The sequence below is a fragment of the Lutra lutra genome, chromosome 9 (assembly GCF_902655055.1).
Source record: "Lutra lutra chromosome 9, mLutLut1.2, whole genome shotgun sequence".
Classification (NCBI taxonomy): domain Eukaryota; kingdom Metazoa; phylum Chordata; class Mammalia; order Carnivora; family Mustelidae; genus Lutra; species Lutra lutra.
Window position 1 is genome coordinate 69,190,646 of NC_062286.1, and position 144,179 is coordinate 69,334,824.

A 144,179-nucleotide genomic window follows, 5' to 3' on the forward strand; every position below is an offset into this window, starting at 1 on the left:
ATTCCAATTAAAAATTATATGTGCATCATCATTCCAATTAAGACAAAGAAACAAATACTAAACAAGGAAACTAAGGCACCTCAAATGCCAAAATTTACAGTATCCCAGAGAATTTGATCTTTCTGAACATATACCTATTATGGAAATAGGGGAAAGAAGCTGGAATAAGTTTGTTCCTTTTCAGAGATGAAGTCAATTTCCATCTGCCCCATCTATATGCTTGATTAATGGCAAACAGTGTATACTAGTGATTAAGGAATGGATATTAACATCTGGGGAATCTGGATTTAAATCCAAACTTTGACACTTCATGGCTATGTGACTTTGGATAAGTTACTTAACCTCCCTAAGTCTCATTTTTCTCCTCTGGAAGTTGATATCATAGGATCTTTCTTATAAAGTTGTGCATTGTTAGAATTCCATAAGTGAGAGATGGTGCCAATACAATAATTATCATGAACATCACCATTATTGTCATCATCGTGATTATCCTGCCACCCTCTCCAAGACCCCTAGACAATGTTTCATCAGTTATTCCCTTTTCTTTTTAAACCAACTATATCCCTTCATATTTGTCTCTTCTGTCACTTCCAATCCAAACACAAAGCAAAATAAACAGAATAAAACTGTATAACCCAATCCAGTGGACTTTAGTCATCTTCTAACACCAGCAAAGTAATTTCAGAAAATAATCTTCTCTTACCATCTCTTCTTTTTTCTTTAAATTTTCTACCCAATGCAATTTGGTTTCCATCACTTCCATTCTGTTGAAAAAGTTCTCCAAAGAGTACCCAAGGACTTAAAAATTTTCAAGGTGAATGACTCACTCTCAGGTTTTTAAAAAATTTTTTTTTAATTTATTTATTTGAGACACAGAGAGGGAGAGAAAGAGGGCAAGCACAAGCAGAGGTAGCTGCAGAGGGAGAAGGAGAAGCAGGCTTCCCATGGGGGAGGGAGCCCAATGTGGGGCTTCATCCCAGGACCCTGAGATCTTGACCTGAGCAGAAGACAGACACTTAACCGATTGAGCCACCCAGGCTAACACACCCTTGCTCACTCTCAGTTTAATCTTACTAGACAATCTTCAATATTTGACACTACTAAACAGAAGCTTCTGTTTGTATCTGCCCTGGATTCCATGACATCACTACGTTATCTCCCTATATTTCTGATCATTAGCTATTGGTCTAATTGTGAAATATACATGTTTACTTGTGAATTTAATAAATACCTGAACCCCATGTATTTAAAGCCAAACTCCTCTTCACAGGCTTGTTCTTTCTCCATCCTTTCTTATCTAATTATTGTGGTTTGAAAAGCCCCCCAAGTCATCCTAAATTCTACTCTTCCCATAACCATCTATAGCCAATAAATCCCACCAAGTTTTTCTTTCTTAAGTGTTTCTCAAATCCATCTCTTTCTCTTCATTTTTACTGTAGTTGCCGTATGTCAGAATCTCTTTATTTGGACTATTACATACAATTCCCTAATCTGTATCCCTGCTTCCAGCTTTGTTCCTACATATCTATATGTTCTTCTAATTACTGACACAACAATATACCTAATGTGAAATCTTTCCAAATTTCTCACAACACACATAGGCCAAGATTTCAAACTTTCTGGCATGCCAAGAAGAGCTGTCCCTGCTCCTGGAAGGCTTTTGTTTAGCTGAAATGATTGACCTTCCTCAAATTAAAGAAAAAAAAAATACGGATGTTTCTGTTGCACAGCCTGATCAGTCTTATGCTTTGACTCTTAGAAGTCAGTGGGAGCTACTGACTGAGAGCATCAACCTCTCTCAGCCAGGGAGCTTTCCATGAATGTGAAATGTTTCCACCACACTTACCTGTTTCCCCACATCCTGGATGCCAAGATGCTATTATACCTCAGCAACCCTAACACTCCATGCCTGCCCCTCTATTTTCTCCTGCCGATGAGGTGACCAAATCACGTCTGAAGTGGGGAAACCTGATGTCCCAGAGTGAGAATGTATAAAAGAAACCTTGGTGGATGTCCAGAATAAGAATATAAAAGGTCACAGTAGCATGCATGTATTTGTGCTAGTGTGTCTTCTTGCAAGCTTTTCTGAGCTTATAAATGGATAACCTATCCTGTTTCAGGCTGATTTATGTCCACGGTGTGAATGTGTTCCCTTAAATACTACACCTTCATGCAATCAATAACAGCTACCCAGAGTGGCTCTAAGCTTCACTATGCCAGGGCTCTATCTTGCCATCCATTTTCCCTAACACCTGCTGCCTTAAAATGTATGCTGTAATATCAATGAGCTCCTTGTAAATTCAGCTCTTATGCCATAATTTAACAGTCCAACATCTTCACTCACGCCTCTTCCTCTCTTAGTAATTCCTTCATTCCTCTTCTTTACATGCTGACATTGTTCTGTACTGTGAAGATTAAGACCAGGAATCATATGCTCTAGAAATTCTTTTTTTGAAAATCAAACACATATACACATTCACACATACTTCACTGAGAAGACCAAACTTCCAGGTTCCTCTCCTATATCCCACGGCACCTTGTCCCTCTTTCTGCATATTTATTAATTTAAACCCACCTGTTCATGTATGTCTCCTAGAACTAGTTTTCATGCTATCTGGATGGCTCAGATGTGTTACTTATTTTTATACTCTAATCCTTAGCACTATTTTTGCCAAGAGAGTAGCTCTTCGGTAAAAATTTGATGATACAAACTAAACAGGCACTAGGGAATGGTACTTCAAGTCTGGGTTCTTTATACATTGAGCTCAACTGATGAGTACTGAATAACATACTAGTAAATGAACTCCAGTATTAGCAAGGTCCCAGTGAGGGCCAAATACATGCTTTTCCCTTTTTGGTCAATATTTTTGAAAAATAGAAGTCTAGCATGTATCTATCAACAGTGAACAAATTCTAACTAGGGCAGCTTGGTGAACTGCCACAGGCAAGGACACCCACATTCTCAGCATCTAGACAAAGGTATAGAATATTACCTGTGCCATGTTGTCTATGTCATGCCCACTACCTGTCTTTTCCTTCCAGTGGTTGGAAGTTGGAGAGTTGCTGTTCAATGGATATAGTGTTTCAGTTTTGCACCATGAGTAAATTCCAGAGATCTGTGTACAACATCATGACTATAGTTAACAATACTACATTATAGAGTTAAAACTTTGTTAAGAGTATAGATCCAATGTTAAATGTTCTTACTACAGTAATAATATTAATCATTGTATTATTATTCCCACATCAGAATAACTTTTTTTTTTTTTTTTTGCAAGTGAGGCCATCAGTTTTTAATTTATCTATTCTGGTATGCATGTTTCTCACTGTTGCTTAATTTGAATTTTTGTGATCATAATGTTGAACATCACTTTATGCGCTTACGGGCCATTTGGATATCCTCTTCTGTGACATCTTTCTGAGATTTTGGCTCAAATTGTTCAGTGGGTGATTTTTTTGCTAAATGATTTTTAGAAATTATTTGTATAATCTGGATATGAGTCTTTTTTGGATTGATGAATTGCAAATTCTCTAGCTTCCACATATTTATCCTATAATCCAAAACATCTAGGTTATCTGTGGGATCTTTCTATTATCTGTGCTCTTTGCTTGTTTTCTGCATCATCTGGTCCTGCTATCTGGCACTGCTAATAATTCTTTATGGAAGGCTATATAGTATGTACAAAGGCTATATAGTATGACACTGGATGGTGTTCTCTGCCTCTAGGGAAGGTTTAATTTTCTTTTGAACAGCAGATAGAATATGAGCAGATCACTTTGATTCTGTGAGAGCTGCTCTATTTCTGTTCTGCCTTTTTCTCTTAGGGCATAGCCCTTCTGTGATTTTAATTGAGTGTCTGAGGTGTGTACCAGGGCTCTCTGCTTTGGCAGCCTCTCTACTCTAGTTTTTGCCTCCCCAACACCATGAGACTGCTAATTCTCTGCTAACATGTTTACCCTCTTAGCAGTTACTCTCTGTTTAAATTCTCTGTATCTCATCCTAAGCATATGTAACCTTGGAGTGTGCAACTGCCTTGAGAAGAAATTGAATATGGAACTTTAAGTTCACTTCTCACTGACTTTCTTTTTTCCACAATCTTGTCTTCTAAAATTTTGGCTACCTGGTAGGCCTGAGTTCTGTATTCATAGCCCCAGCTTGGTCAAAGTGTGATTTCTAGCAGACTACATTCTGTTCCATCTCTGTCCTATGCTGCAAATCAACAAATATCCAAAGGCTCTCTTATTATACCCAAGTTAATTTCATCATCTTTAAGAAGGTGAATTATACCTAATGTTCACATACATTAAAAGCATAGGAGTTAAGAATATGAAAAAGGCTTGATGTTTTAAAAAATGAAGGATACTCAAACATAAATGTCCTTTTCTTAACTCACCTATATTGTCCCCATCAAGACTCAAATTAAATGCCAATAGTCTCATGATTTCTTTTCAGATCCTACCAGTCAGTATTCAATAGTCACCCTGTACACTGTTCATGCTATTTACAGACCTGGAGAATAAGTGTGACTTGTATTTTATAGGACCTATTTCTGGTCCTTTCCCATGTCTCTCTCCAAGGGGCTCATGTCCTCCATCTACTAAATCATACTCTGGGGACCCTAGACTACAGAACTACATGGCCAAGCAGCCTCAAGGCCATTCCAGGATTTGTGTGTACCTTTGATCTCCTCCATTCCAATGGCCACGAGTCTGTACAGTGGGCCTAAAGTTTGGCCGATGGGCAAATGCTTATGGGTAGGATTAAATACAGATTAAATGCAGAACACCCAGTTAAATTTAAATTTCAGATAAACAACAAAATGATGCATGGAACATATTTATACTAAAAATATATCTATTGCATATGTGAAATTCATATTTAACTGGGCATTATCTATTTTTATTTGTTAAATCTGACAATTCTATTAGGAAGGGATGTCAGTAAAGATAGTTTTGTAAGATAATGTGTCTATCTTGAGTGTCCAAGGCCCCTCACATTGGAAGACAGAGAGGAGTGGAAAGAGAAGTATAGCAGGCTGTGGGCCAGGGACCATGGACTTAGGAATCAGGGCACGGGTCCTGGCTTTCCTTGGGTATCCTTGCTCTGGCCTGAGATACTCAGAAGTGGGAGAACTCTAACTTTGAATCTGGTTCTCTAGGTTTTTATGGAAATCTGCCTGTCAATTCAAGAGGCTAGAATATATTTTAATTAGCTTGATTTATACATTTTAAGGATGTAGGATGTAGACATATGGTATGTGGGCCTGCGTTTGTACTTTTGCCTAGACACTGGAAATGTTGGAGGCAGGGCTGTTGTCTCTGCTCTGGAACTTCATCTGTTTATTTGTGTGTTAGCTAATCTGCATATTCAGTTTAATTTCCCTTATTAAATCACACACAAACACTATGAGGGTGCAGGGAAGAAAATGGCATTCCTTCTGTTCTCTGAAATAACCTTTTATAGATTGAGATGCATTTTGCAGATAAGGAAACTGAGGCCAGGCAATGAAAGTAGCTAAACACATCTTGTCAGGGATTAACAGCCTACATTGAAAGTGCAGAGGGTGAAGCAGATCCCAGAGGAATTATATAGGTCACTTTTGTGCTTCAGTTACCTAATCTGTAAAATCAGAATAATAAATAGTACCTCTTCATCAGTTAATAGTAAGATCATCGTTAATAAGAATAAATGAGTTAATATATAGAGAGCAATGAGCAAGTTACTTGGACCATATTTAGCAGAGGACAAATTTGAGCTATTTTTAAGTTTTTGGCCTTGAAGAGTAACGAGGATCTTCTAGGTTAGTCCTGACCTAAACCATCCAGCTCTGAGGATCTAACATGTTGAGAATCCAAATCCATTCTTGTTCTTTCCCCTGTCTTTCTGGGAAAACCCTGGGATTCCTTATCTGGGATATGGCTCTTCCAATGGCTGCTTTATGTTCACCAACATCACAAAACTTTTTTTTGTTTGTTGGTTTGTATTGGTTTATACTTCCGGAGTAAGCACTGCCTGAAAACAAGTTATAGGTACACAGCCTCATAACAAGGGAAGGTGAGAAAATTTGAAAAGCTTTGCATCCCGGTAATGTAGCTAAGGAATGTAACAAGAGAGTTTGGAAACTGAAAATACGCTGCTTTATAAAAAAATGATTTGCTACCCCAGGCGGTGTTCTTGTTTATGATAGCTGTACATGGATATCCTAATGGGCTTCTCTGTACTTTGACTATCACAGATTTCTAAACAAAGCACTTACTTAAAAAGAGAAACAGATTACTTTCTAATAGTTTGCCCCCTACCCCCCAAAAGCTGGTACAAAAATCACCGGGTGACTGAGCTGTGCTGGGGTCTGATCCTCCCAACTTGACTGGTGTCTAGAGAAACTCAAGTCTGGTTCTTATCTCATCTTCTGTCAGTCAGAAGGGATCTTTGACCCCGGCAACTGTCTGCCAAATTCCCTGAGGCTGTAACTATTTTGCAGATTCCGGTTATTCTGAGAACATCATCCGTGGGGAATTTTCCTTTTCTAAAGTCTGCTGCCCTCCTCATGCCTTGTACTATGTTACATGTCAAGCAATGGAAATGGAGATTTTAAAAAAAGTGTAAACAGCTGTCTCTGCCCTCAAGGACCCTAGGGTCTAATTGAAGACACAAAATATTTATACCTGAAAATGGTATCAACCAAAGGTATGAAATTCAGCATCAGAAAATAGCGCAGAGGGTAAGAATAAAAACGAAAATGATAGTGATACATAAACAAAGTCTAATCAGAGCATTTATGACACCAGCAACTCTTTTAAGAATTACATACGTATTATTGCAAAGAAAGTGTGTTGGTTTCCTAGGGCAGCCAAAAACAACTTGCCATAAACCGGGCAGCCTAAAACAATAGATTTTTATTGCATCAGAGTTCTAGAGGGTGTATGTCTGAAGTCAAGGAGTCAGCACGGCTGTGATGCTTCTGAAGGACCCAGGAAAGACTGCCCCCTTGCCTCTTCCCAGCTTCTTGTGGTTCCTGCATTCCTGGGTGTTCCTTGACTGGCTGCTGCCAGCACCGTCATCTTTGTATTACTTTCAGATGGCCTTTTTCCCTGTGTCTGTATGTGTCTTCTCCTCTTCCTCTAAGAACACCAGTCACTGGACATAATGTCTGCTCTAATCCAATATGGCCTCATCTTAATTACTTACACCTGCAAAGATGCTATTTGCAAATAAGAGAATCTGAGATTCTGGGTAGACATGAATTTGCAGGGACACTATTCAACCTGCTGAAAAACATTAGAGTGAACTTAATTAGGACAAAATGATAACATTTTCACAGAACTATGGTCCCTGAAAGATGAGTGGCTTTGGGAAAAGACGATTTTACACATCTATTCAATGAGCATTGAGCAAAAACTCTGTGCCAGGAGCCAGTGGAGATTCGACACGAAGTCTGTGCTCGTATTTATTAGCCTTGGCTTAATGTGAATGAAAAAAGGGCAAATCCACAGAAGCTTAAAGAAGATTTTTTTTTTTATCTCTTCTAAGTGAAAGAGGTCCAAAGGTCAACTGTCCAGGACAGAAATGGTGGCTCCACAGCTCTATCAGGGACCCATATACCTATTTCTTGGGACTGCCATCCTCAAAAGTGGCTTCTATGTTCCGTTTCCTAAATGGCTGAGGGAACTTCAGTAACCCTCTCTGTATTTGAGACCCACAGCAGAAAGAAGCAGGGGATAGACAGACATCTCTTTTCCTAGCAGAGTCAATCTTCTTGGTATGTTTCCCACAGCACGTCCTTTTATAATGTAGTCACTACTGAATTACTGCACAAGAGACTAGGATTCTGTTACCAAAAATGAACAAGAAAATGGATGTTAGAATTCTGCTTCTCAGTCCTGAACTCAGGGAGCTCCAAGTTCGTGGAGGAAGATACTAAGTAGTAGATATATTAGTTTCTGTGGTTGCTCGTGTAATAAATTGCTGCAAACTTAGTATCTTAAAGACAACACAAATTTATGTTACATTCCTAGAGAACAGAAGTTTGAAATGGATCTCACTGGGCTAAAATCAGGATGTCAGCAGGGCTGTGTTCCTTCAGGAGAACACAGGGGAGAATCCATTCCTGTGCATTTTCTGCTTCTAGAAGCTTCCTCCATTTCTTAGCTCACAGTTCCCTTCCTCCATCTTCACTGCCAACAAGGTTGCATCTTTCTGACCATTCTTCTGTAGTCATACCTCCCTCTAACTTTGAACTCTGCTGGGAAAGGTCTTCCTCTTTTGTGGATTCATGTCATTAGACTGAATCTACTAAATAATCCAGAATAATCTCCTCATCTTAAAAGCATTAACATAATCACATCTTCAAAGTCCTGTTTGCCAAGTAAAAGCTCCATGTACAGAACACAGGCTTCATATAAGCAATCAGAAAAAATTTATATTTAAAGGAAAGAGGAAGAGGAATTGAGCAACTTCTTACATATCAGGCCAGCCACTCAACATTCACTTATATGCAACAGGGAAGTAGAGGTAATTTTTTTTTTAAGATTTTATTTATTTATTTGAGAGAGAGGGAGAGACAGAGAATGAATAGTGTGGTGGAGACAAAGGGAAGAGGGAGAAGCACGTCTTTTGGTGGTGGTGGTCGGGGGGCTTGATCCCAAGACCCTGAGATCATGACCTGAGCAAAAAGCGGGTGCTTAACCGACTGAGCCACCCAGGCGCCCCAGCAGAGGCAATTCTTCACTGAATGAGTGATTTGATACAACTGGTGATTTAGAAAGATAAATCTGATAAAGTGAATAGGAAAAAGTAGTTAACAGATTAAGGGGCTACTAAACAGATTAATGAGTAAAGGAGAGGTTTTCAGTTAAGTTGGAGACAGAGCAAAAAGGAGACATTTTTTGAAAGAGATAGATAAGAAAGATAAAGGCAAATCAAAATTGATTCTGAAGTTTCCAGTGTGAATGACCAGGAGAATGGCAGAGAGACATCTTTCACAAAATAGGAAAGAAATGTGGTATATCAAATAAAGGTGTTCTTTAAGTAAAATTAACTTTTATCTACTAAAATTCCTTTTCTAAAGGACTGTCAGATAAATCTATTTATCTAGGTGAAAACCTCCATTCTTGCATCTAAAAGAATAGATAACAGTTCTAATACTTTACCTCGTGTATGTGTGCGCGCGTGTGTGCGTGTGTGTGAATTATCTCAGCTTGGTTGGCTCAAGTATTAAGCCCCTCTCTCCCTGCATTTTTTCCCTTCATGATGCACCTTTCCATCAATAATCAACATGTATCAAGGCCCTATCAACAGACACAGCCCGGAAATACACTAAAACCTACATTAGGTACACATGGGAAAAAAAAATCTAAGCAAAGCAGGCAAAGATTGCAAATCTGGTCTCTAAGACCAGACAATACATGGGTGGAATGATTGACCAGCCTACCACCATTAAAAGAGTTTATCTTATTGGATATAGTGTATTCTTAAAAATTCAACTGCAGGGAGCATTTATGTCAGGGACAAACCACAAATTCTTTATTTGATAAGCCCTTGAGAAAAATTATATGCATTAAATTGCATTTTGTGAAATCTATAAATTATTTGTTATGCTTTCAGAAAGAATTTTGGTATAATCGAATTTCAGTCATCTTGAAGTTAATATTTGCAGGATCATCTTTAAAACATGCTGTGCTGGGGTCTGTCAGGCTTTCAAGTCCCTGTAGGCTTCTGGAAACAATAGAAACATTTAAAAGAACTGTACACAGAAACTGCAGAAAGGACCAGAAAGAAACTGAGGTCTTAGTATTTCCCAAGAAGGGAGTGCAATGCATAGAAGAGAAAAAAATGAAGTCACCAGAGTCTCTGGGTATGCTGGTGAGGGCTTATAAAACATTCATCAAGGACTTTGGAAATAGTTGAGCAGCCGTTTGAATGAAACTAAGGTCCATTTACACAAACAGAGGCCATCAGCCAGAGGAATTTGAGCTTTCCCCTTTCATGAGAAGCCATTTATATTTCAGGCTCATATACTGGAGAAAACTAAATCTTGCACACACACAGAAACCCCAAGATGTACATACACAACCAGAAATGGAACACAGCAGTTTGAACTATGTCTTTAAAGAACAGCACTTGTAATTTCTTGAACGTACAAGGCAAGCTCTTCTTAGCAACTCACCAAGTAAACTGGGCTTCCTTCGTTATTTTCAAGTAAGAGCTCTAGAGTCAGACCTTTCTGCTTCAAATATCAGCTCCTCCATTAAAAAGATAAACTCAAGCAAGTTATTCAACTTCCCTAAGCCTTTTTGTCCTTATTTTAAAATGGATATAAGTGAGAACACGTTCCTCGTAGGGTTTTCGTGAGAATTTAGAGAGATAATCCATGTATAGGCACTTGGCAGAGGCCTGGGAGAGACTGCATCACAAAGGGTCAAAATGATATAAAAATTTAAGACAAAGCTTCCCAAAGAGAGATTACTACCCGCTGCCCCCCAAAAGAGACACAGAGAGAAACATAAAAATACAAAAAAAAAAAAAAAAACCAAAACATGTCTATTTTCATGCTGCTGTATTATTTTATTCAACTCCAATATTCCCGTCCCCAGCCAGCAGCCCTTGGCGTTCTAACAGTTCAGCACCGAGCTGGCAGCTGGGAGACTGCAGGTTTGCGGCATCGTGAAAAATGTCTCTGCTGTCAGTATAAATGAATATTTACCAGCTGATGTCTGTTGCAGACTTTTGGCAGGGGGCAGATGGGGGTAAATATTGGCTTTACCTGTAAAACTGGAGGCTGCAATTATAAACTAGGAGTCCACAGACCTTAAATGAGGAGATTAATTAATGATAAAGCCTCATTAAAAGGCAAGCTATCCATTAGCTTAAATAGCCATCATACGAACTCTTGATTTATTAAAGCTGAGAAATTCTAATAGGACTTCCCTTTTTTTCCCCCCTCCCTTTTCTTTTTCTTCTTTTTAAGTAACTGTGAAGTAACTAATTACCAGCTGAGGACAGATTATCCATTCTGTCTCTTACACGTTTGTCTATTTACCACTGGTCAAGAAGAGGAAAGTAAACATTTTATTCTTATGATTGGTGTCACGCTCTGGATTCAATATTCTCTCAGAGCTGGGAACCACAAAATCCCATTACAATAAATCATTTTCACTTTTAATGAATCACTAGAAAAATAGGTACCTATGATCAATGAGCTATTCCAAAAAGTGAGGCTAAGTTTCTTTATCTTTGGTCAAGTAAAGAAACACTGTTGTTTAAAAGACCCAAAACCATGCCACAAAAAGAGATTGGAGAGTCCAGTGAGCTTAGTAGTAGTAGAATTCACTACGTAGAAGAATGGATTGAGAGCTGGCAAGAAACTCAAAGCCTTGCACAAACAAGTTTCCTGCCTTCAAGTAGAAAACTACCAAAGGCTTGACCAATCTGGGGAAAAGCCCAGTGTGATCTCGGAGGGCTTCTCATTCTCTCAGTTCTAGATGAGCAAATTCTGATGGATGATGGACCCTGATATTTTCAAGAGCCAGGAGAAGGATGGAAAAGAGCTGGAAACAGAGTGAAGAATTCCTACTTGCTCCCATGAAAAGAACCTTGGAGACAGACAATCAAGATGCTTTTTCCAATCCAGAGAAAGTGAAATTATTGGAAACAACAATGACAACCAAAGCCAGAAACAGCAAAACTGTGATCTTTTTTAGCCCCAACATCCAACCGTACCTTTTTTGAATGAGTGCCCTAATATTCCTTTTGACTGGTTGACTACACATCCCTGTAATACAGAGACCATCCTTGTTTGTACCAGTTAGTCCTGCATAAATCACAGTAGTGTCATTTCTACTCTTAAATACAGACTTGTTTAAATAATAAATTATACAGTAACCTTAGGGGAGATCACTGCTTATAGTCTTGATGAAAGATAATCTTCTTGTTTCAGGATCTTTTGCCTCCCGATCTCTCCGCCAATAGCTATATAAAAAAAGAGAGGTAGGAACAGAATAGAGAGCCCAGAAATAGACCCTCAACTCTATGTCAACTAATCTTTGACAAAGCAGGAAAGAATGGAAAAAAGACAGCCTCTTCAATAAATGGTGTTGGGAAAATTGGACAGCCACATGCAGAAAAATGAAATTGGATCATTTCCTTACACCACACATGAAAATAGACTCAAAATGGATGAAGGATCTCAATGTGAGAAAGGAATCCATCAAATCAAAATCCTTGAGGAGAGCAGCAACCTCTTTGACCTCAGCCACAGCAACATCTTCCTAGGAACATCACCAAAGGCAAGGGAAGCAAGGGCAAAAATGAACTATTGGGATTTTATCAAGATCAAAAGCTTTTGCACAGCAAAGGAAACAGTGAACAAAACCAAAAGACAACTGACAGAATGGGAGAAGATATTTGCAAATGACATATCAGATAAAGGGCTAGTGTCCAAAATCTATAAAGAACTTAGCAAACTCAACACCCAAAGAACAAATAATCCAATCAAGAAATGGACAGAAGACATGAACAGACATTTCTGCAAAGAAGACATCCAGATGGCCAACAGACACATGAAAAAGTGCTCCATATCACTCGGCATCAGGGAAATACAAATCAAAACCACAATGAGATATCACCTCACACCAGTCAGAATGGCTAAAATGAACAAGTCAGGAAATGACAGATGCTGGCGAGGATGCAAAGAAAGGGGAACCCTCCTACACTGTTGGTGGGAATGCAAGCTGGTGCAACCACTCTGGAAAACAGCATGGATGTTCCTCAAAATGTTGAAAAAGAGCTACCCTATGACCCAGCAAATGCACTACTGGGTATTTACCCTAAAGATACAAACGTAGTGATCCGAAGGGGCACGTGCACCCGAATGTTTATAGCAGCAATGTCTACAATAGCCAAACTATGGAAAGAACCTAGATGTCCATCAACAGACGAATGGATAAAGAAGATGTGGTATATATACACAATGGAATACTATGCAGCCATCAAAAGAAACGAAATCTTGCCATTTGCGACGACGTGGATGGAACTAGAGGGTATCATGCTTAGCGAAATAAGTCAATCAGAGAAAGACAGCTATCATATGATCTCCCTGATATGAGGAAGTGGAGATGCAACATGGGGGGTTAAGGGGATAGGAGAAGAATAAATGAAACAAGATGGGATTGGGAGGGAGACAAACCATAAGTGACTCGTAATCTCACAAAACAAACTGAGGGTTGCTGGGGGGAGGGGGGTTGGGAGAGGGGGTGTGGTTATGGATATTGGGGAGGGTATGTGCTAAGGTGAATGCTGTGAAGTGTGTAAACCTGGCGATTCACAGACCTGTACCCCTGGGGATAAAAATACATTATATGTTATAAAAAAAAATTGGGAAGGAAACTGAAAAAAAAAAAAAAAAAGAGGTAGGCATCAAATACAAACATAGCTGGTCAGATACCCACCGCCAACACTTTGAATCCTAAGTGAGTGACAACAATTTTCAAAGTACAAATGATCAGATTAAAATTGGTGGGTTGGGGCATATGATCATCGTGGTGCCAAGGTGTGATCTGACAATAATTCTGATGGGCCAGCCTCTGGAGTTCACTGTATCAACATCTGCTTTTCACATTTGGTCAAATGTCAGTACCAGGAGACTCCAAGTTTTTCTCAAATAACTCGCTCTTCTTCGGTTTAAAGTAGTTTCTGCTGCTTATACAGTAAGATCTATAGTTGCAGTCTGCTAGTGGAAGCCACGAAAGTCATAGCCTAAAAACAGGTAGCCAAGCAAACAGAGAATATATACAGTGTTTGCCCTCATAGAGCTGACATTCTTTTGGAGTATGTCCAGGTCTTCTTCTAGATACCCTTTCCTGGATTATTGGACTATGTATTTAAGCCAATGCCACACTACCTTGGATCTTTGTAGCTTTATATTAAGTCTTAAAATGAGGTAAGTTCAGGATTCATCTTTTTTTTTTTGCAACTGTTCTGATTATTCTAGATCCTCTCTTTTCATTTCCAAGTAACTTTTCTAAAAAAAGATTTTATTTATTTGAAAGAGAGTGAGCATACTCACCTAAGAGCAGGGGGGAGGAGCAGAGTGGAAGCAGATTCCCTTCTGAGCCCGGAGCCCAGTGGTGCCATGATGACCCTGAGATCATGATCTGAGCATAAGGTAGATGCTTAACTGCCTGAGCCACCCTGGTGTCCTTCCCTATAAATTTTAAAGTTAGTTTGTCAAGCACTCTAAAATCTGCTGAGGCTCTGCATGGGATTGTGTTGAATCTATTAGATCATTTTGTGAAGAATTCACATTTTAACAACATTGAGTCTCCCATCCATGAACACAATTACCTCTGTATTTCTTGAGGTCTCCGTTAGTTTTTTTCCTATAACATTTCATACTTTTGAATGTTCAGGTCTTGAACACCATTTGTCATATCTATTTCTATTTTCATAATTCTTGATGTCATTACTAATCATTTTTTATTTCAATTTATAACTAGTTCTAAATAATGCAGATAAAAAAACAAGATTAAAAAAATAAAATTGGTGTAGGTGATTGGCAACCTCTAAAATGTCTCCAAATGACCCCCACTTCCAGATATTAATGGTTCTGTGAGTCAGCTGGTTACAGAGAGTCACTGTTGATGAAGAAAATGTGAAGATATTGATGAAGTATCTCTTCTAAGATTACATTTCAGAAAGATTGTACCTTTTCTTTTATCTATTCTCTCTCATTCCCTCATGAAGTCCTCTGAGGGGAACCATTTGCTATGTGCTGCACTGTGAAGAAATTCCCACGACCAAAAGAATAAATGAAACAAGATGGGATTGCGAGGGAGACAAGCCATAAGAGACTCTTAATCTCACAAAACAAACTGAGGGTTGCCGGGGAGTGGGGGGTTGGGAGAGGGAGGTGGGGTTATGGACACTGGGGAAGGTATGTGCTATGGTGAGTGCTGTGAAGTGTGTAAACCTGGTGATTCACAGACCTGTACTCCTGGGGCTAATAATTCATTATATGTTAATTAAAAAATTAATTAATAAAAAGAGAAATTCCCACGACCAAAAAAAAAAAAAAAAAGAGCCCATGAACCTCTGTACAACATTTAGCAAGGAACTGGAGCCCTTAGGTTCACCAGCTCACAAGTATTTGAATCAAGCTAACACCCATGTGAAAACGTTTGGAATATCCTCTTCTACTCTTCTAGTCTTCTAGTCTTAGTAAAGCCTTCAGATGAGATCATAATTTAGGCCAACAGTTTCATTGCCTCCTTGTGAGAGATCATGAGGAAGCGGCATCCATTTAAACCCTATCCAGACTGTTAACCCACTGATTAGATAATAAATGTCTTTTTTTAACACCACAGATTTTGAAATAATTTTTTATCCAGTAATAATTGTTTACATATTGGTCTTTTAATCTGCAATTTTGCTAAGCTCACTAATTAGTTCTAGTTATTTTGTATGTTCCTTATGATTTTCTATCTATGCAATCACAGCATTTTCAAATATAGACAACTTTTATTTCTTTTTTTCCAACATTTTTTTCCCTTGCCATATTGTACTGGCCAGTAGCAATAATAAAATGTCAGAGGTGGTGAAAGTGTGCATCTTTGCTTCATTCTTGTTCTTAGAGGGGGAAACATTTAGTCATTTACTATTAGTAGTGAATATTACCTGTAAATTTTGTGAAGATTCTTTTTTTCAGATCCAAAGGTCTCCTATCTATTCCTAATTCACTAATAATTTTTTTTAAAGTATCAAGTGGATATTGAATTTTGTCAAATGCTTTTATTGTAATGATTGAAATGATCGACAATCATTTCAATGATCTACGATCATTGTTTTTCTGTTTTTACTGTTATTATAGTGAAAGGTATTAGTTTTTGAGTGTCAATCCAAGTTTGCATTCCCATGGCAAACTCTGTTTGGTCATGTGTTCCATGTTTTTTATGAATTGTTGAATTAGATTTGCTAAAATTTTTTCAAGTACTTTTGCACCTATGGTTATGAGGGAAATTGGTCTAGAATTTCTTTTTCTCTTGCAATGTGTATCAGTTTGGGCTGCCATTAAAAACTATGATCGACTAGGTGGCTTAAACAACAGAAATCTATTTCTCAACTTCTGGAGACTGAGAAGTCTAAGATCAAAGTGCCAACAAGGTAGATTTCACTCTGTGGGTTCTTCTATTGGGTTATATGGTCATCATCTTGCTGTGTACTCACTGACCTCCTTTTTGGGCTGGTACGGAGAGAGAAAGAACAGTATCTCTGGTGTCTCTTTCTACAAGGATGCTGATCCCATCATACAGGCCCTATTCCCACGATCCTGTCTAATCCTAACAACTTACCGAAGGCTCCATCTCCAAACATCATCATATTGGAGGTTAGGGATTCAACATAGGAATTTTGGGGGAACATAAATGTTTAGCACATAACATATAACCTGGTTTTCACAAAAGGGTAATGTCGGTTTCAGGGACAAGTTGTTGGAATTTCCCTAATTTTTTGAAAGAATTTATCTAGAATTAGTACTATTTTTTTTTCCTTAAATGTTTGGTAGAATTCATCAATGAAGCCATATGGGCTAGAATTTTTCTTGTGGAAGGTTTTGCTCTTTCAAGAATGCTTTATTATGCTATACTATATAACTCACCTATGATACCATTCATCCTATTAATGTGTATAATTTGATGTTTTTTAGTATATTCACAGATATCTGAAACACCATTCCCAATTTTAGAATATTTTCACCAACTGAAGAAGAGATCTTGTATCTTTTAGTTTTTTTTATTCTTCTCCTGTCCTCCTCCTAGCCTTGAGACCAATAATCTACTATATCTGTAGATTTCCCTATGCTTCACTTTCCTATGAATCAAATCATATAATACATGATCTTTTGTAACTGTCTTCTTTCACTTGGCTCAATGTTTTCAAGGTTCATTCATGTTGTAGCATATATCAGTACCTCATTATTTGTTATGGCTACTAATATTCCGTCTTAAAGAGATACCACATTTTCTTTATTCACCTGTTAACGCACATTTAGATTGTTTCCGCCATTTGGCTGTTGTGAATAATACTGCTGTTAACATTTGTGTATAATTTTTTGTGTAAACACGTGTTTTTAATTATCTTGGATAAATATTTAGGTGATGAATTGGTGGGTCATTTAGCAAGTAGGTTTAATATTTTAAGGAACTACTAGTTTTCCAAAGTTTCTGGACAATTTCACCTTCCTACCAGCAGTAAATGAAAATCTTGTTTTCTTCACATCCTCCACAAAATTTGTTATCTGACTTTTTGACTCTAACATCTTAATGTGTGAAGTGATAGCTCATTGATGTTTCAGTTTGCCTTTCGCTGATAACTAATGATGTCATCCATATTTTCATGTACTTACTATTTGTATATCCTGTTTGGAAAAAAGTCTATTCACATCCTGCCCCTATTTTTAAATAGGATTATCTTTTTATTATTGAATTTTAAGTATTCTCTATATATCCTATATTCAAGTCTTATCAAATATGATTTCCAAATATTTTACCACATGTTGTGGGTTGTCTTTTTACTTTGATAGTGGAGTATAAAGCATGGAATTTTAAAATTTTGATGAGGTCTAATTTATCTGAATTTTTCTTTTGTTACTCATGCTTTTGGTGTTATATCTAACAATCTTTTGACAAATCCAAGGTCATGAGGACTTATCCTTATATTGTCTTCTAAAAGTTTCCTACTTTTCTTCTTATATTTAGATCTTTGGTCCATTTTGAATTAAATTTTCTATATGCTGTACACAAGGATCCAACTTCATTCTTTCCTATGTGCCTTTTATGCAATTTTACTCTGGTCAGAGGTAATACTTTGCATGACTTGAACACTTAATCTTAAGACATTTTAACTTCAGTGTATGGTTTATCTTAGTCAAAGTTTTGTATGCTCTTAAGGTTTGTTTCTGCCTCATGTATTTTATTCTGCTTTTTTAAGACCTTTTTCTTCTTTGCTTTTAAGTTTCTATTTAGAAATCCTCAAGCACAGAGATTCTTTCCTCAACAATGTCTAGTCTACTAATGAGCACATCAAGAGCATTTTTCATTTCTGTAATAGTGTCTTTGATCTCTAGTATTTCTTTTATTTTTAGTGTTTCTATTGCTTCACTTATTTGGCCCATCTGATTTTGAATATCCTCTATTTTCTCCATTAGAGCTCTTAGCATATTAATCATAATTGTTTTAAATTCCCATCTTAATAATTCCAACCTCCTTGCCACATGGACTCTGGTTCTGTTACTTGTTCTGTCTCATCAAAGTGGGTTTTTCTGCTTTTTAGTGTGCCTTATGATTTTTTTTTTCTTAGTAGCCATACATCATGATATATTGGATAAAAGTGGCCAAGTAGTGGTTTCTGTAGATGTTTCTGTCCATGATTTTCTCCTTTGGTAAGTTTTGATTCTTTGTATCTATCTCTTAATTGGGGGTTGTGGTTTGCACTAAGACCTTATTTCTCTGATAAATCTAAGAAGAGCTGCTGATTTTTAAGTTTGTTCAGCTTTTTTACTTGTTGTTCGAATGAGTGACAACTTTTAAGCATTTTACATACCAGACTGGAAACCAGAAGTCTGTTTTGTATATGTTAAAACTCTTTTTAGGTAAACAAAAACATTCCAGATTGTTATATACATTACTAGATTTCTTATTAAAGATAATAATTCTCATCCTTGGTAATATTTCTCATTATATATACGATACTATATATTATATAATATTTCTCATTATATATACTATATACTATATATATAATACACACTATATGTATATATATATACAGATATATATATATTCTGTATATATATATTTAGTATATATATATCTAGTATATATATATACTAAAATAAATATACATATACTAAAATTCTAGTATAGTCATCACAATTTTCTTTGATTCGTGTTAGCCTCATGAATCTTTACTTAGGTTTTTAAATTTTTTTTTCTGTATGTGTCTGTATTTTTAAAGTAAGATGTTGAATCTTAGGTCTCATTTCTAAATCCAATCTTTATTATCTTTACATTTAATAAGATGCTTAGACAATTTACAATTAAAAGAATTATTGATGGTATTGAGTTTTCATCTATCATCTTGGTTATCTTTTCTTCAGTTTTTTTCTTTTTTCCAGTTTTTGTGCATTTCTTTGGATTACATTTTATGATTCTATCATATCTTTTTTTTTTAAAGATTTTATTTATCTATTTGACAGAGAGAGATCACAAGCAGGCAGAGAGGCAGGTAGAGAGAGAGGAGGAAGCAGGCTCCCTGCTGAGCAGAGAGCCCAATGCGGGGCTTGATCCCAGGACCTTGAGATCATGACCTGAGCTGAAGGCAGCGGCTTAACCCACTGAGCCACCCAGGCACCCCTCTATCATATCTCTTAATGACTTAACTATATTCATATTTAGTTTTTTATTGCTTGCTTTTTGGTTTACAGTATGCCCCTTTAACTTACTAAGTCTATTTTAAGCTGTATTACATTCCTTAATACACACCTTATAAGCCTAAAATACTATACTTCCATTTTCCCTATTCCAATTTTTGTGCCACTATTCTCATAATTTAACTTAAAACCCCACATCACATGGTTATTTTATTTTAAAATATTTTTAAATATTTTTAAATATTTAATATTTTATAAATATCATATACTTATATTATTTATATTATATATTATTATAGTATATATTTATAAATATTTAATATTAATTTAAATATTAAAATATTTTTTAATATTTAAAGAGACATTCAAAATAAGATAAAGGGTTTTTATATATTTATTCATATATTTACCATTTCAAACACTATTCTTTGTATAGATATTATTTTCAGCTAGTAGATTTTTTTCCACTGCATTATGCACTTCTTATAATACTTATACTCTGTTGGTGATGCAATCTTAAGTCGTCTATATTTGTATATACAGCCCTTGTATATCTTTGTGATCTAGGAATTATGCTGTAGGTATTTACCCAACTAAAGTGAAAATGTGTGCTTATGTAAGAGCATGCACATGAATGTTTATGGCAGCTTTATTTATAATCATTAAAAAGTGGAAACAACCAAGATGTTCTTTATTAGGTAAATGGATAAACTATGGCAGATCTATAAAATGCAGTACTTTTCAGCAGTAAAAATGAATGAGCTATCAGATACAAAGAGACTTGAGTAAATCTCAAGGGCATATTGCTAGTTGGAAACAGCTAAGATAAAAAGGCTACATATTGTATGATTCTAATTATATGACAGTTGGGTAAATAGAGAATATAAACAGATCAGTGGCTGTTAGGACTTCATAACGAAGTACTGAGTAAATGAAGTGCAAGAATTTTTTAGGACAGTGAAACTATTCTGTGTGACATTATAATGTTGGGTACATGACACTATACATTTGTCAAAACCCACAGAAATTTATAGCACAAAAGTGAACTTTAATAAATACAAATATAAGAAAATCATTTAGGAAGTCAGGAGAACCCCAACTGTATGCAAATTGTGATGAATGAGTCTAACTATATAAAAAATGTACCACATAACACAACTCCTGAAGGGAGTGGAAGGAAAAAGTTGTTGGCCCAAATAACTTTAAAAATGAGTAGCACCTGTAAGATTAAAAAGGTAAAATAAACTGTAATAAACACTGTACTGTAATTGATAGAGTTGTTTCCAAAAGGCTTATAAATTAACTGTCATGAAACCACTATACATAGGTGCTGGAATTGAACAATTAAGTAAATGTTTGATGGTGGGCACCAGGTTTCTTCACTATTAAGAGTGGGAAGCTACAAATAAGGGAAGGAGGCTGCAATAATCCATGTGATAGTGCACTGGATTTGGAGATACCAGTATAAATTCATGTTTAGTTAATATACAGTTGGTTACAAATATCCACAGATATGTGTATATGCACACTTCAGTAAACACATGTCTACTTCCTTGCTATGTCAGTTGAGATGGCCTATAGCAATGACATCCCGGTAGCAACAAGAACACTAATACTCAGATCTTGGTTTCTAATACCATTATCTAATGAAAGGAATCTGACCTCTTTGCTGGGATGGCTGATTCTAGGATTGGGGTGGGAAATATACAATATGAGCCTGGAGCATCTTGTAATAACAGAAAAAAAAAAAAAAAGGTCAAAAAATAAAACAAAACAACACCCTTCAGTGAAAAGGTTATGTCAAAATGACAGGAGCCAGCTGAGTGGGCAACCACAGTCAAAGCTGGAACAATTTGATCAGCACAAGAAAAAGAAGAAAGAAAGGAATATTATATTATAAATCAAAGTATAAAATAAGTACCCATGAGTCTGTGCTGATATAAATGACTGATTATATAATTATTTTGTAAACAAGTATGTATTTCTGCAAAATAATTCCAAATATTTCTCTCATACAGAAGAGTTCCAAATAACTTATGTAGATACTCTGCCTTCAAAGAATAGAGCATAGTTCCACACCTTTAAAGTACTGGCTGAACATTGCAAATGCTTACCAGTGAACATATTATTGAAAAGGGGTAACAAAATAACTTTACAGTGAAAAAATCTAACAAATGTTATCTCAGGCAGGTGATCAAGGTAAAAATCAATAGTGGTAGTGATTTCACTTGATTATACACTTGACAGGCTATGATGACTAGGTCCCCTTATCTCTTATATTCCTCCAAGAACACAAAATCTGGGTGTCTTAGTTTGGGTTATTATAACAAATTGTCATTGACTGGGTTGCTTATAAACAACAAGTTTATTTCTCTGAGTTCTGGAGGCTAGGAATTCCAAGATCATGGTGCTGGTAGATTCAGTGTCTGGTGACAGCTTATTTCCTGGTTCATAAAACGCCATCTTTTCACAGAGTCCTGACATGGGAGAATGTGTGAGGAATGCACTAAGTGCATTCATGAAGACTCAATCCTTATAACCTATATATCTCCATAAATTCCCATTTCCAAAACCATCACATTGGGGATAAGCTTTCAACATAGGAATCTGGTGGGGAAGCACAAATTTTTAGTGTATTGTATCCAGTGTGGTCATGAAAAAACAAAACAACACAAGAAAACAAGTCCCATTTGAGAGAAATTCTCTAAAATACTTGACTAGGGCTCAACATTGCCAACATCATCAAAAACAAGACAAACATGAGAAAATGTCACTGACAGAATAGAAAAAGCATATTAGGTAAAAACTAAGAAAAATATAGATAAAATATGGCCTTAAAATATGTAACTATCAATTTATTAGTTGTGACAAGTGTACCATAAAGTCTAAGGTGCTAATAAGGCAAGCTTGGTGTAGGGCATGGGAATTTTTAAACTATAGTGGCAATTTTTATTTAAATCTTGAACTATTATAAAAACTAAAAATTCATTAAAAGTCTGATTGTCCCTTTCTTTTTGAAAGTTATTATTTGGGTATAGAATTATAGATTGATAATATTTTCCTTTCAGTGCTTTAGAGATTTCATTTCACAGTCTTTTCTGGCTTACATTATTTCTGAGAAGTTGGCTGTCATTCTTATCTGTGTTTTATGTATATATTGTTCATTTTTCTCTGGTTGCTTATCACTGGTTTGAACCAATTTGATTATGATTTGCCTTGATGCAGTCATATATGAGGCTTTCTCAGAATGAAATGTTAAGTATTCAAACCTGAATGTTAACATACAGAAGATAGTGTTATTTCTTAAAACCATCAATTTAAGCCTATAAAATAGAGCACGAAACAACTTATTATGAAGGAAAAAAGAACCAACTGTGTTTTCATGTTCATTTGGGCCAACACTGAAAATACTACCAGTATTAGGTTAGACAAGATGTTAAATTACATGTAATATCCTTTTTTTTTTTAAGATTTTATTTATTTGAGAGAGTACAAGCTGGGGAGGAGCATAGGGAGAGGGAGAAGCGAACACCCCACTGAGCAGGGAGCCAGGTATGGGGCTTGATCCCAGCACCCTGGGATCATGACCTGAGCTGAAGGCAGATGCTTAACTGACTGAGCCACACAGGTACCCCTAGAATCTCCTTATTTTTCAAATATACTTATGACTAAGGTTTATGAAGCAACTTATTTTGGATCCCACAGCAATTTAATAGCAGGATGAAAACTGAACTTATTTTCTTTTTGGTTATTAGATAGTACTCCAGCCTAGGTCAGAATCTGTCCCCTGAGCCTGGCTGCTGAATGTGGATCAAGAACCAGATCTGATGGGCTAACTACTACTTGTGCTTGTCTTGCCTAGGCTTCTTTCTATGCAATCAGTTTCGCACCTACCAGAATATAGGAAGTCAAGGACTTGGAGCACTGAAGTCCCCTTGATGAAGACCCATTGGCTCTCAGCCTTCCACTCTTTCCTCTCTGGATGGATCCTAGACTATGGTTGGGGAGTGAATCTCAGTTGGAGTAATGCCTTCTCTTTGGATTCTGACCCATGTTGTGCTTCCAGGCTACAGTTGGACTTTTACTTAACCAGTGTCTTAGTTCTAATTTTCAACCTTAACTCTATATTAGACATAAAAATAGCCCTCATCACTTATGCTTTAAGTTCATTTCTTCTAAGGAATTTTGATGTGCAGTTCTGGTCATGAAACCTGATCTGTGGGGAACACTGCTGGGAAGTTTCCCACAGAATTCTATGGCTTTTTGTGGGAAATTTCTCATGAAAATTACTGCCACTGGGGTGCCATGGGATAAGCGGCAATATTCCTTTTTACCCACCATCAAATTCTCTGAAAATCACCTCTTTAGTCATAAAGAGTAGCTATTTCTTGTAGAAAATAGGCCTTTGAGAAATTTAGATAATATTTGTTCAAAGTAGTTCATTTAAAAAAATCTATCTCTGTGTTCCTGAACACATACTGCCATTGCAAAATATCTCACACATATTAGGCACACAAATTAGCGAAATACCTAAAAATAAGCAGGCTACGGAATGAGGAACTCAAAAATAAACTAAAAGTATACAGCTGTTGTTAGGTAGGAAATATCATACATTACCAAAGTCAAAGCCATTCTTCACAGGGAAACGCCAACAGCAGAAACAGCTATGTCTTTCCTATCCTCAAAGAAGTTTAGTCTAGAAGCACAATACAGGTCAGTTGATACAGTTTGCATGGATGCAAAATGTCTACAGGTCTTAATAGGCCTAATAGTAGGAACTGTATCTGGAAATGAAATGTTATAGGGCCTCTGGCTTACAGACACGAGGAACCACAGATCTTTATAGAGGAAAAAAGTAAAAGTGACTTTTACATGAAATATTATCTAGGTAATACTGTATTCACACACACATGCATATATCTTAATAAACACTTCCTATGCTGCTCTAGAAAATGGTTGTAATTAATCTTAAAGTAATCCTCTTTGAGCTATGAATACTTATGCTCCATAAAGCAGATGATTTTGCTTATTTTGGACAAAGGAGTGGTTAAGATGGAGAGGAAAAAATAAAAGTGAAGGTGAAGTCTCTTTTTCAGCTGAGCAATTCAACAGCTGTCTATTAATATCTGCTTTCTGGTAGTTGCCTATTACTAAATTCCTAAGTACTGGATTCTGCACAATTAAAGGTTATCTGGACAAATGCCTATTTACTTACATTTTACAAAACAAACAAACAAACTTCAAAAAACAAACCAGATTTCTCTGTCCTGAAAAACCTGCAGAAGTAAGATGAATGAGTGTATTACCATGGGATTTCTATCACAGAACTCTGAAACTGGGAGTAGGTAGCACACATATACTTATACGCATAGAGATATGTGGATTCAAGGAGATTTATCCATGTCCTATATATAGACAGCCTCATACACAGCAGATTAAGACAGACTAAAAAAGTAATGCTAAAAGCAGCTTTTGAATTTTTAGCAAATTATCTTCCCCCTGTATGAGAAATAGCACAACCAAATGGGAGGACGTGCTACCTAGTAACCATTTTTTTTTAGGCATACCACTAATTTGATCTATATATTCTTAGCAATAGGATCATACAAATATGGCCAGAGCCCTCCCCAGTTTAGTACTTTTCAGTACCAACAAAATTGCTAATATGAGAGTAGAACAAAATGCTATTTACTGACTATCTCTGGTCTCCAAGTACTTTATTCCATCTTTTTGTTGGCCACTCACATTTTTCAGGACTATACAAACAGAAACTACATCTAATCTGTTTACTTAATAGGTATGGCTAATGATGTGACACACAAAGCCATGTTCCTGCCCTAAGGGAAACATATGCTTTCACTTTGATACCACTTAGGAAGTGCTTCTCCTAATTTACTATCTAACAAGAACACAGTATCAGTGAATTGATAATAACATTTTATGACCAGGGTGCAGATTCACAATTTCTTATTTGTAAGATATAAAATCCAAGATGTTCTGAAAACCAAGTGTTTCACAACTCTTTTAGAAGCAGAACCTAACCTGAACCTTTATGCTTAAAAAAAAAAAAATCACATCTCATATAACTTTATTCATCCATTTAGTTGAGGAAATATTAACATCTGACTGTGGAATATTACCTCAGGCCCCACAAGAGCTATTACATAATAGGCAGTTTATGTTTGTAATGGCTTTACAATATCCAAAAAATTCTGAACATTAAGACACATTTGGGATGGATGCTAATAATGGGGCGAGGCTGTGCTTGCATGGAAGCAGTAGCTTATAGGAAATCTCTGTACCTTCCTCATTTTTCTTGTGAACCTTAAACTCCTCTAAAAATTTAAATAAAAAAAAAAAACACCCACATTTGATCTCAGTTTCAGGGAAGGAATTTTGGATCTATACTACACATAATTTAAAACGCTTGGACTCTTCATTTGTTTAATAACAAAACTTCTCAAGAATGAGCTTTCAGAGAAAAACACTCAAACACCGTATTAGATTTTTAAAAATTCACATCGTAAAGTAAGTTATAATCCAGAGATAGTTTATCCCATCTGCCAAATCCTTTGTAATTATTTGTAATACTATCAAAAACATTCAGACAAGTGTTAATCACATTCTTAATATGAGCTTTCAGTCTCTGATATCAGATGACTTGTGATTGATTTATTGGCAAGAGCTGATTTCTTGTACACAGCAAATAGTCATCTGGTAAACTGCTATTTATTTTCTTTGGGACATAGGCACACGTGGACTAGAGCTCAAATGATTCTTAGAGCAGGAATTATACTTCCCACTTAACCACTCTGACAGTACGGCTATGTGATTGATGCAGGATTAGAGGCCAGTGTCATAGACCTCAAAGCAAGTAGATTCATTCAGACTTGTGGTGATGGAGACAACATCCATCTGGAGGATCCTGCCAGGGGAGGACAGGGATTGCTAAGCTGACAGCACACTCTACATGCTGAAAGAAAGGGAGGTCTGGGGGTGAGCTCTATCCTCTTAGAGACATCTCAGGAGCAAGTGTGCTGTGCACAGATTCAAAGATTACATGGCTGTGAAACCTTGCCTAGAGAATATGGTGCTGAAGAAAGCCTATCAATGAAAAAACAATTTTCAATATTCTTATCAAAATTTCAGCTTGTAATGATGTTTTGGTCCTTGAACAGTCATATTTCCTGACTTAAATAATCTAGATGGCTCATTTTCAAGTAGCAACTTAGTAGAAAAGATGGTACAAGTCTCTATTTTTCTAGATATCCTTTCCTTAAAGTTTCAAAAGCATTGCTAGTTTCTAAATAAAATTGATTATAGTGAGTCACTGTAATGGACCATTGGAAGTGATCCTTACATTCTCTGGTAGCCGCCCTGTGGATAATGGGTAAAAAGAATGAGAAAAACTCCAATTGTCTAGCAGCTCAGTTTGCCTTGAACAAACACAAAAGAGTCTATCAGAAAAGAATCTGAATTATCTCCACAATGTAAATGAAGACACTTGTATTTTCAAACAGCCTGACTCATTGTTCCTTTATATTTCCTCTGTTCAGGTATTCTGAATAAATCTTTTTTCAATCAAAATCTGAAAGACAGCTGGATACCCCCAGTGATGGCTCCACAGTGGTCTCACTATAAAGAGGAATCTTTCTTTGTGGTTCCCTGTGAGGCTCTCGGACCAACAGAAACAGCTTCACCTAGGAATGTCATACAACTCAGGCTCCATTTGAGACCCAATGGAATTCTGACATTTCTGGAGAAAGAACCTAGCAATCTATAGTTTAAAAAAAATCTTCCAGGTGATTGAGGCACTGTCAACTTGATAGGAGACAGAGGTAAAGATCAGGAAAACAACAGACTTGAGGGATTATTGGTTGGTTGAAGGTTCTGTCTGCATAATAATCTACAAGATGTTAACACCTCAACTGAAGCCTTGTGTACCTTATGCCTTCCTGACTAGACCCGGTGAGTAGGAAATAAGTGCTTCATAGAATTGCCTGCCATCCTCCTCAGAATTAACACTCACCAAGCCAAAATGGAGAGTCAGTTTTTGTTCTTTGTTTTGCTTTTTGCTATTCTTTTCCTTCCTGCAGGGTCATGTGAGTACCCCAAAGCAGTAAAGAGTAGGGGGACTGGATGTTGTGCCTTAATGTAGTTAACCCAAGCCCTCGGTACCACACAGGTAGAGGGAATTATTTGAGTCCCACAGTTTTGCTCTTCATTGGGTGTTCTTGCTGGTCAGAGCTTGTGTCAGAACATAGATCAATATACAGCTTCCATTACTGAGAATGTATTCCTATCATCCTTCTCCCCAAAATATCTACTGCATTAAAGAACACACTTAGAGACCATTTGTTTACATTATTATTCTGTGTTCTAGTAACAACAGTTTTCAGGCAGGCAATGGTCCATGAATCACACTTAGAAAAGCACAACACAAAAGCACCTGTGCATCCCTCGTTTGGAAAAAAGGAAAAAAAGAAAAAAAGGCACGATAAGTCTTCATCCAGAACTTTTTTTTTGGTTTACTTAGATTTTATATCTGAATTGGCAGGAACAAGAATAGAGCAGATTTTCTCAATGAGCGTGACCTGGCATAGAGTCATGGGTATACCTCTAGGTATATAGATGTTTATCTATATACATCCCACTAGTCATTGGTGTTGCTTGCTGGGTCCTGGAAGCCCATACATAAAACAGATATTATTATTTTCTCTGTGGATTAAGAAGTGAAAGTACTTGAGAAGTACTTGGTTAGAGATAGGAAGCAATTCTCAAAAGATAATCCCACTAAGGGCAGCCACCTGATCCAGTTTATAAGTCTGCCGGAAGAGATACTAAGAGTGGGAAGTGAGTTCCATGAGAATCCAAATGACACACTTGACCTTACCACAGGATTCTAAGTGAAAAGTATTTAGGTCTGATCTTAAGAAGAAGAAACCCATACATTAGGACCCCAAATTTTGATTTGGTTACTGTGAGTAGGAGCCAGTGTTACTTTCTCCAGAAAAGAGATTCTTCTATGAAGGAAGAGACTCCCTCCCCAGTACTATGTATGACCGGGTTATGAGGAAGATATGGTTAAAAAAAAGCACCAAAAGGGCACCTGCATGGCTCAGTCACTTAAGCTTGTGCCTTTGGCTCAGGTCATGATCCCAGAGCTGGGATCGAGGCCCACGTCGGGCCCCTTGCTCAGCAGGAAGCCTTCTTCTCCCTCTTCCCCTGCTTGTGTTCCCTCTCTTGTTGGCTCTCTCTGTCAAATAAATAAATAAATAAATAATCTTTAAAAAATAAAGCACAAATATTTTATTACATCATTGCAAATAGGTTAGGATGAAGCATCACTGCTTTGGACAACAGATAGGGGCCCTTGTCTGAATAGGAAGATCATTACTAATTTAATCAGCACAATCGGGTATAGCCTCCTGAATCTGAAACTGGACCTGAGATGCAGGACTTCAGTTGTATGGACAGCACATTTTAGATGGGTCAACATATCTGGAAAAGTGGTATTGAGAAGTGGGAAGCAGAAGTTCCATCTCTTAAAAGCCACAGGTTCTGTGCCTCTAGAAAGCAAACGGATTAGGGGGAATCTAGTATCTAATCTGCTAACTGAGGACATGCAGTCTTTGTAAATTCTGTATTTACATCTGTTTAAGAGTCCACCAGTACTTGCCAATATAATTTTGAGAGCTTCAGCCTATCTTCATCGTGCTAAAGAGAACAAAGGACCACAATATAAAAAAAGAACCTCACCACCTTGAACCAACGTGGTAGTCAGAGAAAAAGAGTGTCACAAAACCTCAAAAAAAACAAAATTCAAGAAGGCAGGTGTCATGAACTGAGTAATTCTGATTTAGTAGATTTTTCTTCCTGTGCCCAGCCTTGTCTGTTTTAAGCTTTTTCCTATTTAGCAGAGCAATGTTGGCTGATATCTGACAAGATCCAGAAAACCTGTATAGCACAGTGATGAAGGTCAAATCAGCTTTTCAATTCCAATCAGAAAATTCAGGAAAAAAGAATTTAGCAAGAAGTTGAATTGTGTGGTCTTATCCACAAGCAGAGAGCAGGTCAGGTTCCCATGGTTCACCATAAACGCATGCCACCCCAGGTCTATGACCACTTGATGAATGTCAGACCTCCCTAGATACTATCTGGTTAGAACTGACTCAAAAAAGTAGTAAGATTGAACACACAGTGAAAATAAGTGCAGAAAATAAGAGAGAAACATCAACTCAAAAGCAAGGCAACCATGGACCACTTCATTTAAGAATAAAAAGATCTCTTGGGGCGCCTGGGTGGCTCAGTGGGTTAAGCCGCTGCCTTTGGCTCAGGTCATGATCTCAGAGTCCTGGGATCGAGCCCCGCATCAGGCTCTCTGCTCAGCGGGGAGCCTGCTTCCTCCTCTCTCTCTGCCTGCCTCTCTGCCTGCTTGTGATCTCTCTCTGTCAAATAAATAAATAAAATCTTTAAAAAAAAAAAAAAGAATAAAAAGATCTCCTACACCAACAGAACCTACAATTCTATAGTATCACAGAGAAGCAAAGTAACACTTTGACAATAATATGATATCCAAGTAAGAGTTATAAGATGTAAACATTTTAATATTAGAGGGGGGTACTGTAGGTCAAATATGGGTTTCAATCAGGATATGTTCTAGAAAAGTAAAGATAAGAATATAAATGTGGTCTTGGTATACATTGCATGTTATATCCAGGAACTAATGTATTTAAAATTAAATTTTAAGTATCTATATGAAATCGTGATATGAAAGGACAGTTTTTCCAACTCTATCATTGAATTTGCCCCCAGCACATTATTTTTCTAGCACCAGCATTCATTCATATACTCATACATAAATTTGATCTTTAATTCTATTTTTTAGAATTTCTAAAAGAAATCAAGGATCCTTGGTAAGTAGCTGTTTCCATATTTTGATAAAAAGAGAAATCAAGATGATCCTGGAGTATCTTATCATTATCATAATGTAAAGCAAGTAGAATCTAAAAGATGTTTGGAGAAGTGAGAAAGGGGGAAAGAAAGTAAAATAAATGGACACCCACTGGCCAACATTTGACAATTTGAACATACACTTAGCTAGAGCAGTTATCTTAGTTAGAGTAGTTATCTTGGTTAAAATAGAAAACTATCAAAGTGATTAATAATATTTACTATACAAAAGAAAAGGCAGGTTAAAGTTTCTAAGAATATATAAAGAAAAAGTGGAATACTATGTGATTCCATTTTACATATATACTGTTCACTATCTGGTCAATACCTATATCTATCATCCTAGTTACGTAATCCAACCTAAGGTTTTAAATAAGCCTGTTAGACATAAGGACAGCATTATATATAAATGATAGGATCCTGTGCCATACAATTGTGATGAAATCTAAAAATATATTTCAAGAAGTAGATATTTACGTGATTGACTGGCACTAGAAAGGCCCAATGAAGAGTCATCGTCTCAAAATTCCACTTAAAAGCTAAATTATTTAGCTTAATTGGGGATTTTTTTTCTGCCATAATTACTTGAACACTGAGGTTACATGCACACACACATAAATAAATCTAATGGCAATAGTGTTTTTGTCAAGATTTTTGCACATGTTTTAAAACTGCTATGCATATTTATGTGTATTTTCTTTTCAGGTACTTGGGATACTTAAAAGAATGTGGTTTACTGGTTTTATAAGACTAATTTATTAATTTTATGAAATATATTAAAATATTCATAATTTTATTTGATAATTTTGTCAGTTGATTTCTAGTGTTAAAGAGAATCTGACAGAGTTATGATGTTCATTTAGTATAGTCTAATTAGTTAATTTAATAATCTGAGTTTAAATGTTGAAGAGAAATTGATTCTTTAGCTACATGAACATGTTTTAATGATTAAAGAATTGTTTACTGAACCTACAAGCCCAGCTCATTGATCATAAATCAGAGTACAAAGTGTTTATGAAGATTCTCCTGGATGCACAGAGGCTCTTGGGCAGAAAAGAGCTCTCAACAGACTTGAACCATAAAAAGGAACTTACAGATCTTTTAAACTTCTACTTTAAAAAAGAATGTAAAACATGTTTTTGAGAAATATTTTCATAAAAAGTGCTAAAAAGATTTTTTTATCCTTAAAGAGTTCTATGTCCATCATTGAAGAAATGCATGCATGTGAAACATTTCATTCCCTAACAATATGGGACAGATGAAGTGTTGCTGTAATCCTTGACTGGTTTATTGTAGACATCCAACAAATAATGATACTTTAATAGATTCGCACATGTGAAATGACAATAATTTGTTACTTCTATAACAATTCCCAAATATAACCTAAATTTCCAGAACACATGAACCAATTCTGAAAACTAAGAGCTATGCTTACTATTGAGAAAGGAGATGCATTCTCCTAGGCTTATGGAATCAAAAAATAGAAGAAAACACTTAGCCCAATATTCTTGTTTTATAGATAAGAGAATTAACTAAAGGAAGTTGGGTAATTTTTTAAAAAGATTTTATTTACTTATTTAATTAATTAATTAATTTATTTATTTATTTGACAGAGAGAGAGAGAGAGAGAGTACAAGCAGAGGGAGCAGTAGAGGGAGAAGCAGGCTCCCTACTGAGCAGGGAGCCAGATGTGGGGCTCGATCCTTGTACCCTGGGATCATGACCTGAGCTGAAGGCAGTCGCTGAGCCAACTGAGCTACCCAGGCACCCAGGAAGTTGATTAATTTATCCATGTTTTCACATGCGTTAATAGTAGTACACCAAATAAAAATCTCATGACTCCCAGTCCTATGGTTTTTCTCCATTAGAAGCCCTTAATTAAGTTTCTATACAGTTGTCATTTTTTTTTTCACATTTGTTCTTTATTTTTTTAAATTTAATTTAAAATGTTTTCAGTGTTCCAAAATTCATTGCTTATGTACCACATCCAGTGCTCCATGCAATACGTGTACAGTTGTCATTTTAGTTCACAAGTTTGTATCTAATGCTATTGACAAAAGAAAAAAAAAACCTACTGTGAGAAAAGATCTATTGTGGAAAAGATTGGAAATTTTCAGCAGCATTAGCATAACTTCTTTATAGTTCTGCTCTCCTAAACTACATGCCCAAATTTCACTAGAAAAGTAAAGCGATTACTAAAGTAAAAGAATGGTTTTTACTATTCGGTTCTACTGACACTAATGACCTTATTTTTTTCTCCATGCATTCACACTTCTGGTATCCATCATTTGATTTAAGCTACCCCCTCACCCAATATCTTAATTACATCATTAAGAGAAAGCCTTATTATCCAAAAATGATTTAGGAAATTATTTAGGAGGGTAGCATTCTCCATGTGTATTTACAAACTCAAATCTTGGTGGGGTTACAGAGTTAAAAATAAATGAAAGATAATGCCAGTTAAAACAAAGGCAGAAGTATCTGACAGGACTCTTGGGCTGATGAGTTTGTGGCCACATAAAGTAAGTCCGACTTCATTAAATATACATATGTATAAATATACAAATGCATATTATCAAGTAGATAGATATTGTCTAGCCCAAAGACTGAACATTATGTTTTATTCTTTTCACAGATCATCTTTGCTTATGTAGAGTGTTGCCTTTGAATAGCAATTTCCAAACTCTGTGGTATTAAGACCTCTTTATATTCTTAAAAATTATTGAGAAGCCCACAAATATTTATTTATGTGAGCTATATACATCATTACTTAGTGATTAAAATTCAGAGAGTACAATATATATTATGCATTTACAATTAATAAATATATTCATATAAATACAAATAACATGGTTATGAATAGTAAGTACACTTTCCAAAACAAAACATAAGGAAAATTGTAATGTTTAAATTTTTGCAGCTTTCTTTAAGATTTGACTTAAGAGAGGGGCGCCTGGGTGGCTCAGTGGGGTAAGCCTCTGCCATCTGCTGTTATGATCTCAGGGTCCTGGGATCGAGCCCCACATCAGGCTCTCTGCTCAGATCTACTTGTGATCTCTGTGTCAAATAAATAAATAAAATCTTTAAAAAAAAAAAAGAGATTTGTCTTAAAAGAGCTCAATTCTCTTATCTGCTTTGGCTTTCATTCTGTTATTTTGATTAACATATATGAAAAAATTTGGACTCACCATAATAGTTGGGAAAGATAGATCCCCTGAAAGTTTCAAAGCCTCCCAATGGTCCTCAAATCACACTTTAGAAATATTGTCCAATAGTAGGAAAGAAAGCCAGAGCAGAACACATTAGCTCAAACTAAGCTTCCAGACACTGACCCAAACTTATGGAATGGTCCAAATAAACATAACTGATTAAACACCACATTGACTGTCTTTGGTTTCCTGTTTTGGAGATAGGTCTGCCATAGGAGTTCATGTTCCTGTAAGAGATCCATACCCATCTGTGTCCTTTTTTTTTCTGTGTTTGGTGTTGATGACCAACAGCCATTGCATACCTTTTGTAATTGTCATCACAGTCCCTACCTATCTCTATGCCTGTATCTATCTACATGTCTGTCTGTATATCCATATATATAACTAGATCTATTTATGTCTACTTCTATCTCTGTATCTGTATGCCTGTATGTATGTCTATAATCAGTGGCTACAATCTGTTTTAAAGTAGATGTTTGCATGTATTTAAAACTAAAATACTTCTCTAATACTCATTCAAAGTTGTTCATCGGTTGGAAATAACTCTGCTAAAGTAAAGATGTAGCGCAAATGAAGAATTGCAAAATGACAGCTTAAATACATGTCAGCAGTGAAGGCAAATACAGACTTTGCTTATCCAAGTCCAACACTCTTTAGGAGGATGCAGCAAGTTTGTGAATACAGGAGAGAAAGAGTTGGCTACCATGTCAAAAGCCAGGCAGGCTCATAGACTTGCTCTTTCCTTCAGGGCTTTATTATGACAACCACAATTACATGCTTTCTAGGTCTCAGTCAAGGCTGTAAGCCTTCCTGTAAAGATGAGCTATGGAAAAATCCAAGACTGCTCAGAGATTGCAACAGAATGTTCCAATTCTCTCCCACCTTCCATAGATCATACATGACAGAAACATAGCATTGTCTTTCCAAATCTCTCTTTCTCTCTCTCTCTCTCACTCACACACACACACACACACACACACACACGCGCGCGCGCGCGCGCATGTGCACTGGCACACACAGACGCATGCAGCCTTACCCTTAAACAATCTTGTGTCCTTTTGTTTATGGTAGCAATAGCACTTCCTTAATAAAATGTTTTAAATGCTGCTCTTTCAATTTTGGACAACACTAGCTGGTATTTCACTGGCTTGAATTTAAAAACGAAGTGTATTTGTCACCGTCAAACTTGTTTACATGAATCAAGCAACACTGTCACCGAAGAGGAAACGCTGTCATTTTTTCTTCCCTCCCTCTGCTCTTCTAGGTTTCAAAGCAAAGTCCACAATATCGCAAATGCATTTTTGTGGACTTAAAGAGGACTGCTTTTTCCTAGAAATAGATGGAATTTATTGACATCCCCAGTTCACAATCCCTCAAATCTGTAATAGGGATCATGTACCTCTATAAACAGAGGTGAGTCAGCAGGGAGAATGTTGAGTGTTTGGAGAGGACTATCTGCATTTTTCTTTCTTCAATTGAGCTGACACTTCATATTTTTATTTACTTTTGTTTCTTTCTGCATGTCTTCAGAAATGCAAATAACTCAGGCATGCAGATTTGCAAGGCACTGCTAAATCATGGTTACTAATTTGTTTTGTCTTAAGAAAAGCATTTCTCAGCAGGTTTGGATGATATGTAAAGCCTGTTCTGCCTGTGACCTTGTCTTCCTGTGGCTTTTCCTAAGATCTATGATAATGACCAAGAAAAGATTCAAATCAGATTTGTCTGCCCCAAAGTTTGACCCTTTAGCCTATGGTTTATAGAATGATGTTTTTTAAAATTTGGGGATGCATTCCAGAACTGTCTAAAACTGTTTTCAGCGACAGAGACAAATGTTTCTAAGAAAGATTCTCTGGGTAACATTAATTAAAAGCAGAGTGGATTTTCACTTCAACCTGTCTTACAAGCACACTAAGTGATTTACAATAAACTAGAAGTTCAGAATGGTCATTAATTCATTCAACAAATAGTTTATTGTTGCTGAGCTAAATATCTGTGACCCCTGTAAATTATTTAAGGCTCTTTGAATCTTAAAGAAAGGTAATTAAAAATTGCTGTGTTTGACCTCAGGCAATAATAAACTTAACAATTACATTGTGTTTTGTGGTATAAAAACATATTCACGTTCATTAACTTTGCCTTTTCACACATTATTCTGCCTTTGCCAGATAAAGTATAGGTTCTCCAGTTAAATATTTCATAAAACAATGAAAAATTATTTAGGATAAGTATGTCCCAAGCATGGGGCATGCTATATAGTCATTGTTAATCTGATAATTCTGTCTCTATTTGGAGAAGTTTAAGGCTGAGGGAAGTAGGCAACTTACTTCTTATCATCAGGTTTGAACCCTGTTTTTTTGTTTTTTTGTTTTACTTCGAATCCAGTTCTGTTTTGCTATACTACCTCTGTGCCTAGGCTTTCTGAACCTCAGTTTTCTATCTTGAAATCAATGAGTAAAATAATATGGCAGAAGAGGGTCTAAACCTGGTGACAGTGAAAATGCCTTCCACTCGTGAGAGGCTATGTTCGTGGAGCACTAATGAGGGTGATATGAAACAATGCTTTTCTGTTAGAAACAAATCATCAGTTAAATACGTCTGAGCTCATGTAAGCCAGAAGAAATACAAACATACTAGATTATAGGAAATCAGGGAAACCAGAGAACCGGGTTTGGAGGCTATGGAGCCATGAGGAGCTCCCAAATACATCATTACAGTTGCCCAGTGAAGACCACAATGCCATTGCCTCTAGGCGCAAGATCTGCAGCTCGTACAGTCGTTTCTGGAAAAGGAACTGTCCAGTAGACACTGTTATTGCTTCGGAAAGCTCCATGTCTGTTTATCACCCTCCATCATCTTTACCAGGAAGGATCTTATGCATAGCCTCCTAGTTCATTTCTTTTTCCTCTAAACTGAAATCTCCAGTTAGGTCTAATTTGTGTCACCTGGGTAATTTTCTTACGTGTTAACTGCAAAACAACCTAGAAAAACAAAGTGTCTGGGTTTTACCCCAGACATGAATGACTCCTATAGTGGGCAATTCCCCACAAAGAGATGATGCTCACTAAGTACTGTATAGCCAAGGAAGTATGCAGCATTCTGACTTTAGAAACAGGTCACTATCATACCCCTATTTCTATCACATATACACCTGCATCAGCTGTCAACCCAAGCTATCTTAAATATTTTCCTTTCTCATCAAACCCTAACAAAGATCATACATCTTTTATTTTATACTGAATCCTCATCCATATAGCAACTTGACTTAAAGCCTCAACTAATATATGTGTACTATCACACTATCTATCCAAATAGCACTGAAAGTCCAGGAAAGTTTCCCGTGATTTCCCAGATCCCCGGATTTTATTTCATTGTGGGGAAACATAGCCCTCTTAGACAAGTTCTGGTCACTTGAAATTCCAAGATCTCCTATGAATTATTTCTTTCCCAATGAACATACTGAAATACTAAACTGCTGATTGTTGCTAATTTTTTACTGTGAATGAATATTTTAATCCAAGGTCTATAATTTTCTCTATGTAAAAATTTATATAATCTATTCTGGGGCTGCTGTTATTTCATTACACCTGTACAAGTGACATTATACATGCCATGAGAAAGGTCGTGAGAAAAAAACATTGTAGGACATACATTGGTTTTCTGGACACCACAGAAATCTTATGAGGACTAGCAAAGGCTGGATATCCCATATGAAATATTCATCTACCTTGTTAGTTAAGTTAAACCCACTACCTTGCAGATATTCTAAACTCTGTTTCTCAGAAACCCTTTTCTCTCTGGTGCTGAGATAAAGAATCATCATGGTTCAACAACATTCTTAGTGCTCTAAGCAAATTCATGGATTCCACTGGGGGTAAATAAGCTTGAGAGAAATACATGTATATTTTGAGTTTTATCTATCTCTAATTTGGATTCTTAGAAATATCTGAAGAAACGTGGAAAAACACAACTAATTGGAGCTGAAAAGAGCTTACAACTTTCTTCAAAAGCTCTTCATTTCCCTCTTAAAGTGTTGTGTAGTCGCATATTCTGCAAAGAAACAAACTTGTGTTGTGTTTAAGGAAAATTCCAGGTTTCCTCTAGAGTGTTATTCTATCTACTTCAGTTTGGGTGGGAAAGTAAAGGAATCACTTTTTAGGGGAATTTTCTTTTTGTATGAATAAAGACAAGAAAACCATGCAGGCTTCCCCCAGTGAATAAATTATTCTTTCTGGTGGATCTGATTCAGTAGGGGAAATCATTTCCTTCCATACAAGTGATTAGGATAATTCAATTTCTTTTAACAGCCTGAGTTTCTGTAATACTAATCTCTTACCTAATAAAACTTTGACTTTTTTTTTCTGTTTTCTTTCTCCAATTAAAAAAGAAAACATGTTAAAACTATGTATACTCAATTTTCCCATTAATTTATATTAAGCGATTCCCCATGACAATCAAGTATAGGGAAATTCACAATAAGCATTTTTATTCTGCAATATAATCTTGTATATAAGACTTTGTTAAAATAAAAATCCAATTGAGACTTGAAGGCAAAAGAAGTTACTAGAAGATGATCACTAGTCTTTACCATATGAAGGAAAGTATTTGGTGGTTTTGCTTGTTAGCTAGCAAAATTTCTTTTTTTGTTTTTTTTTTAAAGATTTTATTTATTGATTTGACAGAGAGAGATCACAAGTAGACAGAGAGGCAGGCAGAGAGAGAGAGAGGGAAGCAGGCTCCCTGCCGAGCAGAGAGCCCGATGCGGGACTCGATCCCAGGACCCTGAGATCATGACCTGAGCCGAAGGCAGCGGCTTAACCCACTGAGCCACCCAGGCGCCCCAGCTAGCAAAATTTCTTAAAAGAAGACAATGTTTACAGGAAGATGGTGGTAATGGGTTGATGGTGTAAGTCCTGGCACCCAATGCCTTCCTTTCTAGTGTCATCTTCTGTTACTTCCCATTTTTGGTCCATTTATCTGTATAAAGCTTCTAATAATCTGACAATTTCTGGGGATGTCTTCATAAACTTCACTCAGACAACTTGACAAATGGCTCACAATAAAAAACATGTATGTTAATTCATTTTCCTGCCAACATATGGCACTTGGTCTTCATTTGTGAAGTCATTTACTCAGAAGGAAAATCAGTTTCCCTCAGTAGCTCTGAGTACAAAGTCAGGTAGATCTTTAGAGAGTAGGTGTTCTCAGGTAGCTTTATTTCTACCTAACACAGATAACTACCTATTCGGATGTATTTTTCATTAGCATTTTCTTGGATTTGCTGTATTTTCCACAAAATGCCACACAAGTTTCCCAGAAGGCAATTAAAAACACAGTTTAGTCACTAATACCTGTCAGTGTTAATTTTCTTATCACATGTTCCAGACATACTTATGAATATGACAATTACTTATCTCAGCAAACCTGCTTCTGTTCAAAGAGCAATCAAGATGAAGAATAGGTTGCTGTATACCCTAATTGCAGTGACAGCTAACACATCTAGGTATGCAATGCTTAGGCACTAGGGATGGAATTTAAATTTTGGAACAAGCATCCCATTTCTCAAATTTGGTATCTTGGACACGTAAAGGCTTTACCACTAATGAATTTTCTACATAAGTAATTGTAACAATTTGAATAGTTCTGTTCTGGTTGTTAAATATTGAATTCAAAATATATAAGCAATAGATTCTTTTATTTAAATATGCTAAAGGAGGTACTGATAGATAATAGATCAAGAGTAGGAACTATATTCTGTATGGTCGTGGATTATATAGAGACATACAGGGGTATATAGAGGTATGCAGCTGGGCTTCTGTATTTAGCATGACCATGAAGAATAGGCAAGGACTGATTGATTTTTAACTGCAAAGTAATGATTTCTTGGGCCTCTCAGTCATTTGTCTGTCTAACTACTCTGGCTTGGTGTTTATCATCTCACTAGAAGCAGAAGACCTGATTGAATGTGCATTTCTGAAAGCTCCAGACATTATTAAAGTCCAATTGTCAGCCTATAAATCATTCTAAGTTTTTACATTACGTGACTGAGGCATCCATGCTACTAATTGCAGATTTCCTTCTAAGGCTTTTATGATAGCCAAAGTGCAATTTGCAATCCCCCTGGTGACTTAGTCTGCTATTTAAAGACTGAGTAATGTCACCATCTAGACTATAGAAGAAAATTTAAATTTTTTTAAGGCTAGTCAATTATGGTTGGTTGAAACATCTGCTTTATGATTTCTCAATAATTTATAACATTAGTTATATAACTGTAACCTGCATGATAGTTCCTTTCACCCTTTATTTCAATTATTTCCAAAATTTTTTATTTCTAATTTTCCCTAAGATGTTTACCAATACAAAATCCTCTTATTCAAGATAACAGAGATTCAATTCAAGAAGCATTTGTTGTGGCACTTCAGTATTTCAGGATCTATCTCAGGGGTTCATGGTTTGGAAGAAAAAAATACCCTTATAATCAGCTGGAACATGTAAATACATTGAACATAGAATGTTCTGAAAAGTGATGAGTGTTAAAAACTATGAAAACCTCTCCAGAGGTAGTTAACCCTAAGCTAGAAGAGGAGAATTCTTCTTGGGGTGTAAGAGATGGAGGGATACCTCAAAGGGAACATAGACCAAACTTAGAGGAAAGCAAGATCTGTTTGGAGAACAGTGGTCAAAGCAGGGAGGGAAAAAAAGCCAGCACAGAAGCTTCAAAGGAAATCTGGGTTTAGTTAAAAACAATTATAGGCTCTTCTTGGTCCTATCCTTTTAAAATTATCCCTGCCCTACCTATTCCCAGCTGCAAAACCATAGTGGGGCATTATCGGTTTCCAGGTTGCCTATTTTGACTGTTTTCTTATCTCCACACTAGTCACATTCTTTCTTCTTCTTTCCCATAACCACACTCATTTTTTTTTAACCCTATGGGTACAGTGATGTAGCTACAGTGCAGATCTGATCATGGCACTCTGTACCTTCCTCCTGCTTCAGCCTATGTGTCCTAGAATGTGGTGCATAGCCCTCCATGTTCTGACACTTCCTCCCTCTTCAGTTACATCTTAAGGGGATCTCCAGCTAACAATCTTTGAATTCAGCATGCTCTCATACCTCTGTGTTTTAGCGTGTGCACTGTCTCTAAACTTGAATCCTCCTCTACCCTTTGCATATCCCTGAAAACTGGTCTGTTAAGACTCCTCTCAGAAGGGCTTTCTTAGGGAATGCTTTCTAGAAACCCCATCCCTGACTAGCACACAGGGTCAGCTTCTTCTTCCTCTGCTCCTGTAGCACTTTTTAAGCGCCTTAATGAAAGCATTTATCATACTGATTATAATTATTTTTGATGCCTCCCTTTACCTTTTAGTTATTTGAAAATGCTAAGTAGTTCATCTAACTCATCATTATTTTACTGGGAATTAGCAACAATTCCTGTTATATAACAAAGGGTGTGTGTGTGTGTGTGTGTGTGTTTGTATGAATGATAATATTTAAGTCAAAGAATGTAGAATTTTAAAAGAAGGACTATGCAAATCATTATTTTTACAGAAAGATCAAGTAAAATTAGGGCAGCAGTTATTAATGATCTTTTCAATAATAACTTCTCAAAAAATTATGATGGGTTGAGAAGTAAATTGGTGATAAAGAAGTGGCAACAGGAAATCTTCTGTACAATATTCGCAACTTGATCATCCCAGTAAGACCAAGGAGAAGTGATTAATAAAAAAAGGAAAGATTAAAAATACAACACAGATAGGGAAGTTTTTTAACCAAGAGAATGAATCAGATCAAACAGCATTTGGAGAGATTGGTCTTGTAGAGCAAGAGTATTTCTCCTTAGACAGGTGGTAACGGTATCAATGACACAGTGAAGAAATAGGTAAGCTCAAAAGTAGAAGAAATGGGATGTGAGCAGTTGTGCCTGATGTCTTCATTATTTGTTTCATTGGCTGGCGCATAATAGTTAGATAAATATTTGCTGAATAGCTGTTAACTCTATTTTGAGAGAGGGAGACTCACTATTAGAATATGAAAACCTAAGGGAATCCAAAGTTTGGAGAATTTAGATTTTTATGTATTTATTTATTTGACAGACAGAGATCACAAGTAGGCAGAGAGGCAGGCAGAGAGAGAGGAGGAAGCAGGTTCCCTGCTGAGCAGAGAGCCCGACGTGGGGCTCAATCCCAGAACCCTGAGACCATGACCAGAGCCGAAGGCAGAGGCTTAACCCACTGAGCCACCCAGGTGTCCCCAAAGTTCGGAGAATTTAGAGTAGTATATTGAAGTGGCAGCTTAAGTGGAATAAAGGTTAGCCTTTTAGAGTACCTCTCAAATACCCATAAAAAGTTCTAATAATAGTGGCAATAATAATTGATATGTAATATGATCTGTCTCTCAATCCTAGGGCTAATGTGACTCAAAGTATCTTCAGAAACTTGCCATTTTCCTGAATCTGTAATATACACCCAAAATAACAACAGAATGCTATCATGCAAATACAAGTCAAAGGAAGTCCCCTAGTCTGCCTTTCCAAACAGATCATCAACCTTGGGCTCTTCCTACACAACATGCTAGTGCTACCTGTGAATATTCATTAGGGGATCAACTAAGAAAATAAACTAAGGAGGAGTTAAAAAGAAGAAAAGTTAAAACAACCCAAGGACCCAGCTGAAGATCTTAAATCTGTTATGTCATAAACTGGTAATATTTTAAAATTGCCTAGTTTAGGTCTTATTGGGAAAATTGACAAAGATCTAAGGGATTTAAGGGTGCAGGTAAGAGTGTCTATAAGAACTCAGGAGGAGGGATGCCTGGGTGGCTCAGTTGGTTAGGCGGCTGCCTTCGGCTCAGGTCATGAACTCAGCGTCGTGGGATCGAGTCCCACATCGGGCTCCTTGCTCAGCAGGGAGCCTGCTTCTCCCTCTGCCTCTGCCTGCCACTCTGTCTGCCTGTGCTCACTCTCTCTGATAAATAAATAAATAAAATCTTTAAAAAAAAAAGAACTCAGGAGGAGAAAATGAGAGCCAGAGAGACATAAAGCAGGGTGGACGGGTGAAGGAACACAGTTAAGCACAATTTATTCTGCTGAAACTGGAAATTAAGGCTTTGAGTTTCTTTTGCCAGAATGCCAAGGGACAATTTAGATAACATTTGGCCAGAGAATAGAATGAGTCTAATATGTTGTCATGGCAAAGCCTGTATTTGGGTCTATCAACCAGGTGGCTGGTCACTGTGATATGCTATTGCTTCTCATGACACTCAGGCTCAGAAACACCTCTTGGCGTGGTTAGAAACAAAGACAAACATCCGAAGCTAATTTTGAAAATCCTGTGACTGCTTTTGCCGTATCCTTTCCTTTTGGTCAGATTTGTCCTAATTCTAGCATTTTATCACTCATCAATTCAACAATTTTTTTTAGTCTTTATTTAAATCTCACTTACAATAGAACATACAATAGAATATCAGTTTCAGGTGTAGAATATAGTGATTCAACACTTCCATACGTTAGTCACTGCTCATCACAAGCACACTCCTTCATCCCTATCCCCTGTTTGATCTAACACCCCACCAACCTCCCCCCTGGTAACTATTGGTTTGTTCTCTATAGTTAAGAGTCTGTTTCTTGGTTTGCCTTTCTCTTGCTCTATTTTCTCCCTTTGCTCATTTGTTTTGTTTCTTAAATTCTACATGGGTGGTATCTAATATGGTACTTGTTTTTCTCTGACTTATTTAACTTAGCATAATACTCTCCAGCTCCACTTGTGACATTGAAAATGGCATCATTCAACAAATATTGTCGTGCAACTGACTCTAGGTGAGGCACTGTCTCATGTGCTAGGTTCTAACAATAAATAAATAAATAAGAGGCAAGATCCCTGTTACTATATAAATTAATATTCTAGACCATGGAAAAGAGATCCTAAATGACTATACACATACATGAAAAGAAAAATAAAAGGTAAATTTGTAGATCATTATGACAGATTGAAAAAAATAATAAAAAGCATAATGTGGTGGTAGAAAGAGACAGCTTAGATTGAGAGGTTAAGAAGACCACTTTGAAGGGCACCTGGGTGGCTCAGTTGTTAAGGGTCTGCCTTCGGCTCAGGTCATGATCCCTCAGTCCTGGGACTGAGCCCCACATCAGGCTCCCTGCTTGGCAGGAAGCCTACTTCTTCCTCTCTCACTCCCCCTGCTTGTGTTCCCTCTCTTGCTGCATCTCTTTGTCAAATAAACAAATAAAATCTTTAAAAAAAAAAAAAAGGCCACTCTGAGAATTTAAAATGTGAGAACTGATGGACACCAAAGAGCTAGCTATGTGACAATATGAATTTAGAACATTCAAGGCCGAGGTAATGGCAGGAACAAAGATCTCAATGCAGTGACGAGTTTGCCAAACGGTTGAAGCCCAGAAAAGAGATAGCAAGAAAAGTAATGTGCTTAGGTCACAGGTGGCAAGGGAGAAAGTAGTAGAAGATAAGGGCAAATGAGAAGACAGACAACTATCTTTTCTGAAAGGCTGCATAGGTGTTGGTAAATGGCCTGAATATTATCCTATCTAAAATGGGGAGCCAACAGAAGATTTTAGTAGAAGTTTGACCTTAGTTGATTTGTATTTCCATCTGCAGTTCAAGAAGTGATTTAGAGAAAAAATAGGGAAGCTGTTAGGGAGCTATTGCAGTAGTCTGAGAAAGAGATGATGGATGTATTGTTGAAAACAGCAGGGTAGAGGTGGAAAGAAGTAGAAAGATTCAAGATGTTCTTAGAAATAAAACTGACAGGACTTTGTCATGGGTAATGAGGAAATGGAAGAAAATGAGAAGTTAAGCATCAGGACTGCAGACCATTGTGTGTTTCTACTCCAGAGATCTATTATTATTTGATATCCTGTTTTAATAAAACCTTCTTTCGCCAAAGCCTGATCAATAAGCTTACTCATTCAGTGGATGCTTCGGTGTTTTAGTTAAATGTTGGAGAAGAGTAAATAAATTACTGTAAAATAACTAGTATATTCTATGTTACAGGTAACTAACTTAAGTGGCATAAGTTTATTATATTCAACTATATTCTTGAATTTTCTCATCAGGTTTTTCATATGTTCAAGTCCTAACTCTCAAACAACTGTTAAGTTTTTTTTTTTTAGGGCAAGGATGTTGTCTATTTTTCATAGACATCAGGAGAAAATTAGGGCTATTCTTTAACATTCACTGAGTTTATGCCAGTTGCTTCCAGGGTCAAATGACTTCATGATTTTCAGATGAAGTCTTGTCTGGAATTAGCAGAGAGAAATCACCAGAAGGAGATGGACGGAGGATGTCTGAGTTATAAAAAGAGTTCCAGTAAGAGGAAGGTGAAAGAAAATGTATCAAAGATAAATTTGTTTTACTGGACAAACTAGTAAGGGGTAAGCCTTGGAAAGAGATATACTGCTTGGTCTTTCTGAGATGACAAGGCATCAAGGAAGCTTTATAAATTATAAACCTGTAAGAAATTACAGAAACAGCTTGCTGAATTTAAGACTTTGAGCCCTCATGAATCTGTTTCCAAGTTAACCTCAAAAATTACCCTTAATTTAAAATTTCACAGTCATTCCCTTGATGAGTGTACATTAGAGGTGCATCAGGTAATTACTTTTTTAAGCATTACATACAATTTAGATCAGATTCAGGCAATGTGGTGTAAATTCTCTCTTGAATCTGACCTTAACCACAAAGTCTCATTACCTAACCAGGACAGTTAGCAGGGCAGAGAGAACCCATTATCTAAAGCAGGTTTTTTTTTTTTTTGCAAAATGCCAGTTCACTCATCGTTCATTGGCTAAAAAGCAATCTGACCTTGGGTATGAAATAATTTTCTAAAATTCATCTTGGAATCAGTAAATCCACCAAAAACTTAGCAGAAGTTGAGATTACGAGCACCAAACAGGTTTCCTAGACACAGCTTGACATGATAGTGCAGAAAACATTTCTAATGTTAGTATTCTGATGCCAGCAACCAATGCTGAAGTATATTTGCATTCACCATGTGCAGTCATAGAAGCAACATGATCTAAAGGCTTGTCGTGAGTTAAATGGCTCACAGCATTTTGCAGACAACGAGTTTCACTTGCACAAAGTCCTAGAATTAACGCGTCAAGTTAGGTGACAAGCTCTTAAGCTGATACATACATACATCAAGAAACTGCGCTCCTCATAACCAACCTGTCATACTTTATTATGTTCTGAGAAAATGTCCCACATACAAATGTGACTTTGTTTATTAAACTTAATATATTAAATGTGGTCTGCTGCTAAAAATTACTCCCATTTTTATCTGGGACAATGTATTTCCATAAACTGTATAATAGAGAATAATTTAAACAACATTAACTATAAAGAATTTGGAGAAAATATTATTATAGTTTGCATTAAAATGTCATGAGATCAGACAGGCTTGGAACAAATAATTTGATGGGTCTTATTTTCTCACAAGTCCATGTTATTTGGAGTAGGGTAAATACTGCCCTAAAACATTCTCCTTCATAAACAGAACTCAATCTTAAGAGTTCTCAATGCTGATATTCTGAAATTGTTCATTTAGGCTAATGACAATACAGAAGGAGGAGAAAATCATGTGTGCCTGAGGCGGAAGAAAATGCCAAGTGCTTGCCCTCTGAGACTCTGGTTATTAAAACCAATGTGACAGTGCCATATTTCCAGGCTTAAGTAAATGGCTGCATGTTTGCACAAGGGCAATATCAAAGACCTAATGGTAGTGTGACCCAACATAGTAGCAGGTCCAGTGTCCAGTGACTCCTCCAAAGGAAAGGAAACTGACTCATGAAAGCTGAGTAAGCTATTAATAGTCTGACATAGGTGTCAATATTTGGCTGTGGAGGCACGAAGCAACAGGACTGGGTGTGGCCAGACCTTGAACTAGGCAAATCCAAAGGGGTGGGAGAGTGCACTGGAGGATGGAGAAGACATCAGGGAGCTGTGGCGACCAACTCTCTTGAGACACCAGAGCAGAGTGACTTTATTCTCAATATCAAATGTTGGAAATGAACACAGTTTGGAGGTTTTAGTGTCAGAAGAATATTAAGCCTTCTCATGTATGACCTCCATGACTTTTGGCATGTTGCTAAACTTCTCTAAGCCTCAAGTTCTTTATCTGTAAATGGGATAATAGCGGAGTTGGGCTTGCAATAAAGAAGCTCCCTAAGTACTTAGTAATATAAGTGGCATACAGTGAGTATGCTATAATACTAACTTTTATTAGTATTATCTTTGGGTCCTTACACCACCAAACATTTCAGCAAATTAGGACAAGATTGATCCCAAGCCTGGAATGGAATTGGGTCTATGGCCTTAAGTAGGACCCAGATACATTTAGGGGCATATTGAGCGGCCCAAGCCACTGTTAGCTGGCTTTTCTGGGTACAGTGGGTCTCCATATTGGTTGCATTTTGCAGAAACCTGGGAAGCTTTATGAAAACTGATTCTATGGTCCCAGTCTCAGAGATTCTGGTATGATTGATATAGGGTGTGACCTGGATAGCAGAGATTTTAAAAGCTCCTCAGCCAGGTGATCCTAATACGCTGGGAAGGCTGGTGTCACCATCTTGAAGTAGAAGGACATCTGACAGACTAAAGAGACTGAGGCATGTAAAAATCACCTAGTTAACCAGCCCAGATGGTGAGATGAACTTACAACTGACTATAAATTTAGTAGAAAAGGAACAGAACAAAACAGCTTATTATATTCTTAATTGGAAAGTTTACATTTCTCCAACATCCAGTAGGATGGAGGTTTATGAGGAAAGTAAAATAACTTAGAAGAAGTTTATAACCCTTATTTTATATGAACACCTACTGAGTTGTATATTAGGAGAGAGAGAGATAAGAGTGGAGGGAGGGGGATGAAGACAGAGACAGAGATTACCAAACAGAGAAGGTCAGCAGAGGCTTGAAGATTGCCTTCTGAGTATTTAACTCCTGGGTGCACCGAACATTTTAAGTCCTATAGCTCATGAATTATACTCCACCCTTGAACCTTAAACCTGTGAGTTTAGAAGTAAATTTAATAGACAACTAGGAAGAGGCCAGGCAAGTACTTGACACGGAAGGAAAAAATGAAAGAAAGAAAAAAAGGAATGTGTAGAAGTAGCAAAAGCAGCATTAACAGCAGCAAGAATGAGGGACCAAGAGACTAAGCAATGAGAAAACAATAAAATAAAAAGATGGTAGAATGCAAAATAAACGAACTTAACATTTTAGAAGGAGACAAAACAGAAGGCAAACTGGGTAAGGGGTAACATAGGGAAGAAATAACTCTTGTTATTTTCAGAGGACATTCTGATTAGGATAAGTCTGCTCTCTCTCTTGGCTGAGAGGTTGATGTTGCTAACAGAATTGTCTTCTCCTTGATTAGCAGGTGCTGGGGGACTTAGTCCATTCCACGCATTCTTGCCTTTGAGTCTCTAACCAGAAGCCCCAATATTGGAAAACAATAGGCAAGCAAGGGCTGATGGGTGAATGTTCCCCTAAGAGCAAGTAGGAGGGCTGAATTTGAGTCTCAGTTTTCAAAAAAGAAAGAAATCTAATCACTTCTTAATCTGATTTTATTTATTTATTTTTTATTTTATAAACATATATTTTTATCTCCAGGGGTACAGGTCTGCGAATCGCCAGGTTTACACACTTCATAGCACTCACCATAACACATACCCTCCCCAATATCCATAACCCCACCCCCCCTCTCCCAGCCCCCCTCCCCCCATCAACCCTCAGTTTGTTTTGTGAGATTAAGAGTCACTTATGGTTTCTCTCCCTCCCAATCCCATCTTGTTTCATTTATTCTTCTCCTACCCCCTCAACCCCCCATGTTGCATCTCCTCTCCCTCATATCAGGGAGATCATATGATCGTTGTCTTTCTCCGATTGACTTATTTCGCTAAGCATGATACCCTCTAGTTCCATCCACGTCATCGCAAATGGCAAGATTTCATTTCTTTTGATGGCTGCATAGTATTCCATTGTGTATATATACCACATCTTCTTTATCCATTCGTCTGTTGATGGACATCTAGGTTCTTTCCATAGTTTGGCTAGTGTAGACACTGCTGCTATAAACATTCGGGTGCACGTGCCCCTTCGGATCACCACGTTTGTATCTTTAGGGTAAATACCCAGCAGTGCAATTGCTGGGTCATAGGGTAGTTCTATTTTCAACACTTTGAGGAACCTCCATGCTGTTTTCCAGAGAGGTTGCACCAGCTTGCATTCCCACCAACAATGTAGGAGGGTTCCCCTTTCTCCGCATCCTCGCCAGCATCTGTCATTTCCTGACTTGTTCATTTTAGCCATTCTGACTGGTGTGAGGTGATATCTCATTGTGGTTTTGATTTGTATTTCCCTGATGCCGAGTGATATGGAGCACTTTTTCATGTGTCTGTTGGCCATCTGGATGTCTTCTTTGCAGAAATGTCTGTTCATGTCCTCTGCCCATTTCTTGATTGGATTATTTGTTCTTTGGGTGTTGAGTTTGCTAAGTTCTTTATAGATTTTGGACACTAGCCCTTTATCTGATATGTCATTTGCAAATATCTTCTCCCATTCTGTCAGTTGTCTTTTGGTTTTGTTCACTGTTTCCTTTGCTGTGCAAAAGCTTTTGATCTTGATAAAATCCCAATAGTTCATTTTTGCCCTTGCTTCCCTTGCCTTTGGTGATGTTCCTAGGAAGATGTTGCTGTGGCTGAGGTCAAAGAGGTTGCTGCTCTCCTCAAGGATTTTGATTTGATGGATTCCTTTCTCACATTGAGATCCTTCATCCATTTTGAGTCTATTTTCATGTGTGGTATAAGGAAATGGTCCAATTTCATTTTTCTGCATGTGGCTGTCCAATTTTCCCAACACCATTTATTGAAGAGGCTGTCTTTTTTCCATTGGACATTCTTTCCTGCTTTGTCGAAGATGAGTTGACCATAGAGTTGAGGGTCTATTTCTGGGCTCTCTATTCTGTTCCATTGATCTATGTGTCTGTTTTTGTGCCAGTACCATGCTGTCTTGATGATGACAGCTTTGTAATAGAGCTTGAAGTCCGGAATGGTGATGCCACCAACTTTGGCTTTCTTTTTCAATATTCCTTTGGCTATTCGAGGTCTTTTCTGGTTCCATATAAATTTTAGGATTATTTGTTCCATTTCTTTGAAAAAAATGGATGGTACTTTGATAGGAATTGCATTAAATGTGTACATTGCTTTAGGTAGCATAGACATTTTCACAATATTTATTCTTCCAATCCAGGAGCATGGAACATTTTTCCATTTCTTTGTGTCTTCCTCAATTTCTTTCATGAGTACTTTATAGTTTTCTGCGTATAGATTCTTAGTCTCTTTGGTTAGGTTTATTCCTAGGTATCTTATAGTTTTGGGTGCAATTGTAAATGGGATGGACTCCTTAATTTCTATTTCTTCTGTCTTGTTGTTGGTGTAGAGAAATGTAACTGATTTCTGTGCATTGATTTTATATCCTGACACTTTACTGAATTCTTGTACAAGTTCAAGCAGTTTTGGAGTGGAGTCTTTTGGGTTTTCCACATATAGTATCATATCATCTGCGAAGAGTGATAGTTTGACTTCTTCTTTGCCGTTAATCTCTGATTTTTAGTAACTGGAGACTCATTCTCCCAATAGATTCTTCTGCAAATCTCAGAGCTATAAGCCTTAAACTGCTAACAACAGCCTTGCCTTTGTGTCCATTTTATAGCCCCAAGGTCATTTGTGATTTGCATAATGAGCAGTTCTAATTTATTTTATTTCTTCAAAAATCAGAGTTGTGATAAAAATAAAAGCATTATAATATTCTTGTTCTTCAAACAGTTTTCATTCTGGTTTGCAATTGTTTTTAGGTACTAGAAGAGTATAATAATTAGGATCCATTAGCAAGATGATTGGAACACTGAACCACTATAATGACCTCTGTCTATATAAATCATGGTAGCATGTTCCTATAAATGATAGTTTGATGGTCATTTCTGGAATCTAAATGTAAGGAAAAATAATCTTATCTTGTTGAGACAGACTCTACCCTCAAGAATATTAAGTGGAACTCTCTTTTCTAGAGAGAAAGTTACAAGTATTTTCCTTTAGAATATCAAGTGTAGAGTGATCACACTCAAACAGGGTCACCAGATGGCAGGGCCCACCCCTGCCAGATGCTCCAGTACTCCTTGAGCCTACTGAGAAAGGAGAGAGGGAGCTTTGTACATGGTTTACCAACTTCTCCTCTAATCATCAACTTCTCAAAAACCACAACTTATTGTGTCTGGGGGGCAAGTAATAAAAGAAAGCAGTGTAAGAAATGATTTTTCTTCATCTCTATTTTAGAGTCTGTGTGCAGGGAAATGAGTGTCCATATGAACCTTTTTTTTTTTTTTTTTTGACTTTTTGGCTGCCCTGGTCACTTATTTCAATGTTTTCATCACAGCTCTTTTCTTCATAATTCATGTAAAGATGACTTCCCTCAGTATATTTTTTCTCCACTTTTATTGAGATATAATTGATACATAACACTGTATAAGTTTAAGGTATACAATCTAATAGGTTAATATGTGTATATACTGTGAAATGCTTATCACTATCACTATAAGTCTAGTTAATATTTATGAACTTACATTGTTAAAAAAATTTTTCTTTGTAATGAGAATTTTTTGGTTTTTTTCCCCCTATTTTGCCCATCCCTCCATCTCCTTCCCCTCTAGCAATCACGAGTTCTCTGTATTTACAAGTCTAGTTCTGCTTCTTGTTAATTTTGTTTTTTAGATTCCACATAAGTGAAATCATATGTTTTCCTTCCCAGACTTTTATCACTGAACATAGTTCCCTCTAGCTCCAATTGTGTTGTCACAAATGGTAAGATCTCATCCATTTTTTATGGAGGAGTGATACTCCATTGTACATACATACACCACACCTTTATTCACTCATCTACCTATGGACACTTGGATTGATTCCATATCATGGCTATTATAAATGACGCTGAAATAAACAATTACCTGTATCTTTTCAAATTAGTGTTTTCATTTTCTTTGGGTAAATTCCATGTAGGAGTAGAATTACTGGATTGTATGGTATTTCTAACCATAATTTTTTGAAGAATATTTTCTCCAACAGTGCACAAGGGTTTCCTTTATTCCACATCCACATCAACACTTCTTATTTCTTATCTTTTTTATTTTTAGCCATTCTTACTGGTGTGAGCTGACATTTCATTGTAGTTTCAATTGGGAGTTCCCTGATGATGAGTGATGTTGAGCCTATTTTCACGTTTCCATTGGCCATCTGTATGTCTCTTTTGGAAAAATGCCTTTTTAGGTCCTCTGCCCATTTTCTAATCAGACTTGTTTTTTGGTGTTGAGTTGTGTAAGTTCATTGCAGATTTTGACTATTAACTCCTTATCGGGTATGTCATTTGCAAGTACTTTCTCCCAAAAGTCAGGAGGCTGACTTTTCATTTTGTTGATGGTCTCTTTTGCTGAGCAAAAGCTTTTCATTTTTGCGTTGTCTCAGTTGTTTATTTTTGCTTTTGTTTTCCTTGCCTAAGGGGACATATCAATAAATACATTGCTAAGGCTGATACCCAAGAAATTACTGCCTATGTTTTCTTTTATGAGTTTTATGGCTTCAGGTCTCACATTTAGGTTTTAATTCATTTGAGTTTATTTTGGTATATGGTGTGGTCCAGTTTTACTCTTTTGCATGTCGCTGTCCAGTTTTTCCAGCACCATTTATTGATGAGACTGTCTTTTTCTCTTGTCTATACTTACCTCTTTTCTTCATAGATGAACTGATCATATGAGTGTAGGTCTGTTTCTGGGCTCTTTATTCTGTTCCATTGACCTGTGTGTCTACTTTGGGTTTAGTACCATACTGTTTTGATTACTAGAGCTTTTAGCATATCATGAAATCTGGGAGTCTGACACCTCCAGCTTTGTTCTTTCTCAAGATGTGCTTTCTCAAGATGTGTGTTTAGGGTCTTTTATGGTTCCAAACAAATTTTAGGATTATTTGTTCTAGTTCTATGAAAAATGTTATTGGTATTTTGATGAAGAGAATGTTAAGATTTACTCTCCTAGCAACTTTCCAATATATAATATAGTATTGCTAACTATAGACACCATGCTGGACGTTATATCCCTATGACTTCAAAGTTTTTAAAAAAAAAGATTTATTTATTTTAGAGAGAGAAAAAGAGAGGGGGGGGGGGCATGCAGAGAGTGTGATCAGAAGGAGAGGGAGAGAATTCCAAGCAGAGTTCCCATGGAGCACAGAGCCTGATGTGGGGCTTGATCTCAGGACTCAGATCATGACCTGAGCCCAAATTGAAAGTCAAATTCTTAACTGAGTCACCTAGGTGCCCCAACTTATAACTAAGTTTGTACCCTTGACCACTTTCTCCTATTTTGCCAACTCCCTACCCCTACCTCTGACAACTACAAATCTGATCTGTTTCTACGAGGGTTTTTTTTTTTTTTAAACATTCACATATAAGTGAGATCATACAGTTTTGTCTTTCTCTGACTTACTAAACTTAGCATACTGTAAATCAAATGCAAATGAAAACCACAATAAGATCACCTCATACCTATTAGAGATGCCACCGTTCAAAAAAGACAAGAGATGAGAAACACAGAGAGCATGTGGAGAAAAGGGAACCCTCGTGCACTGTTGGTGGGAATGTAACTTGGTGGGAACGTAACGTGGTGCAAACACGATGAAAGAGAAAGCATTAACATTTTAAAAATTAAAAATACAATTACCAAATGTTCTAGCAATTCCACTTCTGGGTATATATCTGAATGAAATGAAATTACTAACCCAGGGGGCGCCTGGGTGGCTCAGTGGGTTAAGCCGCTGCCTTCGGCTCAGGTCATGATCTCAGGTCCTGGGATCGAGTCCCGCATCGGGCTCTCTGCTCAGCAAGAAGCCTGCTTCCCTCTCTCTCTCTGCCTGCCTTTCTGTATACTTGTGATCTCTCTCTGTCAAATAAATAAATAGAATCTTTAAAAAAAAAAAAAAGAAATTACTAACCCAAAGAGAAATCTGCATTCCCATGTTCAGTGCCATATTATCTATAATAACCAAGATATGGAAAGAAACTGTCTATCAACAGAAAAATGGATAAAAACAATGTCTCATACACACACACACACACACACACACAATGGAATAATACTCAGCTATAAAAAGGACATCTTGCCATTTTTGACAACATGGCTGGAACTTGAGAGTGCTATGCTAAGTGAAATATATCAAAGAGAAGAACAAACACTATATGATCCTTTGGTATATTTGGGAAAGATGAGAGGAAAACTTATGGGAGGAGAAGATGGGATTGACGACAGTGATCCCAAATTCCTGTTACTGCTCTCTGCTCAGCCGCAGTCAGTTTCTTCACTGCTTGTCCCACGCTAGAACTCACAGACTCAGCACCTTTCCATGCAGTTCTGTCACGAAACAAAGTCCTCTGCAGGGCTTATTTTTGGGATGGCCATATAGGCTTATATGCCTGAGAGGATCCAGTTTTTGCCAGCTGTACTGGCATATTTATTAATTACACTTTCTCTCTGCAAAATATCCCTGCTTAGAAAACAAAGTATGTAGTTATTCTATGTAGATTTACCTTTATATTAACATTCCTCACTTATGCCTACACCACTACCACACAGACCTGTCAAGATATTCCAGATTTTCTACATCATTATAGGAACATGAAAAAAGAGCAAAGAATAGGTCAGAGAATTGCAAATGAAATATAACATGTATGATTTCCCTTATAGTCCAAGAGAAAAAGACATAGGTATGTATATTTATAAGGTTCACCCATGGATGCACTCCAGTTTCTAATGTTTTTCCCATCCTAACAATCGCACTTGCTGTGTGTGTGTGTGTGTGTGTGTGTGTACGTGCAGATACAAATGGGGTCAGTCTCCATGTTATTCTAAATACACACACAATCTGAATGCAAATAATTTGCTCATGATAGGTGAAGTGCAGACACAACTTCATGACAGATTCCCTGGTCTCCTCTCCCAATCACCACGGGGAGACCTGACTTCACAGAAATCTTGTCTCCTCAGCCTTCCACAGCCACCATGGGAGCATTAGAGTAACTGCAGAATCAGATCCCACATCCCTCCTCATGGGGAAATCTCATTATCAAGTCACCGCTCTTTTCCCGGAAAAACTCAGCAAACAGACTGGTTCCCATGTAGGCATTTCCCAAGTCTGACTTAGTTAATAGATTAAAAAATACATTTGAGGATGAAACATGAAGGGAGTGCCAAGGAGGCTCCAGCTGAACAGTCCAGCATGGATTCTGGTGTGCTAAATTCAGTCTCCTTACAGGATTTACCACTGTGAACTGCCTTTATTGTTTCTCCAAACATCCGGCAAATAAATGTTCAAATACATCCTCACATACATATGTACGTGTACAAAAAACCATCCCAAGATCATCATCAGTTCTCAGAAACAGCACAATTTCAATTCTAAAGGAGAGAGAAAAAAGCCTATCTAACTATCCTGCAGTTGGCAAGGCTATCTGACACCCACAGCGGAGGTAGCATGCTACAGATTTATGCTGAGTAATGTCAGTTGTATTTCGCAATCCTGCCTATTTATGTCCCCTTAGGCCTGCACAGATTGAGACATAGACATAAAACATTATAGAGTCCCTAAGTATCTTCTCCAATAGATTCACAAAGAGTCAGCTAATGATTTAATATTACAACCTGGGAGGACCAGAAGAAGTGCATACAGGGTGCCCATCTTCCCCTGAGCCCCTGTCTTAAGGAATGATTTCCTTTATATTGATATGTCAAACCAATAGAAAAATGAAAAAAATATCTTCTATAGCTCTTTTTAAATTTCTGTATTTTTTCTTTGATTTCAACCACTCCCACCTTAAGTACATCTACATGACACAGGATGTTGTATGTAAATAAGTAGTCAGTAGACGATGCTATAAATATAAGAGGAGGAAAATACAAAATACAAAATACAAAAATACAATTATCAACTATCATCAGGTGGGTCAGCTCCCATATAAACACAGAAATACTCATTCCCACCAAAAATGTGAGTCAGCATGGGAGAGTGGCTAAGACACAGTAAAGTCAGGTATGCACAAAAATCTTGGGACTGCCACTTACTCCTTCTGTAACACTGGGTAACTTATGTTTCTCTGAGCTTCCATTATCTTAATTTAGGATGCATATAATATTTTCCCCCTTAGAAAGTTCTTAGGATCATTAAACCAGAAAGCAAATACAAAACATCCAAACCTCTGTGTGCCGTACTTGCACTACCAAAACATGTGCCATAGGACAGTCCTACCTGGTTACTTGACCACATCTCAAATGCCATGTGGCCAAAAATGAGCCTATCATCTTTCTTCCCACCCATTTCTTGATTAAAAACATCTTGTGACCAACCTTTGTGAATCATCAGTGCTTGTTTCTTCCCCTTTACCTTACATCTCATCAGCTGGTCAAATTGGGGTCCTCTTCAAAAACAACTTTCTTATTTTTTCTTCTCCTCTTCCCATGGCCACTGCCTTAGTTCAGGTCTCCATCATTACTCTTTGGAATTACTGCAGTTTTCACTAGGCTTCCTGCCTTCAGTCTCTACCCTTTGTAGCCCATCCTCCAATTCTCCTAGAGGGATCTTTTTGAACCACACCTCTGATCATTTACTTGCCCTCCTTGAAATAATTCAATGACTCCCCTTTGCCTATACAATTATTTTCAGCATAGGTGGGTTTACATAAAATACTTATTAGTCCCATCTGACCCTCATTTTTCTGCAGTTCACAAGGACACTCTAGGCAGCTACAAGTGGTTCTTCCCCAAATTTGGCACACTTGCTTAAGCCCCTGGGTCTATGCACAAGCCCTTTCCTTTAAAATGATATTTCTTTCTGCTATTCAGCTGCTGAACCTAAATCATTCTTTGAACTCAATTTGAAAGACTATACCAGAGTCAAATGCTTAGTCTTATAATCTTACACAAGCTACTTGTATAGTAGTTTGCTATGGCAATATGTAGTCACCTATTCAAAATCTTTTGCCTAACTAATCAAAGAGCCCAAGTATTTCATTTTTGAATTTCAGTATCTAGCGCAGCACCTCACCAGGCTCACTGCCTGTAATGGGTGAACATGTGAGCGCATGAGGAAGTGGAGATGGAAACACTCATTTGAGCTGACATGTGTCATAGGCATCACTATAAAAGAAGGGCTGGTAGTTATGAAGCGAAAATGCTGTGGACACATGAAACTGAAGACTGGAAAGAATAATAACTACTATACCAGAAAAGAAATGTCAAAATGAGTTTACAGTATTTATTTTAAATGCACCCAGCCTGTTTTGGTTCTGAGTGAGATATTTTGCTACTGCGTTTATCAAAATGCGTAAGTCAAACAGAGTGCACAGGGCTGTCATCAGTTACCCTGAAGTGACCTTCTAGAAAGTAGTATGTTAGTGTGGAAAAACTTACCAATGACACAAAGGCTGGGGTGTTCCTAATGCATTCATCCAACAGATATTTTTCTAGGAATAGAATATATGCTGTATAAAATCAGTGACTTCCTAGAAGGACTCTTAATACTCAGGATATAATTGTACTCATGGCTAAGATTCATTACAGAGAACTTATACAAAGCAAAAATCAATCAAGGACAAAGGCACATTGGGGAAAAGTTTCGGGGAAACTAGGCACAAGCTTCCGAGAGTCCTCTCCCAGGGCATTCACACAGAATGTGCTTCATTCCTCCAGGAGCAAGGTATAACAACAGGTAAAACTGGCTAACCTCAGTGTTCTTATGGCTGACAGTAAGATTGCACAGAAGGGGAGAGGAGTAGTCATACTGTTAAAACAATGTTACCAAAGGAAGGCTACAAGTAAAATGATGCAAAAAAGAATACAAACATCTTGCACTGCAATATATGTTCAGAGCCAAAGCTCCATGATTTCTGATTCTCATTAACTTAAAGTCCCAACATTATGTTTGGGAATAAACATGTATAATATCCCTCAGTGATCAGTATTCATAGCATTTGTAAATTCTGCCCTCCACTGAGAACAAAATATACTTAATGCAGTTATTTCCTACATGTCTAATTGGCTCCTAGACAATAGATGCCACTTGAGTCCTCTTAAGAAACTTTTTTTTTAAAAGATTTTGTTTATTTATTTGAGAGATAGTGAGAGCAAGCACAAGCAGGGGGAGTGGCAAAGGGAGAGGGAGAAGCAGGCTCCCTGATGAGCAAGGAGCCCGATGTGGGCTCGATCTCAGGACACTGGGATCATGACCTGAGCCAAAGGCAGACGCTTAACTGACTTAGCCACCCAGGTGCCCCAAGTTAAGAAACTATAAAGAGCTATACCAGGAGGTGAGCAAACTACAGCCTCCTGGGCTCAAACTAGTCCAAAGTGTGTTTTCATAAATACAGTTTTACTAGAACAGTGCATTTCTATTCATTTACATATTATTTATGGCTGCTTTCTCCCTTCATGGCAGAGCTCAGTATAGGCATACCTCATCTAGTCACGTTCACTTCATTGCTGTTTGCAGATCTTACTTTTTTTTTTTTAAACAAATTGAAGGTCTCTGGCAACCCTGTGTTGAGGAAGTCTATTGGTACCATTTTCCCCAACAGCATTTGTTCACTTCATGTCTCTGGAGTCACATTTTGGTAATTTTTGCAATATTTCAAATTTTTTCATTAGTGTATTTTTTTTTTTTTTTCTGGTGCTTGGTGATGTTTGAGGTTAACTACCAAAATTGTTTTGGGGTGCCACGAACCTTGCCTACACAAGACAGGGTACTTAATGGATAAACACATGGGTTCTCACTGCTCAGTTGACCACGGGTCCCATAGGTCTCTCCCTCTCCTTGGTCTCCCCTGTCCTCTGAGACACAGTATTGAAATCAGGCAAAGTAATAACCCCACAATGGCCTGTAAGTGTTCAAGTGAAAGGAAAGGCGGCACGTCCCTCATTTTAAATCAAAACAAGAAATAAACTTAGTGAGGAAGGCAAGTCAAAAGCTCAGAGAGCCAGAAAGCTGGCCGTCTTGTGCCAAATAGTTGGCCAAATCGTGAAGGTAAAGGAAAAGTTCTTGAAGCAAATCAAAAGTACTACTCCAATGAACACATGAATGATAAGAAAGGGAAACAGCCTTACTGCTGAGATAGAGAACGTTTTAGTGGTCTGGCGAGAAGATCAAACCAGCCACAGCATTTCTTTAAGCCAAAGCCTAATCCAGAGCAAGGCCCTAAGTGTATTCATTTCTGTGAAGCCTGAGAGAGGTAAGGAAGCTACCAAAGAAAAATTTGAGGCTAGCAGAGGTTGGTTCATGAGATTTAAGGAAAACATGGTCTCTATGACCTAAATGTATGAGGTAAAACAGCAAATGCTAACAAATGAACCTACAGCAAGACTACCCAGAAGATGTAGCTGAGATAGTGAATGAAGGTGGTTACACAAAACAACATTTTCCACTGGAGACAGAATTACCTCCTGCTGAAAACAAGGCCAACTCAGAATTTCATAGCCAGAGAGGAAAAGTCACCGCCTGGCTTCAAACATTCAAAGGATAGGCTTAAATACAGCTAATGACTCTAAGTTGAAGCCAATGCTGATGTATCATTCCAAAGATCCTAGGGCCCTTAAAAATTATGATAAATCTACTCTGCCTGTGCTCTATAAATGGAAGGGAGCAAATCTTGAATGATAGCACATCCGTTTACAACGTGGTTTATTGAATAATTTAAGTCCACTGTTGAGACCTACTGTTCAGAAAAAAAGATTCCTTTCAAAATATTACTTCTCATTGACAATGTACCTGCTTACCTCAGAGCTCTGTACAATGATATCAATGTTGTTTTCATGCCTGCTAACACAACATCCATTCCGTAGCTCACAGATCAAGGAGTCTTTTTGACTTTCAAGCTTTATTATTTAAGAAATGCATTTCTTAAAGCTGTAGCTGCCATAGTGATTGCTCTGGTGCATCTGGGCAAGTAAGTTGAAACATTTCTGGAAAGGATGGCCATTCTAATTGCAATTTATGACATTTGTGGTTCAGAGGAAGAGATCAAGATACCACACTGAAAAAAGGTGAATCCAACCCTCATGGAGGACTTTTAGGGGCTCATGAGTTTGGTTTAAAAAGTAACTGCAGATGTGGTGGAAATAGCAGGAGAACTAGAAGTGGATCTTGAAGATGGGAGTGAATGACTGCCATCCCATGATCAAACGTGAGTTGCTTCTTATGGAAGAACAAAGAAAGTGGTTTCTTTCTTTTTCTTTTTCAAGATTTTATTTAGTAGGCAGAGTGGTAGACAGAAGGAGAGGGAGAAGTAGACTCCCTGGTGAGCAGGGAGCCCAAAATGGGACTCAGTCCCAGGACCCTGGGATCATGACCTGAGCCAAAGGCAGACACTTAACTGACTGAGCCACCCCACGAAAGTGGTTTCTTGAGATGGGTTCTACTCCTAGTGAAGATGCTATGAAGATTATGGACATGACAACAAAGGATTTAGAATATCACATAAACGTAGTGGATAAAGCAGTGGCAGGGTTTCAGAGGTTGGACTCTAATTCTGAAAGAAGTTCTGTTGTGGGTAAAATGCTATCAAACAGCATCACATGCTATGGAGAAATGTACATGAAAGGAAGACTCGATCAATGCAGCCTCACTCTTGCCTTATTTTAAGAAACTGCCACAGCCCCAACTTTCAACCACCACCCTGACCAGTCAGCAGCAAAATGGGTTTCTTTCTTTCTTTTAAAGATTTTATTTATTTATTTATTTGACAGAGAGAGAGAGAGAGAGAAAGAGAGAGCAAGAGAGGCAACACAAGCAGGGGGAATGGGAGAGGAAAAAGCAGCTCCCAGCTGAGTAGGGAACCCATTGTGGGGCTGGATACCAAGACCCCCGCATCATGACCTGAGCTGAAAGCAGACTCTTAAGGACTGAGCCACCCAGTGCCCCAGCAAAAGGGTTTCAATTCACTGAAAGATGATGGTTAACATTTCTTACCAATACAGTGTTTTTTATTAAGGTATGTATAGTATAGTATGTATAGTATTTTAGACATAATGCTATTGCACACTTAATAGACTACAGTATAGTATAAACCTAACTTTAATATGCACTGGCAAACCACAAAAAATTATTTGACTTGCTTTCTTATCATATTCATCTTATTGCAGTGGTCTAGAATCAAACCCACAGTATCCCCAAGACATGTCTGCGGTGGTGAGAGAGACAGTATGGTTCGCAACACCTACAAGATTTACTATCTGGCTCTCTATAAAAATTTGCCAACCCTTCTACTACAGGATCCAGGCTATAAATGGAGATTTCTGGAAACCCATTTCATAACATAAAAATACCAAAATAGATCACAGCCAAGGACTACAAGGAAAAAAAATTAAATGTATTTAAAAATTTAATTTAATATGTTAAAATTAAATAGGATATAAACACTACAGCTTAAGATATTCCTTTTTGGTAGCACATTTCTGAATGAGCAGAAAGGGTCCAGGCCTTACAAAAGAAGAGCCGTTAAATATAAGTAATACTTTCTCTTCCAGAACTGGGTGGCAAGCAGAGACTTTCCTCATTGCTCCAAGAATTCTCAAGCTGCGTTAAAATTAACATTTTCTCCTAAAAAAATTATTGTATGACTTTATGCCCATTAAGTACCTCATAAAGTTTTGAGGTTCTAAATTCCAGCGAGAGATAATTTCCTCACTGTCCTCATAACCGTCCTTGGTTGAAATGTAGCAGCAGACTGAGTATTATCGATTTACTCAGTGCTGGCACCGGTGTTAGTGTTAGTGTTAGTTATCTTATGGACTTTATTATAGTGCTGGTAGTTATTTTGGGGGTCTCATCAGCATTGTAATTGTCTTAAGCACACAGAGGAGGAGTAGAACTACAGGACTAAGAAGGGGTCACCCATTCAGAGAATGGGTTTGCTCTCTGCTGCAACTCTAGCATTTCAAGAATCCCCATAACCTAATTTCTTCTTGTCAGAGTCAGACTTTCATCATGCCCTTACATATCCTATTAATTTTTTATTTGAATAGGTGTACATCAAAAATGCTGTATCATGAAATAGATGTTACAGAGAATACTATTTGTCCTAAAGGAGAATTCAGACACTGCCCAAACACTTTTTTTTTTTTTATTTTTTTGCCATCGCCTACACTTTTTTACTCTGCCCTACATTTCGGTCTCAGGAGAGTGAGATCTCTGCATGGATCCTGCCCACACACTCCTACACTGCTGCTCTGGCTTCTCCCTGACAGATCTGGGTTGGCATTTTTTCTGTTCTAGCTGCACAACCTTATGGTATTGTTCGGAGAAGGGGAGGAAACAAGTTTCATTTTACACATTCAGCACCTCTGATCTTGAGCAGGAGCTAAAGTGTTGAGAGCTGTTCTTACCGATTTGCAGAGCCTCTAAATCTGTTATAGGGCATCTCATTCCCATGAGGAAGGAGGCCTATCTGCCTTCTCCAGAATGTTTCCCAGCCTCCAAGAGAGGGATGGCCCAGACATGGGGCAAATTGCCTTGCAAGTAGTGGTTAAAAACCTCAGGATAGAGCTTTGGGGAAATTGGTAGAAGTTTAATCTTTAAGAACTAAATGGATGAATGATCTTTTATTCAAAGACTAAACAATAATAAAGTAGTGGGAGTAGCAGGAGGAATCATAATGGTAACAATAATAATAATTCCAGATAAAATTTTAAATCCTTAGGTTGGGTCAAGCATTGTATCAAATTATATTGATAAACGGACAGGAAACTACAGTCTATGGGCTGGTCACTCCTTTTTGTAAATGAAGTTTTATTGGTGCACAGCCACACTCATTTATTTGCTTAGGTATTATCTATTGTTGCTTTTCTTGTACAGTGGTAGAGATATAGTAGTTACAGTATGAACTATATAGGACACAAAGCCTAAAATATTTACCATCTGGCTCTTTGCAGAAAAGTTTGCTGAACCAGGATACAGATTTTTTTTTCAATTGATTCTTGTGAGAGTACTATGACTTAGATACTGTTAATATTCTCATATAAATGCAGAAAATGAAATTCAAAGTAGAGTGAACACTCCCATGGTCACCATGGTGGTGGGATTTGATGTGCCCAATACCATTACCTTGTAAGGCATTACAAGTGTTTACAGTTACCTTAGGCAACTCATTCTACCTCCCCGATCCTCTGCTCCCTCCTGGATAAAGGCAGGTTTTGGGTTACATGGCAGCTACAGTGTTTTCCCTCTGTAATTTCCTGCATCTTGGGCCTGCTTTGTCATTTCACACAGCAAAGATAAAGTCAGTTTGCTAGAAGCATGATATCCATTTATGTGAAAGGAGGTTTCCATATGCTACTCAGGAAAAGTAATTCACTAGAAGTCTCACTAGAAGTAACTAGAGGAGTAAAATGAAATATCACTGTTACACCAAGAAATGATGCCAGAAGCCTATTCTGTCATTACATCCCCTGAATGCCTTGTTCTCCATAGTACCATGAATGCAGTTGGTAGTTTCAGAACAGCAGTAACCTCCGGTATCTAAAAAAATACAAAAGTCAGCGTTGGGAATCTTAAGGTAGGCTACAAAAGAACCTCCTGATGGACTCATCAGCTTTCCATAGGAGCAGCATAGTTTCCTAAGTACTCCCTTCACTTCAGTTCATCTGTACTCATGGGGCAGCACATCTGCCATGCTATGGCCTATTCACTCAGAGATCCATTCTCACTCTCGTTGGCTCTGTCCCCATCACAGAGGTGCTGCCCTTGCAAGTGTGTTTCCTAGACCCAAAGTCATTGTTGTTGGCTGGGTACCCCCATGGAAAGCACTGAATGGGAGATAGAAAAAAAAGTGCCTGCTGTGTGCTCTCTCTCTCTCTCTCTCTCTCTCTCTCTCTCTCTGTGTGTGTGTGTGTGTCTTCCTCTCCACCTTGGACATCATCTTTGGTAGTGAGTGTTTCTTCTCCATGGTTCTAGCTCATTTCCTGCAAGAAAGACTGATCGCAATTCTAGCTTCTTTTCCTGTCATTAACCTCAGGGCTCCAGGTATGCTGGATTGCTCTGATTGCTTCTGTGTTCTTTTTTTGGCTTCTTGGTGATTATGTCACATGTATAACCAGTTCTCTGCATGACATCCCCTTTATTTTAAACACTTGCAAATTCATATGGTTTCCTAGATTTCCTCTAACAAATATTTAACACTTGGTCAGTTTCAAACCACCCAGAATTCTGTCACAATCAACAGTCTCAACAGACAATCCTTTATTTTTTTTTTAAAGATTTTATTTATTTATTTGACAGACAGGGATCACAAGTAGGCAGAAAGGCAGGTGGATGGTGGGGTGGGGGGAGCAGGCTCCCTGCGGAGCCTGATGCGGGCCTCAATCCCAAGACCCTGGGATCATGACCTGAGCCAAAGGCAGAGGCTTTAACCCACTGAGCCACCCAGGTGCCCTCAGACAATCCTTTAAATGTTCATGTTTTTCCTGTTCAATTTCAACCCAATCTTCACAATGAGCCCCATTTTTCTCAGCAGCTGAAACAGCTCTGACCATGCATATATTTGTCTATACCTCTGAATTTAATGAAAAGTTTTCCAATAAAGACCCATTAATTGTCATAACTGACAACATACAAAAAAAAACTATAGGACTAATACTCACTGTCCAGGAATTTTTAAGTCTCTCTAGGTAGATATGGTATATTAGTATTAAAATAATTAAAGGATACAGTGAGGTGTGTGATTTAAGTACCTAACTATAAGCGACAGTAATGATTATTACTGCAGTCTAGAAGGAAAGACATTGCAGTTGGGAATATTCAGGAAAGCTTTTAGATCATGAGCCTGGTCAAAAGTAAAGCCTTTGGATTGGCAATAGACAGAAGAAATGACATTCCAGTCAGAGCAATAGAATATACCAAAAATACAGTTCTGTCGAAGTCAAAGCTAATAATTTCTCATTTACCTGTGAATAAAGAAATGTCCTGAAGTTGGATACAATAATTAGACATTTAATGATTTAATGATGAGGAAAAAGAATGTGCCCTCTGACCTTACAAAAACAGCACTGTTTAAGGAAGAGAGCACTGACTGGCTCTGTAGTTAAAAATTTCTGTGTGTGGGTCCTGACTCTGCTATTATTGGCATTACCATAGATCCGTTTCTTAAATCCTCTGTATCTCAGTTTCCTCAAATGCAAGATAGAGATAAGAATTCTTCCCAACATTGATATGAACATGAAATAAAGAAGCATGCATTAAATGCTCAACAGGGTGTGTGATAGACAACGGGCACTCAGTTCATGATGGTGGGGGTTGGGTATTGTTAGTCATTTTCCCATTTCAGTCAGCCTATCAGCCAGCCTCCACAGAGTACTCATAGATAACCTATGACTCTCCCAGAATTTTTTGAGGATTAAATAAGAGAATGTATGTAGAAGCATTCAATAAATCTTCCCGGCACAGAGAAGACATTCCATTTGGTATTTATCATTGAGTTTATCACGTATATGTAATCTCAGGGGTGTTATAATAAACACACATGGCCTGTGACCTCAAGGAATAGGTCATTTAACTTAAGAACCTAAGACGGAAAATGGAAAAAGAACAGTATAACTCTGTGTGTGTGTTGCTACCAGCACTGAGACATTATCCTTAGAACAGGTTGTTCACGTCCAAATGAGAGTTGATGAAAAATTCTTAAGGACCAATTCTGACATCTTGTCTACAGTGTGAACAAGAACGTAGAAGCTCAGGCATGACTCACTGTAGGGACAGAAGGCTGGATAAGATGGTATTTGTTATATTGCTGGGTTTGAGTTTGTCCATATATAAAAGTCAATGGTGCAAGAAATCAAAGTAGAAGCAGTGAACGAAGTTTTTGGGCTCTGGAGACAATTACTAAAGAATGTAGAAACAGCCTTTATTTTAGGGGTGCTGTTAACAGGCTGACTTTCTCAGAGAGAATTCTAAGGAGAAATGGCCTTTCATGAGGACCACGGCTCTGAATGTTCTCTGGTCAAATTTCCTTCTTGAGAGGCAAAGAAATTAGTTATGAACAAACTTGCAGAAAAGCCCCTAAATGGGAAGATCTACTTTATCTTCAAGGTTATCTAAAAGATGGAGGCACAGTGCAATCGTTGGGTTAATCCCCCTCAGGAGAAAATTAGCTACAGTTCCATCATTAATCCTGCCAAGAGAGGAAATTATTTGTGATTATATCATGTCCCTTCATTATTTAACTATACCTGGATGCTCCTTGAGGTCATCACTACTTATTGTTTTCTTTTTATTAGTCCAATTACTAGGACTCCACTGCCGCAGCTAAGGACAATATGACAATATTTCAACAAATATATTTATTTTTGGCAATTAATAGTGATTGAGCCAATCCCTGCCCAAAAACAGAACTGGTGGTCCCCGGAACATCAAGGTAAAAACATTTTAGAATTCTAGTCTGTGGAAGATTTGTTTAGATCGTGTTTCATAATAAGGGGTATAAGCAGAGTACAACCACAGGAAGCCTGTATGAAAGTATATGTTGTTTTCAGTTATTATAGTCATTTTGTTTTATCATTTACAACTGGATCAAATTATGTCATTCCAGTGTGGTATAAAGAAAAACACTGGTCAAAAAGTCACATCAATAAGCTCTAGTTCTATTTTGTATGAACTTCAAAAAGTGGACCTTGTCATTAGATCTTTTTTTTTCTTTTAATCTATAAAAACATAGGATTTGAATACATTGTTGATAACAGCTTTTCCACTCCCCAATATTTGATTCTAAGAATTAGAAGGATCATGTCTGAGTGTGGTTCTACATCCTGACATTTATTTCAAAAGGAAATATAAACAGTTTACAGAGAACAATAAATATTTTTAATCATGTATTCATTCATTCAATATGTGTGTCACTTAAAAATGCTTATGAATGTCAACTACATTTATAACATCGTACTTGATGCTATGGGATGTGAGTTTCTAGCATGAAAAATCTTAGGTCAAAGACTTGCTGTGTATTTGTGAATTCTACTACTGCCATCGTGACAGAAATGAAGATGTGAAATGTATCAACCATTTATTAGAAATGGGAAAGCCACATAATGGTAGTGTTTCTCCCAATATAGATCCAAGATGTGGGGATCATAATCTTGGTATTGCAGTCGAGTAACTCTTACCCTGTCCCTAGGAAATATCCCATTAAATATTAAACCCCTTTAAATTAGGAACTACTTTGAGATTCCAGCTTCGGTGCCTGGATGTTCCATCCTCAAGGGGCTGTTTAAACCTGAGTGACGAAATAAGTGAGTGACAGAATGAGCGAATGAGAGAAGGATGGTTAGAGAGATGTTTACCCAGTAACTTGTGGAAGAACATTCTGCCTCACAAATTCTTGGAAAAAGAAGTTACAGGTAACAAATTGTCTACTCTCAATAAGCCATTTGCTCATTAATTGATCACAATAGAAAAGTAGATGTGGCTAAAATACTGACTAAATGCACATGTTTAAAAAGGAAAATATCAAAACAAGGCAACTGGAATATAACAGAAACAAGTTTAGTTATATATTAGTAATTGTTAAAGCTGACTGACAGGTATGTGAGTTTCAATATATCATTCTCTTTATTTTTGCATATGATGAAAATTATCATAATAAAGAATTAAAAATAAATGGATATGCTGAGCAGATATTATTTATGGCAGCTGTCATGCTTCACTCTGGTGCTCACAATTCATGTAGCACAGGAATCACAAAATGGTAAATTCAGTACTAGTGATATTCAAATATAAAATTACCTTGGCCTTAGGCACTGTTATATTACATAGTGGCACCACTTTAATTGAAATGGTATGGGCAGTTGGAAAGGCAAGATGATGTCCCTTAATGGTGTATAGGGAGACCAGCAGCGAAAGCAGGATTTAACCAAAATTATGACATATTAATTCAGAGCTAGATAGGAGGGAGGGAAAAGGACAAATTTAGGGTCATATCATGTACTTTTGGGTAAAAGACCTCTCTTCTTAAGCCAAATTTTGATATTTTAAAGGCAGAGTGAGTGGCCTTGGTAGCTACTGATAATCAGTTTTAAAGAGGGAGGGGGTGTCAGCTTGATGTAAACTATCATGGAGTCTATGGTATACTGACTTACCTACTCTCTACATTTCTCATGCTCACAATTTTCCTAACTGATTAAAGTGGTAGCTATCTTTCCTATCACACACTCAACATGTCAAAGCTCCAGTCATGTAAAATGTTTATTTAGAACTCCAAACTCCAATCCTCCGAAACTTCATTTGAAGTATCGCAGTTCTACCAAGATGAAAATTTACTGTCCTCAGTGACTATTTAGTTTTTTACTGGATTTCAACCCTTTCTATGAATTAAGCAAATGGTACCAGCTTAATTTTAAGAGTGACTGAACAAGATAGAATTCAAAGGATGTTCAGAAAAAGCAAAGTACTCTCTATGTCATTGTTTCCTGTGGTACACAAACATACTAATCCCACATCCCTCCCATAGTCACCACTGCATGGCTTCCAAAGATTTACATCCTTATCGAAGTGGCTTGTCTTTTTCTGAACCATTTTTCCCTTTAAGGTTGCCCATGGATCTCCATTTGAAACTATTATTCACCTACATACAGATGCTAAATATTCAGAGGCACATCTGATTTATGTCAAGCACTGCACTTCCCCCATCAACCATTACAGCCTGTAAAGATAAATATGCTAGGGTTACAGCATTTTAGAAAATATTTTCCAATGTCAAATACATGATTCTGGAAATGGTTTGGTAATCCATGTTCTAAAAAGCCAGTGTGCTAAGAATAAAACATGATTAAAGGTGTGAGAGTTTGTGTTTATGTGTGGGAGAATGTTCCATCACACCTTATGGAACATAGTTTATAACAATACATTCCGCATTAGCAAGATTAATTTTCTGGATTCACAGTGAAGTTTACTCAAGACAGATGATTACCAGTAGATAGGACTCTGAACTCCAGGGAAATGTTCTAAGGTGTCCATGGTGTGCTAGTTGAGGATAGTCTTTTCAGTCTGCCTTCCCCTTCAAATTGAGTCTTCAGTGAGGTATAACAGAATTTTTTTCAGAAATGCATTTGAGAAGAAAAACATGATGTACTTGAGTATGTACAATTTCATATTATAATTACTTAGGAAACAACTTGGTTTCTAGTCAACACTCTGAAAAGTCTTTGCCCTTAGTTTCTCCTTATCTCCCATCGGTCTTGCTCACAGCCGTCCTAACGATTACCCTACCTGAATTCTAAGAGTTTCCTGCTCTTTACTGCTTAACCTCACATTATGTTTGGCTTTCTGTCCTATGGATCCCCACAGGGAGGGCCATTTACAGTTATTCTTAGGTCCAGTTCCATCCTGACTCTAGGACTAAACTAAACCCAAGTAAAGAAGATTTTTATGAACACTCAGGAAGATTAAAAATATCAGTCAGCAAGGTTAGGTTATTGACTGCATCTGGATAAAGAGAACAAAGATGAAGGGAGGAGTTGTCTCAGGCTTCTCAATGGAAGGCTGGGTCTTTGTCAGTTATAAGGAGTTTTGGATGCATACAAAACATATGTAGACAATTTAATATACCTAACTATACATTCAGGAAAGAAGACTCAGTTGACGATAAGTACATATCATTAGCAAACAGGTGAGAGATTAAACCCAAGAGTGAATGTTATAAGCCAAGGATAATATATTGAGGGAGAAGTGAAGGTCAAAGAAAGAATATGGGAAAATATAGTATTAAAGCATGGAAAGACAAGAAGACTCATAAGGAGTACGAAATGAGAAAGCCTAGAACGCTTGGAGATGCAAACTCACACACTGCACTAACTACAATTTCACATATATCTCACAATTTACAAATCACAAAATGAACTCTTGATCTCTCCCTTAGGCTTATAAATTCCATATGATTGCTCCAATAAAAAAGCTTATTCTGTTTCCATTCACCCCCCTAGACTCAATCCATCAGGGACTCCTGCTACTTCTAACTCCAGAAATGAGTCTCCAAGTCTTTAGCTCCTGTTCATATCAAATGTCCCTTCTCCAACCCAATTCACCAACATCTGTTGCTGAAATATTCCCTTAACAGCTGTTACCACTGGCCATGGCCTATTATCTGGATCATGTTACTGCCTTGCCATAGATTGAAACTTTGAATATTCCGTTATAGTTAAAACTTAACCCAGCCCCTTTCCAAAAGCAAAAGGTGTTGTAGGATCTCTGCCTGGTCTTTGTGCCTCAGCCACATCTCGGAATATTGTTTCCCTTTCTCACTGGGCCACACTGTCTTAGTCAGGGTTCTCTACAGAAATAGAGCCAGTAGGATAGCTGGATAGAGGGAGATAGATATGAGGTGATTTATTATTAGTAACTTGGGTCACATGATTATGGAGACTGAGTAGTCCTATAATTTACTGTCTAAACTCGCAAACTAGGAAATCCTGTAGTATAATTCAGTCTGAGTCTGAAGGTCTGAGAACCAAGAAAGCCAATGGTCTAGGCTCCTGAGCCCAAAGGCCTGAGAACCAGCAGTAGCAATGTCTGTGGACAGAAGATGGATGCCCAGTTAAAATAAAAGTATAAATTCACCTTTCTCCACCTTTTTCTTCTATGCAGGCCCTCAAGAACCGGAAAGATGCCCACGTACATTGGTGAGGGGGGCTTTTCTTTCCTCGGTTTACCAGTTCAAATGCTCATCTTTTCTGCACACACCCTCACAGACACACCTAGAAATAATGTCTCAGTGACTATTTGAGCATCCCTTAGCTCAGTCATGGTGACATGCTACGCTAGTCCTCCCAGCCACTACTGAAGACCAAACAAACCTGCCAAACTCTTTTCAGCCTCTGGCCTTCATGAATAGGGTTACCTCAAAGCTTCCTTTAAGTCATTTCCCCTAAACTTAATTCTTACGTGTAAGTCCCATGAGATCATTACCCATGTTATTAGATAGTGTATACATAGAAACCAGTACATGCATGAGATTAAGTTGTGAGAATAATTAATTAATTATTAAGACTTAATTAATCCTGGTTGCCAAATACTGACTTACCAAAATATACTCATGCAGCTTCTTCTAAACTTGCTGGCTCTGGCTATGAAGTTATATTCCTGACACACAGGAATCTTGATACAGTTAATCAAGCTATCAACCTATAAAATTAGGTCATATGTAGTCTAGCATTCAAATTTTTCCACTGTCAGATCCGCAATTCTCCTGTCTTCTCCCCTGCTACTATTACTCATTATAAGCCATGGAGTACATCTAGGCTGTCCTATTCCCTCATCAAACAGGTCTGGTTTCTGACAACCAAGTTACCTTGCAGAGATAACTTCTACCTAAAGTGTGTGTCCAGGTCTTCTGAATTGATGTGTCCATGGAGATACAACTTAAGTCTCCTCCAGGAAATTCCCAGACAAATCAATGTTCAGTGATCACACCTTTCTCTTAACTCTTATGACTTATGTCCTGCTAGACCTTTTTAGAAATGTTTCATGTGCTATTTTGGATTTTAATTATTTTGCTTTATAATTCTATTAGTCATGTCTGCATTGTTCCTCCACAACTACCTTGTCACAACTTAAGGATAATTTGTTCTGTTCAACTTTGCCTCCTGTAAAATGTCTTACACACTGTAGTATTTCAAAAATATCCACTATTTATGTAATTGATTCTTTAATTCACATGAAAATATGCTGGTAGTAATAACTGGGGAAATATATTAAGTGTGAATAGAGAAATTTGGAACAAATACTTGTCATATATGTATGTATTTGGAAATATGTGGTTGATCAAAAAATTCTAATGTAGGGACACCTGGGTGTCTTGGTCAGTTAAGTGTCTGCTTTCAGCTCAGCTCATGATCCCAGGGTCCTGGGCATTGGACTCCTTGCTCAGTGGGGAGTCTGTCCTTGGTCTACCACTCCCCCTGTTTGTGTGCATGCACATTCTCTCTCTCTGAGATAAATAAATAAATAAATAATAAATCTTAAAAACAATTGTAAAGTAATGTAGAGAACTACCTTTCTTGGTACTTAATTTCCTTACATATATATATATTTTTGTTTTATTTTAGAATGTAGAAAAAATAAACTACTAGGTATGATCACAATTAATGAAGAGTAAAAGGACTTAGAACTGCTAAGTAAACACTTGTCCATTGGAGCCAATGTAATGTCCTCAGAGATTCCTAGGAGTGGTGTCCCACTTCTGCTCAGTAAGTGCCCTTTCATACTTTGTGGCCTGGTCATTGGTTTACTGGGCATTCCATGTTAAATTTAGTGAACCAGCAGTGCAGCTATAAACAAGAGAAGGATTAGTGAGCTTTGAATTATACAGTAATAATAAATTTATTGTGCCTAAAACCAATCTGATCCAATCCCTTATTTGAATTGCGACTGTATAGATAACAAAAGAAAATCTAACAGATAAGATAGTATTTTAATACTCTTTTCTTCTAAACCAATCATTGGTCGTAAATGGTTCTCAAAGCCTGAATTTGCAGAATTGTTGATAGATTCCTACATTATCCAGATGCTCCACAATTTCAGGGCTACTGATAGATGAAGCAATTATAGAATAACTCACATTGGATTCACAATGAAAGATTAAAATGAGGTTTGGAAATCTGAGAATAACAAAATTCACTTCTGATCCAAGATGGTGCACTAATCATATGCCTTTTATTTTTTTTAATTTTTTTTTAAAGATTTTATTTATTTGACAGACAGAGATTACAAGTAGGCAGAGAGGCAGGCAGAGAGAGAGGAGGAAGCAGGCTCCCTGCTGAGCAGAGAGCCTGACGTGGGGCTCGATCCCAGGACTCTGAGATCATGACCTGAGCTGAAGGCAGAGGCTGTAACCCACTGAGCCACCCAGGCACCCTGCCTGTCTTTTATTTTTATACAGAATTGTCTAAAATGAAAGAAGATTAATTAAATAATTAAATATATATAAATTAATTAAAATATATGTACTCCCATACATAATAATGTTTATAAATGAGCAGCAAGCCAGAAACTTTGTGGAACCCCTAAAAGCACAAAACAGATGAAATAGGGTAAAGAAGGAGAATGAATCTCAAAATGTATGAAGCAATGACACTGAGGGTGTTCCATGCCCCAAAGTAGTGAATGCTAGAAACAGGCAAGGCCCAGAGGTCATGTAACAATATAATTTTTTTGGAGAAGAAGGAAAAAAACCTACTGAAATATCAGCAAAAAGTTTACCCTGTTTTAATCTTGCTGCTTCCTCTTAGCTAGAGCAACAATGAGACTCACTCTTCTCAAGTGAAAAACAATATGTGTGATTTTGACAGTATTCTGGAGCAGCCATACCAAAAAGAATAGGTGTCCGAGTATCTCACTTATCTATAAATTTCATTCTCCAAACCAAGTCCCAGTATAAGCTACAGAAATACTTCCTCTTTCTCCAAGCAAGGTGCTTATCTACAACAGATAATTTAATAGGAAATACCCATTAAAGAGGAGTACATGGTCATAAATAAGCACATACGAATAAATGCCAACATGACAGAGAAAACAAACTCAAAATTTAACTGGTAATAAAATGGGTATATTAATATGCTCAGAAGGCAGAGAAGTATCATTTGCAGGAAACATAAGCTATTATTTTAAGGATAGAAAAATAGAAATTTTAAACATATCACTAAATGTGCTAGATAGCATACTAAGCAAAACAAAAAAGCAAATTCATTAGCTGGAGGAGCACAACAAGAAGTTATGTTAGCGTGAAGCACTGAGGGGCAAAGAGATGGAAGACCTAAAGGAAGCACTAAGAGAAATGGAGGATGAACCTCGATTTTCTGTCATCTGTGGAGGAGGAGTTTTAGATGGGGGAAACTGAAGGAAAAATAGCTCATATTTAAACAAGTAGTAATAAAATATCCCAGACATGAGGGACGGCAGGAGTCCTCTGATATTAAAGCATTACAAGTGAATAAAAAGAACATAACTAGAAACAGTGTAGTAATATTTAAGAACATTGAGATAAAGTAAAAAGTAATTTTTGTACTTTTAACAGTAATCACCTAGAAGGATGAGAATCAGAACAATGTATGAGTTCTCAGTAGCTACATAGGTTTCAAGAAGTCAATAAAATAACACTGCCAAGGATTGAGAGAAAATTGTTTCTTTATTCCTTCTCTTCCTCTCCCTTTCTCTTTTCTTTTCCTTCTGTATTTTATAGTCCATTGTTTTCTGTTTTTAACATTTGATATCCCAGTTAGCTAAAATACTTACAGGAGTAGAACTGACAATGTACTGGCAAAGAAAAATTAATGAATGTAACCATAAAGTGCAAAGCTCAGAAAATCTAACAGAAAGATAAACAGTGAGGGAAAAATAAAACTAAAAAACCCAAACATAAAAAATAGAAAAGACAAATGGATTTGCTCTTCCTGGACCATGCTTGCAGTTTGATCAAGTTAACTTAAAAGGGACCTTTAGAAGCACTTAAATCTTTCCATATTTTGATTATCGACAAATTGATTTTGACACCTATTCTTTTTGGTATGGCTGTTTGATTATCGACAAACCAATTATGGTTTTTATAGAAAAACCATTAAGAAGAATAAACTGAAGGAAATATAAAATGTTTATGCTTGATCTTCACTTCTAGTAAAGATGGAGTAAGAGGGATGAGATTTATTCTCTATCATCAAACAATGGAAAAACTGGATAAAAATATACGAGCTGATGGTTTCTAAAACAGTGGATATCAGGCAACTCAGAATAGAAGTGCCTAAGAGATAAGAAATAAGTGAGAACTCAACACGGTCCCACTTACTGCCTTGTGACTCTGACCAAGACACAGGAGAAAGATGAGCCCAGGTGGTGCCTGTTAGATTCCTCCACTGAGCTGAAGAAGTTGAGTCCAGGGAAATTAAGGTAGTTCTGATGTGTAGAGCAGAGTAAGAGATAGGAGAAAGCTGAGGGGTCAAAGATTACCCAACTATAGCTTAGGTTCCAAAACCAGACCACAGCCTGTTTTCTTCAATCCCATGTACTAAGAATGGTCTTCCCGTTTCTTTATATTTGAAAAATATGAAGAAAAGTATGTGACAGAGTTTGTATGTTGCTTACAAAGCCTAAGATATTTCTATCTGACCCTTTACCAATCTTGCAGAGGCTTTTCCTTACGTATTCTTTAGAGTATTTATGAGGGTTTATGTGTGAGAAACTTACCTTGGGCCAGGGAAAGGATTACCCAAAGTCATTTGAGAGGAGAACTGAGAGTCTACACCAGACCAGGAATGGTGCTAGCTCTCTGAAGCCAGACTGGAAAACTATCATTTGCTTGGTATTGGGTAAAGGATGCTAAAGGGTTTTGTCTCAGTGGGGAATAATTATCCCCAGACTAATGCTATGCTGGTACTAACAACTCTTAAAAGGGATAACTGAAAGGATCAAATGGTTTCCAATAACTTAACCTCATTGTGGAACAAAACTATGGAATATTTATATGAATACAAAAATATCCATCTCCCCCAAATCTAAAATTTATAATTTCTAGTGTTATACTGAAAATTATCAAATGCACAAGGATGCAAAAAAAATAATGAGGAGAAAAACTGTCAGATTGAAAACAAATTATTGTAGACATTGTAGACAAAGAAATTGAAAAGAAATTTTTTTAATTGTGTTCTTAATTCAAAAGAGCTGGAGGAAATGATAGGCATTTTATAGAGATATGAACTTCCAAATGAACTTCACATTGAACTTCAAGGGATAGAAAATAAAATGCCATAGATGAAAAATACACTGGATGAGATTAATAATAGATCAGACATTAGAAAATATAGTATATTTTAAAATACAGTAATTGTAACTAATCAAAATACAGAGGTAAAGATAGAACAAAATGAAAACAGTACTAGAGAGCTATGAAACAAATTAATCTAATATATGTGTAATTGTTGTAGTCCTTGAAGAACAGAACATAAGTGAGGCACAGAAATTATTTTTAGAAACAATTGCTAAAATTTTCCAAATTTATGAGAAATGGAAGCCCACATTTTCAGTAAGTTCATAGAGCATTGACAATTTTCTCAAGAGAAGCAATGCAAATGAAGCAACATCTTTAAAACACTGAAAGAAATGTCTCTACAACCTTCAGGTGTATACCTAACAAGTGTTTTTCAAAATGAAGGTGAAATATCATTTTTTAAGAAATACAAAAGTTCAAAGAATTCATCACTGACAGATCAAAGAAATGTTAAAAGAAGCCATTAATGTGAAAGGAAAATAATACCCAGTGAAAATATAGATCTACTGAAAGAATAAAGAGTTCTGAAAATGGTAAGTGTTTTGGCAATATATAAGATTTTTCTTTTTATTTGAATCTTTTTGAAGGATAATAGACTATTTAAACAACAGAATAACAATATAGATATGTAGATGTTCAAAATATAAAATAACACCAAGGCCCAGAGGAGAGAAAATAAACGGTTCTAAAGCTCTTATATTATACATGAACCGGTATGAAGTGTTTTCAAGGTAGACTACATGAACTTAAATATATTCACTAAAACCCCAAGTCAGTAATAATAAAATAGGCAGTTAGAAGACCATTAGTAAAAATACAAAGGAATAATGAAAATTATATAAACAGCAGGGGCATCTGGCTGGCTCAGTTGGTGGAAAATGTGACTCTTGATCTTGGGGTTGTGAGTTTGAGCCCCATGTTGTGTGTAGAGATTACTTAAAAATAAAAATGCCCCCAAAATACATAGATACACAACTTAAAGGAAGCAGAAAAAGAGAAAAGAGGGAGCAAAGAACAGATAGGAAAAATATAATACAAATTGTAAATGGCAGATTAATCTTGACCATATAGCCATATTAAATGTAAGAGATTTAAAACTCCAACTAAAAGGCAGAGATCATGTTTTATTTTTTAAAGGCATAACTTAATATACCTGCTTCAAATGTTTATTTTTCTAGTAAAAGAGTTTCAAAATTCATTAAGCAAAACCTGACAGAACTTAATACACCTGCCTCAAATGTTTACTTTTCTAGTAAAAGCTTCAAAATTCATTAAGCAAAACCTGACAGAACTGCAAGGAAAAACAGATAAGTCTGCAATTAGAATAAAATTTCAATAAAATATACAATAGAATCTTTGCGACATTAGGTATAATACAATCCACAGAAGAAAACATGCTAAGTTGGACTTCATAGAAAGTAAAATCTTCTCTATGAAAGAAGCTGAAAGAATGGCAAGACAATCCACAGAAAGGTAGAAAAAATTCTTTACAAACCCTATATCCAATAAAGGACACATATTAGGATATCTAAAAAACTCTCAAAACTCAGTAACAAGAAAACCAACTTTTAATTGGCAAAAGACTTGAGTAGACACTTCAACAAACAAGATACGTAAATGGTAAAAATGCTCATGAAAAGATGCTCAAAGGATTTATTATGGAAAAACATATTAAAACTAAAATGAAATATTACCATATGCCTGCTAGAATGGCTAAAATTAAGTAGGTTGACCATCACAGGTTTGGTGAGAATGTGAAGAACCTGTCATTCCATACACTGTGTATATGGTGTAAAGGGTACAGCTACTTTGGAAAACAATTTGCCAGTTTCCCATTAAGTTAAACATATATCTATCAAATAATCCAGTCATCCAACTTTTAGGTATCTGCCCAAGAGAATCAAAACAGGAACCTACCATAACTTGTACACAAATGTTTTCAGTAGCTTCATTTGTAATAGCTCCAAACTAGAAATAACATAAATACCCATTAACAGGTGAAATGGAGGTACAAATTTGGCATACTCACACAATGAAATGTATTTTAAATATTAAGTAATATACAACTAAAACATCAACAACATGGAGTGAGAGGAACCAGAGAAGAAAATATACTGTTACTTGATATTATGGAAAGGTTAAAACATCACTGGTCCAACCCAAAACCTTTAATTTCCCAAAAGTGAAAACGAGTGTTTCAGAAATCTAAGTTTTTCAGTGGTAAAACCAAAATCAGAACACAGGTCTCCTTATTCCTAACTTCGTATTTACCTTCATTCCACAAATATTCTGTATTGCCCAACATTTTATATATGAGAAAGTGGTCATTTTCTACCATGCCGTAACTTTATTCAGATTCCTACATCTGTGAAGAAACGGACATTTTTAAGGATACTCCCATCAGATTAGAAATAATAGGACATTTATGTCCAGCTAACGTAAATGTCACAAGATTTTCAGTATAATCAAAATATGTAGAATTTGTCATAGTTATGCCATTTCAAATTAAGCATTATGTGGAATTATATATAAACCAATTAAATTATATTCCAATACAAAAAGATCAGGAAGTTATACAAATAATTTAACATAGGACAGATAACTCTGAGTAACCACCTAAATTAGAAAGCATTATACGAGTTCAGAAGAACAGCAGAGAATTTTGAGTTAAAGAAACAGGGATGATTAAATGGAAGAGTATTTCCAATTCCTACATAGTACAATTTTTTTTTTTCATTTAAAAATACGACATCTTATTGCAGTGCCTGTGTGGTTCAGTCCATCAAGTAACTGTCTCTTGATTTCAGCTCAGGTCATGATCTCAGAGTCCTAAGATCAGCCCAGTGAAAGACTCAGTACCTAGGATAGAGTAGGCCTGTCCCTCTCCCTCTACTCCTCCCCCAACTATGGCACATGTTCATTCTCTCTCTCTTCATCCCTTTATCCCTCCCTTCTTACCTCTAAATAAATAAATAAATACATAAATAAAATCTTAAAAAAGAAATGATATTCTATCAGGAGATTACCTGGCGAAGCGGTAGAAAAAAACATTTCCGTAGTCTCACTTCAGGATTATATGAGAGATTTCTCTGTAGTTTTTTTGCTACAGAATAATTTTTACAGTATTAGAGAATTAATTAGCACGCACATATTGATAACTGTAAGAATTAAATAATTTCTGAAAGTTAATTTGTAGTATGCTTTACTTTAAAACATTAAGAAAATAATGAAAATAAAAATCACCCAGAATCCCATACACATAATCAGTCTCAATATTTTGATATATATATAGTCATTTTTTTTTGCATTTTGTATCTTTATAATACATTTGATCTTGTACTACATACATTAATTTATGTATAAGCAACAAAAAAGAATCCATTGGTGAAAGAGAATATTTAAGAAGTCTTACTGATAACACCTGCCAGTGAGATATCTGAAAGTCAATTAGATTCTAGTATAATTTACATTATTGAATACCTACTTTGTTGTTTTTTTTTTTTTTTAAGATTTATTTATTTGACAGAGAGATCACAAGCAGGCAGAGAGGCAGGCAGAGAGAGAGGAGGAAGCAGGCTCCCTGGTGAGCAGAGAGCCCGATGCGGGGCTCGATCCCAGGACTCTGAGATCATGACCTGAGCCGAAGGCAGCGGCTTAACCCACTGAGCCACCCAGGCGCCCCTGAATACCTACTTTGTATTAGGCACTGTTCCAAGTACTTTATACACATTAACTCATATAAATCCTAACAAAGGTCTTTACAGATCAAGAAACTGGACACAGGTATAAAACCAACATTTGCATTCCTTGGTAAGAAAAATGTCTAATAACTGCTGAATGTAGTTTAGTTTTATGAAGAGAAGCCATTAAGTTTGTCCATTTTATGGCACAATGAATACAACTTCTCCAACTTATGTTTATACTGTGTAATTAACTTAGTCTTTTTGGAGACAGCCCTGCTCTTTAAGTGATCATCAAATACTGGAAGAAATTCCACCTGAATTTTGTCTATAAAAGAGTTAAAAATTATAGTTTCTTCTTATTATTATAACCTCCAATACACATTCAAAATTTGCTACTCTACTTTTTTTTCAACCTTATGCATCATATTTTTTTTTTCATTCTATTGTCAACATTTTCATCTCTGTGTCTGCCTTTCTTATGCTTATTTATGCTTTGCTTTAACCTTCATGCCTTCTGCTTTCTGGTCAGAGCTTCATACAGATTTCCAAATAAATCTTCTATTTCCTATAATACATTGTTTTCAAAGTTCAGTTTTGTATTCAAAGGTCTTTATAATTTTTTAGGCTGGTGCTTTTTTCTCTTGTTCTCTAATATTTTTACTGGCCTTATTCGTTTAGTTCTATTTGCTGGTCATCAAAGATCGGTCTCTGCAGACCTGGTGGTTGGCCCCATGCACTACTACATGGATATGAGAATAGTAAACTCTCATGTCATCTTTATTCTACATACAGAGGATAATCTGGAAATTCGGTATTTAAGGATGAGTTGTGAATGAAGACAGGGAAAAAGGGCCCATTTTAAAGCTGCATTAGCCAGTTCTCAACGAAATGTTCTGATGGAAAAGCTCTGGTCAAAGGTATAGTGGTGTCCAGCTTAGATTCCATATCTGGATGATTCTGAAATTGAGAAGGATAATGTAAAATAGCTAAAGGACACAGAGGGAAGTTGAGTCAGTACAGATTAGCTGAGGCTTCATAGTAAGCACAGACCAAAGATCAGAAAGTCTGGAATGGAGAAGTTATCCAGTAACTGGACTATGAGAACATCTTTCTCCTAATAGATTCTGAACAGCTCAGATCCTTGAAAATGTGGAGCAGGTTTTAGGTTTTTATGACGGATTCCTACATAAAAAGATTTCTGTGTTTTCTTCAATAAATTTGCATTTCTTTTTTTCCTTCTTTTTTTTTAAGATTTTTTTTTTTAATTTATTCATTTGACAGACAGAGATCACCAGCAGGCAGAGAGGCAAGCAGAGAGAGGGAAGGAAGCAGGCTCCCTGCCAAGCAGAGAGCCTGATGTGGGGCTCGATCCCAGGACCCTGGGATTATGACCTGAGCTGAAGGCAGAGGCTTTAACCCACTGAGCCACCCAGGTGCCCCAATACATTTGCATTTCTTGAGATGAGCCTCTGTTTTTTATACCCAAATTTGTCAACTACAATAATGATGTTCTTTTTTTTGTAATTTTTTTCAGTGATTCATAATTCATTGTTCAGGCACCACACTCAGTTCTGCATGCAATATGTGCCCTCCTTAATACCCACCACTGGGCTCACCCAACCCCCTCCCCCGCTCCCCTCCAAAACCCTCAGTTTTGATGCTCTAGCTGATTGACATACTCAGAAATGAAGATTTGACTAAAATCTGACAAAAGGAGGTTACAGTAGAACTATGTACTTCAGCTGAAACAATAAATTGCTCTTGCAATGAGATTTGCTTTCCTCATTAAAATTGTACAATGAGGGGTGCCTGGGTGGCTCAGGGGGTTAAGCCTCTGCCTTTGGCCCAGGTCATAGTCTCAGGGTCCTGGGATTGAGCCCCACATCAGGCTCTGTGCTCAGCAGGGAGCTTGCTTCCCCCCCCTCTCTCTGCCTGCCTCTCTGCCTGATTATGATCTCTCTCTGTCAAATAAATAAATAAAATCTTTAAAAATAATTGTACAACGATGTATAAGTGTAAAAGAAAACACTAAAAAGGACTTGAGAAATTATCAATTCAAACCTTCCAACCCTCATCCTGCCTAGTGTATAAATCCTGTCTGAACCCAGACAGATCATTGTTTCTCTCTTTAAACATCAAAATTTCAGGGACAATTTGACTCTACTCATGTAGGTAAAGCCCCACTCAAAGCCCCTTGCACTGTTGTGAAAAAGCACAGCTATGTGCTAATTGTGAGAAAGCTTTTCCCTATACCATGTTAAACCTTGTCTTCCTGTAATTTATATCAATTAAACCTTGCCTACTGGAACAACACAGACTACTTCCCTGCCACATGACAATTTTTCTAATTTTTGAAAGTAACTGCATAATCTCTATAATTCCTTACTTCTGTAAGCTAAACAGCCCCATTTTCTCAACTCACCATTCCTCAAATAATACAGTTAGTTCCCTGATTCCTGTCATCCTCTTAACACCCTACTGGTTGCTTGCTGAATCATCACCGAATCAAACAAAATTGATAGAATTGCCCATTTTTCTTCATCTATATGAATTAGCTTTCAACCATACTAATTTATTATATGGTAAGTAAAAATTTAAACTTTTATAACTACATATTCCATTACATATTTCAAGATGGGCATTATGTAAGACATAAAAATGCTAAAGTTCTACTGGCTGTTTGCAAAAAGGTTATATCATGTTTAGAAGACAATTAACATTTTACTTTGTTGTCATTACCTCTCTAGGATCTGTTTTTTTACATCTCTCTCTCTCTCTTTTTATACCTCTATCCTTTCCAAAAGTTATGTCACTTTACTCAAGAGAAAAAGCAAAAGTAGAGCATACTCAATAAAAAAAGGCAACAAACTTGGTTCAAATAGACAAGAGAAACACTGATGCTTTCATAAAAGTATGGCTGCAGAAGACTTCCAAATTTCCCCCGGAGGATTAGTAAGCATATTGAACATTTTTCCGATTTTAATTTAGACCATATTCCCATTAGAAACTCTACTTAATTAGGGCATTTGTTAAAAGTCCATAATGTTAATTCAATGGAAAAATTCCAATAGTAGTCTATTAGGCTTTTTTGAGTTAACATTGTACACTTTATAGAAATGTATTAAAAATATGGTTATTAAACGTTATATTGTAACTATCACAATCCAGTTCTCTATTTCAAATAGCAAAATTACTTTTATTCCTAATTACTCAATGAAAAGTTATAAATAATTCATTTAGAAGTTATTTAGTATGCTGTATATTTGGTGGCTGTAATATAGAATTAGTGTAAATTTTCTCAAAAGTAAATGAAGACATAGTTTGATTTTTAGTTTAGTAATTAAGAGGAAGGTTATCTTCCTTAGTATCATGGTAAAAGATGCACTCATCTATGGAGAGTTGTAACACCAGAATATTAGGATTTCCAATTTGTACATTTTAAGCATTGTAGAGAAATTATTTGTAACACTACAAATGACTATTTTGGTACCAAAGTAGGTAATGACAACCTAGCTCTCTGTTGTTAGTCCTTCCTGTACCTTCACTCTAATCAACTTTAATCACATAGCTCATGTTTATCTTTACTTCTAAATTATACATATTTACTACTCTTTATAAAAAGAGTAAATAATACCATTATAAAAAGAGCAAATAATAGAAAATGTAACCAATTAGAGAAACATGAAATAAACAGTATTTAAAAATGTTTTTGATTTTAATATATTTATTGTACATGTTGTTTTACTCTGAAAGTGGTAGGAACACTGTGATTGAACAAAGCGATTGACTACGGCATTCCTGATTAGATTAGCCAATACACACACACACACACACACACACACACACACACATATTCATTCACTTGGCTTCAAAGAGTTCCTGTACTAGTAGAAGTGCCATCGCTGTCATTTTCCTTCTGTTTACTTGTGCTTGTATTTTTCTTTTATCTTCAGTTGGAGTTTTTCTTGCAGAATCTTCTTTCTTTCTTTTTAGAGAGGAAGAGAGCGAGTGAGCCAGGGGTGTGAGGTGTGCAGAGGGAGAGGGAAAGAGAGAATCTTGGGGTGTGCAGAGGGAGAGGGAAAGAGAGAGAGAGAGAAAGAGAGAATCTCAAACAGGTTCCACATCCAGTGCAGAGCCCAAAGCAGAGCTCAATCTCATGACCCTGAGATCATGACCGAAATCAAGAGTTGGATGCTTAATTGAGCCACCTAGGCACCCCTTTCACAGAATCTGATTTTTGGGAGAGTTAGTTTAATTAAAACCCGAGAGTATAATCCAAAAGTCTCTTTGCCAGGCTGATGTAAAAGCACAGCATATTCTAAGACACAGGATTGGGGCCCATAAACCTATTTTTAAACAAACTCTCAGGTGATTCTTAGTTTTCAAACTATACTTTGACATACTACTTCAGATTATTGAATCAATCAAAGTTTTAGACTAACTTATAAAGTCTCAAATATTTGGTTATCTTAGCATCAAGGCAAATTTTCTTATGTTCCTGGACGGATTTCGCTCTTTGGTGATAATAAATGCACTTCCTTTCCACATGAATCCTAACAAACTAACACTTCAGTTTAATAAGCAATTCTTGAACTTCCATAATGCCTGGATTCCTCCTGTAGAAGGAGAAAAGAGACCTAACATGACTTGGTGTCTAATGTGTGTGAGACATGGTTTTAGGCAATTTACACTTGTTATCTCAAGTAACCCTTATAATAACGCTGAGACGTAAACTAAGAGATAGGTGTTCTTATCCCTGTTTTACACAGAAGTAAACATAGGTTCAGAGAGTTTAAATAATTTTACGATCACTCAGTAAGTACATGATAGAGTCAGTACATTTCATTCAGAAGTCTTTGCTCTTTCCGTGACACTATACTGTTTTCCCATTAGTTTTTCCATACATGAACAGTCCCAATACCCAGTAAGCCATGTGCTCCCTTTCAGTGCTTTCAACAACAGGGAAAAGCAACTTTTCTAATTTAATTCTGAAATTAAGAGATAAAAATGCTGGTAACAGAAATTTTTCATCTAGGAATACAGAACACAGATTTTTCTTATGATTTTATGTCAGACATAACACATTTACCTTCACCTTAGTCATCTTTCAAATTTAGGATAGGAATATGATAAACACCTATCTTTTGAAAATGAAATAAAATCAAATCTCTTTACCTCATTAAGTACACTTATTTCACAATGGCAACCAAAACAGTAAATAAAGCAGGGAAAAACATCACAGGTTTCAGTTTGGCAAAGCTTGATTTCAAGCCCATCCCTGACTAAACAAATCTAGAGAGGCTGTTTTACTTCTTAGACCTCAAAAATATTACTAATAGAATTCTGATCATAACATATATGTTATAGAGTAATTATGAGGATTAATAATAGAGTATCTGAAGTAATTAGAATAATGATATATGAAATGCTGACTTAATATCATTACTGTAAAAAATGAATTTATTGATCATTTTAGTAAGTACTTAAATAGCTATTATTCAAATATTGTACCTATTTTGATAGAAACTCTTTACTGATTCTTAACTATGAATTAGGAAAAGAAATCATAATAATCTCTTTCCTTAAAAAATACTATCCATGGTCTCATGCTATGTGTTTAAGATTTATTACAACTAAAATATGGGCTCCTGGACAACTCAGGAAATAGATTCCTTTCTCTTTGCCCTCTAAATCACTGAGTGCAAAAGACCCATTTTCATAACCAAAGGAACATGGAGCAGTCAGCAGAAACACTGATTGGAATCATGCTTAGAAAAAGGGTCAAGGGCATGGAAGAAGATTAATAATTAGCGTTAGGTCTCAGGAGAGAGTGCCAGACCACAGGCTGGAAACAATTGTCAGGAACTGGTAATGAACAACAGGCCCAGAAGCAGAAAGCAGTACATGGTAAAAGGTAGCAAAATAAAATCTGTTGCGAAGAAAGCAAGAGTCTATTTAGTAGATACTGTGTGACTTGAGCATAGGCACCTAATTTGAATAGAATAAAAAATAAAGCCCTACAAAACACACACACACACACACACACACACTTGAACTGATAGGACTCTGTAACACAATTTAAACAAGATAATATTGTTTGCTTTCCAGAGCTCATAAAAATATTTTTAAAATCAAATTGTTTGTTTTCATTTATACATTACTGTGATTCCTAGGCTTTATCATGGTTTTATGATTTGTAAGATGAAGGCAACTTGACTGACCTCCTGCTGTATGCCAGGAGGCACTACACTTCTATTTTGTAGTCAGTGGTTATTACAACCATGGTATATGTATTCCCTTTTCTATTTTTTTCCACTTCTACTGACAAAGAAAAAGATTTTCTGTCTGCCCTAAGTCACATAAATAGTGAGTTCTGATGAACCCCTAAATCCACCTTTTCAAATATTTTATACTGCTTAGTAATATTTGTATAATGTAAAGAAAATTCATAGTTATAGTAAGTATCTGAGAATTAAGATAACCATCCAAATAGGTGTATTTTTGAGAGTAAAGATGCTTCATAATAATTATACCACTAACAACAAGAGTAATTCAGGACTCTAAAACCAAGACATAAGGTCATGATAACAGATTATTTCTAAAAATTATTTCAACTATCCCTTTCGTCCTGCTTGCTCTTTTTGTAATGTGACTATGCTACTACTCCCACCCATTTCCCGCTCCCCTTGAGTCTGAGCTTGCTCTTTGACTTGCTTGGACCAAAATAATGTGACGGAAATGACATTCTCAGATCTTGGGTTCTGTGGACATGAATGACTCTGAAGCTCCTATTTTTGTCCTCTGAAATGATGGTTGCCATGTAAAGAAGTTTCCGCTAACTAGAGATAAAGATCCTGAAGATTCGAGAGATACGAAATGCAAGCTAACTAAAGAACCAAACATAATTAAGCCCACTTGGGAACTCAAGAAGAAAGATGCTCAGCCATCTCAGACAGCCCAGATTTTTGGGCCATCCCAGCTGAGGCACCAGACATATGAATGAGGCCATCTTGGATCCATCCTCTGGTTCCAGTGAAAGCCATGTCAGAAGATATCATATGGAACAGAGTTGAGCAATTCCCACCAATCCCTGTCCAAATACATAACACTTAGACTCACAAGGAATACAATAATTATTTTAAGTCACAGTGTTTTGGGGTTCTTCTATTTCTTTCAAAGCCAATTCAAACCCCACCTACTCTTTGATGTTTTCCTCACATACTTTAACCTCTTTTGAACTTGTTTATTCTTACTGGTAACATACAACCTACTTTGGATAATTTAATGTTTATGGCTATGTATATGTATCATTTAGGATAACAATTAACTGCAAGTAATAGTATGCATGTTTAAACTGGCTTAAACAATATTTTTGGGGGGGAGATCTTACTATATATGTGAAAGTAAGAGACGGTTTAGCTTTATAATATCAGGGACAACTTTTTTCAGTTCTGTTAGCCTTTTTCTTATGCTTACAAGCACAGATACAACCATCACAGTTTCATTCAATGAAGAAAAAAGAACAGTACAAACTGTACCTCTTTTTTTCTCTCTCTCTTAAAATCAGAATATCTAAATTATTCACTTGGCTAAATTCATTCTTTTTCATATCAAAACTGGATATCCGGTTTTCCCAGCACCATTTAAGAGACTGTCCTTTCCCTGTTGTGTGGTCTACTCATCCTTGTTTAAAATCATTTGAGTATATATGTGAGTCAGAAATCTGTCAAAGTATTACATTGCATAGTAGAGGCAGACAAAGGAGGCCGAGACTGGAAACACTGGGATGTTTTATAAACTATTCTAGAGAGTCTGCATTGATTTCTACCATAATACTGATTGTAGTATGAAACAAATAATAAGCACTGTACACATGTTTTTTTTTCAATGAATCAAAAAAGAGCAAACCACACTTTGTTTCTAAAGCAACTTTGTGAAGTGGTCTGACTAAAGTCAATGATATCAACAGTTGCAGAAAATTATTCATTTAATAATAATAAAAAATAAAGACTAGCGAAGACCAAAATTAATCAAATGTATCCCTCTGGTGAGCTCATATGGGACAAGGGAAGTACACAGGATGCTTTATTAAACCACAAAACTACATAACCTGAAATATAAAAATAATCAAAAGTACTAAAGACAGAACAGTTTTACAAGGGTATTTATGAACCAGGAAAAGCAAGGGAAAAAAGCAAAGCACCACGAATGATTTTAAGCTTAAAAAAAAAATCCAATGTCTCAAAAGCCCTGTAAGAAGAAGGTACATTAGATATAGGTGTTGAAAAACAACAACAACAAAAAACAACTAAGTGATACTTTCAAGACAATGAAACAAGGTCTTAGAACATTTTTGCCAGAGAATAATACAATGGACAAGGAATATGCTTGTAAAGCTATTGTCTAAATTAAACACATTCTTTTCTCAAAAGAAGTCATCCACATTGCTCTTAAATCAGGAACAAGGCAAGAAGATCCACTGCTACTACTTCTTTTCAATATAGTACTACCAGCCTTACCCAGAGCAATTAAGCAAGAAAAAGAAATGAAAGGGATCCAAAGTAAAAAAGAATAAGTAAAATTACTTTTTACATATTATATGTAGAAAACCCTGAAGATTACATGTGCATGTGTGCACACACACACACAATTACAATAGAGTTTCAGCTAATTTTTAGGACATAAAAATCAACACAGAAAAATTAATGTCATTCCTATACACTAATAGTGAACAATCCAAAAAAGAAAGTAATTTCATGTGTAAATGTGTAATAGGATCAAAAACACTAAAATAATTAGGAGTAAACACAGTGTAAGAAGCAAAATAAGTACATCCTGACAACTACAGAATATTGCTACAAGAAATTAAAGAAGACATAAATAAATGGGAAAGACATCCGGTGTTCATGGATTGGAAGACTTAATATTGTTAAGTTGTCAACACTACTCAAAGTTATCTACAGATTCAATGCAATTCCTATTGGATACCAACAGTATTTTTTTGGCAGAAAGCAGGAAAAAAATCCCAAAATTCATGTGGCATCTCAAGGGATCCCAAATAGCCAAAAAGAACAAATCCGAAGGTCTAACACTTTGATTGCAAAATATTTAACAAAGCTAAAATAATCAAAACAGTGTTACACTGACATAAAGATATGCAGACCAATAGAACAGCATAGTCAGGAATAAATCCTCCCATGGATGAGCAAATAGTTTTCAACAGGTTTGCTAAGACCATACATACAATGGTGAAAGGATTGGATCTTTAACAAAAAGTGGTGGAGAAAATGGATACCCACATGCACAAGAATTAAATTGAATCCTCACTTTACAACATTCAAATTTAACTCAAAATGGTTTAAAGACCTAAACATAAGGGCCAAAACTATAAAAGTCCTACAAGAAAACATGGGGGTAGCTTCAGGACACTGGATTAGCCAACGATTTCTTAAAAGTGACACCAAAAACACAGATGACAACAAAAGCAAAATAGACAAAGGCAATGACATACAACTTAAAAGCTTCTAAGTATCAAAGGAGATAAGATTAAAAAAACAACCTAAGGAATAGTAGGCAATTCTTGCAAATCATTTATTTGATAATTAACATCCAAAATACATCAAAAACTCCTACAACTCAAAAAACCAGCCAGATTTAAAAATGAAGATAGTACTTGAATAGACATTTCTCCAGAGGATAGATATACCAATGACTGACAAGCTTATGAAAAGCTGTGCAATTCATTATTTATTCATGATAATACTAATTACTAGAAAACTTAAAATCAAAACCACAATGGTAATTCTATTTTTAGTTTTTTTTTTTTTTTAAAGATTTTATTTATTTATTTGACAGAGAGAGATCACAAGTAGATGGAGAGGCAGGCAGAGAGAGAGAGAGAGGGAAGCAGGCTTCTTGCCGAGCAGAGAGCCCGATGTGGGACTCGATCCCAGGACCCTGAGATCATGACCTGAGCCGAAGGCAGCGGCTTAACCCACTGAGCCACCCAGGCGCCCCTATTTTTAGTTTTTTTGAGGCACCCCATACTGTTCTTCACAGTAGCTACATCAATTTGCATTCCCCCCAACAGTGCATTAGGGTTCTTTTTTTCACATACTTGCCAACATTTGTTATTTCTGGTCTTTTTTATTTTAGCCATTCTGATTCACTGTGGTTTTAATTTGCATTTCCCTGATGATTAGGGATATTGAGCATCTTTTCATGTGTCTGTTGGCCATCTGCATACTCCCTTTGGAAAAATGTCTATTCACGTCCTCTGCCCATTTTTTTTTTTTAAGATTTTATTTATTTATTTCACAGAGAGAGATCACAAGTAGGCAGAGAGGCAGGCAGAGAGAGAGAGAGAGAGGAGGAAGCAGGTTCTCCGATGAGCAGAGAGCCCGATGCGGGACTCGATCCCATGACCCTGAGATCATGACCTGAGCCGAAGGCAGCAGCTTAACCCACTGAGCCACCCAGGCGCCCATCTGCCCATTTTTTTTTTTTTTAAAGATTTTATTTATTTATTTGACAGAGAGAGATCACAAGTAGACAGAGAGGCAGGCAGAGAGAGAGAGAGAGGGAAGCAGGCTCCCTGCTGAGCAGAGCCCCCGATGCGGGACTCGATTCCAGGACCCTGAGATCATGACCTGAGCCGAAGGCAGCGGCTTAACCCACTGAGCCACCCAGGCGCCCGCGTCTGCCCATTTTTAATTGGATTATTTTCTGGTATTGGGTTATATAAGTTCCTTATGTGTCTTGGATATTAACCCTTACTTTATATATCACTTGCAAATATCTTCTCCTATTCAGTAGGTTGTTTTGTTGCTGCCTTTCTTTGCTGTGCAGAATTTTTTTATTTTGGTGTAGTTCCAATAGTTTGCCTTTGTTTTTGTTTCCCTTGCCTGAGGAGACATACCTAGAAAAATGTTTCTACAGTCAATGTAAAAGAAATTATTGCTTGTGTTTTCTTCTAGCAATTTTATGGTTCCCAGTCATATTTACCTCTTTAATCCATCTTGAGTTTATGTTTGTGTATGATGTATTTACCCAAAGAAAATGAAAACAAGAATTCAAAAATACTAATTTGAAAAGATATTATGTAGGGCCATTGTGGTGGCACAGTTGGTTGAGCATTGGACTCACGGTTGTGGCTTGGGCCATGATCTTGGGGTTGTGAGACTGAGCCCAGGGTGGATTTTCTGCTCAGTGCAGTCTGCTTGGGACTTTGTGCCTCTTCCTCTGCCCCTCCACCCAGTATCCCTCTCTGTCAAATAAATCTTAAAAAAAGGAGGGGCACCAGGTGGCTCAGTTGTTAAGTGTCTACCTTCAGCTCAGATCATGATCCCAGGGTCCTGGGATAGAGGCCCAAATTGGGCTCCCTGCTCAGTGGGAAGCCTGCTTCTCCCTCTCCCCGCCACTCTCCCTGCTTGTGCTTTCTGTCAAATAAATAAATAAAATCTTAAAAAAACAAAAAGGAAAAGATACTATATACCTCCTATGTTTATTGCAGCATTATTTACAATAGCCATGATATGGAAGCAACAAGTGTCCATCCACAGATGAGTGAATAAAGAAGATGTGATTCACACACACACACACACACACACTGATCAATAGTTATAAACATGAATGAAATCTTACCATTCCCAACAACATGGATGGACTTAGGTGCATAATGCTAAGTGAAATCAGTCAGAGAAGACAAATTGATTTCTCTCATATGCAGAACTGAAGAAACAAATGAACAAAGAAAAGATAGACCAAAAAACACCACCACCACCACTCTTTTTTTTTCAAAATTAGTTTATTTTTAGAGAGGAAAGAGTACACATGTTGGGGGAACGAGTAGAGAGAAGAGAGAGAGAGAGAATCTAGAGCAGACTCCTTGCTGAGCATGGAGCTCCAAGTGTGGCTTGATCTCATGACCCTAAGATCATGACCTGAGCCAAATTCAAGAGTTGCATGCTTAACCAATGGAGCCATCCAGGCACCCTATAATAGACTCTTAGATACAGATAAGAGATACCTGCTTTCCAGATAGGAGTGGGGTGGGTAGATAAGTGAAAAAGATAAAGGGGATTAAAAATACACTTATACTAATGGATAATGAGAAATGTATTGAATTGTTCAATCATTATATTGTACACCTGAAATAAAAGACTACAAGTTAATTATAGTTCAATACAACACACACACACAAGATAATGCCTAATCCCATTAGGATGGCCACTATCAAAACAAACAAACAAACAACCAGAAAATAAGAAATTGACAAAGGCAAAGAAATTTCAGTCCCTGTGCATTGTTGAAGGCAATGTAAAATGGGGTGGTTAATGATGGTGTGGTTGTTATGGAATATAGGATACGGGCCCTCAAAAAATTAAAAATAAAACTAACATGGGATCTAATAATCTTACTTCTGGGTATTTATCAAAAAAAAAAAAAAAAAAAAACTGAAGTCAAGATCTCAAAGAATGATCAGCACCTCCAATGCTCACTGAAATATTATTCACAATAGCCAAGATGTGCAAACAACCCAAATGTCCATTACCAGATGAAGGAATAAGAAATTTGGTATATACATAAAATGGAATATTATTCTGCTTTAAAAATAAATCTGCCACATGCTACAATATGAAACTTGAGAAAATTAAATGTGTTAGAACCAGTCATAAAGATACATACTGTCTAAGTGACCCACTTCTTTCAGACATCTAAAATGGTCAAACTCCTAGAAATAGTAAATAGAATGGTATACCAGAGACTGAAGAGAGCCCTTGTTCAGTCAGCACAGAGTTTTAGTTTTACAAAACAAAAACATTTTAGAGATCTGTAGTACAACATTGTGAAAATAATTAACACCACTGAATTTTACACTTAAAAATGGTTAACATGGCAAATTTTATGTTACGTTTTTTACAATTAAAACATAAACAATAAAAAATAGTCATCTACATTTCATTCTGCTACCTCATTACAAAGCATATATCTTAATGGAAATAAAGAAGAAATTCCCTTTTCCCCTCCTGCCTCACACCTATATTAACTATCCAGAGGTAAAATATTACCTTTAGAATTAGCTCCTCATAAAGTACATCTTCATTATCAATTCCATTTGAACTCTTTTCTCAGTATTACTTACCTGGATCATAAGGACTTTGAATTTTCTGTAAAAATTCAAACTAGACCTCTCTTCTTCAAGCCAAAAACTTTTATTAAAAGAGGATAGATAGATACATAGAGATAGAATTCTTTTTTTTGAACTGGTTAGTCATAGCTATTGCTATAGTAAGATATTTAATAAGAAACAACAGTAATACTATTAGATCATTAGGTACTTTGAGATTAGAAAGTCCATCATTTCTCTACTGAGAGTAAATTCTATGTATTGAATTGTGGGAATTAACACTGAAGTCAAAGAGCTTCACTATAATTTTTCATTAATTAAGGAACTTAATTATTCAGCCATTGCAGTAATTTCTTCTTTTAAATGATAACAAATCCCTAATACACTTGGTTGGTTTATCTGTCCCCTTGGTTAGCGTTGTGATCATTATTTTTGAAATTAAATTCTCAGTCTGAATCTTTGTATTTATAAGACATCTTTTATTATTGAAGTTGGAAAAGTGTGTTATAAACATATTCTAAATCTGGAAGAAAAGTGGAAATCGCAGGGATATTTTATTCATAGTTAGGAGGTGGGAAAAGCAGCTAAAAACATCAAATATTCAGATGTTGTCATGTAACTTGATTTTTTAATCATTTTTGCCTCATTCAGTGAATTATCAACCTAAAAATCTTAGGGAGGGGTTGAAAGTAAAGACCTTTGAAAAGACAAGCTCAACATAACCAAATATTAAGTGATAGGAAGCAAAAAGAGACTTTAACAAAACAGTGGAGTAGACTAAACTGACATACATTCCCCAGAATTCTCTTCGCTGTAGAGTTCCAGATTAATACTGGCCACAAAAGTCATTTTAGGAGATTTGGATAATGGAAGTGAAGCAGCAGCTGTAGACCTTTATACTCTGAAGTTTGATGTAGAACATCAGGCATCTCAGGAATGCACTAAGACTAACATCTCCTCCAGCTCTCCCCTAGAGCCTCTTCTTCAGTTTGATTTTTGGGCCAAAGTGTTTATAGCCTGTGATTAAGACAACTACTACTTGGTGTAGTGACCCACTATTCCAAGGTTAGAAGTAGCTAGAGATAGATATGGATCTCAATTTATCTTCCTGAGTGCTATCACAGATTTTTTCCACATCCTGCTTTGCTTCCTGAATGTGAGTCTGGCTGAGCAAAATGGCTTCAGAAGGAACACTAGACAGAGAGACTTGTACAACCTATTCCTGTAGGTCCTTGAATTATGTGAAGTTTAACTTTTAAAATGAATCTCTTATAATCTATCAGTTGAAGAGGTGTAGAGATTATGATTAGATGATGAGATTATATAGAGATCAAACTATGATTGATTAAAATGCTCTGTAAGAAAGGTTTTGCAGGGGTGTTAGGTGGATTGTACTTATGCCCCTGATCACTCATGCCTTTTGTCCTGTAGCTTTACAATCCCTTCCCATGGAGTCTGGGCTCAGTCATGGGACTTTATGGGACCAAGGAGATATTAGCAAATGTGATCCAAGCTTGAAAAACACATGTTTCTTTTTCCCTGCTCATTTCACAACTGGGCTTGGCTCGCTCTTGAATCCCTGTCTTCAGGCTAGATTGTAGAAAGGATAGGACAGAGATAGGGATTAAACCCAGTCATCATTTCGAAGGTCATTCTAAACTTAATGTCCCCCAGCTGACCATCATTGAGTGCATGGTCAAGCCCAAGTAAGATTAGTCAAGTCTAGCCAAGATTAGCACAACCACCTAGCTTTATCTTCATGAGAAACTGAATAATGTTAATTATTTAAAAGAGTTTGTGATGCAGTATTAGCTCACTAATGCAGTAAGCATAGATCAGGTTACCACATAGAAACATTTCCTAGACATGGGGCCTAGGGAAGAAACTAACATACACTATTTACTATATTATGCCCTGTTCCAGGTATTTAATGTATGCTATTGTATTTAATGTCCCAGGAATTATATAAAATATATTCTTTCCCCCCATCTCAAAGAGGAGAATATGTTATTTGTCTACCACTGGAACCTAGAACTGAAGCCTATGCTCTTACAATTGTATTTTCTGGTAAAAGACATGTATACACAAGCACACATGTCCACACATACATATGTAAACATGCATGCACTTGCCATTATGAGTAAGGAACAGGTAACTCATTAATAGAGATGAACACAGTGCTATTAACTCGGTGGAGGGGAATGAAGGGTCAAACATTAGAGTCACACAGTAGTCTTCCAAGAATAAGTTTTACCTCTTCATTCTGATGTGCTTTCACAAGGTTAAGCATTGGTGCAGTTGAAGGGACTATTCTATCTGGACTCAGATATGGGAAGTACCTCCCCTTCTTTCCACTTACTGTGAGCCAATAAAGAAAGTACTTTCCCTCCACAAGCATCTACAGAATATATTTCCTCTCTGGGAATCAAGTCCACAGGGCTCCAGCCTCCCTAGAAGAACTTCTGGAGACTGCAGTGGAATTTCAGAAAAACATGTATTTTCTCCCAACAGTTCCTGGCCTATCCCTCAATTTTTAAAAGACATTTATCTTTACATCAATTCCAGACAGCAAGGAGGAAAGGAGAGGATTATGATAAAGAAAAGGGGCTTTCTATATCAGAAGATATGGGAATAAAGGATGGTCAGGGGCAGAGCAAATCCAGTATTGGGGCTGAGGCCCTCAATTGTTAGATTTTGTGCTCTAAATAGATACAGGCAACAAAGTCTGCTTATGGTCAACATGCAATAAAATTTGAGGCCAGATAAAATAACACAAGTTTGGGGATATTCTATCTTTAGAAGATAATGAAGGATGTGGCAATCACCTCTCTGAATTTCATCATTAGTGTAGTGCCCAAAGATACAGAAAAGTAGGAAAAATAGTGACAATCTACTCTGGAACAATGCAGAAATGTTAAAGGAGGAATATATATAATTTCAGATTATTTTTTGGCACTGTTCACAGCCTTACTTGCTTCAAAACCAGTTTGATAAATTCAGAGCCAGTTTTTAAGCCAAGATCAATACTGTGAATTTCAACATTTCAAATTTTTAGAGGAGAAACTAAGAACCTTAAGGACTGAATCATTTTAAAAAGTAACACTGCCTTGTATTCATGGAGGTCTTTTTTCTAACAAGCTCCAAGCATTTGAAGTTCTACTAGTCTGACTCAGTCTTCTTGAGGCACAGAACTCAAAGATGACAGATCTGAGATAGATGACAGGAAGTGACGAAACCCATGTCTTTCAGATCATCTTCAAAAGACAAACCAAATGGCACTTGAGTGACATAAATGACTGGAAGATTGAAAATATAATCAAGACAATGGTGTGAAAGGGAAGGACTAACCATGGTCCACGTGTTTAATTTCCCTCCCTTGCTGTTTTTTCACTAAATAAACTTAAGTTAACATGGTATGGCAGAAAAAGCCCGGAAGTGGTGGCCAGGACCATCTTCTCCATTTCCTTAAGTTCTTAGGCCAAATCTGGACTCAGAGGCAATGGTGCCTCCCTGTCAGGACAGCCAGAGGCAGAGAATGAGCTACTGACAATGCACACACCACTTAGATGTCACCCAGGCATTAAGTCAGATTTATGTTTCTATTCACAATTGCATTCCTTACTGGACTAGTACTCATATTCGTAAGTGTCATTATTTTCTAGATAAAGCAATAAATATAGCTATAATAGTGAAGTGAAAAATTCAACAAAGTATGATTTTTTTCCATGTGTTTTCCCATGGAGGGACCACCCTCAGGCCCTGCTTATATTCCCTATAGAGATTAAAGATGTTTATTATGGCTGTGTAGTCTACTGAAAGGAAATCTGTTGAAGAAATAGAGGTCTAAACCCATTTCAGTCAGGAATTAAAAACAAAGTAAATGAAATTAAAACTAGCATTTTTAAGTTAATTCTTTAAAAGTTAACTTTTGTTCCTTTTAGGTTTGCCCAAGGCCATTAAAAAAAAAGTCTTGTTTCTATCTTTTCAAAACAGTCCCACATAGAAAAGTGTATGAACTTCTGAGTAGCAAATTTTTACTATTTCATTACTACTTTTTTTAAAAAAGATATATTTATTTGACAGAAAGAGAAGGAGCACAAGCAAGTGGAGAGGCAGGCAGAGAGAGAGGGGGAAGCAGGCTCCCTGCTGAGCAGACAGCTCAATGAGGGGCTGTATCCCAGGACCCTGAGACCACAACCCGAGCTGAAGACAGAGGCTTATTAACCTACAGAGCCACCCAGGCACCGCATTACTATGTTATTTTGAAGAATGCCAATACTGGATAAACACCGTTCAAAATGGGTATTCTTTTCCCCCTTATTTGGGTATTTTAATAATTTTATTTCACATAAAAAAGAATTATCTATACAATAAAGGACTATAAGATTTTGTACAAGAGAAACAAAAATAAAATGCAGTTTCCTGTGTTCCAAAATAGTTCTCTGTTCAAAAATCTCATATTCTCTATGTCTTTGCTCATTTCTAAGTTATACATAAAAAATGTTTAGGCAAATAACTATTTAAAGGTTATCCTGCTTCTATCTTCTACAAAAAAAACCCTAACATCCTTAAAAACACCCTGTTCCTCACCTATAGAAATTACCACCCAAACTCCAAAATGACAACTGCCCTGCATCTACGAGATAATTATTGATTTTGTTGCAATCACAAAAGAAAATTCAGTACATTTAAGCATCACCTTTTATAACTGCACAATCTAAAGACATCACCTCTAACAACAGATTATAGACAACAGGGCATTTCTTTCCTTTCTGGTTGCTGAGTAGCTGAGTCAGGCCATATGAAGTCAATTGTTGCTATGACAACGTGTGAAACAGGAGAGGATAACATGTCTGAAAACAGAATTCATTTACTTATGATCCATTTTTTCCTTTGATATGACGCAAATGCTTACCTAGAGGGAATAGACATGTATACTTTAATTACCAGACATCCATTTACATTTATTAATAAAATCAGGTGCCAATCATTTTTACTTAGGTAAAAACATCAAACCATCTATTTGTACTACATGAGTCTTTCACCATTATTTTGGTTTCTGATTAACAGCGACATGAGTAAATAACAGATCTTTATGTATTCTCTTTCTCCTGTCACAATGTGAAATAGACCCATATGTTAAGAATGTAAGTAAGTTTTCACTATAGCATATTGCAATAAACATTTTACTATTCAATAGTTATAGGAAGCTGAAACAGAGGAAAATAAGCCAGGAAATGGAAAAGCCACTCAAACCTATAGTTCTCAAGTGTTATAATTCAACCATACAAATTTGCCCTCAACTACAATTCATCATACATATTATCTATGCACACAGAAATGTATTTTCAATTTGTCAGAAACCATCTGTAGATTTTTTTTTTCCTACCTGAGTGCAGGTGACTAAATTACCTGGTAGATAATTACTTCTTTCTCCACTTACATACTAATTTATTTTATTACAGAAGTTACCAAGGGATGGAGAGCATCTACTGGTCAGTATCACTCTGCATAATATCTTTAAAATTTATCCATGTCACAAATGGCAGGCTTTCCTTCTCTCACATGGTTGAATAATATTCCACTGAGTGGGTTTGTGTGTATCTCACATTTTCTTTATCTATTCATCCATAGTTGAACACTTAGGTTGTTTCTGTATCATGGCTATAATGTGAATAGACAGTGAAAAATGCTATAATCAATTGGGGGGTATGGATATCCCATCAAGATCCTGATTTTTTTCTCTAGGTATATACATAAGTAAAATTGCTGGAATATATGATAATTATATTTTTAAAATTTTTAAAGAGCCTCTAGTGTTTTCTTTAGTGGCTGTACCAATTTATAGGCCCATAAAATGTGCCAAGACAAGGGTTCCCTTTTCTCTACATCTTTGCCAATATTCATTATCTCTTTTCTCTTTGAGGAGAGCCATTGTAACAGGTGTGAAGTGAGATCTCATTGTAGTTTTGATGTGCACTGTTGTGATAAGTGATACTGAACATCTTCTCATGTGCCTGTTGGGCATTTAATAGGCCTTCTTTAGAAAAATCTCTATTCAAGTTCTTTGTCCACTTCTAATCTCATTATTTCTTATTTTGCTATTGAGTTGTAAGGGTTCTTATATATTTTGGATATTCACCCCTTATCTGATAGGCAGTTTGCAAATATTTTGCTCCATTCCATAGGTTGCGCTTTCATTTTTTTGTTTCTTTTTCTGTGCAGAAGGCTTTAAGTTTGATGTAGTCCCACTTGTTGGCTTTGCTTTTGTTGGCTATGTTTTTGGTGCCATATCCAAATAATCAATATGCTAAGACCTGTTTCAAGGAGCTTTCCCCCTGTGTTTTCTTACAACTATCTCAACTTAAGAAGAAAGAGAAGTAGGTAAAGAAGGACAAGGGTGAAGAAGAGCAAAAGTAGACAATTGCAGAATTTAATACCTGATGGTAGTAAACATTCTCAAGGAGTCTAATGAGAAAAGCATTCCTAAAGTAAATCAGGTAGGTTTTCTTTGGGTCCCTAGGTCTTTAAAATTGGACTTCTCTCACCTTGAGCCACATGTAAATATAGTAGTATATATGTAATCACAGCCATTTTTTTTTTCTTTACTAAAGAGTAAAAGCAGGGTGATTCTTCTCAAAGAGGAAAAAAAGGCAAAAACAGAAACAAAACCAAAACCAACACACACACACACACACACACACACACTAGCACAGGTGTCATTTATCACCTCAGATAGAATTCTGAGAGTAAGGATTTTAGGAATTTTGAGACTGAAAACTAACATTTGATTAAATGCAAGAAATACCTAAACTCTATGGTGAAAATGGAAAGGCACATGAGCATTTCTGTTTACCTTCCAACTATTCCCAGTTAGTTTAAAAGGATAGACTATAGGGCTGCCTGGGTGGCTCAGTGGGTTAAGCCTCTGCCTTCAGCTCATGTCTTGATCTCAGGGTTCTGGGATCAAGTCCTACATCAGGTTCTCTGCTAGGCAGGGAGCCTGCCTCCTCCTCTCTCTCTTTCTCTACTTGTGATCTCTCTCTGTCAAATAAATAAAATCTTAAAAAAAAAAAAGGATAGACTATACACAAAGCAAGGTAAGTCCATAGGAAAACAAAACTGTACTAGACATAGAAAAAAGACTCAAGAACTTTACAGATAGAAGAGAGGAAATTATATCAACAGTGGACCCCAACTTGGATGATAAACTTCAATACAGAATAATTGAAGACAGGACCAACCAAAAGCTATTTTCCTGACAGAAACCTGGGATTATCCCAATTAGATGCAACAGAGGCTGGAAGCCAGTGCTGAATTGTCAGATAACTGACTAAAGGTCTGTGAAACCACTACAACAACCTCCTACTCTCAATGCTGCTGGTTTGGATGTTTTCCCTCAAGCTGAACACTAAATAGGTTTCTGAATAAAGTAGTGAGTCTGCTTTTGGATATTCCCAAAGCAAATGTTGGACCCAAACTGAAGCTAGAATATTTCTCAAATTGAGAAGTCTAACTTAAGCCTCATCCCAAAAAGAGAGACAACCTGATCATATGTTCCAATCCTGTTCTTTCACAAAAGCTCAAAATTTTATCCAAATCTTAGTGTGTTGTCAATGAAACTAAGAATATTCACTGGTGATGTCAATATACATTCCAGACAAATATACCACTCTATTACAAACTTAACACAATGGACAGATGACAAAGATGTTTCACCAAGCATTTGAAGAAAACAACAGCATGAAAGAAAGCCATCAAAATCAAAGATTCCTCAAGGCAAGAGAGTTTATGTAGGAAACAAATTTTTAAGTGATAAAATTAGTGTCCTAAGATTTGTAAAACAAGAGTTGGATGCCATGAAAGCAGCAGAGCACTTAGAAATTAAATAGAATTTAAAAAAATAATGATTTAAAAAGATACTATAACTAACTCAGCTGAAGGTCAAAGAACAGCACTGGAAATTTAGAGAGAGTTCCAAAATTCCATGCAAAAATAAAATCCTATGAATTTATATTTTTTCATTTGCTTGTGGAAGTTTCCTTCATAAAAAACCTGCCTTCCTCTCTCACACATAAATATACCTTCGAGATGTGACCTGCTCCCCTGGACCCAGGAAAGTCCATCACAACAAACAATAGTGTATTTTCTTAAATGTGGCTTATTTGGGAAATTTACTCCATTCATGTTTAATATAGTCATTACTATATTTGGTTTATTTCAGCCATAATATTAGCAAAGTAAATGTTAGCTGTATATAAAATAGAGAAAAGCATGGTATAATATTTTAGAAGTAATAAAGTTTACTTCTCATATAATAGTCTTGAGTAGTCCCAGGTAGCAAGGAGCAAAGAGCTGCTCCAGAGAACAATTAAAAGACTCATTAATAGAGATTTTGTTATCCTCAATGAATCTGATCCAAGTTGTCATAGTCCTCTCTATCTAGTCTGAGGAATTAACAACAAAGCATCAAGGTGCCTTCATGAGGGAATTTTTGGCACCATTCCCAGATGTCACACATATGGCCTTTTTTTATGCCTTATTGTCTAGAAGTTATATGTCTACAGCAAATTGCCAGAAAGATGGGAAATGAAGTCTACTCATGTGCCCAGAAAAACACAAGGAGTTTAGTCAGATTTTGATACATATCTTATTTTTCAATGTCTATGTATTATGTTTCTTAAAAATTACTGCCTATGTTAATCATATGCTATTTTTCTTTCTTCTGCTATATATTTAGGATGTTTTAGATTTTATAATGTTATTCAAACTTATAGCTATCATTTGAAAACAGTTCATATTAATGTCAAAAAGTAGTGATTATCTAGAATCCCTTCTTCACTTGACAAAAGATTGTTAGCACACTTTTGCTTATTTTTATGTTTTACTAATCCCCCAGTTAATAGTTTTTAAAAACCTACTGATTTTTTACTTCGTTTTGTTATCTATGAATTCTAGCTATTTAAAAGTCTTTATCCAACAATTAAACTTGATTTCATAGCCTCTTTATTTGATTATTATATACTTATTACTTATGTACTTACTGTATATTGTTCCTCTTAAACTATCACTTGGTCTTCTCTTTCATGGAGTATATTCATAAGTAATTTAATTTTCAAAGAAACTAGTGGGTCATTAATTTCTAGGTGTTTACATGTTCAAAACATTGTTTTTTCACCGTTGTGAAGGCTATTTGGACTGCGTTTGTGATTCTCAACTTTCTTTCTCTGAAAAGTAGATATTGGAGCAATCATGGAGGCAAACCAGAGGACTACTGTCCTGGAAGAGCAGGAAACCCCACGGGTATCCTCAGGCCCATGACAGTAATACTGAAGTTATAGGAGGACTTTTTATAGGACATGTAGGAGTTTCTCCTGTGATAAATATTTAAGAATAACTGGAATAGGGTGGCTGGGTGATGGACATTGGGGAGGGTATATGCTATGGTGAATGCTGTGAATTGTGTTAAAAATGATGATTTGCAGACCTGTATCCCTGAAACAAATACATTACATGTTAATAAAAAAAATAGCTGGAAAAATTTTTATAGGGATAACTCCTGGTATATAACCCAATAGTGGGGTCATGCCTCACTTGTTTCCATTTTAAAAGAAGATATAATGTCATTTTTAAATTATAAACTATTGAGAAGCATAAACATGTATTAAATAATTACAACAACTGTTAATAATCTTTAATGAACACCTACTATGTGTCAGGCCCTATTGGAGATCTTCCATATTACTTCTAAGGTAACAAAAATTCATTAAGGTCTAGATAATTATTTCTATTTTACACATGAGGAAATAGACTCATTGGATTATCTTGTTCAAAGTCACATAGCTAGTAAATAGGATTCAAAAACTCTGCTTAGATTTGAATTTCAAGCTCTTCTCTATTAACTACTTGTCTTATTTTAAATCTGACATTTTGCTTTGAGTTTCTTTCAAATCAGGTTTTAACTGTTCTAAAAGTCCGATGCCCAATGTACCACTAACATACCATGCTTAAAATGCAGCCTGTCTCAATGTTCTTTAAGCGCAATGTTACACAGGAGATTTAAAAGAGTACCAAAAATATATATAAAATACTTCACTTATTATATTGATTGCCTGTTGAAATATTTTGGATATACTGGAATAAATGAAATATATTACTATAATTAATTTTACCAGGTTATTTCTTTTCTTAATGTGGTCACTAGAAAATTTAAAATTACGTATATGTCTCCCATTACATTTGTTAAATAGTGCTATTAAGAGCTAAGGTTAGAAAAATACCGATTAAACTATAGGATAACCCAGTTGGACAATATCCATGGCAAGTCTATGATTAACCCATTTATTCATTAATCCTCTTCACAAATATGTGGCTACACCTTGTTTTAGACACGAAAAATAGATCAGCAGGGAAAAGTGGAAAAATGTCCCTGATCTCATAGAGTTTACTTTCAGGCTGTGAGTTCAGCCAGTTTCTGGCATCCCTTTCTCATGTGCTAAAATGTGGTCTAACACCATCATTTCTATTACTCCTAAAATTAGGAATTCCAAAATTTAAAGGCACTAATCAACTCAGATTAGGAAACAGGTAAAGCAGGTACACGGAACACAAGCAGGTACACAAGTAACTTGTCTTATGTTTGCAAAGCTGCAGTTGCTAAGAAGTTGGTCTTTTTAATTGTTTAGTGAACCACTAACTCTTAAGAGCTGGGCTGTATAATAAAGATTCTTATTTCTCACAAAATGATTACAACATTTTACAAATGTCTCAGTGTTAAAATATCCTCAGATACTTAATTACATATCAGCTATAGATCATAGAGGTCATTAAAACAAAATGCTGGCTTATAGTCCCATCAAAGACTATTTTATGATAGAAGTCTGCTTTTCCTTTTTCTTCTTTTTGTTTAAACCAGCATATATTGGGGGCACTGTGCCACTGTGGTTATTTTCATATGATCACTATTATCCCCCTTAACTAATGAGAAAACTGGTGATCCTGGAAGTTAATTGTATTGCCCTAACTTCACACAATGATCAGCCCATAAATACAATTCAAAACTTCATTTTCATGTTTCTTTCCCATGTGATCTGGAATACTTTCCCCCCCCCCCCAAATTACTCCAGAAGTTTCACGTAGTCAGTCATAAGCTGCTCACCTATGTATCATTCACCAACTCCTCTCATTCAGTTTCTATAATCTTCTTACCTACAGATTCAAAACCGCCTTTTAATTACCCTTTTCATCTCCAAAATTCTGAAATTTTTTTCCAACTCATTTTTAATAGCTTAGAGGCATGACAATGCTCCCAGTCACTGTGATATTCTTTAAACTTCGCTCCTAATTTCTCCCTCACTCAGTCTTCAAAGTTTTTATTTCTCCTCTCTCCTTCCTTCCCATCTCAGCTTCTTACTTTGTACATCAATTTTGACTCTCTTGATTCTACTTCCCCATTTCTCAGGACACTGATTCTATAGAACTTGGAAGGAATCCAGAATGTGATCCAGCGAACAAGAACTTCTTCTGTCCAAGAAGTGGCACAATGAGGAGTAGGAAGAGCAGGTAAATCCTTGAACACCGGTCACTCAGTGTCTCCTCTTTCATCTATCATGTCACATTATGTAATGCCAGGACCACCGTGGCTACTTTAGTCCTTTTCAAAATTGGTTGGCATGCAGTTAGGAAGCTAAGCCCTCTTGCTGTAACTTCCTGGATACCTGATCTCTGTATCAAAGTTCCATTTCCGGAGGAGATACAGTGCTCCTCTATACTGTAAATTAGTTACATTCTCAGTTGTAATTAGAGATTTATAACCCCCTTGGAATGCCCACCAGCATTTATCTCAGGGCTCTGCAAGTGAGCCCATTGGAATACACTCAACCCTAGCTTTAGGGCTAGCTTCAGTCCACACTTAACCTTGCCCTACCTCACCTGCTCTTGCATTCACAAATGTACCTTCCTATCTCTTCACTTCCTTCTCTCCCTGCCACTTCCAGTTTTATTGAGAAGCGCTTTCTTTTTAAAGACTCTATTTCATTAGGCCTCTCCATCATTTTTCACTCATCTATAAAACCTGAAATAAAAAGTGGTAAATAATTTGGCCAGCCTTCTCGCCTAATAATTTTTAAAACTACACTTAATGGTAAATGGGAGTGTGAAGAGTAAAAAAGCTAAATTACAGATCTATAGATAATTCTCCAATTTAGTTAACTGCTTTGAGATATCCTTCACTTCGCTTTCTTAAATAGATCCCAGCAAGCAGAAAAATGGAACTCATTTGAGCTTCGATTTTTTTTTTTTTTTTAAGTTTGGCTATATTCTTATAGTTATGTGGTAAATGCCTAAAATCCCAGGAGAAGAGAGAAGACAGAGTAAAAGGTTGGATAGTCTATAATCTAGATATTAATTATTCATTTGCTGTCCGTCCATTTCTATGCTGTGTTAGTCAAAGCATCTAGATCCAATGCCAACTTATTAATTCCACTTATATTACATAAGTTAATTGCATAAAATACCAAGTTGGTATTTTGTGACAGGGAAGGTCCTGATTTTTTTTTTTTTTTTGAGACCATAATTTTTTAAAAACTCCTCTCCTCCTGCTCCCTTCTTCTTACTCAGCCTCCCTCATCTTTATTTACATTTTGGCATCTGTAAATGGCTTTGTTTCTGCTGAGACAGCAGAGTTGTTGTTATTACATTTAAGTGGATAGTTGTCAATAGTGTTTTGCAACAACGAAGAAAGAGCTGCTGATGTTTAATCTAAAGCAAACCACATGCACATACATATATAAAGGGCAACTAAAAAAAGAAAAATAACTGCTTAAAACCATTATGGGTGATTCCAGTATTCCTTATTTTTGTGAAGTTATTCCCAGTCAGTAAGTACAAAATCCAAACCTTGAGACTTACATGCAGAATCAGTAACCAATTACAGTTCTAGGCTTCAGATCACCCAGCATCCTGTCACCCACCACCTGCCTGGGCTGTGCAGGCCCTGGCAGGTTGTCTCATCGCCGTGAATGCATCAGGATTTATGTGACCTTCACACAATCAGATGAAATGTCTAAGAAAATTAACACATTGTTCAATAGACAAAAAAAAATCCACAGTCTATTAACAAACTGGAGGCATTACCTTTACTGTCCATTCTCAATTTTATCTCTCCCTCACATTTAATGTCCCAAATGCCTCTAAACCAGATTCTAATACATAGCTCAACACCACGAAATGCACAGACAAGAATACATACCATTTTCAGTTGTTGTCTCTATTTGTACAACCTGCTAGAACACAGAAATGCCCTTCTCTAAGACTTGTATTAAAATATATGGATTGGGATAGACTCTCTTGTAGCTTCTTTAATTTAGTCAGGTAGTAAATGAGTATTTGAGTTCTGACTGCGTACAAGTTTTATGGCATACAAAGAGTGCTGTTGAATAAACAGCATGTCTACTGACTTAAGATACTAAAATTAAATTAACACAAAAACATAAAATTAAACCAAATTTCTCTTTGAGAAGCTTAGAATGAACATCTTTCTACATTAACAAACGTCTACTCCTTAATTCATTCTAATAGCTTTATAGCAAACAATTTGATGAATGCCCCACAATAACATCATTAAATAGATTCCTATCACTAAGAGTAAGAGTAATCAAGAAAGTCTGGTACTCAGCTCCTTCCATCTTTTAACTCCTCCATGTTCACTATGTGGTGTCCAAGAGGAGTGCTCGTCTTCATCCAACTAGTAAAGGATTGCTAATATTGTAAGGACCTACTTAGCAAGAGGCTTTCATTAAAGTTAAACTGTCCCTGCTCCCCTTCCCCCAGGGGATTCACTTAAAACAAGTCCCAGAAACCAGTTCCAGGTAACCAAGCCCAGATACAAGGGTGGGTCAGGCCAGGTGGAGACATCCTATCAGTGGGGGGATGCATACTGTCTCCCTGGTTACCAAGGAGTATGGTCCCCGCCCTTTGGGAGCCTTTTGGGCACCAATCCCAACCAAGGTGATAGGCTGGGTCAAATGTCTACTATTGTAACTCAATTGTAACTCAGTTGGTCACCTAGCATCACTGTGGAGTTTCTTGTGTGTGTTATAATCTCACTGGTCACCTGTGCGTGGCCCGACCGCATGGCCTTTGCCTTTAAAAGCTAGACTGTGAAACAGAGGAGGGTCGCCCTCTCTTGTAAGAGGTGCGTCCCTGAACGTTTGGTTAGATTCTTGATGCTTGGCGTGAAATAAAACTTTGCTTGACCTTCGCTTTATATCAGTTTTCCTCCTTTAATCACGGACCCATTATTAGGGGATAACAATAGGAGTTTTTGATTTGTCTCTTCACAGTGGCACCATTAATTTCTGCTCATATTCCATTTGCTGCAATTCAGGAATTATACTTAATTTTAAGCAAGTCTGGAAAATGTGATTTGTGTGCTCAGGAAGAAACAGAGTAAGGCTTTGTTGACAGCAAGCTTGTTTGCCACCCAATTCTACTGCTTCATTCAGTTCCTCCTTTTACCCTTCAGTCCAGTCTCCTCAAGAATAAGAAAGATCACATTAACTGTAATAAACCTGAGAGGCAAGAAAACACTGAGTACAGGAGACATTTGAGAGAGGATTTTCTTTCATTCTGGAGATGATATGAAACCATCGGTGTGGATGTGACACCCAGGAAAACGACATGGTCCTGACACTCTTCTGATATCCATCCTTACGAATGTTCTCCCACCTACTTCATTAATTTGTTATTTCTTTTTTCAGTAAAGATTTTAGGAGACTCTTGGGATCACCAACTAACAGAAACAAAACAAAACCGTACTATCGGTGCCCGTCAGAAAAATAGGAGGTTGAGAAGTTTTACTTTTTTCTCTATGGCAGGCGGTGGCTCATCAAGACCAAGGAATAAGAGAAAGGTGAGAGGTAAGGATAGCACTCAGTTTTTTTATTTGATAGTAGAATGAATGTTCACAGGGCAGGGAAAAACAAAGCCATTGTTCTAGCTGTCATGTTTGAAAAGAAATGCAAAAGAAATCGTTACATTTCTACCTCCTTGTCTTTATGGATGCATACCTTAGCCAAGCCTCACTTCTCTTTTAAATTTTAGACTGGGGAAACAAACAAACAAACAAACAAAACAAAACATCCTGCTGCTTTGGATCAGGAGACAGTAAAGTGTAACATTTGCAGAAGTGGCCCCAAGGACACAGATAGTGCTGAAAATCCTTGAAAGTAAGATGAATTACCAATTCTCATTATTCATTTGGTTTCCACTGAAGACTAATAGCTAAGTAATTTTCCATACATCACATTACCCAAGGTGCAAGACATAGTATAATATGTTAGCAATCTATTGACTAAAATGTTATTTCCACAAGTTTTCCTCTAAGTTTGAGAAATGAACACACATTAAAAGTAAGAGAACAATTTTTTTTTCACTGTATGTTGCTATAATTTAAGACTAATATTGCCTGAATGTAAGAAGGGAAAAGATACATACTTATTTAAGGAAAAAACAGATTGAGCTACATATCCATTTCCTTTACAAAACAATATTTGTTATATTTGGGTTAAAATTAATGTCATTATTACAATTATTTAGTTTGAAGTATATCTTAAGGTTGAGAAATCCAATCTTCTACGTAAAATTCATGGATTAGGTAATAGTATCTGGTGGTCTCTAGAGAACGAGGAAAATGAAATACTTTTAAGACAAAACCCTAGGATGGAGGACCTCTTGGTGTTGGCAGTGAGGCTGGCCAAATGGGGCATTCAAAATTTAAGGAATTTTGCTATGTGCCTAGTATGCTGTCCACTGAGTCTTAAGAGTACCCAGAAGAGAGAGCGCAGAATGGCCAAGTAGGAAAACCTCGTTCACCTACCCTTCCTACCTGTATGAATTTTTCTTATAGGCCAAACCTTAGCAAGTCTGCTAACACAGGAGCAGGGACAATTATTAAGACATAGATTAAGGATAGTCTGTAATAGACTGCATCTTTGTTGCTGGCTGGGCTGCCTTCTCCCTGTATCATGATTACTCACCCTATCTTTGGTCATGTGATGGTGTGGAGCCTTTCAGTAGAGGGACCAGCCTTTCCCACCCCTATGGTTAGGGGACTGACTGTATGGTTTGATGGGACTTACAACAATCTCGGAGAGGTTTTAAGGTAATTGTAGGCTTTCAGTTGTTCTATTTTACAAAGACCCATCAGGAGAAACGACAATGCCAACATCAAGGTAATTAGAAGCAAGAAGCTTGTTATTGGAAATGAATATGACTGGAGGATTGTTTATTAACAAAACAGAAGTTAACAGTCTATTTGATGAACAGTTGCTGAGTGCTTACTCTATGATTTACAGGATTATGCACTGGGAAGGTAAGAACCAACAAAACAAACATGGTTTCTTATTTATACAGAGCTTTAAAGTTCTAACTCACTTCCTCCCTCCTTCACATGACTTAACTATCTCAAAAGGCTCATCCCTGAACTAAACCATTGGGTTAATTTAATCTATCTATACCACTCCTTTAACTCCTCTACCTTACCACTGATCAAAATGCCAAAAAAAACAAAAAGAAAAACAAGATACACACATGCCCATACAAACAGACAAAAAGAACAACGAAAAGGCAGATACTTCTTAGACATTGCCTCAGGGAGACAGGACTGTGGTGAGAGCAATTATAAGATGTCCCCTAGGATCTCTGTCCCCTGGTGTTAATCTTCTGATTATGTTATATTACACGGACAAAGGAATGTTTTACTTATTTTTAAAAAATTTTTTTAAAGATTTTATTTTTATTATTTGTTAGAGACAGAGAGAGTCCGCACAAGCTGGCTGGCAGAGGGAGGAACAGGCTCCCTGCCGAGCAAGGAGCCCAATGTGGGACTCTATCCCAGGACCCTGGGAAAATGACCTGAGCTAAAAGAACATTTAACCAACTGAGCCATCCAGGTGCCACCAAAGAATTTAGATGTAATTCAGGTTCATTAATTGACTTGAAAATAGGTTATCTGCCCCAATCAAATAATGTGATCCTTTTAAAAGGAGAGAGTTTTCTAGGGCTGAAAGCAGAAGTAGTCAGAGACAGAAGCTCAAGGAAGATTCAAAACTGGCTTGAAGGGTCCCTGGGTGGCTCAGTGGGTTAAGCTTTGGCTTAGGTCATGATCTCAGGGTCCTGGGATCGAGTCCCACATCGGGTTCTCTGCTCAGCAGGGAGCTGCTTCCTTCGCTCTCTCTCTCTGCCTGCTTCTCCGCCTACTTGTGATCTCTGTCAAATTAAAAAAAAAAAAAAAATACTGGCTTGAAGCCATAGGGGGCCATGTGGCATGGAGTAAGAGTGGCTTTTAGGGGATGACAACAGCACCCATGATAATAGGTAGTAAGAAAATGACCCCAGTCCTACAAGCCAAAAAACAAATTCTGGTTACAACCAGTGAGCTTGAAAGCAGCTTCTTCCCCAGATTCTCCAGATCAGAGTGCAGCCTGGCTGACATCTTGATTTCAAGCCTGTGAGACAGTAAGATGACAAACCCACAACAGAGAGCTCACCTACTGAACTTATATATAATAAGTGATGGTGTTTCAAACTACTCTATTTTTGGTAATTTTTTACACAGCAATAAAACAAAAACAAACAAAAACAAGTAAAATGAACCAATCTAGATGTAATATTTTAGGGCTGCCAGATTTCAAGCCAATATTCAGTGCCAACCTACTGAATAAACAGGGTCATTAGCCATCTCTAAAGTCAGCCACCAACTCAGAGTGATTTCTGGGGTACAAGAATAGTTTTCTGACCCTAAGGCTCCCTCATTTGTGTACCAGTGCCTGAAATCCCTGGAATTATGAGCAAAGCCTTTCATTATAAAGTAAAGCTTAAAAATACGCCATCTCCTTCAAAGAGGCATTGCAATAACTTAAATTTATTCATGCTGGGTACTATAGAGGGCCCACGCTGATAGCAGATGCTTGCCTCAGTGTAGCTTTGCTTGGAGTACATACAGATAATTCATTGGCATGGAGCACCTAGGAAGGTGTTGGGGAGGAATGGTAAGGGAAAAACCTGAAAGACCAATGACCCTTTATAGTTGTGTCTAGTATCAGCTATACCCATATCCCTAACCCTAGAATAGACTGAAATTAAACAAGTTCAGAAAGGGAAATCTTTCCTGCTTTTTCAGGTCTATTTTGTTTCTACTCCTGAAACAATTCTCTTATTTACACATACAATATGTATGCTTCCACCTTTTTCTAATAAAATTGGATTTTGTTTAAGTGATTGGAGGACCCAACCCCAAGCAATCAACTGATTGAGCTAAACAAGTAACAAACCTATTTTCAGCTCCCTGTCCTGGAGTCCCTTTTATCTAGAGATGGTTCATGTGTTCCACTTCTGTCTGGACATGAGCCTGCTGGTAGAGAGGGGAGACCTGGATGACATGGTCCTTTATCCATCCTTTATCCCATCCAGGAGTTTAAGCTTCAGCAGTGTTACAGTTTCCGTTCTGTTTCCACACAAATTCATATTTTGAAGTCCTAACCCTTAAAACCCCTCTTGGAAGCAAGAGATAATTAAAGGAAAATGTGGCCATGATAGTAGGCCCTCATGCAGTATGACTGGTGTCTTTGTAAGAAGAGATTAGGACCTAGATACACACAGAGGATGTGTACAGATATATGTGAAGATACATTTGTTTACAAACCTAGGAAAGAGGCATTAGAAGAACCCACCCTGCTGATACCTCGATCTGACTTGCAGTCTCCAAAATTTTGAGAAAATGAATTTGTTATTTGAGTCACCCAGTTTATGATATCTTTTTCTGACAGCACTTGCAAACTAAAATAAGCAGCCATCTTTTCTTTTTCCCTCCCCCGCCCCCGCCCAAAGATTTTATTTTTTATCTACTTGAGAGAAAAATAGAGGATGAAGGAGAAGGATAGGCAGACCCCGCTGAGCAGGGAGCCTGATGCAGGACTCAATCCCCATGACCTGAATTGAAAGCAGACGATTAACTGAGCTTCCCAGGCACCCAAGAAGCAGCCATCTTGTGAAATGAGGAAAGGTGAAGACAATCACAAGGATGTTGAACTGACATTGTTGAACCCAAGAATTAATGCCAGCTGTTGACTCTATCTAGACAACACATCAGAAGAACAAAAAAATTAGAACTTTTTTTCTGTAAGGCACCCTGGTTTTCTCTAATTGCCAAGAACATGCATTTCTAATTGATCCAAAGCCTTATCTCTTGCATCTTCTTTTCATCAAAGGTCATCAACTCTAGGTAGTTCTAGGAGGGCAGTATAGTAATTTAAGATTGGTATTCACAATGTGCCCGTGGACGTGAAATATTAGGTATTATTTAATTTTGTGGTTAGTTGGGTACAGATAAGAGCATTTTGGACAATTTGGTCCCTTCTTTATGTGAATCCTAACACCAACTAACTTATTTTTTTTGTACCTATTTTGACTTAATAAAGAAAAACGTATAGGTAGGGTCCAGATGTGGGGCAGATGAGAAACTTTGATTTAAAACGGTGACAAAGATCCGGGGGCTAAACATTTTCTGTGGCATTTTAAACTGATTCTGTCCTTGTGTCCCCAGGGAGGGGGGTGAAAGCCAGTAAGTAACAGTCAGGTATGCTGGGGAATGTGCTCCAGCTCAGAAAACCAGGGGCTCAACTTGTAGCAGTTTAGCATTCCATAATGAAAATGCTTACAGAGAGTTTACTTAGATTGATCTCGGTGTTAGAAATCTTGTAAAATTAATCGTTCCTGTGAGATTTTCTAGACTTTGAAGCTTGGGCTTGATGAATCTTATCTGAGGGTGAGAAAAAGAGGTCTCCGTGCCACAACTTTTTCTTGGTTCACTAAAGGGTCACTTTTTCAACCCTTTCCATTTTAGTATTAAAAAAATCCCACAGAGACTTAATTGAGGAGGCAGTCCTCTGGGAGAGACATTACGCTTCTGGAATTTCAGGTCCCTTTCAGTCTCAACGATCATCAGTGAGTGACTAGTTTGAGAGGTGTTAAAACATGTGACTTTGGCTGTGGGTTTTAGATTGACATTGAAAAGAGGGTTTGTAACTGAGTCTCCTTATTTGTTCATTCTGCATCAGAAATCTTCTCACCACAGACTATTTTATACGGAAGATTGAGGCAACACATCGGTATTTTCTTAGTACTCCTACCTCCATCAGCATACCTTGGCTCAGAGTTCATCTGTGCTACAGAATCCTGGAAGGCAGCTGAGGCTTTCCCCCTCGAAATCCATCTGGCAGGAAACTCAAAAGCAACCTCTGGCTCCTTCCCCACTTCCCCTGATTTATAGAGCAACATTACTGGTAGAACTATAGCTCTCTCACCTGAGAGATTTCTTCCTATTGACTCGTTTATCACATGATCAAAGCCTTCCGTGGCTGTCAAACCACCTCTTATTACAGATACGCTTGTTGGAGGCTTCGCCTCTGTCATTTACCAAAATAGCTGTACATGAAGCTCAAGGCTGTAACAATTCCCCTATTCAGGGCTATGGAGAATCACTCTAAATCCTATTTAGGGGATAAGAAAAAGTGTTTGTATTGTACCTTCAGTGGAACCAAAGCTGATGGATAACAAAACTCATGGTATTATTTTTCATCAATCAACTAATTATAAGCTTTTTCAGCTCCTTTGCTACCATAAATAAATTACTGTGCATCTCAGTATTTAAAGAATTACTAACAATAGATTTATTAGAACATCTGTACAATTTTGTAAGTCCCAATTACCATCCAAGTCTTCCCATGCACATGCCCAGTTGGTGTCCAGTGGCCCTGCATAAAGGACCAACATTTATCTTCCTCTGGCACAACTGTCAGGGGACCACTGGAATGCTTCTCCACCCTAACTTACGATCTTCTAATTAGGGAGCTTGATCTGAATTTGGAACTGCTGTTAATGGAAAAATGGAAGTAACTAATTGCTTTTCCTCAGAATGCCAAAGGGATGCAATAAGGTTATAAAGGTCAGAGTGTTTTATCATTTCTCAGTCCCTGGAAGGATCAATTAATAGCTGTGAGTGACCACACGCACAGCTTCTGATAGCACTTCTTCTGATAGTACTTTCTCCTGAAAAAAAAAAAAAAAAAATCATTGCAAACCAACAGAAGGGCAGTTTTTAGAAGAGATTATGGAGGGTATACATACCATAGATGGATTTCTTGGGGGTCATTTTAGAAATCTGCCTACCATACACATATATCCTTAATATACAATTACTAAATGAATTAATGAGTAAAAGAATTAAGTTTTAGCTGACATCATTGCAGATATTGGGTAAGTTCCTTGGTCTCTGCCTCAGTCTCCCCAATGACGAGTAATAGTAATGGGGCAAATAATAATCCCTGTACTGCATACCTTCAATGAATGGCTGGAGATATCACAGAGGCATATTAATAGACCTTTATTAATATTAATAACCATTTATTAATATATTAACATATTAATTAACACATTAATAGCCATTTATTGTATGCTATGTTTAGCACCATACTAGGTCACTAATTTCTCTTCAAAATGGAGAAGGGATTATCATATAACAGATGATAATTTTGAGACTGAGGGATATTAGAGGACATCTCAAAAATCAGAAAGCTGCAAAAGAATGAAGCCACACTTTGTACCTGGATTGGTCTAATTCCAAAGCTTTGTCTTAATTACTTGTCTATCATATGAAGACATAAAAAGACTGTTACATGAAGATAATTATTTATTAACATCTTGATTATTAGTGTGAAAAAATATTCATGTTACCAGTTAAAAATTCTTTAGGGCAGTGGTCAGTGGACTATACCCACTGGGCCAAATCAGCTTCATTGCCTACTATAGTATTACCTCTGAGCTAAGGTTGCTTTTTATAGATGAACATTTATAATAAATTTGATGATAAGGAACACTGATTTTGAACACCAATTTAGTAAAATCCTATTCCCCAAAGAAATGCGTTCTTCTCAACAGTAGACTTGTATTACTGTTCTCTTTCTTATTATATAACTGGCTCTGTAATAGTCCCAAATTTGCACTTTGGCACCAAACATCTAGAACATTCACCGTGTGGTTCTTGACATAAAAATTTTGCTCATCCCTGCTTCTGGGCAATTCCACAAGTAGTACTCACTGCTAGGCAAATTGGTCTGACAAAGTTTTTCAAGATAGGAAATCACCACAATAAAACTATCCCACATCAAAATCAACACTGTATTTAATAAACACCATCGTCATCCATCCGGGACTTTATGTTGTACCCATATTAGTAGCATGGAGCACAGCATCTCTTTTGAGACAGAGCTACGAAAGTTGGCCTCACTTATTTCGAAGTAATTTAGCACAACCTAAAGCCAAGACCTTTCAGTTTCTTTTCCTGTATCACTGGAGTGGCCTTTCTATATGCAGGCTGCACTGTTGCATAATCACCCACAGAAACAGAAGAGGCAGTAGAGGGCAGCCCATTTATATTCACTAGTGAGAATTTCTTCTAGTCTGAAGATGTACAGACCTTTCCCTGTGACCTCGGCAGATCTCTGAAACATAACACCTTTATCCTGACATTTACTGCATCATGTTGTCCTTCAGGATGTCAAAGCACAACAACAGGGTCAGTTTCCAGGGTGTCAGAGTAAACAGCTGCGTTAGTGTAGCTGGAGGGGTAAAGCCCAACCTCATCACTCTCCAACTCTAGTCACCAGAACATTTCAGCCTGCTGCCGGCACCTACCATTTCCCATTGAACAGTCATTTCTTTGTCAAGTATTTTCCCTTCTTAAGAAGCAAATATATCTGTGAGGCAGTTGTCAACATCTTGGGATTTCTTGCCTGAGAGCTTTGTTCACACCATTCTCTCAGCACATGAAGCTTCATGTGTGCCTCAGGACTCCACTTGAAGGCAAACTTCTCTATGAAATCATCCTAAGTTCTCTAAGAAAAAAAGGGATTGTCCAGTCTCTCAACAATCAGAGCTCTTAGGCTGTTCATTTCAGTTGGATGGCATCCCATTACGTGTATAATTGCAAGCGCATATTTCATACCACTGGGAAACACTTGACTGGCTTTCCATGGCAATTGGATTTAAAAAACAACAACAACAACAACAAAAAACCTGCGGGGATGCCTGGGTGGCTCAGTCGGTTAAGCTTCTGCCTTCGGCTCAGGTCATGATTCCAGGGTCCTGGGATTGAGTCCTGCATCAGGCTCCTTGCTTTGCAGGGAGTCTGCTTTTTCCTCTACCTGCAGCTCCTCTGCTTGTCCTCTCTGTCTGACAAATAAGTAAAAAATCTTAGAAAAAAAAAAAAATCAAAACTGCTTACCAGAACCCACAAGACCCCCTGTGAAGTGGTCCTGCCCACCTCTTTGATTCCATCCTATCCCATGGGGTCCCTTGCCCACTGAGTTCCAGTACAATGTCCTACTTTGGCATTTCTTGAACACTCCATTTTTGCACCTGTTTCCAGATGGTTGTGCTTGCTGTTTGTCCCTATCAGAGTACTCTGGCCTCAGATTTTTGCATAGCTGGCACATATATCACCTCTGCTGACAAGACCTGCTCTGATTTTTTTTAATGCTTCTCATTACTAAAATAATCAGATTCATTTATTTAGCAATTTATCATAGGACACTTCCAAGAAATTGTAATCTCCATGAAAGGAGACATCTGTCCATTTCATACACCACTCTGTCCCTAAGGCCCAAACCTTGTGCCTAACATGTACTTAATTTTTGCAATAATCAACCAGTATCTCACTTTCACTGTTTCTAATTGGTTAATTTTTAAGCTCCTTAAGGACAGGAAGTTTCTAATTTTTTTCATTCTCCACCAGATCCAGGAGCAAAGTACATCACATCTAGTGCATAATATTTGTGTGTTGAATGTTGACTGTTGAACTAGTTAATTAGTTGTTAACACTTTACATTGAAACATTTTACTAACATTTTTCTAACTGACTTAGATAACTCAAGAGTGAAAGAATCATTTACTACAATTTTTTCCAAAGGCACAGCCCTTTGAGATTTTCTCCATTATTTTTCTGGCAGTGAGGTCTTCTCCCTTGAAAAATACCAAGAACTCATTATGTTCCTTTCACCTGATCCTCACAAAAATAAAAGACTTTATTAAAGATAAGCAACTGAATGTTACCAGAGTAATAGAAAGTATCACACAATTTTAGCAACAGTTATCTAGGTCATGAGGCTTTGTCTACCAATACAAAGCTTTTTAAAGCTAAATTAAATTTATGATTTTTTAAAGATTTAGAAAATATTCCTCCAAAATTCAAGAGAATATACATTACTTGACTAATCACCTAAGATTCTGGGAGCCAGAGTTTTTTTGTTTTGTTTTGTTTTGTTTCGTTTTCTCTTATCGAATACTTCCATACCCAAAGGAGTTGTGGCACCACTCACAAATATTTCCTTTTTCCTTTGACACCATCTTTGATACTCACTGGAGCCCGAAATGTGCTAAAAAAGTGGTATAGAAATAAACTCTAACCACATTTATCTTCAAGAAATTCTAAGAATGACCTTGCTTTAAACCACAAAGTCTAGCTCTTGACAGAATTTTGTTACACATTGTGTGTCTGTGTGATTCTGTGTGTTTCTGTGTGTGTGTGTGTGTGTGTGTGTCTTCAAAGGAAGGAGGAGTTTCTTATACATTTTTATATACTCTTTAAAGGTATAAAAAAATGAACATTCTATCTGCTTGTAGTCTTCACAAGACCTAGATGGTAATGAAGGATAAAGAGGCAGCATGCTGGGAAGATAACGTTCCTAGGTATCAGACAGTTCTAGATCCAAACTGAACAGCACCAACCAATAGTCATGTGATCTGAGGAAAGTTAATTAACTACTTTTAATCTCCATTTCTTCAATTATAAAAATCAAAATTAAAATCACATGCTAATTGTGAACAGTTGACAATAATGAAGGCAAACCTTCCTTAACCCAACACAACGGACTTAATCACTTTCTCCTCCATAAAAACATTATATTGAATGAAGACCTTTAGTGGTGATGCTACCATGTACTGCATTCTTACTTGAGATCCCAGTGCTGTTCTAAGTATGCCTTATACCTCAGACACTGCACCTACTTTATTTCACCACACACACACACACACACACACGTGCTTATTCCCTATTAAACTTGCACTCCTTAAGGACAAAAACCTTCACTTATTCTTTTCTGTGTCTAGCAGAGGTAAAGGAATAGATCAATAGTTGCAACCCTCTCTCTGGTCTTGTCAGTGAGTATGTCCAGATTAAAGATGTTTCTAGGTCAGTGGATATATACCAGACCCCTTCTTCACAATATGACTCTATACTTTCATTTTCAGTGAGAAATTATTTATAGCACTTTGGTGACCATTCTGTGTGACCCAACTTTGTGTGTTTTCAGCCCACAGGTAACATTACTGGAGTGGAGATAGATGGCGGAGAAATGTCCCTGTTACTAATGAGTCCCTGGACCGGCAATCTGCTCTGTATTAGTAAAAGGCAAATTAATGACTCACATTAAGTGGATGTTTGATATTTCTGAATTTTAGATTCAGCAATTGTCTGAAAAAACAACACTGTATGTCAGCTATACTTCAGTTTTAAAAAGTTGTTAGTAGAGGATAAAAAGTGACTAAAGAAAGGTGGGCCAAGTATCAGTCAATTTGCCTTAAAGAGACAGTGGCTTTAAAGAAATTATGGATATAAAAATACCCAGGTACTACTGAGACTTCTCAACATTCAAACCCTTAAAATGAGTAGTTTGACATCACATTGATCTGCCAAATTTTGGTTACCTGGGATGATTACTATTAGGTAGGAAATGAATTCAAGTTCTAGTTCAAGTAGATTATCTCATGATGAACATGCTCCTGAAGAAGTAGATGAAAATTTAGTATGCATCTGATTGTGAGGAATTTCAATGCAAAAGGAAGCAAGAACAATGACATGTTTAGGAACTCATATAGTCTGAGAAAATGAAAACAAAACAATAAACAAGGACCTTACTGGCAATTGCAGAAGAGGTAACGAGGGTTCATCTACAGCATCAGTATTTTGAAATATACCTGCATTTCCATCCTGCTTTCTTTTAAAAACACAACTACGAGAGTTAGTATAGAATCAAGTAGGACAGAGGCATATTCTGCTAACACATTTAATCTTTGTCTTCATCTACCCAAAATAGTATCTGATTAACGTGTATGACTACTGATTAAGAAGAATGGAGGATTTCTCTTAGGAATCTTGGGGAAAAAAAAATTGAAGAGGAAGAACACTGGAGACTGAAAAAGGAGTTACTCTGTTTTCAGAGTCTTTCTTTCTTGTTGATCTGTACCTGACTTATGTCCAATTTTTGCAGGTATCATCCCTAAGCTAGGATGAAAATACTTGAGAAAGAATTGAAGTCAAAGTCTCAAGAATACACCTTTGTGGGATGGACGAACATGCTGTGTTCTGTTCCCTATTCTTAGTAGATCTCCTACCTTACTGCTTATCTTGTCCTCCAAATATTATCCCTCATTTCTTTCTAAAATAGAATTAAGGGGCACCTGGGTGGCTCAGTGGGTTAAAGCCACTGCTTTCAGCTCAGGTCATGGTCTCAAGGTCCTGGGATTGAGCCCTGCATCAGGCTCTCTGCTCAGCGGGGAGCCTGCTTCCTCCTCTCTCTCTCTCTGCCTGCCTCTCTGCCTACTTGTGATCTCTATCTTTAAAATAAATAAAATAAAATAGAATTAAGTCTCTAATTTGCTTTGGAATTACCACCTGATTTACTCTCTCCACAGCCTAGAACATTTTTTTCACTTTGCATTCTTTTAAAATTGGGCACTAATTCTCAAGTCAAGGAATATCTCAAGTCCTCACCTCTTTCAATGAATTTCCTACTTACAGCAGCTCTGAGTTGCCCCTCTAAAACTCCATGTTTAAAATCCATATTAAATCACTTAGCAATAAAATTTATATTTGATAAACCTTATACTATTGCATGCAATAAAATTGTATTACAGAATATATATTATATATGAGCAATAAGATTAATGATATATTTCACAATAGTGTGTATTTTTAGCTTTGCACAGAATTTAGTCTTTTAATATAGTTATTTCATGTTTTATATAGGTATTATTTTTCAGCAAAGATTATGGATTCAATTCTTTGCACTTCTCACAACTGGCTGAACCAAAATATGTGTTAATATAAGGAATTCCAGTTTGTTCAAAATATGAAGCCACTTCTTATGTTCTCTTCTATTATATAGATTGTTAATTTCAGGAAGATAAAGACAGACACTAGTATTTGTGATTCAATCATTCAGAATACCTAGATGTCCATAAGCAGATGGGAAAAACGGGTAATTGAGCGGCAACGTGGACAGATAATACAGAAAATTAAGACAAGGAAATTGAACTCTAGAAGTTTGAAACACTGTACAGAGGGGCATTGAGAAAATGTTTCACTCTGCTTAGTGGTGATTATATTCTGGAAGAGGAACATCAGCCTGACTTTGGAAAATCATTTCCATTATAATATCAATTTGTTCAAGATAAAAAATGAACTGGTGAATGCTTCTTATATTCAAAGGCTCTGGCCACTGAAATTACACAGGTCAAGTTTATCCCTTTAGACAACACTGGAGACGCTTCCTTTTGGGAACTTCTCTTTACCTTAAATAACTCTTTCCGGACTAAGGAACTGTTAGGTATTGATGTTCTCTGAGACCTCAGACTTTATCAGCCTTCAGCAACACATTCTAATGTCTTTCTGAACATATGTTCTTCACTTTAATGGGTCTAAATATGTTAATTTTGAAAAATGTGTGTCTAAATATGGAACAGATGGGCACATTGTTGGTATTTTATGGGCAGGGACTGCTCAGCAGTTGACTTCCTAGTGACCCGTACTTTATCTTCTTCATCTGTTTACCTGCCAGCATGTTGAAAGTGGAAACACTGGTCAGTTTCAGAGAAAATACAAACATTTATTATTCATCTCTCGGTTTCTAGGTTCTCTGCCCTTATGTAGGCAGGTGCTATTAGGAAAGCCACGGTGTAGAGGAGCAAACTCTGCTTTTGGGGCCAGACGGCCTACAGTCTTGGCACCAACAACTGTTAGCACCATGACCTTGAACAAGTAATTAAATCTTATTTCAATAAATGAGTCTCTCCCTGGGTCAGATATTGTTAGACTCAGACAATGGGGAAAGGAGTCTAACGTTGGCCATACTTTCACTTGTATTTTTTGTCTACTGGGGAAGACAGCTGAAACAGGCGGTTAAATTGCCCAACTATTTCATAACTTTTTTCAATGAAACATGAAAGTATCCCAGTAAACTATAAAGGATTACACAAATATGTTATTTATATTACTTTATTGTAGATTATTCCATAGGCACAATTTTCCATATTCAGAAATCTTGGATATAAAGACCTAAAATTTCCAATAAAGGTTTAGAATTAACATATAAGCTTCTGTGTAAGAATAGCAAAGTGAAGGAAAAACAAAACAAAACAAAAACCTTGTAAATTGTCTCACAGTCACTAACAAGTTCCCCCTCTGTTTATTTTTAGCATGAAGAGGTTCACTTTTATTTAAGATTCTCTGTCTTGTTTATAAATGGCACAATATAAAAAAATCTGCAGTATATTTTATAATTATTCCAAATATTCTCTGCCTCTCCTCTAGGGTGATTATACTTCCATGCTCCATTGATACCAGGCTTGGTTCTTACTTGCTTTAGCCAATAAAATGTGAACAGAAGTGATGTATGCCATGTCCCAACAGTTGTTTAAGAGCTATTGTGAGTTCCATCATCCTTTTCTGTCTGCCAAAACACCCTATCACCCAAGTGAAGAAATAAGCACTCTACAGATTAATTAGCAGAATTAGTAAATGCAACTGAGGTAAGTTGTTTATAACAAATCAATATAAAATTTAATTGTATTTCTAAGGTACCGGTAACACAAAGAACTAAGTTTTTTATATGTTTCCAAATTTAATGCTGAAATGTTGAGCATATTCTTTTTGAAAGAAAGTTTTTCTTCAATGTATAGATTTTTTGCAAATTAGAGAGGTCACTTCTATTTTTAGTTTAAAAGGATTTTTTAGGGGCGCCTGGGGGGCTCAGTGGGTTAAGCCGCTGCCTTCAGCTCAGGTCATGATCTCAGGGTCCTGGGATCGAGCCCCACATTGGGCTCTCTGCTCAGCGGGGAGCCTGCTTCCCCCTCTCTCTCTGCCTGCCTCTCTGCCTACTTGTGATCTCTCTCTCTCTGTTAAAAAAATAAATAAAATCTTTAAAAAAAAAAAAGGATTTTTAAAAGTTGTGAATTGATGTGGCATTTATCAAGTGGTTTTACTGCATGTATTAAGATGAAATAGATGATTTTCTCCTTTGTTCTGTTAAGGTGGTAAATTATAATGATTGATTTTTTTGATGTTCAATCAATCAGCAAATTTTTGGAAACTATATGAATAATGTACCATTATTATGTCTATTTCATAGAGGAAGAAACTGAGGCACAGAGAAACCAGCGATTTGCCTAGACATGCAGTTATAAGTACTATAGGGAGGATTTGAACCCCTATAGCCTGGCTCTAAAGGTCCTGCACTTATCCATGGAGTTTACTACTATTTGTCATCCTGGCATCTCTCATCAATTGTTCTTCCATCATAAAAAATGGAGATATAATTAATAACAGAAAAATATTTGTTAACCAGAAAAAAACACATAGCAGTACTATATAAATTGAATAAATTGTGCAAGATTGGCTAAAACTAATCAAATTACACCCTTACCTCTCCAGATATCTTAGCTGACACATTAAGCTAGTGCATACTTTCGATTTGCAGTCTCTCAAATTTAAAGTGCTCTAAATATCAATGAATACCAAAGACCTGTTATTGGTGTCTTAGTTATCCATGCCTGTGTAAAAATTACTCTAGAATTAGTGACTTTAAACAACAAACATCTATTGTCTAATAGTGTTTATGGACCAGGAGTTCAGGAGGGACCTAGACCAGGAGTTCTACATCAGATGTCCTGAGGTTGCTGTCATCTTAAGGTTGGACACAGACTGAAGGATCTATACCTAAACAGCTCTGTCATATGACTGTTGACAGGACGTCTCAGTGCCTGAGTACAAGGGCCCTCCACAGGGATGCTTGAGTGCCCTCAGACCAAGAAAGCGGACTTTCCCCAAGAAAATGACCCAACATAAAGAACAACCAAGATAGAAGCCACTGTGTTGTTTTTCTGCCCTAATCTCGTCTTAATTTCTGCTTTGTTCTACTCATTAGAAGCATCACTAACTCCAGCCTACAAAGGAGCCTTCATCTCTTGAAGGGACGAATACCAATAGATTTGATCATTTTAAGAGAGGAAGATTTCTAAAAACCGCACAAATAGTAAAAGCTCTATTCTAAAATAACCCATTTATTTTGCCCTTTAAATTCATTCCCATTATTTTCATTGAGAAAATCTGTGTCTTAATCATTCACATGTGATTGTATCAGCTGCCAAAAGCTTACTATTACTTTGGTTCTCCTGTTTTTGTATTTGGTATTTACTATTTTTTTTAAATGATAGGAAGAAGGAAACCTGGATATATTGAAGACTTAGCACAGAATGTAGTTTATGTTTAAAGAGGATGGGGAAATTAACTTATTTTCTTCTTAGTTCAATTTTACATTTCTCTATTACAACTGACAAGCTACCAATTTATATAAGAAAACTCTACTCTTCATTAACCACTGCAAAGGTAAACTTTCCCTAAATTCAACCTAGCCTGAAGTAAGTTTTTTGTACCAATTGGCAAGTATTATTTTTATTTAAGAAATATATCCATTTTGAAACCAAAACCTATTTTTCAAAGACATATTAAACTGGAAAAAGGAGGGATAGCAAGTCTCCACCTGTGAAAATTACCTGTCATTGTTATAAAGAGATATGATGTTCGAATAGGAAACATTTATTTCAACATTTTATCCAGGTAGAATTTTTTTCCCCCCCAATCGCATCCTCTACACATTTAATCCCTATCAAGAACTTTAGGCAGGTAGGAAATAAAACAAGTCTAGAATACTTTAGAGGTTAAGATATGCAGACTATTTCTAATTAATCAAATTAACTTTCTTCTGAAAGTTAACACTGTTGATAGTGCCTTTTCTCACTACAAATGGGCAGTTGAAATTCTCAAAGAAAGGTCAAAACAACAGATAGTCATGAACAATGTAAACGAGTGCTTCCTTGACAAGTGAAGTATAAATGTGTCCTATATTTTGAGATAAAGTATTTTAATATTAAATAAATCTAGTTATAATAAAAAGTGAATGGTAAATCAGTGGGGAAAAAATGACAAGGATAAATACTCTATTTGTTCAGTTTTTAGAGTTCTAATTCAAATGGACTTCTCTGGTGGCCATTGTTTACAACAGAAACAAAAGTGAGGACAAAATTTATGTAACTGAAACCCCTGTCATTCTCTCCTTTGCATTGTCACTTAGAGAAAAAGAATGCCTGAAGCACAAACTAATTTTAGCTTCATTGTGAGCCAGCATACAGTCAAGGAGAAATCCCTATTAAGAATTTTTCAAGCGTCACAGGCACATCTTAGACAGAAAAATAGATTTTCATTCTCTTCTAGAGCATCTGTATGTGTCACTGTGTTCCAATCTTCAAAGTACTGGCTTGAGATCATCATCACATTTCTTCTATAGCTTCACCTTTTGCCTCTGTGTAATTAATCTCTATTTTAAGAGATACTACTTTAAATACAGAAAGCTTCAGAGAATATGCTCCTTGACTAAATGTATAAGAATAGACCTTGACTAAGCACATAATAACAGTAATTTCTAACTGCCCACTTAACCACTATATAGTATGCCCACAAGGTAAAACCACAAGACTCACATATACACAGAGTTAGCCTTAGGGGAGATTGTTAGGCAATCTACTGCATTACAGTAGGTCTTGACAATGGTCTTGCTATCCCCTCCATTATATTTGATGAATTTCTTGGGGAGTTTTTGGTTACCACAAGATTTGGGAAGGGGGGAATGGGTGATTCTACTCTCATTCAGTGGGCCAAGGCCAGATACTCTCCTCTTTCTGAGATTTACCAGAGAGTCCCACAAAAAGAAGAAGAGTAAAGCACTCCTCATGGCTTTTGGATGCTCTTCACAGCCACATAAGTGAACAATCTGTTTATCATAATTAGAGTCCAGAATGCAATTCCATTTAATACATATAAATTGTCTTTTGCAAATTTTAATACACACGGAGTTTTCTGGTATTGCAACTACATTGTAAATCAATAGGAAAATTCTGTTTTGTTTAGAAATGTATCAAGAGCTTCACCTTTGGAAAAACTATACTTGACTGCAATGCTGCTCAAGGTACACAAGCTGCATATATAACACACCTGTATCATGTGCATGCATAGCTGTGGCATTCAGTGATTCCAATGTTAATTATAGGTACAAACGCCTGGCTACTTTACAACATCTTCCAGTGTGGTCAAACCTGGGTATCTAGTCTAAAAATAGTAAGCAGCACATTATTTCGTGTTTAAATTGCTTTCCTTTTATTACCTTCATTCAGGAATAGGTTTTTAGTTTTTTGAAATATATTACATTATGAACATATTTATTTCAAGATAGTTTAAGGAGGATCAAATGTTTCTTATAAAAAATGAGGTTGAATCAAGTAGTGAAAACTAAGTAGTTTGATAAAGAAGTGGAGAATTTGACTTCAATTCCATTTAAATCCACAACCTCACTTGAAACCATTCAAAAATAACAAGTGGTGATTTCCGAGGAAGATGGCTAATGGGAGGATCCTAAGCTTGCCCAGACCTATGGATACAACTAGAATATACCCTCAGTGTAAATTAACCCGAAAATGATGGAATAACTGGAAAAATAGATTCTCCACAGTTAAATGTAGAGAAGAGACCATATTGAAGACGGTAGGAAAGGTAGAGATACAGTCATAAGCCAAAGGAACTTGGGAGGGATGTGGCCGGCAGGAAGAGGACTAAAGCCTCACTCCAGGCAAGGGGGACCCACACAAGGAAGACAGACCCTAGTAACATCTGGCTTTCAAAACCAGAGGGGACTAACAATCAGTGGGGCTTAACTCCTGCCTGGCACTTAAAAAACAAAATCAAAAACAAACAAACAAAAAACTAGAAAAACAATGGGCTCAGTTCTGGGGGAGCTGGAAGGTAGAGTCCCTACTCTTAGAGGCACCACACCAAAAGCCTCACTGAGATGTAATACAGAAACAGCATCCTGGGGGATATAGGAAGGACATTTACTTAGTAATTTCAGAGCATGTGCTGGAGGGACTGGGATCACTTGGAGACTTCTCCAAGAATGAAAGAGCTGGCCGGCACCATATCCCTCCTCTGCTCCCCAGTAGAGATACATGGACACCTGAAGGAAGCAGCACAGCACAAACACTCTCCACCTAGCTTGCTAACCCCCTCCAACCAGACCTGCACTCAGAATATTTCTTAGGCTGCTAAAGACCCCCTCAGATGGTGGATCAGTATTGAGGCACAGGGCACACTGCCCCCTTATCAACCGGCAGAGTAGCCCCCTGTAATACACACCTAACCAGAGCCAAACCAACTTGGAGCCACAAGTCTGGCAGTGTACAAGAAGCCCTAACAGGTGCCAGCACCACGACAAAGTGAATCATGATCCAACAAAGGAAGATAACCACACACACCAGTCAGAGTACAGCCCTAGCAGAAAGCTGGGGGCAGACATCTGGCCTGATTAAAGGTAATACCCACCAACCAAAGCTTCTCAGGGGACAACACAAGGAAAGCTCTCTGCAGTTTGGTGCAACTGATTCCCAGGCATATGCCTGGTCTAACTCAACTCAAGTGCAAGGATGCTCCAGATTGGCCTACTAACAATACAGGGATCAAACCCTGCTCTCAACAGGTAAAGAGGGCCCTTGCAGATGACTTGACTGGAGGCAAACATGGCTCTACTGCAACAGTAGGGTGTACACAACATACATAGGAGACATCCCTTAAGCACCAGATTCTGGCGAACAGGAGACATTACACTGCAGAGTACTACAGTGCCTATTCTTCATAAAGCCACTACTTTCAAGAGCAGGACATATAGTGTTTTTTTTTTTTTTTTTTTAAACACAAAGAGCCAGAGAAAATGAAAAGACAGCTGAATATGTCCCAAATGAAACAATAGGACAAAGTCACAGCAAGCAACCTAACAAAATGAGGGAATATGCCTAACACAGAATTTGAAGTAATATTCCTAAGATAGTCACTGGACTTGAGAAAAAAGTGGAGGACCTTGGTGAAACCCTCAATAAAGAAAACATAAGAACCAGAGATAAAGAACTCCAAAACTGAAAAAAATACAGTAGAAGGAACGTATAGTAGACTAGAGGAAGCAGAATAACACATCAGTGATCTGAAGAACAGCATAGTAGAAAGCAATTAACCTGAACAGGAGCAAGAAAAAAGTATTAATAAATGAAAGTAGACTATGGAAAATCAGCAACACCCATCATAGTAACTTTCAAATTTTTTTTTTTAAGATTTTATTTATTTATTTGACAGGCAGACATCACAAGCAGGCAGAGAGGCAGGCAGAGAGAGGTAGGCGGGAAGCAGGCTCACCATCTAGCAGAAAGCCTGATGCGGGGCTCAATCCCAGGACCCCGAGATCATGACCTGAGCCGAAGGCAGAGGCTTTAGCCTACTGAACCACCCAGGTGCCCCGCAACTTTCAAATTTTTTAAATATCAAAAGGATAAGCCAGAGAAAAGGGGAATAAGTTTTATTTGAAGAAATAACAGCTAAAACCTTCCCAAATCCAGAGAAGGAAACACCAGACATCCAGATCCAGGAGGCACAAAGAGCCCCCAACCAAATCAACCCCAGGAGATCCACACTGAGATATGTAGTAACTAAAATGGCAAAAAGTAGCAAAAAGGCAACTTCAAAAACAGCAAGAAAAAGCAAATATACAAGGGAAACCCCAGAAGGCTGTCAGCTGATTTTTCAGCACAAAATTTGCAGGCCAGAAGGAGGGGCATAATATATTCAAAGTGCTGAAAGAAAAACAACCTGCAACCATGAATACGCTATCCAGCAAGGCTATCATTCAGAATAGGTAGAGAGATATACAGTTTCCCAAACATAAGTTAAAGGATTCATTGCCACTAAACCAGCCCTACAAGAAATGTTAAAGGGGACTATTTGAATGGAAAGACCATTAATAAGAATAAGAATAGTATAAAGCACAAAAGCAGTAATATTAACTATATATATGAAAACCACAGAAGGAATTCATGAAATAAAATGTTATTAAGTATACATACCTAAAATGTGCAGGGGCAGAAGGCATACAGAGGAGTACCAACTTCAGCAAGCATCAATTGAACACAGACTGCTTTATGTCTAACATGTTATATATAAAACTAGTGGTAACCACAAAGCAAAAATCAGTGATAGGCAAAAAAAAAATGGAGCAAACAAAGAAATGGGAATCCAAGTATATCACTTAGAGAAAGTCCACTAACTCTGAGAGTAGAATCAAGAAAAGAAAGGCATGGAGAAGAGCTACAAAAACAACTGGAAAACAAGTAACAAAATGGCAACAAATACATACCTATCAATACTTATTTTGAATGTAAATGGACCAAGCACTCCAACCAACTCCAACCAAGTAACAGGGAAACAGAATTTTCAAACTAGAAATGAACTACAGAAAAAAATTGGGAAAGAACACAAAGACATGGAGGTTAAATGATAGGATACCAAACAATGAATGGGGCTACCCCCCCCCAAAAAAGGTTTTCCAGATGATCCAATGAGCAATCAGGTTTGAACACCACTGCACCAGATTAGAGGAACAGAAAAGAGTAAGCTATCTGCAGACAGTAAAATAAATGATCACATGGTTATAAATGCACTTTTCTACAATGTAATGAAATACATTAAAAAACATGCACATCCTTTGCAATTTTTTTTTTTTTTTTTTTTTTTTTTGACAGAGAGATCACAAGCAGGCAGAGAGACAGGAGGAAGCAGGCTCCCTGCTGAGCAGAGGGCCCGATGCGGGACTCGATCCCAGGACTCCGAGATCATGACCTGAGCCGAAAGCAGCGGCTTAACCCACTGAGCCACCCAGGCGCCCCTCCTTTGCAATTTTATGGAGAATGTTAAGAAGTTATTCTCTATTCCAGTTTCCTCAACATTTAAGTAAGACAACAAATTACCTTTGGCAATGCTGCCATATAATAACTAATACTATATACTACATGGGATGGGGTCCACTAGTGTCTATTATGGTGTACTGTGATATTTATTAACCACAGTTTGATCTCAGTGCTACTTTTCACTCTCCAATAAAATTCCTAAAGTAATTCCATTCTTTTTCTCTTATCTTTACCAAATTGAGGTACCTCATATTTTAAAAACGGTTTTTGAATAATTTTTGTCTTATTCTTAAGAAAGCAAAGTAACTTTCTAAAGTGTACAATTAAAGAGAAAATATATATTTCTAAAAATATTCCTAAAGTTGATTTCTTAGCTGGCAAGGACCATAGGTCAAAATTTCATTCCCAAATCCTTCCATCTCAGGATATTTTAAATAACAAATATAAAAACCTTCTTCAGTCTGTGGCCAGATTTTTGCCAGAGCCCATTTCTCCTAGTCATCAGTTAAATAATAAACTCTGATACTCAGGGAAGCCAACAATGAGAAGCTAAATTTGTGCCTCCTAACAGATGTTTTCAGCCGGGAAAGCACTGATGCACTTCATGCAATCTTTTTCAGAGCCAATCACGGGCTTTTTCAAGCTCTGATCCATATTCACAGACTCAGTAACTGAAATGTGAAGGAAAACAACACCAGGAAGAAAGCCTATTTTGTGAGTAATGCTTTGTGGCAGAGACTGTAGCCAGCAAGGAAAGCTGACTATCAGCCATCGATTTTCCATTCATCAGTGAGTTCTTTTGATTTGTTTTTAATCCAGGCAGATTCACTGGGATACATGGAAAAGTGGGTGCATGCTCTAGAGGAAGCCAAGACACCGTATGAAGTTGAGTTAGGACAGTACTGTCAACAGTGGGCTTTTTAAGAATTCAGAACATGTGGGGCGCCTGGGTTGCTCAGTCAAATGTTTGCCTTCGGTTCAGTCATGCTCTCAGGGTCCTGGGATTGAGGCCCTCATCAAGCTCCTTGCTCAGCTGGGAGTCTGCCTCCCTCTCTCCCTTGGCCCCTCCTCCTGCTCATGCGCTCGCGCTCTCTCTCTCTCCCTCCCTTTCTCTTTCTCTCAAATAAATAAAACCTTAAAAAAAAAAAGAATTCAGAACACAGTCAATAGCAAGTACTCTAAAGCTAAAATGTGTGTAAGAGATTAGAAAATTCTCTATGTCTATTCTAGTCCTAGCGTCTGTTTTTCCCAAAAAGGAATGGGAGAATTTGTTGTGTTATATGATAACTTCTAACAGATCCATAAAGTGGTGTAGTTCCCATAAGTATAATTCTAGCAAAGTAATCATTTCTTTCAGGTTTTCCATTTCTCCATGGAGTTCAACCAAAATGTTCTACCAATAAAATAGCACATATGACACATGGTTCCATCTCTCAAGTACTAAACTAGAACAGATATATTTGTAGTGATATGGCCTGCAAATTTTCAGCTGGTAAAATATACCATAGAAAAATACCTACAATTAATTGATTGTAAGGATCTCTGGGGATTTAAGAGTACTTTCTACAAATTACTTCAACAATCTTCAGAAAATCCCTGAAGATTTCTATACCCATTTTATATAGAGAAGAAAAACTTAGAGAAGCAAGAACTAGACTGGCATGGGTATAGCAAAAGTGGATATGGTTTCATTAATTTTGAGTTATGAATATTCACATTCCTTAAGTATCAGGTTTGAAGGATTTGGGTCCATCTAATGTCCTGGGAAATTACCACAAACAATGTTTCTGTGCTATCTTATCCAGATCTTTGCTAGCCCACCAAAATGTGATTCAATTTGAGCCATGTTTATTCTAATCACTAAGTAAACAAGTAGGAAAAGTCAGTTTGTTGCATATTCCAAGCAAGTAAGAAAACAATAACATTCCCTCATGCCCTGCTTTTCCCCCACCCGTCATCATATCCATGGTCTTGGAGAGGCTGAACATGGTGGTGTTGATGAAATTACTAGAGGATGGGTCCATTATGTGAACCCTCCCTTTTTTTTTTTTTTTTTATTGCAGGAGACCCAGTATAAAAGGGTACCTGAATAGTATTACCCTGAATAGGGTTAGCTTCTTACTTTTTCACTTCCTCCAAAATTGCTTTTTCCAACAATTCTATCTATCTCCTTGGTATTTCTCCCCTTACAGTTTAACTGGAAGACTGGCAGTAGGCTATAAGGCATCATTATTGGCTTATCTACTTCATTTATCCAGTAGGACAACATTTGGCAAATTTTGATATAAGAACATTCTCCTTCTTAGATCTAGCTAGTTATAAAAAAAGATATCTGTATTTTTTTACATATTTTAAATCAAAATATGTACCCAATCCAGATATCAGTATTACTTTTTCATTTTTCGAAGAGAAATACTCATAACAATATTTCCTGGGGAAATCACACTGCCATTGACTGACATTTGTTTCTTCTTTCCTCATGGAATCTCTGTTCTAAGGAAGAGGATCATCACAAATACACCTATAAGAAATTCGCTAGATATCAAGTAATCTCTCAGAATCCTAGATTAATCACCTGTGAAATAGAATACGGAGTTCTTGGGTATTTAGATTGAACGGAACAATGTGAAGTGGTAAATACAGAGGTAGATAGATGTCAACTATCAGTAAACACTAGCTTTATCATCACCATCATCATTACCAGTATCACTCTGCTGTACACTTTCACTCTGCATTTCTGTCTCTTTCACCATTCCCTCTCTTGCCTGTTGCCCTCAGAGGCTGGCTTAATGTCTAGCTTCAGGTTTGAGTCCAGCAACAAGGAGGTCCAGAAGGAGATGAGAGGAAGTCTACCCTGCACCCTCCTCACACCTTGAAAATATACCTTTCTTGACTGATCCTAATCTGTGCCACATGTTTGCTAAAGGGATTCTATCTTACAAATTCATCTCTACGTTATCATCTTCCCCAGAAAGTTTAATGTTTATGAAGGAAAACCTGTACAGATAATTAGCTGAATTTATAAGTTTTCATCCACATACATCATTTGTAGGAAGAATCAGTAAAATTTACTTCTATTCCAACTCAACTATCACATAAATCTAAATTACAATTTCAGCTGACCAAGAAAAAGAGATCCTTCCTGATGTTCAGGAAGGGTACAGTTTTCATAAATGTTAAAAGTGAGATTTAGTAACAGGTCTTTACTCTGATAAGCATTTTGCCTTAATGGCTTCTTTTCAAATCCTAATAATATGGCTATTTCTGTTGTTCATTTTACGTGCTTAAAAACAATGAAAAGTTGTTCCCTCTGCATCTCTTTCTAAAATATTGAGGTTATTAACCTTTCCGAAGTCTGATTGAGATTGTTTTTGTTTGTTTTACTTTTAAAGTATTTCCATTTGTTATTTTTTTTTCCTAAAAACATTTACTTATTGGTCCTATTATCTAGATCTTATCTATCTCACATGGAAAGAAAAATCCTGGATAAGAAATCAAGAGACTTAATTTCCAGCTCTGACTAGTTTAGTCCATTCCTACATAGATGTGTTCCCTAGGTAGCTTTCTTATCCTGCTGTGCCTCGATGTCCTGATCTGTTGAAAATGGATATTTTGATATGCCTTCCTCCTTGGACTATTTTAATTTATTATGAGTAAAATATAGGTCAAAGGATCTTGAAATGTTACATATGCCAGGACTTTAGAATAGATACATCACTTATCACATAAACTACTTCATTTATGTGAAACAAACAAACAAGCAAACAACTGTAAGGCCTTCTATTTTATAGCACATTTGTGTTATTTCATGTATCTCAATAGAACAAAGAAAGGACTCAAATACTCCTAACCTGACATAATTTTTGTGGGACCTGCTTGGTCCATTCTAAAGAGAGTTTTTCTCAGAATTACCCCTTACAACTAAAGTTCTAGGGTGAACTTTAATTACTGTTTCTGGTTTCTCACTGTATACTAGAGGAAACAAGAGAAGATACAGACTAGGCCTGCCTGAAACATCAGAAAGTTTTTAAGAAGTGATAATGGAATGGAAATAAGCTAAGAATATTTCTCTCTTCAAATTTTCTACTTGAATCTACAACTCAGGGTATAATGTATTCCAATAAACACAATCAGAAAATACCCAAAGATAAATGTGCCCAATTTTGGCTTTGGTTGGAACATAAGAGATCATTTATATAGCAGATGAATATGCATAAAGTAAAACAACATATATTTGGGTTAAAATCATCACGAATATGTGCTATTGACCTCTATATGCTGTCTTTTCTTCACTCAAAATAAGTGCAATCATCAGGGCTCTGAAGAAAACAAATGGGGGTGATGTGATCAACAGCGTCTAGATGGAGGCATTAATCAAGATTGGGGGCAGTCAAGAAGGCTTCTTTAAGGAAGAGCCATTTGACTTGAGAGGTGTAGGAGAGGACAGAGCCAACCAAGGGAAGGTCTGGAGGCAGATAATTTCAGGCAGAAATACGCCCCACCCCCGTCCCCTCAAAAACTATGAGAAACATGGAGGCAGCAACAAACTTAGTTTGTTGAGCAGAGAGGCTAGTATGAATTAGGTAGAAAGAGCATATTACAGAAGAAAGGTAGGCAAAGAAAAGAAACTAATGGAAGGCCTTGTGAACCAAGGTAATGGCTTTGCATATTAAGTACAAAGGTAAGCCATTAAAATGTTTAAAAGAGATAAGTGGCATCCATCCATCTATTTAGCACATCACTGTGCCAGACATTTACCAAGACTGAGGATTTTCTGACAACAGAAATCCCTGTCCCTGACCTATCCCTGACCTAGGGAAGTTCCTTCTAGTTGCTATGAAGAGAATCATTTCATTTGTTACAGTACTGGAAGCTATTAGGAGCCTATAGTAATAATTCGGGCAAGAGACAGGTGATGGCAATTTGACTCGGGGAAGGATAATAATTCTTACTTAACTCAGAGGTCTCCTGTGGGTATTAGATCATCTAACATTATGCTGTCATATAGCAAATGCTCAGAAAATTATAAATATTTGTGTTACATCGTAGCAGAAGGGACGATTCCAAATTTCATTGGTTCTTTTGGAACCATTCATTGAATAGAAACACCAGATAACTGACTACTTAATAGTAACTGGCATGGCTAAGATATGGGTATGAACGGACAACAGAGAATCTTCGCACATGAACTGTTATCCCTGAGCACTATTTTTCTTTGACTTAGAGACTATGACAGGATAAAGGAATCAAAAAGGATATAAGGACCAGAGTGATGGGACTAAAAAAGCTACCCCCGAAGTATATTAATATGTTTATCTTTAACAAATCAATTCCAAATTGTTTAAATAAGTGAAACAGATTTTTTCCTTTTCTATATTTAGTTGATGTAGATACATATGTACATACATATACACCAAAGTATATGTGTTGTTTATTCTGCTTAACTATTTCCAGTAAGTTGCAGATCCTAGCCATCCACCTCCAAGATACTTTAGCTTAGATACCCTAATGGAGCCGTGTTCTACAATAACCGAACACCAGTATCAACAACATCACTAACAGAGAGCCCATATGAAATTTTCCCTGTGACCTCCCCCCAAAAGTAACTTTGTAGCATTTTTTTAAAATCCAAGATCCAGTTAAATTCACATTTTGTGGTTAAATTTTTAGCTTATGCTAATAATTGTTGAAGAAATTAGTACATTGAAGTATACAAAATGCTGACTTTAAAACTATCATTCCTTCTACACTCATTTGCTGTTTCTTTAAAATTATGTATTTATTTTAAGCTATAGAAACATAGCAAAATATATTTTCAATGTCAATATGATCTAAAATGAATAAGTTTGAATTTTTAACCAAGTAAGGAGAATCTATGCTGAGAATCTGTTTTGCTTTCTAAGTACACCTTTTCCTTTTCCATCTGAGGTAACAAAATCTCAGTTTTAATAGGAGCCACATAATCCTGTTCATGTGGCTTAAGAAGAAGGACTGTTTCTCTCTCCTCAAAGGATAGAGACATGACCCATGCCTAAGGAATTACAAAATTTATTTCCTTGGCCACAGGACAGGGATGGGCACACGACCCAAGTCAGATAAGTCAGTATCAATTCTAGTATTTTGTTGGGAGTATTAGAAAGGAGTGGTTCTTTTTTTCTGGCATTCTATATAGAATGATTAAGTCTGGAACTTTGTAATTAATGCATGAAAACAGCTAGCCTGGAAAGGAAGCAAAGGAAAGCATTTGCAGGGCAAAAGATGGGCAAGAAAAAGGTGACTTTTGAGGTCCTCAGTGAAGACCTTGGACCCAGATACCGCTGGAACCCGTCTACCTCTGAATCTTCAGTCAAGTTAACCAGCACATCAATTCCCTTTCCAATAAAAACCACATTGAGTTGGGTTTCTGTCTTTCGCAACTCCATCATCTCAGTTCACAATACTCCTTAAGCTTTATCAAGTATAGAGGAGAATAGACCTTCGGTGCAATCTCCTCCATTCACAGGTTAAGAAGCTTAAGTCCAGAATAGTCCTGAAAATCGAGAGGTTGCTCAACTTGCTCATTGAACTACAAGAGGTTTTTATACTTTTTGTTTAGCACCATGTTTTATCTCTTGCAATTTGACTTCAAGTTGTATTCAGCATATGAACCATCAAAGTATGCACTGATCAGCTAGATTTTGCTGATCTTCATGTAAAATCAAGTATGCCAGGTAACAAAAGTATTCTCCTAAAAACAGATCTAGTGTTTTATTTGAGCTTAATAATTCTTGTCATCACTAGATTCTTTATTATCTTAGTGACAGACAACCTTAAAATCCTCCAACCAGGAAATAGGCTACTTACAATGCCATTGATGCCTTTGGATTTCCTTAGAATGAAGTAACTTCATAAGAAAATTATCTCACTGCTATTTATCATGATTGCTGTCTACAAATATATTCTGTTCTACAGGGAATTGTAACAATGAAAATTCATCTTATCAGCTAGTAACTATATAATTGATCCAGATATTTGCTGTTTTGAGAAAAACTGGTGAACATTTAAAAGTTCCATGTAATACTATTCAAAAAAACATTTATGATGATTACAATTTTAATTCCTCAAATATATTGTCTTTTCTCCCCCATAGGTCACTTATTTGAAACAGATTTTGTGCATCTTGAAGTCATTTTCTTTTGTTAATTTTCCATAGAACACTGCAAAGAAATGTAACACTTGGAAATATACGTATAAAATCTAGCAATCTGGAAATCCAGTATTTATGTCAAACTCAAGAAATAATACCATTCCTTTCTAGCTGCACTAGGGAGCAATATGAAAATGGCCATTTATTTTGTTTTGTCATTTTCCCGAGCAGGCTACCCACAGGGTACTTAAATAGTTGATTTTCTCTTTTGCCATCTCTCTAGGTTAACAACAAAAATATATTTAGCTACCAAGAAACTAAATAGGTTATTTATGTTTCACTTGTCAAATCTATATTTTCCAAATATCCCCTGAGCCAGATTTGAGGAGGAGGTAAAGCCAAGGTGCGGGATATTTCATACATATTTAATTCACAGTTCTAAAGAGGTACAATTCTTCGCCCCCACCTCCCCTATTAGTTCTGCTGGGCCTCTACAATGTCAGCAATAATGGCATCGCTGTGCTTTGAATTGATTCTGTTGAACCCACAGGGCCAAATGGCCAAACTGAATGACTTTATTTTTCCAGTTGGAGACTGAAGCATATTGGCTCATCCACATAACAAAGTCTCCACCTTTCTGCCCACTGCTCCGTTATGAAATCACACTACAGATACAGTATCTATTTACATGGATAACAGGTCACTAGATTAAGACCCGACCTACTCTTTTTTATCTTAGGGTTTGTTTTTTTTTTTCCCATCATTTCTAAAAGCTGACAAACTAGAACATCTTTATCTGCTATAAAACTATTATTAGAATATCTGAAGAATAATAAACTCAGCTTACTTGGATGCTTTTCTGTTCTAGGAGTACTCAATGATCAATAGCTCCATGTCACAGTTTATTTCTTCCCTGCTTTCAGTATAAGCCAACTTCTCTACCTGTTTTCATAATACTGCCGTCTTTCCCTTATTTCTAGTCTCAGTTTGATAGTACAATATTCATCAACTACAGGAAAGGAAAAGGAAGAAGCTGATATATTCTTTCTGATAAGTAACATTTAACCATGTGTTGACGCCTTAACACACTAAGAAAGAAAGAAATCTATCAGCTACCCACAAATAAAAATGCATGTGGTTCAATGATGGCAATGTATTGAGCTAGGCACCCTAACAATGCTCCCATTGAGAACTTAAAATGTCTGGACTAAAATGGTTTTAAAGCTTATTTTTAAGTACGTTTACTGGTCTTCAAGAATAAAAAGAGTACTCGGAGACCAAAATCTTAGTAAAAACAACACAGAGGTAAATAGAACACTGAAGTTGGCCTTCAATTTTTAGAGTCCTTGAAAATTCTTAATGATTTTTAGTTTTCATGCTTTATGTGTGGGGGTAAAGAGTTTCAAGTGCAAAGAGATGTCGTTTAGGAACCTCTTGAAGTGTTGAGTCTAAAAGAAGACCACCGCATTTAATTGGAACCCTAAAACACCTGTCAGTTTAATCAAAGACTAGAAATAAATCCGTGTCTTTTCTTAAGGTAGAAGTATGAAGTAGGTCTCAAATCTTAGCACTGTGTTAGGAAAAACAAAAATAAAACCTCCCCTCAAAATACAAAACCACAGCTAGCCCTTATGATGGTAGACAGCAATAACCTTTAATCCCAGAATTTAATTCAAGTTGATCCCAGAATGGTAGTACTCCCAAGTGCTTGTCAAAAATAGGAGAAAATACATTCTAGAGTACCAACTTCTGACTCAGGTGTCTAAAGATCCCAACCAATAAATTTTCCAGGAATATAAGCACAGTAAATAATCACAACACTCATAAGGAAACAAGCCGAGAGCAAAAAACCAATGGAAACCACAGCCATTAGAATCAAAACTATAACAATTCAAATATTAGATTCATCACATAATTAAAAAATGTTCCCTATGTTCCAGGAAATAGGAGACAGTAATGAGTACGTAAGATCTCCAAAAACAAACAAAAAACTAGAAATGAAAATTATGATAATTTAAAATTAAAGCTCAATGAACATACTTACATGTGAGGTTGCCGAACACCAAAGAAAGTGTTAGAAAACTGTAAGACTTACCTAAGAAATTTCCCAAAAGTCAGAACAGAAAAATAAAAAAATGAAAACTATGAAAGACATGAACAATAGAGTAAAAAGCTCTATAAAACACTTAATCAAAGTTTTAGAATAAAATGAGGTAAAGGCTGATAGCTTTCTGGAACTTATTTTTTTAAAAACCAAAATCTATATTCAAAGTAACAAAGAGTAATAAATTTAAAAATCACTTACAGCTAGACATATGTTATGAAATCTCAAAACAACATCAACAAAAAACTGCAAAGGATTTTTATCACAAATATCAGCACTAAAACAAAAAGGACAATATAACCAGTGAATAAAAAGGTTATTAAGAGCCGTGAATCAACAAATATAAAAAATGAGTTGAAATGGAAACACTGCATGCAAAAACCCGTAAATACAACATTAACAAAATAAGTGAAGAGATATGAAGCTTGAAGGACCAATGTTAATATATACATGTTAATATACACCATGTATACATATATACCATATACACCATATATACATGTTCATATACACCATGACAAAACAACAACAAACCCAAGGTAAAAATAGGCCTCTAAAAGAGAAAGGAGCCCCTTATCTGCAAAGTTAATTCTGTTTTCTTCCCACAAATATACCAGCATGTAATGAACACCACGTATTCTTTGTTATCTAACCCAGCCTCCTGTTTCTACACTCGTCACTGCACTTAGACTGGGCTCCAGTCAAGATGAACTACTTACAGTTTGCAAATTCCAAGCCATCGTTTGCCTGGTCCTGAACTGAACTGCCGTTTTCAACTGAGTCTCCCTTTCCTCTTATACCCCTTCTCTCTCCTTCAGGGAATGTCTACTCATTGTTCATGATGCAATTCAGGTGTTGTGTACTCCAGAAAGCCTCTAATTTTTCCCACCTGATCCCATCTTGAATAAAGGGCTCTCCAGGTGTATCTATAGTGAAATGAATTGTCTATTTCTTGGCCGCCTCTGCCAGCAGACTGAGAGCTTTTGAGGAGAGTAACTGTGATGTTTGATCGTTTGATTCCAGACTGTTCTTCAAGACCTAGCACGGTACTTAAATATGATAGTTTAGGTTAAGGTGTTCTATAATTCCTTACTGGATGAATGCTATTTATCTTGACAGTATTTTAGATAGGCATTTAGAAATCCATCTAACTCATAGCTTTTGTTAACAAGCAACTTTCTGCTTGATTTCTTGGTAATTTTTTGATAAGGAAAGAATATATCCACATCAGAAGTGAATGCCTAGTATAAGTAACATTTGGCTTTGCGGCTTTTACACTGGTGTCTTCTGAGTGTGGTAAGGGTGGTAAGAGAGTCGTTTTCTTCATTCTGTTCCTAAGAGCAGATCCAGGATGATAGTAAACTGACCAAGATAGAAATCACCAGTTGAGGGTTTGGGTAATCAGTTCCATAGCGTTTTGTTATAATAAATCTCAGCATCTGGAGTCCCTTCCTTCCAGAAAAGTCCTCACAGCATACTTTAAAGTAAACAGAAGTAGCATAGGAAAGATTTAGGTTTCTTCTTCATATTGCAAATATTTATGTTCTACTTAATTTGAGGCACTGCACATTAGAGGACAAAGGCAGGTTTTAGTATTGGGTAAAGAACTCATTTTGGATTGGACACAAAAAATTATCTGTGTATCCTTAGAGAATTTTTATAGGCTTTTAAAGCATGCTTTTCATTTTTATTTATTTATTTGCTTTTTTATTTATTTATTTACTATTTTATTTATTTGACAGAGATCACAAGTAGGCAGAGAGGCAGGCAGAGAGAGAGGGGGAAGCAGGCTCCCTGCCAAGCAGAGAACCTGATGCGGGGCTCCATCCCAGGACCCTGGGATCATGACCTGAGCCAAAGGCAGAGGCTTAACCCATTGAGCCACCCAGGCGCCCCTGTTTTTCATTTTTAAATTAGATTATAATCTCTACTTCACTTAGTGTGGGAATTCCCAACAAACATTTGGGCCCACTGCCTTGTACCTAACAGGCCCTTGGTCGGTTCACTATCCTGAGACCTGAGCATGCTACAGCCTCTTAAAATAATTGAGGTGCAGAAACTTCCTCCTTGCTTAATTGTAAGCTTCTTGAGAACAAGTACTTCACCATACTAATTGTGTGTAGTATCACACCATGCACATAAAAGCTCAATAGATTTGTTGATTTGTGAATTCCCATACTTACAACATCTTTTCCAAGTACATATATGCAGAAACTTGGTTTTTAACAACCTAGATTTAGTTTCTGTGATTTGGATTCCTAGTGAATATCAAAGAAGCATTAGATGGCCAGAGCTACACCTCAAAGTTCACCTCAGATTTCACACGGCTGGTGTTACTTCTTAACCTTTGGACTCATACATCCCCGTCCTCCATCTATCACTTCTGCCAACACTGGTCGAGTGCAGAACTCCAGACCTTTCTTGCCCTTCTAGATATCTGATGGTCTGCCTCATCTTCCTATTTTTCCTCTCAATCCATTTGTCTTCTCCCCATAAATGAAACAATCTGTGTTATCTACACAGAACCCTTCTTCTACAACATACCCTTGGGTGTGCTGTTCCCTCGATCTGAACTGCTATTTCTCCATTCCTTTGCCTGGAAAATCCCTCTTCGTGCTTCAAATCCTGGCTATAATGTTTCTTTTCCTAGGAAGTGTTTTCTGACTGTTCTTCACAGTTTCCCACATTCCTTCTGGGCCTCATCGTACTCTATATAGTTTTATTGATTTGGATCCTATTTAATTGTAGTTATCAGGTTCAGTTTCTACATCTATGTTACTATATCCATATAGATAGTACACATGTCTTACTCTTTTCAGGAGCCTCGGGATCTAGCACCCCTGACTTATAGCACTTGTTCAGTAAATACCAAGGCAAAAAAAAAAAAGACTCGCCAGACATGAAGGCTTTCCCTCATCCACCTCTGCATCCTCACTTCTTGGGTCCTGGTCAGATGAAAAATTTTATAACTGTTGCTACTCCTGTACCTCTGCAGACCCCTTGTCTTCTTGTTTTCTCAGATCACCTCCCAAGAGCCTCTAGTCTGCACTCCCTCAGTACTTACCTCTCACACGATCCCTCTATCCTACAGCCACATAGCGTCCCATAATGCCTCCAGGTACGTCATTTTATTACATCAGTCAGCAAAGTTCTCTCATCTTTATGGAAAAAAAAAAAGTTACGTAGACAATTTCTAAGCACAGCAAACATCCAAAGCTCATGCACATCTTCTTCTGGGTGCTTTCAGAAGCCTTAGTGTCTTCGGCCACCGTGTTTCTCCCCATCTGTGTGTGTTACAGAGTCCCTGCTTACTCACTCCTAAAAAACAAAGTCTCTGTTTGAGCGCTTTAAGCTTTAGTAGCTCACTGAGCCTTTCATTGTACTGAAGGCTGCAGTGCAGCTTCATATAGAGGGAGGGCTTTCCACACCAGGATGGACGCAAACAAGGAGAACATGGAAACAAAAAAGCCGTTCGACCTACTTAGGATTTCCTGTATTGCCCCAGTGATTGCTAATTATCAGAAGATTTGTGTGTGTGGAGGTCTTCTCTTTGGCAGGCTTGCTTTCTCCCAGTTTTCCATCCGGCATAGTGTGGCATTTCATACGTGGCACTCATTCAGCTCAGAGATAGTCCGCAGGTCCCACATTCCATGCCAGAGTTCTCTTACCCACACAGGCAGGACGCTGTGGCAGGGAAGATCTACCTTCATATCCAGATAGGTCATCCTGAGATAGTGCATAAGAAATGGGAAAAAGGATAGAGAAACAAATATTGAAAATTTACCAACCTGGAGGGCTGTTTTTCACCATTTGCCTGGTTGGTTTTCTGCCTCCTTTCCTTCATGGTTTTCCGTATTGGTTACCAAGAGGGAGCCACTTTCTTTGTACCAGGGAGAATGGTCTGGGATGTAAAGTTGTTCTCAGGGAAAGGTTTGTTTTAGAGAGGATGATGTGGTAGGAGGAAACAGGTAAATTTTAGAGACACCAGAAAGTCTTCTTACTACCAGAATAACTTCCTCCTTATTGTTAGTGGTAAAAAATGTTTTATTCCATAATGGAAAATTTCCTAAAGTGGAAATATCAGAAAGAAACAAGTGATATAATAAATTCATACTGTCTAGGGGCACCTGGGTGGCTTAATCAGTTAAGCATCTGACTCTCGATTTCGGCTCAGGTCATGATCTCAGGGTCCTGAGATCTACCCCCTGCATTGGGCTCTGTGCTGGGTATGGAGCCCATCTGGGTTTCTTTTCTCCCTCTGCATCTCCCCCTGTTTATTTTATAAAAAATAAAGAACAAATTCATACTGTCTAATGTAATAGTTGCTGACAGAGCCTTTTTTCATATTTTAAAGAGATGGAAGTTATATAATGATAAGGATGAGAGAATCAAGAGAAAGAAAATATTTTCCAGAGAAAGGGCTCCAAAAATTACCTAAATCACTGTGCTGAGAGTCAGCTGGCCAGGGGAAATTTTCAAGGATCTTTAGGACACCATTTCCCTTATTCCAGAAATCAAAGGATTAAAAACAACTCTTTAAAAATTTTTAAATGTAATTTTTCTCTTAGAGAAGTAAATATAAAAGGGAAGAGTTTTTTTTTTCTCCTGTAACATTAGTTTTCCACAACCCAATGTCTAGAGTAAGAAGAAATAAATTTTAGTTGCAGTTAGAACTTCAGAATGATACACAATGAAGCATTGCTAAACATAACCATTGAATGTTCTGATGAACAAGTGAGAAAAAGTCTGGAATTTCTTCAGTAGAAAATGTTAAGAGCATAATACATTCTCAGTTGATGAGGTTCTTTATGGGAAAAACTGCACACAGACAGGAAGAGAAATCAAGTGATTTACGATTACTTTTCTGACTCCGTATAATATATCTTCTTTTTCAGTACAGTGTATCTTGAAAACCTCTACCTCAATGCTTTCTTAACTATAAAAAAGAATTAAAATTCTCCTTTCCATTGTTTCAAATTCTATATTTTTAAGATTTTTCTTATATTCTAGTTTTTTATTATGAAGCTTACTGTAATGACTTGCTGTGAAGAGTTATACTCAGATTTTAGGGTGTAGAGAAAGAAATGAGAAATTTTAGAGAATCTGAGACCCCATGCCCAGATAGGTTATGCTTTGTTTAATTTTCTGGAATGGTCCAGAAATCTGCATGTCATTAGTTATGCAAGCAATTCTCAGCAAATTGTCCATAGGATCCAGTTTGAAAGACTGATGCTTGCCTCACTGATTGCTCTCAGCTGCTTGTAAGAGTAGAGAGGAATATTCTAGATCCATATCCTAGGATCCATATCCTAGAACTTTTTAAAAGATCTTCTAAATAAAAATCTCCAAAATGTAGACAGAAGGTTGATTAACATAATTAGGCCAACACTATTCACTAATCATTGATAATCAGAATTGGGCTCCTACCTTCCCAGAGAGAATGGGAGACTGGAGGGTTACCTTTCGTGGTGAATACAGTTCAAAGGGATGGCCCGGGGTCCTTGTGAAATACATTCCTGAACTGTAGAAGATTTCTATCTTAGTGGGGCAGAATTTACAGTTTCAAGTTTTCTAAAGTGAATGTTTTCTTTTCTTTTTTTTTTCTTAAGGAGGGTCAAGGGCTTAAATTCAGGATGAAACCTGAGGGTCAAGCTGAGGGAAACAATAAGGCCATCTTGGTCACTCTTGCTTCCTGTCTTGCCTCTCTTTTCTGACAAGGATACAACTCTGCCCACCTGAGAGACACTCCTAGGTTCCTCTCCATTTTTAAGTCTCAAGCTTTTGAGTTGTGGCCTGGAGCCTCCCACTGTGATTTCCCAGTTCCCATTAATTCTCCTTAGCAGAGAAAATCTCCAAAAGTAGAATTTGCTTACTCAAGAGTGACGATGAATAATCACTGTTAATGATGAGTGCTTTACCAGCAGATCTTTAACCTCCATACAGTTGAGTAAATTAAACTTGGGGAGTTTCTAATGAAGAAAATTTGAAAGCTCATGTATTATATGCTGCCTAAAACTGCTGATTCTGTGACAACGGCAGACGATCATTCTCCGCTGGTGCTATTCAGAGTCTATGGTAAGATACAGACCATGCTCTTCATATAATCACCCTAACATCTAGAATAAATGGAGGATATTTCAATGATAACAGATGTAACTTTTATTGCAGCTCCTTCAAAGCAGTTTAAAATTTTTGAGACTACAGCAAAATAATTTCTAAACAGTTATGTAATAGTCTTGAGAGGGTGGCAGGTTGGAGGCAGTAGGTTCAAATGCTGACTGGCTGCTGACAGAATCAGGGAAAATTATCAAATTATCATAAACCATCTAGGCAACTATGATTGTTCAGGAGACCTCAGTGATCCAAGAACAGTCCAATTTTTCAAAATATCTTAGTGCTTTTCTCCTTTCACTAGAG